At 34.1% G+C, this 144,179-nt stretch overlaps 1 long non-coding RNA gene and 1 other non-coding gene across 3 annotated transcripts; both read right to left on the bottom strand.

The window, feature by feature from the left end:
• Window positions 1-24,525: 24,525 nt before the first annotated feature.
• LOC112658618 (uncharacterized) lies at window positions 24,526-138,660 on the bottom strand. 2 transcript variants are annotated; one of them, XR_007401207.1, is made up of 4 exons: window positions 138,553-138,660; window positions 124,542-124,689; window positions 107,621-107,769; window positions 24,526-24,623 (listed from the first exon to the last, which is right to left on the bottom strand). It is a non-coding gene; the product is annotated as an uncharacterized LOC112658618 (long non-coding RNA). The 2 variants fall into 2 exon arrangements; XR_003135831.3 differs by lacking the exon at window positions 24,526-24,623 and adding an exon at window positions 94,667-94,886.
• LOC112658744 (U2 spliceosomal RNA) lies at window positions 39,297-39,478 on the bottom strand. The gene has a single exon (XR_003135931.3). It is a non-coding gene; the product is annotated as a U2 spliceosomal RNA (small nuclear RNA).
• Window positions 138,661-144,179: the final 5,519 nt, after the last annotated feature.

Raw genomic sequence — 144,179 nt, 5'->3', positions numbered from 1 at the left:
CTCAATAAAATCAATTGCCCAGTGTTCACATATTAAATATTTCTTCATGTTGTTTTTCTTATTCTATTATAAATCCACCTTTTGTTTGAAAACAACAGTCACGCAACTATCATTTGCCTAGTCTGGCTGAAAAGTGTGTATCATATATTTATAAATGAAATAGCTTTAAAAATGAAAAATGTAAAGCAAAATGGCAAAAAAAAAAGACTCATATGCCTACAGGAGTATATAAAAGTTTTCTTTTGCACTTTGATGAGAAATAGTTTGATCATGCTTATTATTATGTTATTAATTCCAGTCATCATCAAAATATTACCCTTTATGATTCTTCACCTGGCTTCTTACTTTCTTAAAAGCAATTTCACTCAAATTCTTTAGGAGTACTTTTTTAAGTGATAAGATAGTTTATAAACTTATTCAGGCTGGTATAAGTGATGAGAGTTTGGCATAAATGCACAAATACAAAAAAAGGTATTAATACAAAGAAATGAAACAATAAAAACTATTGTATAGCAGAGACCCTATGAAGAGCTGGAACAGCTGGGGTCTCAGGCAACCTCAGAAGCTGTCATTTGGTCATTAATCTAGGCTCTACTGTGCATGTCTGCTAGTCTCAACTCTCTTCGCATTTACTCATCACTTTACTCCTTTGTACCTTCTATTTACCTAATATCTAATATCGTCTTCTTTCTAGTCATGCATTTTCATGGACCTTACTCTTTTTCATGAACTTTCAGTTTCAATTTCACTTCCCGTAACTAACATCTTGTTATCTCTATTTTCCCATTCAAATTTCAATTGAAATTTATTATTGGACTAACCTAAATACTGTTACTTATTTCACAGAGTTTTTTTTTTTTCTTAACAGTGAGTTTTAATCTATACTGTTACTTATTTCACAGTAGTTTTGTTTTGTTTTGTTTTCTTAGCAACAACTCTATTTACAACTTAAAATCTTGCTAGTTGGGCAGTCCGGGTGGCTCAGTGGTTTAGTGCAGCTTTCGACCAGGGCATGACCCTGGAGACCTGGGATCGAGTCTCACATCCGGCTCCCTGCATGGAGCCTGCTTCTCCCTCTGCCTGTGTCTCTGCCTCTCTTTCTCTCTTTCTGTCTCTCATGAATAAATAAATAAAATCTTAAAAAATCTGTCTCTCATGAATAAATAAAATTTAAAAAAAAAGAAATCACGGATGAACTCACAATGCAGTTACCTTCAAAAAAATATCTATTCAAAGATCAGTACAAAATACACATACTAGCATCACTAGGGTTTTAGAATTATTTCATCTTCTGTAGTGATCTGGTATGCATACTATGGCAATTAGAACATCTGGGGGGCACCTGTGTGGCTCAGTGGTTGAGCCTTTGACTCAGGTCCTGATGCCGAGGTCCTGGGATTGAGTCCCCACATCAGGCTCCCCCTATGGAGCCTGCTTCTCCTTCTGCCTATGTCTCTGCCTCTCGCTCTCTCTGTGTCTCTCATAAATTAATACATATTTTAAAACTTCTTATTTAAAATGTTAAGTGTTGGGATCCCTGGGTGGCGCAGCGGTTTGGCGCCTGCCTTTGGCCCAGGGCGCGATCCTGGAGACCCAGGATCGAATCCCACATCAGGCTCCCGGTGCATGGAGCCTGCTTCTCCCTCTGCCTGTGTCTCTGCCTCTCTCTCTCTCTCTCTGTGACTATCATAAATAAATAAAAATTAAAAAAAAAAAATGTTAAGTGTAAGTGTTCCTCATAATTGTAATCTTAAATTTCTATTTAAAAAAATTCTACTTTAAAATTTCTCAGTTTATCTTCATACTATTATATACTTATTGTGTATTCTTACTTTTATATCATGGTGCTAATATTTTATCTCTTTAATCTGCATTGTTTGCTGTTTATTTAACAATGTATTATCATGAGGCACCTGGGTGGCTGAGTCAGTTAAGTGTCTGCCTTCCTCTCAGGTAATGATCTCAGGGTGCTGGTCAAGTCCCACTGACAGCTCCCTGCTCAGCAGGGAGTCTGCCTCTCTCTCTGCCCAACTCCCTGCTTGTGCTCTCTCTTGCTCACTCTGTCTCAAATAAGTAAATAAAATCTTAAAAAAAAAACTATTGTCATAATCTTTCTTATAGTTTTATTTTAATTTTATAATCTTCTTAATTATTCTTATTTTACATTTTTTGTTAATTCACCTATTTTTGAATGAGTAATTTTAAAAATATTTCTTATTATATTGAAAAACTTGAAGCATATACACTGCGAAAATTTCTAGGATTGTCTGAAACTCAATTAAGTTCCAAAATCCTGAGAAGTTTTGTGTAACTGAGCAATATGATTTATAAATTCTTAAATAAGGAGAAAGAATATCCAGAAGAATTTGAATAAGAAAAATAAGCATGAGCACCCACCCAAATATCAAGATTTATTTTGAACCTATAATACTTTAGGGGATATCTTAAGTTAGAGGGGATATCTTGAAAACTTTTAAAGAACATGGTAATGAGCCTGGATTTTATCCCAGTTGTCATGGGAAACCTTTGAAAAACTTTGGGCAAGTGCATCATATGATCTGATTTTTATTTTAAAAACATTAATCTAGTTGGAGAATCAACTACGAGGGCAAAGTATGGCACCAAGGAGACTGGGTTAGAGACCATTACAGTTCATAAGAAGAGATTGCAGTGGTTGACTAAGAGGTGGAGATAGTAAATGATCATTAGATTTAGAATAAAATTTTGAGGTGGAGCTAGTTAAGCTTTTAATATAAATGGATTGCATGTGGATGCGAGACAAAAGAAAAAATAAGGTTTAATTCTGGTTTGGAACTCCAAAGTGGTGCTGAAGATAGTAATGAATTTATTGAGTTAATAAAGATTGGAGAAGGAGTAAGTTTGAGACAGAAAAGTCAAAGGTTTGTTCTTAGGTGGGTTACATTTGAAATGTTTTTTAGAAATCCAAGTCGAGTTATCATGAATAAATCATGAATCATGTGATTCAGTACTAAAAATCATATGTCAGAAGTGCAGTTAAAAGATAAAAGAGAAATTACTCCAATATTTAAAGAGAAAAAAGTGAGAATCTGCTTATTATACAAGAAACACCCAGTGAAGTATGAGGATAACATGGAGAATAAAGCTTCTGCTTCAAGAAGAGATCTACAGTATCAAAAAATGAATAGAAATGAAGCAAATGAAGATGGGTGTGGCCATCAGTTTGGCAAGATTAAGATCTTATATGACAATGTCAAATACTATTTCAGTGGAGTGAGTTTTCAGTCTGTTAAGGAAAAAAAAATCATATACAGAAGTATAGATGCCAAACATAGATAATTTTGCAGCATTTGGTACAAAAGGGTGCTGAGAGATAAAATAGGAGCTGGATACACAGTCAAGGGAGAATCATTCTAACAAAGTTTTTGTGATGGGGGTATCCAGTACAAACAGGGAAAATTGATGAGGCAGAAGGCAAAAAAGATAAAATAAATAATTTCAGGAGTAAGTCTTAAACAGGAGATGGAATGAGATCCAGTGCATAAATGAAATTATTGGTATTTAAGGCAAATATAGTCAGATCATTGATTAAAAGGAAACATAAGAGCATACATGCAGGTAGGTAAGGTAGGTTAATGCATTAGTTGGTAAGTAAATGTAGCAATTTTCCTCTGTTGAATTTAATTTCTTGAAATAAGGAACCAAATTAGTTTTTCAGAATTTGTGTTTGGTAGTTGAGGCAGTATGAATGGAACGGTAATTTTCCTTCACAAACAAAATAAGATTAGATAATTTACAGTGCTTCTGGTTTCTTTTACTATTATTCTATTATTTCTAACAACATTTTTTTTTTTGCTTCTTACTACAGTAAAGGTATTTATGAACCAGTTTCCTTCAGAAAATAAGAAAAGGTTTTAATGCCTTGTACTTTTCTTGTCTTGAGAATTAGAGAATTAGATTAAGTGGTCTTTCTTTGCCTGAGTATATAAGAAGACCTCCAAAAAACTCAGAGTTTTGGGGAAAACATAAAGACATTTGAAACTTCTCCTTGAGACATAGCAATGCAAGTTTGATTTAATCAATGGAAGACCTTAGAGACATACCTTACATTGATCAAATTGGGAATTAAAATATTGCAAAATTTAGCAGAATCCTGCCAGCTCTGAACTAAAATAACCTTGAAATTTTTGGTTTTATGATACATGTTCAATGTTAATTATTCAAGAAAAATCTCACATAATTATATTTAGAATGAATTACTGTATAAGAAAACTATTATGCTAGCATAAAAGGGTCATAATTAATTCAAAATATAAATTTATAGTTAGCATATGGCAACCTAGGAAATGTAATTGATCTTCAAATACATTTTGAAGAGTAAATGTAATGATTCATAACACTAAATAAGTATTGACTTGGGTTTTATTCATATTTGCAGGACATAATATGTCGTAAATTTACTCATAGTTACAAAAGGTATTTCAATATCAGTATTATTTATCTTCAACACTTCTTATCCCATTCCATCATTTTCAGCTGGATCATAGATTTGAAGTTTCTTCTATAATTACATATGTATTTAGAAGACAAGATGAAAGAAACTTTGAGAAAGTCCTTCTGCTGAGTATTTTGGCAATCTGAAAATAGCTCATATAAATCTGAATAGACTCAGATCTCTATCTCTGATAGACTCCTATCATTTTGGACACGATGGAATCTGTCAGAGACTTTTATTGCAATACCTTCTAAATTAATTGTCATTTCGTTAACTTACCCTGATGCAACATTAACCTCTACTCTCCTAATGCTTCCTTTTCCTGCTCCCTTCATTTTATTTTTTTCTTTTAAATATTTTAATAATTTATTCATGAGAGACACACAGAGAGAAGCAGACATGGGCAGAGGGAGAAGCAGGCACCATGCAGGGAGCTGGATGTGAGACTCAATCCTGAGTCTCTAGAATCACGCCCTGGACTAAAGTCTGCGCTAAATGCTGCGCCCTTCATTTTCAATTCTATATTTGTATCATTTCATATGTAATGCTTTACATATGGTCCCATGAAGTTTTAGAAAGAAAACTAGTTCTAAGAAAGTTAATAAATAAATGTAAGAATAAATATATAAATATATCATAAAAATCATAGGTTATATGCTTTTCTATTTAGACTTAAAGGTAGAAAGTAATACTGAATTATGAGGGCTTAACAAGTAGGAAACCTTTTCCAGTTCTCATTTATATTTCAATCCTTGTTACTAGTGTAGATTAATGCTGTGTTAATTTCTGTCCTTTATTAAATTTTGTCATAAGAAATGAAGCACTGGAATTTTTATACCCCAAAGTGTTTAACAGTTAATGAGCCCAATTCTCTCATTGCAAAATCTACTGCCTAGAACAAATGTCAGATAGACTCAGCTGAAACAACTGAAGTGCAGTAGAGTTTATCAGATGCATTGGATCATTTTCCTAGTATACCTAATCACAGTCAATTTGACTGATATACTCTTTCTGTTACCTTGTTCATGGTCAATGAAGATCTTGTTTACTTTGAGTGTTTTAAAGCCAGTCATGGATGTCCACAACAATCTATCTAATTGGTCTTGCTCTCATTCTTTTAGTCCTATAGAACCAACATATAGATATATACTCAGTGCTACTCTTCAAGGAGATTCCTAAATCTTTTAATCTGCTGCTTACTCAATGATTTCCTCTGTGGGACACAGTCAATTCAATCATGTTTCTTCGTGGATTATTTTACCAAGTAATTGTACAGACTTTTAGTATGCCCTGTTCACCTATGAGGAAAGTAAAACAATTGCTTGACAAAAAGCCAAAAACTAATGTGAATTTAACTATAAGTAATTTTGCAATAGGTAATTCGGCATTATTTTCATTCCTAGTCTATCTCACCCTTTCTTTTTAAATCACTTGGCCTTTTAAAGCACTAAGCAACCTTTAAACAAACAGCTTTCACCAAAGTAATGCTGTTCCAAAAAGATAAAATACATTAATATACACACGACTTTTAAAACTTCTTTACCACAGTATTCACAGTAGCTTAGTGTCTACCTTAGTGTTTCTTTTCATATTGCTCTTCTCTGAAATGAAAGCTCTAAAGTATGTAGGTTGAATATTCTAAGAAATTTCTCAGTAACTTATTTGTAAGCCTATCCTTGTGCTCTGCATAGCTTAATACTAATTATATATTAATTATATTTGCTAAAGTCACATATCTTGTATGTGTCAAGAAACTAATACAGTAAGCATTATTGATATCTTTCCACAAAATAGGCCTATTGACATAGTTAACAAAGGCTCTAAAGGCATTTTATTTGCATGATTTCTCAAGATTATTATGTGAACATATCAAAGTTTACCAGATAATTACTTTATCCTTCACTATGCTTTAACTCTAACTTCTCTCAATGGAAGAGTAGAAATCCCCAAGCCTTGAATTTTCAGTATGTTGTTTAAGATTGCAAACCATTTTGCCTGTCTGCTAACTGATCTTTTCTAATTAGAGTTTAATTGTGCATATTCTTTTCATACTTAAAGAGATTACCATCTGTTACTTTTTATTAATTATTTTTTAGTGAATTTATTTAGAAAGTGTGAATAGTCTACCATATATATATATATATATTTTTTAAGATTTTATTTAATTATTCATGAGAGGCACAGATATAGAGGCAGATACATAGGCAGAGGGAGAAGCAGGCTCCATACAGGGAGCCAAATGTGGAATCGATCCTGGGACTCCAGGATCACGACCTGAGCCTAAGGCAGCCACTTAACCACTGAGCCACCCAGGTGTTCCAGGTCTACTATATTTAATATTAACTGGAAGAAAATTCTTAAATTAAATAAGTAAATGTAAGAATAAATATTCTTCTTTCAAGAATTCAAAGAACTTCAAAATATAAATACTACTATATGTTATAATTCATAAATATTTCATACCGGTAATACTCATTAAAGAATATTTTGTAGAATTCAGGACATTTACACTGGAAAGAAGTCAGTTATGGCTCAATTTCTAATCCTGCCACATCCTAAGATTTGTCAACTTATAGTTTGTTGTAATATGTAAATTTAGAGTGTGTTTTAAAAACAGTTAATTTCTTTCTCATATTATGGAAGTCAAGATTCAATCTCCTCCAATAATGAGAGTCACTAAGTAGGATTTTGTAACACCAAGTGAGAGGTATATTTTATCCATTGGGCTAATTGTGGGAAATAAGTTCTGATATATTTCAAAAGGGAATACTTTTCTAATATTTTTCAAAGAAAGTGCTCTTCCATTAAGATCTGAGGTTTAAATATAGATACAGTGGTGAGATCTATTTTATACAATCTAATTGTTAATACTTGTGCCTTACAATGTTCATCAGACACATTGGTATTTATATTGCTATAACTACATTTCTTCTAAATCATTTGTTTTCTTTTGAGTTATTTACCATAAATCACTCAAGCAATTTTTAGGCATTTGGATTTTTGGGGACATTATAACTGTGTTTTGTTTTCCAATATTCATTCTTAAAATGTATCAAAGGCTGTGATGGAGTTGAATTGGAAAGGATGCAGAGAGTAGAGAGCTGCATCAGATATCCCTGATGATGGCAAGAACTCAAAAATTCACACCTCATTTCATTCTTCATGCTATCCATCATCTAACTTTCTGGAAATTTATCAACTCAGTAGAGACTTGTGACCCATTCTCCACCCTTCCCTCATGAATATTTTATTGCATATAAGTGACAGAAAGTTCAGTTTTATAAATCTTACTCTATGTTTCATCAGTTCTTTCCCTTACTTGCTATTACCAAACCCTTCCTCCTCCACAAAGCCCATGAATTATTTATTGGGACTGTCATATAGGTTCTCCATATGTGCTCAAAATAAGGTTCTTTAGCTATGTGTGGTACTTTCCATGTCCTCCTTTCAGTACTCTTCCAGCATGAACATCACCAAAAGCCTATTGCATGCATGAAGTTGGACATTAAGTAAATGGTCTCAAAAACAAGCATCTAATTATGTATGTTGTTGATACGCACTATGAGGGGAATAAAAAGATGTAGCAAAATAGTAAACAGTTCAGGCAGAGACATATAGATAAATAAAGTAACAGTTCCACATTTTTCAGATTTAAAAAACTGTGATGTCATAATAGCTAGAAAACAATATAGAAGAAGAACTACAAGGAAGAACCAGCCCTGTTACATATTAAAGTATACTACAAGTATACCACAATTTAAATAGGTACATGAATAATCAGAAAAGTCAATGCAATAGAAAAGAAAATTCAGAAATAGAGCCAACTACAGATTTCTTTAAATCTACTACATGATATTTGAAATAGCGAAATCACTGGGACAAAGATAGTTTTTTGGAAAATTAATAGTGCTGGAACCACTGAATATTTTTGGAAAAAGTTACAACTTTTCATACAATACACAAGAATAGATTCCAAATGAATCAGGGATGTAAACACATAAACATATATATTCAGGTTTACTATTACTGATATATAAATAATATTTTTAAAAACAGATAAAAATCCAAAAAATTAGGAAATAGGGAAAAGACATAAACCAAAAGAGTTATAAAAATAGCCTTTATATGGAGTTAAATTCAATTTCAAAATGAGAGAAATGCACTGAAAAGTACATTGAAATTCCATTTCTTACCACTATATTAGCAAACCAATAGAATGAACAAAGCTGTGAGTAACTAGGCACTTACGTTTTGTGTGATGGGAATGAAGACTGATACAATCCCTTTGGAAAGGAATTTGACAATGTTTAACAAAACCCCACTGTCTATGCCTTTACGTTTCTATTTTGCAATCTCACTCACAGGAATGTATCTTGATGATACAACTCCAATAATGTAAAAAGTCACATGCATGAGTTTAGAAAGCATCATTTGTAATTGCAAAATATTGGAAAAAACCTTAGGAGATGGGGTGAATATATACTGTGGTACATACACAGAACTGAAAATGTACAATTACAATATCAGTTGTTAAAAAAAGGAAATGCTTATGTGCTGATATGGAATTAGTTAAGGAAATATTTTCAAGTAAAAAGAATACTAAAATATTAAAAAACATATATGTTTATAATATATCATATATATCCATTGTATTAAAAGATAAGAAAAATAATATAGTTTTCACATACACAGTAATTGTTACAAAAGAAATACAGAGATAAAAACATATCAGTATTAAATTGTTTACCTACAGGGAATTAGGAGAAATGAGGTAGAGAATATACTTTATTTTTATTTTGTTTTGACTTTTATAAGCATGCTAATGGTTTTACACATTCAATAAAATAAATCAACAATAATGCAAAGGATAAACATATAGAAATGGAAACAAATTTAAATAAATGTTTCCAGATATATTTCAAAGGAATACCATAACCATACTGAAAAGAGAAAAAGAAAGAAACAGAGAAAGAGGGAAAAGAGAAGGTGACAAAGAGGAAGGAGGGAGGGAAAGAGTGAGGGAGAGAGGGAGGGAATGAATAAGAGAAGGAAGAAGATAAGGATGGAAGAAAAGAGAACAAACCAAAATAATTTGAAAACATAATATCTGACAATATATTCTAAGGCTGGTGGGAGTGAAAGTTGTAACCAAATCTTGAAATCTTTTTGGTATGTTTACTTTTTGTAGTGGTATGGCTAAAGAAATTTGAAACAATTTTAGATGTATTATAGATTGAGGAAAAGAGTATATGTGTGATACTTTTGGAAGCCCATGTTCTCACTGAGGAAGAAAAGATGGCAAAAAATGGAATGGATGGAGCAAGAAAGAAACATGTGATGAGGAGGGCACTTGAGGGGATGAGCTCTGGGTGTTATACTATATGTTGGCAAATTGAATTTAAATTTAAAAAATGTAAAAAAGAAATGTGATGATTAATAGGAACTGGACGTATTAATGTAAACTCATGATTTCTAAAACATGTATATCATATTCATAATTTTATGCATATGTATGTACACTTGTATGTAGGTACATATTTATGTGTATATTCATGGCAATATGTACATTTGCATGAGTGATGTACATTTATATATATGTGCTATGTATATTCATGCATGTATATATTTTCTAACACTGTCCCTTAAAAGGACTAGGTAATAATTGTACTCTAATAATAATGTGCACATCTAGTAGCTGATCTTAGTCACTAATACCATTCTTCACTTAAAGGAATCAGGGATCCTAAGAGAAATTTATTACAGGGCTGGATAGAGTATGTATCAGATAAGCCTGGAATATCACACACTAGAAAATAATATAGGTGTAGTGATAATAATAACAATATTTGGGCCATGGTTCTAATCAAATATGAGTCCAGAAAGATAATACATCATAAATCAGAATATAAATGTGTAACTGAGGAAGGAGGGAGGGAGTTCTACATTATACAGCCATCATATTAAGAGTGGATCAAGCAATAATCATCAGTAGATGTTATAGCCAAGGAGGAATTATGATGAGAAGCAGATTATTTGCATGTTCTTAAAGTGCTTTCCTTAATGCTGCTTACCAGTTGCAAAGGGAAAAAAAAAAAACATTATGAATATGTAAAGAAATTAGACAATACCTTTCTACAATATGCTTTGTTCTGCTATAAAACTAAAGAGAGCCTTTTGTTTATTTTATTTTTGTTTTGTTTTGTTTATTTATTTATTTGAGAGACAAAGAGCATGAGCAAGAGGGAGGAGCTGAGGGAGAAGTAGACTCCCCCAAGAGCAGGGAGCCCCATATGGAACTTGATCCCAGGATGGTGGGATCAGGACCTGAACTAAAGCCATATGCTTAACTGTCCTGAGCCACCCAGGTGCCCTAAAGGAAACTTTAAAAAAAAAAAGATGTAAATCTGGCATTTTAATCTGAATCAAATTATAGTAAACTCCTTGCCTAGGAAGACTGTTCTTAGGTAAGCAATCTGATCTCCAGGTAATCATGACAAAGAGCTAGAAGAAAAACTATTATAAAGGTAATAAAAAATAAATTTCAGTAAGAATTTATTTTGTATTTTAGTAGGTTGTTTTCCTTTCATATCTCTGAAGAGCAAAAGACCAGTTAGGCTCAGAATGTCACATAAAAATCATCCTAACACATGAAAATTGTCTTTAATGTAGTGTGAGAGGGTAATAAAGATGACTAGGAAAATATTAAACAGGAAGACTATATCTCAGGTGTAAAATAACATCTACAAACTGCTTAAAGTAGACAAATCAACTTAGAGTTCCTCATAAAAACTGACTTTTTAATTTGTGAGTTTTAGAAATTTAGATTATCTAATCACCAGCTAAGTGAGAAAGCACTAACACCTCATTTCTATATTCTAAAAAATAGAATCAATCCTAACCCCTAGAATGGCATTTGCTTCATTTTCAAAAATAAATTTGAATACAGATACAATGTAGGTTTCAGACTTTAAGTCTCAATGCACAGGCCAAATTATGGATGTCTTAAAAGTAGAATGATTGATTTCTCTTTTCTGTTTTACACCAAATATCTACTAGATGCTTAATAAACATTTATTTTTATTTATCACATAGGTGTTGGATATTTACTTTTTCAAGTAACTGTGCCAAATTCTTGGGATATAACAGTGAACAAAATATAGTCCCTAGAATAGACAAGCTCAATTTAGTGGGGAAGACAATCAAACGGGCAATTTCTATTTAGTGTGTAAGTACTTACTGCAGTAAGCATAGGTTTGCAACAGAAAAATAAAGGAGTACCTATCTTAAGTTTTGGAGTCACGAAGTAACTATGATTGTAGAAATATAAATACATCTTTAAACCAAGAAGATAAATAAGAGTTTACTCCTAGTGTTTAGAAAGGACTGTGTTGTGTGGGTATGTGTGGTGGATAAGGAGTGTTCCAGGACAGGGATTGATCATGGGCACAGGCATGGAGAGAGAACTTATGTGAAATGCAAGTATTTCATTATGGTCTGAGCATTCAAAAACAAATGTGAGAGATTATATTTCAGTGAAATCCGGTAGTTGAATCACAAAGGGCCTTGGAGCTATAGAGATGGGACTTTATTATGAGAATCATGGGTAGGTATATAATCATTTGTGTGTATTTATTAATCAACTACTGTTTGGTTATACATTTATGAATGTAATATTGTTTGCCCTCACAGAGTTTATATTCTAGACAAAAATCAGGTAAACAATTTGTCAGTGAGAAAATAAAGGACTCAAATGTATTTATAGAATGGCTTGATAATTGATATAATTGATTTGCTAATTTACTATTTATAGTATACATCCTATGTGACATATACTAGAGATACAATAGTGAGCAGAAGGCATACCTTTCACCCTCTAGTGTTTACATTTAGTGGAAAATGGGGAATTTAATGAAAATAAACCATGATTTAGCACTGACTCTAAATACTTTATAAATATTAACTCTTTGAATCCTTATGAGGGTGCTCGGTTCAGCAGCACATATACTGAATCCTTATAAGGTACTATCATTCTTCCTATGTCATAGATAAGCAAAACAGAGAAAGAGACATTAAACAACTTATTTAAAATCATACACCTAGAACATGATGGAGCCAGGAGTTGAGCCAAGAAGTGTGGCTACATTCACTGAACATATGTTATTTCTAAATACAGTATACACTGAATATTGAACGCTAAAACATTATGTAATTTCCGAAATAAGTACAAAACAAATGTGGAAGGTAGAAGAAAAACACAATGCCACAGGAGGAGCATAGTACTTATCAGGAGTCAGGATAGTCTGGTCTGATGATTTGATATTTAGGTTGAAACAAACAAAAGAAATAAAATAAAAAGATTTTTTTCTTCATGAATAGTTGTGTAAAGACTGTTCTAAAAAAAAGACTGTTCAAGATTGAGCAAATAACGTTTGAGATAGTGACTACAAATATATAAGCAATGATCAAGATTTTGAGCTTTATTTTCATGACTAGGGATCATGAAGCTGCAATCCCATGGGCAAATCTACCTGTCACCTGTTTTTGTAAATACAGTTTTATTGGAACCTAGCCACATCCATTAGCTTATGTGTTGTCTATGATTTATTTTGTGCTACAGCGTCAAGATTGAGAACTGGGACAAGACCACATTACCTATAAAGCCAAAAATATTTATTATGTGATCCTTTAAGGAATAAACTTGCTGATCCTTGTTATAGGCAATAGAATGAAAATCAAAGGTGTCAAGCTGGAAAATGATAGAATCAATTTGCATTTAGAAATATCACTCTACAAGGACATCTGGGTAGCTCAGTGGTTAAGTGGCTGTCTTCAGCTCAGGGTGTGATCCTGGAGTCCTAGCATCAAGTCTCACATCAGGCTCCCTGTAGGGAGCTTGCCTCTCTCACTGCCTATTTCTCTGCCTTTCTCTGTGTCTTTCATAAACAAATAAATAAAATTTTAAAAAATGATCTCTTTGCTTGCTATAGTTAATTGGTCATCAAATTCTGTAATGGTAAAATTAAGTCAAAATACTTAGATAATTTATTATATGTATTATATTAGGCAAATTATTTAGCACTCTTGGCCTCCATTTTCTCAAGAGTACCTTTCTTACAAATAAGGTAATCAACTGAAGCTAGAATGAGAGGCACGATGCTGTAGTGGTTCAGAGGATGACTCTGGAGGCAAATTACTTGGTTTTGAATCATAACTCTGACCTGCACTAGCTGTGAGAACTCTAGCATTTACTAGGTGTGTGATCTCCATTACTCAATTTCTTTACATGCAAACATCAGATAATTGGAGCATCTATTTCATAGAATTGTTATGAGAATTAATTGAGCAAATATGTGTAAAGCTTCAAGAACTTTTCCTTACACACAGGAAGTGCTACATAAGTATTTGTTAAATAAAGGCCGTATCTACATATATAGTAGAGCACAGTTCCTGACACATTAAAGCGCTCAAAATTTCTAGTTAAAAGTTAGCTATATGTATCATGATTCATTCATCTTCTTGGCTTTCATTGTCTCCACTCTAGTACATATTTTTTGTTTGCTCTTGAATTACAACCAACAAAAAATTTTGCCTCTCAACTTTCCACCTTTCTCACTACCTATGCTGGATTGCCTATGATTAGTTCAGCATCATATCTGTTTCCTTCTTTTCTTCTTCTTCTTCTTCTCCTTCTTCTTCTTCTTCTTCTTCTTCTTCTTCTTCTTCTTCTTCTTCTTCTTCTTCTTCTTCTTCTTTTTTTTTTGTTTCTCTCTTTATTCTTGTAGTTCTCAAGCTCTGATTTCCCACAACATCCTTCTACTAGAATTCAGCTAATGAGGAGCAGTTATGCAAGAGCTAGTGATTGTGTGGGAATCAACTGTTAGCTGACCTGGAGTATTGCCAGCAACTTCAGATTATCCTGCTGTGAGAATCACCTACTTAAGAGCTGTTGGCAACTGAGGTCATTATCAATGGCTGCCTACCTATTTCTTCACTTCTGGAGCCCCTTGAAGTTAGAACTAATCTTCCTAATCTTTCCTCTTTTAGCCCTTTCAAAATTGTGTAAGTTTTTAGTTTTTTGTATTGAATAATTTTCTGCTCCAAATATCTAGGGTTTTTTCTATTTTTCCCATAGTTAGTAATGGACTCATTGGTAGATCCTTGTATTATCAAATCAGATTCCTATCAAACCTGAGTAATTTCTTATAAGAAAACATTTTCCCTATTATCATTAAACTCTTTATTTCAAATGGATGCTCCCAATGATCATGTCTCAAATAGTATAATTAAAGATTAGTTCCAGTATTCCTAAAAACAGAAAAATTCCCCAGCTAAAATGAAGTCTTTCCAGGATTCAGTATTTTTCGATTTGACTTTTTTGTTACAGTGTCTTATCTTATTTTGGCTTAGATATTTGAATATATATTTTCTTTTACTAACTTTCATTTTACCATTCTGTTCCTGTCTTTTCAGGGTTCCCTTTCCTTTACTATGTCAGCATGCTTCATTGCCTATTCATGGTTATAGATTTTTAAGAACAGAAGCTATGTAGTCTTATCTAACAAGGATGTCACATACAAATCCATGAGTATGCTATATATAAGAAAAAGTTGGTGTCTTATTTGTCCTATTCCATTAAAAAACTAGAGCCCACCATAAATATTTAAACACTTGTGTGGTTTATTCTAGTTTACTTTTGTTTTTAAGAACCAAGGAATCCTATTTCCTAAGTAGGAACTACCTCTGGAAATATATTCTCAAGTATAGAGACCCAAACAACTACTCCTGAAGGAGTAAAGATGATAGAATGAAGATAAAGAACTTCTATCTGCCAAAACTTACTTTACTATCAAAACTCTCCACTATGCACATCTATTATTAGTGACATCTATCGTGTTCCTCCACAAAGGGGTGTGAGTAAAGGAGGAGGGCGTTAATAGGATATCCTAAATTGTGTTAGCTGATCTGTTTTTCCTTAATTTAAGCTATTATTTTTTTTCTTATATTCCAGTCCAAAAAAAATGTTTGCATAGTTGCAATTTTCCTTGTTTATAGTCATTACTTAAGGAGAAGTACTGCATGGAAAGGAGTAACCATGGCATAGTATTGAAAGTATCGATGTGTGTGCTCATACTTCAGATCTAATACTCACTAGGTAATTCCTTGGTCATGTAATTTAACCTCTTTGGGACTTTGAGACACACAGCTTATTAATTTATAACTCTAGGATAATAATAGTGCTTTCTTCATACTTTTGCAAGATTTAAGAAATTAGTACATGTAAAATACATAGGAAAGTGTCATACATAGAATGTAATCTTCATTTTGTTAGCTTATTAAAGAGACATGATTTTAAATACTATTGTCAAATTAATTATTTTTTGAAGCACAGTGTTTGAATCAGTCCTTCAAGTCCTATGTGCTTCCAAATACCTCCATAATCTGGTATATCTAACACATAAACACAACTTTCTATTTCTTGTCAAAGTAATCCTTTCCTTCTAGTCAGGTTAAGATCCCTGTTTCTGTATATATACATACATATATATATATGTATATATGTATGTATATATACAGAATATATATATTTTTAGTAAAAAAAATAATAACAAACATATATTTGGGGATTTATAATTTATAAATCCTTTCGTCATATGCTACTGCTTTCAATCATACACTCAATTTGAGATAAGCAGTCTTATATTTATTTACAATTGGAAAACAGATATTTAAAGAGGTCAGATGACTTGTTCAAAAGTACATTTCAAGTAAAGTAGTCTGGAAACAAACCTTATTTTTTTTTCTTACTTGTTCTCACTCCATTTTGGCTTATTCTGTCCTAATTGTCTGATATCCAACACCCACTATGACTTATATATCCATCTTAATCAGTGTGAAAATCTCAACTCAAAGTGTTACCCTTGAAAGATTCCACAGCTTCATGTTATATCATTTTGTTTATATTTTTAATTTTCCTGTTTCATTATAATTACTACCATGCAATATATTACTTTGATTTCAAAAAGTAAAGAAAGGGGCAGCCTGGGTGGCTTAGAGGTTTAGCGCTGCCTTCAGCCCAGGGCGTGATCCTGGAAACCAGGGATCGAGTCCCACGTCAGGTTCCCTGCATCATGGACCCAGCTTCTCCTTCTCTCTCTCTCTCTCTCTCTCTCTCTCTGTCTCTAATAAATAAGCAAAACTTTAAAAAAAGTAAAGAAAGAGATTAAAATGTTACACATTAGAAAAAGTTAAAGATGAATATTACTATTAGCTTTTATTGACTTTTTATTTTATATTAGTTGTTTAATACATGAAGTATTCATATTTAATCGAAATATGAGAGATAAGAGTAATATCCCCATATATCCTGTTCCAAGACAACTACTGCTATTAATTTGATATCTGTCTATGCTGCTTTATGAAGTTTGTTATAGTGTAGTATTATATAATATATATACATATATATTTATGTATGAACAAAAGTATTAGTGTATATACATACATGACTATTAGAGAATATATATGCATATATAATATTCACAAACACTGAGCTTCACAACAAATATATATAAGGTAAATACTATTGACTCCAAATTTTCAGATGAAGAAACAATAAAAACAGAGATTAAATAACTTCTTCCATGTCACCCAACAATTAAGTGGCAGATCTAGGATTCACTTCCAGAAGATCTAGCTCTCTTGTATTCTTTTTTTTTTTTTTATTATTCATGAGAGAGAGAGAGAGGGGCAGAGACACAGGCAGAGGGAGAAGCAGGCTCCATGCAGGGAGCCCGATGTGGGACTCGATCCCAGGTCTCCAGGATCAGATCCCGGGCTGAAGGCGGCGCTAAACCGCTGAGCCACCCGGGATGCCCCTCTCTTGTATTCTTAAACCTCATTTTATTATTCTGCCTCACTATATTGCCTGATAGAATATTACTTGGCTTCACAATCATGAGCCTTCTTAACAACCAGTATCATTCATTCTTTTAAAAGCCGCATGTTATTTAATACAAGAAAGCTATCATAATTCATTTAGATTTTTTACCAATGGATTAAAATATAAGTTGTGTACAATTAGTGCTATTATAAAAGATAAACTTATTTTCATATATTTATTGTATGCATGAGTGGGCTTTTCTCTAGTTTGTGTTAGAAAAGTGAAAGAACCAATCAGGGGCACCTGCGTGGCTCAGGGGTTGAGCATCTGCCTTTTACTCAGGTTGTGATCCCAGAATACCTGGATCGAGTCCCTGGATCAAGTCCTGCATCAGGCTCCTTGCGGGCAGCCTGCTTCTCTCTCTGCCTATGTCTCTGCCACTCTGTCTATTTTATATATAAATAAATAAAATATTTAAAATAAAATAAAACAAAAGAACTGATCATGTGGTACATGGCAAATTGTTTTCCAAAGTTGGCTATATTAATTGACACTCCCAGGGGCAATGCCCAAAGATCCTTAGGAAGAGTCATGTCTCATTACTGTTATGAAGAAATCAATTAAAATCACAGAATACTATTGACTTTTAAATATTTGGACACAACTTATATATTAATCTATATACTAACAGAGATTACACTAAACTAAGGAACAAGAGTTGTATTTAGAACCCTTTCTCCCTTAGTGACTAATGTTTATACAGAATGTTATTGCACAGAATATGAGATAGAGAGTTATGAGTGAATATGTGATAGAGAATTAGAGGTCAGTAGGGATGTTGTCTTTCCAAATATGATAAGGAGTGGAGTTGTATAAAACATGAATACAACTTTCTGAAAGCTGCATTGTTTTCATATTAATAATTTGAAAGCATTTTAGTTAAAAATGGAGATAATAGCAAAAAAAAAAATAAAGCTTAAAGAATAAATAGCTGGCTTTGAACTGGCCTTCAGAATTCTGGATACAAGATTGGCATTCTCCTAATATAGCATTTGGCACTCTTTACTGAATAAGGATCTTATCCTCAGAGGAACAGATTTTCCCTAACATTGGCTCAGGATTCTGTCTTTCTTATATGATACATATATATACACATATATACATATACATACATATATATATGGACTAATATATATATTTAGTTCATATATATGGACTAAATTATATACATATATTACATATTACATATGTTATACATATATTACATATATTATTTATTTACTTATATGTATTACATATTACATATATTATTTATTTACTTTTATGGACTATTTATATGTGTATGTAAAATATTTACCATTAAAACACTCTTGTAAATTATTTTAACAGAATATTATCAATAAAATAAGTCATATAACCAAAAATGAAAAGAACATTGAATACTATTTATTTTGTTAAATTATAGAAAGGTAAATAGAAAATCTCTAATTAAAAGTAAACTTAAAATATCTTAAAAACCAATGTTCATCTCACCTGGAGTCAGAGATATTTAAATAATTAAAAAATATAATTTCCTGTTTCTCATTTTCAACTACTTAACTATAGAATAAGAAAATAATGTATTTCTTGTTTCAATCCTCCAATCATTTACACAGTAAACACTGCTATGTTTTACAAGCTAGTGCAGAGCTTCTGATAGTGAAGGTGACTTTGGAAAGATAAATGATATATATTTCTTTTTATCATTTAACATAATTTATTTAGTATCTTTAAACAGTGAATGGTAAATGAATGGTAGTTTTAGCTACAAAATATAACTCAGAAAATTACATTATATGATTCTTAATGAGATGAAAATATAATTTGATCCTAGAAGGGTGAATTAGAAATTTTAAGATACCTTTCATTAGTAAGTAGGAATAGTAATATATAAAACCATTTGTAGAAATAGGATCTGTATACCATATGGTTGATTCAAGAGGGAAAATGTATGCCCTTGAAATACATTTTTCTTAATGCATTCAATGATTCACAATTTCATCAATAGATTAAAAACAAACATTGAAAGAAATCACCTGGTACCTAAAATATTTTGATCTTTCTTTTTGAGATACTCAATATTCTTGATCTTCCTTTGCTCTTTTTGGCTCATTTGACCTATATATAACTTTAAATAGCTCCCTGGCTGACAGACAGGCTATCTCATCATATGGTAAATGGTAATACACTCCATTACACAGTAACTTAAAAATCATAGCCCCACTGAGAAGCTGCTCCTAGAGTTTAACTACTCTCCTGGCAGATATCAGCCAATATCTAGATATATTAGCAAGGGAGACTCGACTGACCACAAAAGGATCTGGGAGGAAGTCAGGAACCTATTTCAATTCTATATAAAAACCTCTGGAAGTTCAATAGCTTAATCTATTTTTTATTGAATGCATACAAGAAAAAATAATTCAAAAGCTCCGTATCAGATAAAACCCTGCCATCAACTTTGTCCTTGATCAGTTCTCTAAAGACTCCTGACCATTCACATACTGAAGAAATTAAATACTATTAAAAGTCATATATATTTTTTTGAGATTTTACTGATTTTATATAAAAAGAGATATATATTAAATTAGCAAAAGGAATAGTAGCATCACCACATTGATTTCCTGTGTTAAAATATCAAAATACAATTTTTAATCTTATGGATTACTAATGGTATGTTATTCTTTTTTTGTCACCTAATACTTAGTGTGCAGGATCTAAATACATAATTGTGTAGCAATGCAAAAATTAACAAGATTGGAGGACAAATAAGAGAAGAATATATAATTCTTCTCTTATTCCTGCTACAGAAAAGCAGGTCAGTGGCTACAGTCTCTAGTGTGTGGACACAATACATTTCACTTAGCTGATATATAAATACTTTCTATTTTTATTTTCACTTCTAATCATGATATTTTTTAAAGCACATTTTGGAAATCAATGAGGGAATTAAGTATGGGACTTTGAATTCCTTGGAAGAAAGCTATTATACATACACACGTAGATGGGTGGATTTATAAAGAAAATTACTCTGGTCTAAAATTGCTTGAGTATTGAGCTGAACATCCTGATACTAATGTAAGTATTATCCCTGTCACTTATTATTAGTGTTAGTAGTATGGAAAAGGAGATTAGAACTCTCTCATGAGGTATATCAAAGATTTTCAGGATCTGGTCATAGAAAGATTTTCTGTATACAAATAGTAGAGACCAGAGAGAATTTTGACAATTTTCATACTCTTAATTTTTTAAAACAATTATGAAATTTCATTTCAAAATGTGCAACTGCCTAGCATTGCATCATCATTCTCATGGGCAAAGAAGTCATTATTACATCACATGCTTGAAGGGGACAGTAAGTCACAGCAAAGGATGAGAAAAGCCACTGAGAAAAAGCAAATGAAGATTGCAGTTATGTGTTCTTCTAAAAGACAAGTGACCAGTCTCCTTACCTGCACAGAAAGGGTATGGTCACCATGGAAAAAGCTAAAATTTTGAATAACTACAAAAAAATATATATCTATTTCTGTTTGTTATCTATCTATGATCTATTATCTATCTATCACCTATCTATCTATCGTCTATCTATCGTCTATCTTTCTGTCATCTACCTATCTCCCATATTCACAATTCCAAAGTGATCATTTACCTCAGTTGTTTATAATACTGGCAACTTTGTGTCTCAAAGTTCATGATTTCAACACACAAACAAAACAGCTATCATCAAAAAGAGAAAAATTCTGTCCTACTCCACAGACTAGTTTATCACTTTGCAAATGTGTAAAGCATTAGGTAAAACAAAATGAGTGAGTTTTTTTACACTTAATACTACTACTGAACAACAACAAAAAAGAAACCTGTATATTAATAATGCATTTCTTCTAGTGCACCCCAGTGTTACATGTCATTTATATAACTAGTATGATTATTAAGATACATTGTACAAATTGTGTATGCCTATGCATGTCTGGGTGTGTAGTAAGTATACACATAATTTGGATTTTCAAAATATCTGAAGTGCAGTTCAATGTGCTATTGAAAAGATAGATTCTCAAATTTAAAACAAATTCAATTATGGAAAATAAGTACTTCATGTTAAGTAAAATACACTAAAACACCAGTAAAATGTTATTCTATAGTTAAAAACTCCACCATTTATTGAACATGGAATTGACCCAGCTTTGGGGCTCCTGGGTGGCTCAGTGGTTGAGCATCTGTCTTCTCCTCAGGTTGTGATCTTGGGGTCCTAGGATCGAGTCCCACATTGGGCTCCCCATAGGGAGCCCGCCTCTCCCTCTGCCTCTCTCTCTCTCTGTCTCTCATGAATAAATAAATAAATAAAATCTTAAAAAAATATTGACCCAACTTTAAAAATTCTAGTCCAACAAGATACATTGCACCTAGAGTAACATGTTACTTCATGTTTATTTGAAAAAAATATATATATATGCAAAGAACCAAAGAACCTAATACAATTTCATTTCTTTTTACCTTATTTTGTGCATTGGTAGAATGCTTTGTAGATTACAAAGTACTTTCCCATGCATTATCTCTCTCCTTATCCTTACAAAAATAATCTTCTAAGGTGAATAGGGGAATACCATATTCCCAGTTATATAGATAATATTTTCAGGCTCTGAGAGATTAAGAAAACTCTCTAAAGTCAAACTTGTACAGAAGAGCAGAGCTAAAATTCATCATAAAACCATGATTATTGGAGGGAAATCATGCTCAATTGCATTTCAAAATGTTAGTTACACTGTTTTCCTAACTAAGGGTAAGTCATTAACTTCAGCACTATTTGATTTTATGCTTGTTCCCTCTACAGGAGAATGGGTTTTGGAGATGCAGAATCTCAAAACTTGTTAAATCTTAGTTAATCCTCATAGATTTCTGTACCATATTTGATTATTTTCTTCTCTAGGATGCATCTTCAGAACTGACACCAGTTCCCCCTGGGTGAAATGCTTACAATTTTAAGTAGTGACCAATGATCAAAATGGAAAATAAAGATAAAAAAGTAACTAAATGGAACATAACAGGGACATAGTTTTAAATATATAAAAAAAAGAAAAGTAGGATGAAAATTAAGAGGGGAACATAAATTTGGGGAATAAGAAAAGGAGAAAGGGAATTTGAGCAAAAAATAAAAAAAGACATCATAACTCTGTCATCCATTTATCACCTAATTGCCAATTTCATAGAAAAAAAATTCCTTTAAAGTAACTAATGATTGCCTATATATTGATTTCTAAGTGTCTACATTTTTATGATGTACAGCTTTCATCTAGCAGAAAGAGTAGAGGTGCTGCCATGCCATGTGTTCAGTTACATTTGAAATAATTAAATCAGCCATAAATTCATGAGTTACAACTTCTAATAGTACTTTTGTAACTGCTGCCATTGCCCTACAAATAAGAGCAAAAATAGTATGCAGCACTGATTAAAACCATTTTTACTAAGGCAGTAGTCTTATCTAACAGAAAATCACTGTATTTTTACATTTCTTTTTGAAAAACAAAAATCAAAAAAGTCTACGATAAAGTACTTCCTCACTTTCTCATTTGCTCCATACCTAAATTTCATGGGTCCACTTGGAATGTCCCTTTCCTTATTAATAATTTCTGTAGGATATGTAAATCAAATATCAATCTATAAACATATTGTCCTAAGGCATGAATATATGACTTGACATGAGTGAGACAAGTTTTTTTACATATTTCAATTTAATTGGCATTTTTTGAATGACAGTTCTGTGCTTATTAAATTATATGCCATCCTCTCCTCTGAGTTTAAAAGAGTAATACTTGGAATTCCAATGACTCACAAAGTCATTCTTCTCCTACCCCTCTGCCATGCAAATGCTCTGAAGATTTGATTGAGAATCTAGTCATTCCACCTCCTTTATTTTTTTTTAATTGGAAATTCTCATCTTTTAGTAGACAGTCTAGATTTAACATCTTTTAAAACTTTTAGGGACTCTGAAGAATAAGAAGTCATATATATGACTACTGGATGGAATAGCTTGACTTTCCTTTTTTTCACATTTTCATTTTTGCCCAACATGTAACAATGATACCCAAAAAAATGATTGTGCTCTAGTATGTTCCCTCTATTTATCACAATATTTTAGTAAAATATTTCCCAGGATTCTTCTTGCTATATCCTGTGAGTATTATTTTGGATTTGTGTGTGTACATATGTTTTGTTTTGCTACCTCCATCCTTTACCACAGTGTAAAATATTTCAGTGGGGTTTAATTGGTATTTCTCTGATATTGTGATTCTGAGCAATATTTCATGCATTTATTGGCCATTTATTTAAAAAATGCAAAGATATTCTCCTTATGTTTCTAGAAATACATTGTTTTTGCATTTACAATTACATCTATTATATTAATGATCGACTTGGAATGAGTTTTTGTGCACAGAGGAAAAAGGTTTTGCAATTCATCTTTTTCCCATATAAACACACTTTTGTTTCTCTGTCTGTATGTATCACCTATCTATCCATCCACCCACCTGTCTGCCCATCTATCTATGGAGAATGAGATTGATTTATAAGGAATTGGCTCCTATGGTTATAGCAGTTGAGGAGCCCCACATTCTGTCGTCTGGAACCTGAAAACCCAAGAAAGCCAATGATAGAATTTAGGCTGAGTCTGAAGGCTTGAGAAAGAGGGGAGCCAGTGGTGTAAACCTCAGTATGACGGTCAATTAAAATAAGATAAAAAGTCCCAGTACAAATAGTAAAGAAAGAAATAAAAGAAAGGCAGTGGAATCCTCCTTCCTCTGCCTTTTATTCTCTTCAGGGCCTCCGTGGATTGAATCATGCACAACCCCAATGGAGGGCAATCTATTTTAGGGAATAGGCTGAGTTCACCAATTCAAATGCTAATCTCATGCAGAAATACCCTAGCAGCAATAATGTTTTAATCTGGGTAATTTAACCTGGTCAAATCAACATATAATATCACCTGTCATAATTAGTATCATGTCTTCTTTAAATATTTGATAGCGTTAAGGGGTGGAATCATTTGTACTTTTGTTTTCTTAAGGAGAATAAATTATTTTACAGATTATGCTTTTTAAAAATGTCAGCCTAGGGACACCTGGGTGGCTCAGCGGTTTAGTGCTTACCTTCAGCCCAGGGCGTGATCCTGGAGTCCCACATCGGACTCCTTTCAGGGAGTCGGCTTCTCCCTCCGCCTGTGTCTCTGCCTCTCTCTGTGTGTCTCTGATGAATAAATAAATAAAATCTTTTTTAAAAAAAGTCAGCTTAATTTCACTTGCAGAATTATTTACATACTTGTGTTTTTAATATGTTTTAATATTAACTTTAATTTGGGGGATCCCGGGCAGCAGTTTAGCGCTGCCTGCAGCCCGGGGTTTGATCCTGGAGACTGAGGATCCAGTCCCACTTCGGGCTCCCTGCTTGGAGCCTGCTTCTCCCTCTGCCTGTCTCTGCCTCTCTCTCTCTCTCTGAATAAATAAATAAACAAATCTTTAAAAAATAATAATAATTAATTAGGGGGATCCCTGGGTGGTTCAGAGGTTTAGCACCTTCCTTTGGCCCAGGGTGTGATCTTGGATACCTGAGATCAAGTACCGCATGGGGCTCCCTTCATGGAGCCTGCTTCTTCCTCTGCCTTGTCTCTGCCTCTCTCTCTCTCTCTCTCTCTCTCTCTGAAAAAAAAAAAAAAAATTAAAAATAAAAAGTAAAATTGATATTTACATTTTTCCTTTTCCCTCGGATTAGCTTTGCCAGGGCCTATCAACTTCATCAAACTTCTCAAAGAGGCTTTTGACTGTTGATTTTTATCTCTCAATTACTTATTTCTATATTATTAATGTGAAATTTTATGTTTACTAATTTCTCCCTTTTACTCACTTGTATTTAATCAGCTTATCATCTATTTCTTAAGGTGGAAGTTTAGAACATTGATTTTTCATTTTTCTTCTTTGCAGTGTAGGCACTTAATCTAAAAGTATCCCATAAACAATAGTATAAATGCCAATAACAAACTTTGATATGCTTTGTTTTTATTTCCATTCAATGAAAAATATTTTTTAATTTCACTTTTAATTTGTTGGAAGACCTGAGGATGATTAAGAGAGAGGAATAAGATTGCATAGTTTCCAACTATTTTTGGTTTTTAAATAATTTTCATTATTCCCATATTAAACTACTGTGGTAAGAAAACCTATTCTAGGATTTTAGTCCTTTGAAATTCATTACAGTTATTTTATGGTCCAATTTTTAAATTATATTTGTGCATCTGTGCCTACTTGAAAACAGTGTGTATTCTTATGGGGGACCTGGGTGGCTCAGCCAATTAAGGGTCTGGCTCTTGGTTTTGGCTCAGGTCATGATTGCATGGTCATGAGATCAAGGCCTGCATTGGGCTCCATGCTGGATAGGGCGTCTGCTTATCTTCCTTTCTCTCTGTCCCCCCACATCCACTTGCTCTCTGTCTCTAAAAAAAACAAACAACAACAAGAAAACCTTAAAAAAATAGAATATGTAATCTGTCGTTGTTCACTGTAGTGTTTTCCCTCATAGTACTGTCTTAGTCTTCTATAACCTTAAAGATTGTTTCACTTAATTTATCAACTTCTAAGGTAATGACATTAAAAGATCCAAATATTTTATGTTTTTCAATGACATATTTTATTTGTATTTTTCTGTTATGTATATTTTTCTGTTATATGTTTAAAGAATTGTTGTGTGCATCTGGGTTTAGGACTGCATTATCTCCTCAATACCTTCACTGATTACTATGAAATGCCCTTCTTTATGTCTAATAATGCTGTCTTAAAATCGATTTTTCTGATATTAATAGAGCCACACCCTTTTTATATTTAGTGTTTCGATGGCATTTTTCCCCATCTTTTTACATTTACCTTTTTTTATATTTAAAGTATTTTTAAAATTTTCAAGGTGATTACACATATATAATTTAAAATTTTCCATTTTAACAAATTAAAGTGTACAATAAGTGATATAAATAATATTCCCAATGCTGTGTAAACCACCATCTCTATCTAGTTCCAAAATATTTCATTTGCTTTAAAGTAAAACTCTACTCAAGCAGTTTTTCCTTCATTCTCCCTCTTCCCTTATCCCCTAGCAAAGAATGACCTGTGTGTGGTTTATTCTGGATATTTTAGATGAATAGAATAATAAAATAAGTGACTTTTTCCATCAGGTTCTTTCTCTTAGAGAAAGAAAAGGAAAAAAAAAATTTCTTTTGCCCATATTTTACTTTTTGATGTTCTTCATTCCTTTCTGTAGATAAACACTTTCAGCTGATATAATTTCTTTTCCATTTAAACTACTTCTTTTACTATTTGTTACAGGGCAGGTCTTCTAGAGATAAATAGTCTCAGTTTTTGCCTGCTTGAAAAGGTAGGGTTTTTTGTATATATTTTGGGCTTAATTTTTACTCCTTATTAAATTCCAAATTGTCAGTAATTTTTGTTTCCTTTCAACACTTTGAAGACCTCATCCTACTGTCTTTTGGAAGCTATTTTTCTGATGATTGTTCCTCTGTGTAATGTCTTTTTCTCTGATAGCTCTTAAGATTTTCTCATTTTCTTTCAACTGTTTTATTCTGAAATGCTTGGGTGTGGTTTCCTGTGTATTTATCTTTAAGTTTCTCTGAGATTTTCTCATCTTGAAGTTTGTCTTTGGTCAATTTTAGAAAATGCTTAGCATCATCTCTTAACTAGTTTCTTCTGCCATATTACTCACTTCTTTACTTCTGAGACTCTACTAAACTTATAATCACATAACATAGGTTCCTAGAAGCCTTTATTTGATTGTTGTTGTTGATGTTGTTGTTGTTGTTGTTGTTGTTGTTGTTGTTTTGGTACTTATTTCTGTTTAGGCTTCAATTTGAATAATTTCCTTTGCAATCTCCTTGAATTCAATGTTTATATGTTATTTGTCTCTCTACTCAAATTTCCCATCTAATTATCCATACTTTTCCATTTTTTTTTTTCCTTTTAAATATTTTAAAGTATTTTACTAGATATTTCATTGCTCTTGTGTGATTATTACAGTTCCAACATCTGGACTATCTCTGGGTTTGATTCCACTAACTGAGTACTCTTTTTTGACATAGGTCAAATTCTAGCTTTTTTCTAAGTCTCATAGTTATTTATTGCATGCCAGATGTTATAAGTAGAGACTAAAATAAGCAATTCTTATCCTAGAAAAGATCAAAGAATTGATTCTGATTAAATAGATTTGGGTACTAGTCCCAACTTATTTCTTCCCTTTGGAGATTAACACTGCATGTGGTTACATTGAAGGGTTTAAATCATTCCACCACACAGCAAAATATTTATCTTCAAGCAAAGGCTGTTCCAGTCTTATGTGACACAGAACTTGAGGAAGATAAATAGCTTGTTACATCTTGCTCAACTTTTGTTTGGTAAATGCTAAATCAGGTTATTGAAAGACAGAAAGAAAAATAACCAAGTTTTTTGTTTCTTTTGTTTTGTTTTGTTTGTTTGTTTGTTTTGGTGGTGCTTGTTACTTTTAAAAAGGTTTTTAAAAGGACTTTGTTGTTGTAGATTAATTACTTCATTGAAACAAGTTTGAATAGGTAAGAATAGCAGCATGTTTGAAATTAATAAAACAGTTCTAAGTTACATATTTATTACTTTGACAAATTAGTCATTACGTAAAGTTTTAAGTGACCACATAAAAGACATTTTACTTATTATGCTGCTAGATGATTTAAATTAAATTGAGTTAATTTGTAAGAAATGTCTAAATAGAAATAATATTTCTCCACAAAACATATATTTTTTGCTTAAAAATGTCCTTTTTACTCATGTCTGCAACCTTCAAAAATATTAATTAGCATGAATGAGGGATCCCTGGGTGGCGCAGCGGTTTGGCGCCTGCCTTTGGCCCAGGGCGCGATCCTGGAGACCCAGGATCGAATCCCACATCGGGCTCCCGGTGCATGGATCCTGCTTCTCCCTTTGCCTGTGTCTCTGCCTCTCTCTCTCTCTCTGTGTGACTATCATAAATGAATAAAAATTTAAAAAAAATTAGCATGAGTGAGATTTATGTAAAATTAAAGGTGAGTAGAAATATCTGATTGCTATACTTTTCTTTCTTTCTTTCTTTTTTTTTTTTTAAGATCTTATTTACTTCTTCATGAGAGACACAGAGAGAGAGAGGCAGAGGCATCGGCAGAGGGAGAAGCAGGCTCCATGCAGGGAGCCTGATGTGGGACTCGATCCCAGGATTCCCAGATCACACCCTGAGCCAAAGGCAGATGCTCAACCACTGAGCCTCTCAGGTGCCCCAGTTGCTATACTTTCTAAACAATGCTTAATTAAACATAAGAGTAATAGTGACTAAAAAATAATATCAGAAAGCAAAAGTCAAAAAATCTGAGTCCCCCCCAAAAAAAAAAATCTGAGTCCTGGTTTAAATTATAGCAAAGTATTACTCAAGAGATAGAAAAAAATATTGTGTGGTGTGTGTGTGTGTGCATGTGTGTGTATGTTTTAATAGCTTTTGTTGATATCTCATAAAGACAGATTAGGATCTTCAAACAAAATGCTGTTGAAGAGTTTTTTAAAAAAATGTCTAAAATATATCTTTTAGAAAGTGTCACTAAACTAGCAAGATAGTGAGAATCTAAGATCACCAGACTCTATGAAACTACAATAAAGCAAGATGATCCCTCCTCAGGCAGATGAGATGACATTGGGTGCTCTGCTTTTGTTAATGCATTGCCATTTGGGTTTAGTAATCTGAAGGAGTTACAGTGCCCGGAAATAAACTAGTCTTCACCAACAAGGTAACAATGGTAAAATGGTAAAATATGCTATTGGCAAATAAATTTGCTTTTCATTCTTCACGGAATACCAATTATAGTTCCCTCAAAACCTATTCTAAAAACATAAAATCATTATTAAAATCAAAATACCATATTCATCTACATTGAAGCAAAATGGAATACATTGATTAAATAAACTTAAAATAGCATGAACAAATTATTCTTGATACACACATGTACTTTAATATTCAGTCAAATAAAATTTTTCTCAAGATTTTTTCTGAATATTTTCTTTAATAGTTTTAATATTTTTAATTCATTTTCTTCTAAGTTGCATGTTATGATTAAAAGAAAGTTCAAACTTTTTCTAAATCACTTTCCTGTCATATAAATTTTCCCTAAAGTACATGAGGTTTTGAATTAAGAAATTAGTTGTTGTTCTTGTTTTTCTAGAACTGTCAATACTTACTAAGCTCAGAACAAATTCTGCAAACTGGATATTAGTCTCAAATATATTTATGAAAATATATATATATATTCACTGACACATGGGAGTTCAGCCAAAATATTTTCACAAATAACTGTGTTTGCCTCCACTCAGAAAGCCTTTCTTCAATAAATAATTTTACAAGCCAGAATTTATCAGTAAGTTATTTTTATGATTACTGAATATTTTGCTAATTTTGCAAAATTATAGGGCTTTTCAATTTGAGTTCATCAATATTTAATATGTATTCATCTAATTAAAAATATAATATTCATAAAATAAATGTTCTAATACATTGAAATATTTGAAATATTGGATTTCAAAATTAAACCTTGTATGCTACTAATTCTCAACTTTTAATTCTATATCATTCCTTTTACAAAGATAAATTTTAATGCTTTAAGTGTTAAAAATTTCTGATTTGCAAATTTTAAGTACATTTCTGTCTATAAGTTCTTTAAATTGGTAAGAACATTATTTTTTTTCAAGATGCTCCATCAGAATTTTTGTTAACATTATCTCTGCAAAAACAAATGATTTTATCCTCAAAATTGAATTTTTAAACTATATTTATTATAGCATTGACAATAATGTTTGACATTTCGCTTTCAGCAAATAAACTTCCAAAAGATTTAGATTCTTGCTGACTACAGCTTTGTACTACAGCCTGAAGTCCAGAATTGTAATGCCTCCAGCTTTGCTTTTCTTTTTCAAGATTGCTTTGGCTACTCAGGTCTTTTGTGGTTCCATACAAATTTTAGGATTCTTTGTTCTAGTTCTGTGAAAAATGCTAATTGTATTTTGATAGGGATTGCATAGAATGAATAAATTGCATTGGGTAGTGTAGACATTTTAACAATATTTGTTCTTTCAATCCAGGAGGATGGAATGTTTTTCATTTCTTTGTGTCATCTTCAATTTCTTTCATCAGTGTTCTATAGTTTTCAGAGTGCAGATCTTTTACTTCTTTGGTTAGGTTTATTACTAGGTACCTTATGGTTTTTGGTACAATTCTAAATGGGATCAATTGTCCGATTGTTCCTTCTGCTGCATTATTGGTGTATAGAAATGCAACAGATTTCTGTATTTTGATTTTGTATCCTATGACTTTACTGAATGCATTATCAGTTCTAGCAATTTTTTGGTGGGGTCTTTCAGGTTTTCTACATAGAATATCATGTGATCCATTGGGTGAGAAAATCAAACTACTATAGGAATTTACTAACTTTCTGTCTGACACCTTGGATGACATTGATATCAAAGAATAGCATGGAAAAAAGGATTTGGTGATCCATTAAAGTAAAATATACTATTAATTTTGAGATTCAAACATATGGTGGGTATAATGTTAGCCTATAAATATTTTTCGTTTAAAATAAATTTGTTTGACATCTAAATATCATTTTTACATCTTTCCTATAAGTGTAATAGAATTATGCTAGTGCAATCAGCTGAATAATAAAAAGTTCAGTTAATGAGCTAACTGAACTCATTAACTCATTTTCCATACATATGTTTAATTTCTCTAAATTTCAAGTTGACATTCTACTATCAAAATATATGTGGGTTCTAAACACTAGTCAATATTAACTTGTTGTAAAGTATTTACAAGTTGGGATGGGTCAGGGAAAGAGAAAAACAACCAAAAAGTTGGAGTATACTTTTTAATGAAAAACATAACTATATTTAAAAAGGAAGTAAGTTGTCAGTTTTCTATTTTTCCCCAGGATTATACTGGTTCCAGAAAGGCAGAAAGAAGAAGTTTGAGGCTGCTGCAATATCCCTGGTAATGGTAAACTGAAGAACATCCACCGAGTAAAATTCATCAGGCACCAGCTCATTAAACAGCAAGGCCTTTGAGTTGCTGAGACTGGGAGATGTTTAATGGCTGAACAGAGGAGAGTTAAATGGGCCCAAACAGGAAGAGAAATATTTTCAGGAAATTACTCTTCACACAAATTGGGGTAAAATTGCTCCTCCTATGCCTAGAGGGCACAGAGAATGCTGAGGGGATCAGAAATAATGCAGCCAATACTGAAAAGACCAATTGATTAAGATGAAGAGAAAATTTTGTTATTTAACTAAAGTTGGCCTTCAGAATTTCAAAGAAAATATTGAAAGGCAGCCAAGCCTTCTATAGAAACCATCTGATAGAGACTCAGTTTTAAACTTCTTTAAAAGATTTTGAGCAATTGCATAGGCAAAGAACTTGCTACCTTTACTGAAGAATGCTAACAGCAAAAACCTTTAATTCCAGGACAAGATGTTATGGAATATACAGGACTGGAATGCAAATCTTAGAAGAGGATTAATGCAAACTAAACAGAATCATTTTCTTAAACCAAAGTTACTCAATCTTTTCTGTCTGATAGTATCATTTGAGAAAATTTTAAAAAGTGAACATAATCAAGCCTTGCCTAACACAAAATTACAAATTCTAGGTGATTCTAATGGATCACTGCTCCATGAAGTGGCTAGCATTTATCATTATAGTATTTTGAGATAAATCTGGATAGTTATATCAGACCACATTTTATTGTCATTACTACTTAATTACTTAACTGGTAAATTCCAGTGAAAAAAAGCACCAAGCATAATGTATCTATAATCTTTAACAAAAGGATATTTAATAATTTCTTCATCAAAAATATCACATTCTATGAAGAGCTCTGGAGTTTCACAGTAAGAGAGACTTAAGAAAGGCTTGCTATAATGTTCGAGATTGTCCTGGGTATTTCGAGAGAGGGTTTGATGAAGGAAGGGTGTGTTCTGAGTTGGGTGCTCTCAGGAAGCAGGGACAATTTGATGATTGGGCTTAATAATTTTTATATATAAAGTGGAAGAAACAAAAGTACTAGACACGTCATTTGTAAGTGTAAGGAGCCCCTCGGTGAGCCAAGAGAAAGGAACATATTAGATGATTTTGTGGTAGCACAGTGTCCTTTTCTTTGGCTTTTGTTTAGAAATGAGGCCAGATTGATCTTGTTTTTGAATGTGTCCAAAAGTATTTGACATTCTGTGAAATTTTTGTTATGTTATATTCAGTAGGGAATGTTATGGTCCAATTTTGAGCTGTCAGCGCTAGAACCTTTTAACCTCATAAGCTTATATAATAAAATAAAAGACATCATTTTATTTGAGGGTGTGTTCAGTGTTCTACAAAAAGCCTTGCTATGTCTCTATATAAGGTTTAGTATTTAAAAAATATACTTTCTAAGGTCCATATACATATAGGCAGGGATGGATAGACTCTGAGTTTCTTTTCTTTTCTTTTTAAGATTTTATGTGTTTATTCATGAGAGAAACAGAGAGAAAGAGAAAGAGAGGCAGAGACACAAGCAGGCTCCATGCAGGGAGCCTGATGTGGGACTCGATCCTGGGACTCCAGGATCACGCCCTGGGCTAAAGGTGGCGCTAAACCGCTGAGCCACCCGGGCTGCCCGACTCTGAGTTTCTAATAAGAACATTGATAAATAAGAAAACCAGATCCTTCTCAGCATGCTTTAACATGATCTTTTTGCTCTAGTATGATAGAGTTTTTAAGCTACATAGTTTTCTATTGATTATTTGTGTGTGGATGGGGATGGGGGGTGGTGTTTGTGTACATATTTGCATAAAAGAGGAAATATTTTATCCTTATCATTACTGAGCTCTGATAATCTTCTGGTTCCAGGAGGGCTAATTTCTACTATAAATTCTAGGAGGAAAAGGGAAGTACTAACTTAAAACTGTATCAAGATTAACTTCATTAAAAGAAACAAGTAAAGGGATGCCTGGGTGGCTCAGTGGTTGAGCACCTGCCTTCCATTCAGGGTGTGATCCTGGGATCTGGGATCAAGTTCCACATCTGGCTCCCTGCGAGAAGCCTGCTTCTCCCTTCTGCCTATGTCTCTGCCTCTCTCTATCTCTGTGTCTCTAATGAATAAATAAATAAGTCAAAAAAAAAAAAAACATGTAGAGAGACAAGAGGAAGACACATATATACTTCTTGAGATCAACTAATCTATGTATTATAGATGAGAATAGTACCTAAAAATTTATTCTGCATGTGATTTGAGGATATTTTTTCTGAGAAATTAAGATACTTTTTTAAATATCATAAGGAAACATTCAACCCCAAGCATCAATATAAATAGCACATATAAAATAATATGAGAAAAGCAGTTCCCTGTGACATGGGAAAAGTGTCATTAAAATGACAAAGTAAAGAAAGAGAGCAGGATACAGTATGTTTTTCAAGCAGAAGTTTTAGCAATATGGAGGCAAGACAGTGTGAAAGACAATTCTGCATGAGGAATACTACAAGCAGTTTGGAAAAGAGCATTGCAAAATTAAATCTGGAAAGGTGGACAGATATTCTTATAAATTCTGGCAAAAAAAATAGTTGAAAGCCTTTAAAAAATTAGTAACATTCTCAGATTAACATCAAAGAATGCCAAAGCCATTTAGTATTTGCAATTTTTCTACACTAGCAATTGTAATATGAATTCCAGAATAGTAAAATAGAAGGTAACTGCATAATCTAGAGAAAGAATAATGGGGCTTAAATTTAAGGAAAGAGCCATGAAAATGGGGAGTGTGGTATAGGTAAGAGAAATGTTACTGAAGTGAAATAAAAATACTTGTGTGTTATTAGAGGATGTGAGGTTATTCTGTTGTTTCTGATTTACATGTCAAGGAAAAAGGTGTCATTAAGATTGGGGATGAGAAAATGGAGCAAGATTGAAAGTAGGGAGAAGGATCATGAAGTGATTGGTTAGATCAGAACTCTTTGAAGACAGAGCTCCGTGGAAATGTAATTTGAGAATTACGTGGTAGTTACAGGATAATCCCTGGAGGGAGAAAATAAAAGAGTTAGTAAAGGACAAAAGTTACCAACATTAAGGAAGAGGAACAAAAACAAATGGTGGATCAGTGACCTTCAAGGAAAGAGATGATTAGGAGCTGAGGGGGATCCACAGAGTGAATGGAGCAGAAGCCACTGCAGTTAGCTTTATCCTCAATGTTGCCATTGAAAGATTCTTTTACATCTTTTTTATATTTTAGTGGAATATAGAATTGAAAACCAGATTGCAGTGGGTGGAAAGAGCAAATATGGTGTGAGGAACATAAGACAGGAAATATGCTCTCATGTTAAAAAAAAATCACACACATACACCATAAAACTTGTTCTCAGGAAAGGAAAACTAGGGTGACATGGGTGGGGGGAACGGTTAGGTTGGAGAAAGAGTGTATCTTTTTATTGTTGTAGTACAATAAAGGTTTTGTTGTTTTATTCATAAATAAGGAATACCTAATATGTACTAGGTATTACATAAATTTGATATTATACTATACATGATATTGCTATGTGATGTTTTTCTCTTAAAATTCAGGGCTAGTATCCCATATGATTTAATAAGATTTGGAGATATATAGACAGATATAGATAATAGATATGGATTTGTTATATACTAGTGCTTTATAATACAGTTGTATAGATAGTTTATATACTTAAGATGTTTCATATGTGAAGTCAGTAATAAAATTTAATTCAGATCTTTGCACATGCACTTGGGTAGACAACTAAAAACAGTCATTAAAAAGTGGATTTTTTTTTGTTTTGTTTTGTTTTGTTTTCAAAAAATCATAGGGAGTCATTTTATATTGATTCATCCCTACAGCCTCTATAAGGCATACCAATCTGCTTTGGTTTTCTGGATCTTAATGTAAATTGTCAAGCAGAATTCCTTGCCCTGCATCCTAGGGAAGCTTTTATAACTTTAAATCCTTATCAGAACAGCAGCATATCAAAATGTCAACTGAACAGGTTCTAACAATTCACGTATAAAGCAAGATTAGGCAAACTATAGTATTTTTCCCTTACATTTGTATAGGAGATATCTCAAGAAACCACTGGGTTAACAGAAATTTCATTGAGGAAATAAGCTTCTGCATTTTTGTGAGGTTTCTGTCCCATACTTTGGCACACATGTGTCTTAGACATTTAGATTGCCTATTATCTCTTTGGGACTTTGGAACATGTCAATATATGGTCATCACTCCAAAAGGCCAGTGATGTGTATGTTGCAGGGTCAGATGGAAGAATTCTGAGGCCTAAATCATAGCAGAGAGGGAGAGATGATATAAATAAACTTGAGATGAGAGCATCCATATCCCCAAATATGTTGGGATCTGACTCTACAAACTTGGGAAAACGAGGTCAGTCATGAGTGAGGCCTGAGTTGAATTGGCTTCACCTCTCTGGGTAACATCCTCAGGTAAGATGCTCAGGAAAAGCATTAATGGATTCAATGTAAAAGTGGGGAGCAACAGGTCCCCCTATCAAGGAGACTCCATTTACCCAGGTCCCCCTTGTTCATCTCACATATTTCCATTTCATATATCATGCTGCTTGCTACTATCAGAAACCCAATGCTTTTTATTCAGTGCTCTCAGATTTTGCATAATTGTCCTGACAATGTTGTGAATTCTACTTATGCAATTCATTGTGAATAAACATTCATTTGATTCAGTTATCTTAGCTCTGCTGCTGCCCAGGGCTAAGGATGCTTTTGGCACTGAACTAGATAGTTCCTAAGTCTCCTTCTGTGTTTCCAACAGAGCTCAGGTAGGCAAACAAGTCATGCTCATTTAACTCTACCACACTCTGGAGAATGTACCTAAACTCAGTATTTGAAACCATTATGTCCTCACAGAGCATCCATCAACAAAAGCAGAGATTTACCCAAACTACCTTGGCTTATTTCGATACAGCAATTTTTGATAATTATTCATCAAATTTTGTTTAAGTTGTGTAAATACTAAACCAGATAGAATTCCAGATAAATAGAGATGAAACAGGCTTTCCTCAGGCAAACTAGACTTGCGAGTATACTATCAAGTTGATCCAGAAATGCTAATGCCTCCAAGCACCTGGGTAGGAGCAAATGAAAAGCAAATGGAATGAGATAAAATCCTCAGGTTCAATTTTTTTCTACATATAATTTTTCAAATACCTGAGGAGATAAGAAAAACTGAGGAGAAACTAGCAGAAACAAAAACCAACAGAAAGAGATCCATCCATGGAATTAGGAAACAAGGATTATAAAATAACTAAGCCAAGTCTGAAAATTTTTCTCAGGGAAATGAAAACTATAAAAAATTGACCTATCTGACTAAAAAGTAAACACTTTTATAAACTTTAAAAAAATAGACAAAATTTAGAACAAAATGGTTAAATTTAATATAATTAATTCTATTTTCTTTCAGCAATTAAAATATTCCATCTTTTGACATTCATAAAACCCATATAATCTTATTGTAATTTCCTTGTATTTAGTATCTCCATATCGTATAGCATCTCTTTTCAATTTATTTTTGATATTTTGCAGTAACACAAAAAATTGTCTAATTTAGTTCTTCTTCAACTTTAGGATTGTATCATCCATTCTAAAAAAATTTTCAGCCATATAACTTCTAATATAATCTTGCCTTCATTTTTTTCTATTGTGTCCTAACAGAACTCATGATAGATTGCTGCAGCACCTTATTCTATTCCCCCATCATCCTTTTATCTTTTGCAACAAATTTTGATAAGAACAATACAAAATAATAACAACAGCTATCATTGTAAATTAAAAGTGTGCCAAGAACTGTATAAGCATTTTATATTTAACTCTTGAGAATCATATTGTAATCTTAAAAAAAAACAAAGAACAAGAGGATCCCTGAGTGGCTCGGTGGTTTAGCACCTGGCTTCAACCCAGGACGTGATCGTGGAGTCCCAGGGTTGAATCCCATGTCGGCCTACCTGCATGGAGCCTGCTTCTCTCTCTGCCTGTGTCTCTGCTTCTCTCTCTCTCTATGTCTCTCTCTGCCTCTCTCTGTCTCTCTCTCACGAATAAATAAATAAAAATCAATCAATCAATCAATCAATCAATATAAAAAACAAAGAACAAGTAACTTTCTATTGGTCACCAGAAGATGAACCTCTTGAATGAGGTGCTAGAAAGACAGGTCAATATTGTGTCTTTTTGATTTATGGCTCAGGGAAATTTACCTGTATATGCAGACCTACACTATAGAAATGCAATAGTACTCAGTGGCAAGAAAATTCTACAATTTATCTCTTGCCTTTTGTTCTACATTTTTGGCTTTATACATTGGAAGAACATTTCAATCAACCAATTTGGTTATCCTTGGGGGTGGGCAATTAATGGAATGAATAGCTTCACTTCAAGAATGACCACCCCCATAAAGAGACTATTACCTTAACCACCATGTTCTTCCTTTGATTCTTTCTCTATACTGGGGGGTGATCATGTTTAAATAAAATAAAATGAAATAAGATAAAATAATCGTGTTTTGTTTCAAAGTCTGAATTCGGTAAAATAAATTCCACACTAGACCTGTTTCAAATAGTTTACTATGAATATCTTAGATAATTCAAGGTGTTTACCTTAAGACAGGTTTGCCTATTACTCCCGGTATTATCATATTATTATTTATTATTATTAAAATAATTACACATCTCAGAATATTCCCCAATAGATTGTAACTTACAGAGTAGTTCCATAACAAACAGTATTTAGTAATTAAAATAATAACTCATGTAAAAATAGTAACATTGTGCAGTAGATAATATTTAAGATCATAAATTAATCTTCAAAAACACCACTTGTAATTTAGAAATGACACATAAAGCCAGTATAACTTAAGGGTAATTAAAATCTTGGAATAATTCATTTGATTATGTTTTTGGGATTCAACATTTTTGCTTCTAGAATTCCTCGGTGACTACTTTAGCTCTTTAGCTCATATTAGAAATTGACAGCTCATTAACAGCTCATTAGGAATGCTGTTAACTGTGCAAAAGGAAGATACTCTCCATAGTAAATACTTACTTGTGAAATGTATTGAAGTTTAAGTCAGATTCAGCATTTCAGGGAGAATAAACATTTCTGCCTAGCAGTAATGAAAAAGTGCACACATGCAGGGTTAAAATGAGGGGGAGGATGCCATAAGTTTCAATATATTTCACAAAATATTCCAGTGTGACATACTTTCTTTCTGCCATTTTTCCTTTGACTGTCAATTTATAGAAGCTGTCTGTCAATCTCCATTTCCCTTCAAAACACATGCAGTTATCATTCATTCCAATATTTTAAGATCATTTTATATAAACTTTAGAGATTTCGAATGATTTGTGAATGGACAAAGCCAAATCACATTTATGAATAAACACATGAAAAGAAGATTATTAAAATATTTTTAAAAGGAAAGAAAAATATGACCCCAATGTTTTTTTTGTTTGTTTGTTTGTTTTTGAAAAACAAAAACTTAAGTATAAGAAAGTAAAAACTAGGAGAAGAAATCTAAAGACAGAAACAAAAACAAAGAAGGAAAAAAAGAGCAAAACCACTTCCACTGTTGACTTAGACTTGTATTCATGTTAGTAGTAGGTAAGAAGGCCGGCCATAGTGTGTGTATAAATACACATTACACATATTCTTGACTGTCTTTTGTACCTGAATGGCAAAAGCACACAGCAGGTAGATAGTCTAAGGTCTGCCAAGTGGAGGCTCCGGGATCATCATATTTGGTTAACACAATGGCAGCTGTCTGGTATTCCCCAAGGGGGTGCAGTACTATATCAGATCACTGCATGGAGTAGACAGAGCAAGCTCCTATTCCAACTCCTTGATCAAAAAAAATACATCTATTTGATACACTGTCCTCAGGTAGAGAATATATCAGATATTAAACTGATAAAAACAGATACTACACTTGATATTAGCCAAAAGACTGAGAAGTGATGATCCCAAAGTTGTAAAAAATACCCACATCACTGTTTTGAGCCTGACTGGAGATAAAGAAATGATGATCCATGAGCCAAATCTAGTCCATTACCTGTTTCTGTAAAGTTTTATTGAAACACAGCCACACTCATTCATTTTGGAATTATCTATGGCTGCTTTCATGCTATAAAAGTAGAATGGAGTAGTTGCAAAATAAACCATATGGCCCATAAAGCCTAAAATATTTACTTTTGGGTTTTACTATTTTGTTGATCCCTGATTAGACACATAATTTTTAAATTTATGTTCAGATGTATGCTATTTGACTTATAAAATGGTATACAGATAGAAGGAATATTTCTTTGGCTGGAAAGCCCACAAAACTAGCATTTCTAACTTTGGCTTTGGAACACCTTTAAATATTTATGAGTAAATCACTGAGTGATTTATAATCTCTCTTCTAACTCTTGTTTTCACTTTGTTTTTTATTATATATATAATTTATATTATATATAATTATATATTATATGTTTCCACTTTCTCTCTGTTTTTTATTATATATAATTTTTATTATATATAGTGTATAATATATATACCAAAGTATATATATTTATATATAAATATTAAAAATATTATATATAATATATATCAAAATATTATATAATATGTTATATTTTATATATATATATATATATATATATATATCAAAGTCTTCCAGGGTAGTAAAAATTTAAACTCAGTGTTTCAATTTGTAAATTTTCCTTATTTCACAATTTCCATGTCTTCTTGAGCTACAGAAGTATTGGGAAGATTGGTTATGAACTTTGACTATTCTCTAATTTGATCATTGTTCTTACCTGATTTTAGTCATTAATACACATATGTGATTCCAGAGCTCTCCAATATCCTCTATGGCATTTGCTCATCGCAATCTAAACAATTCATCATGAGACATTATTCTACCCTCTGGGTCTTTTAATGTTTATTGGATCTACTTCTATTTCAAAGCCATTTTCTGGGGACTTGTGACACATCTTGCTCTTCCTATAATCTTCTTTAGAGAGAAATGCCCATTGGCTCCACATATCTATTCTTACTCTATATCTTTTTCATCCGGATTTTCGTGCAGCCTCCTATGGCTGTGACTGAGCATAAGGAGCAGCAGCCCTTTTCTAGAATATATCAATGCTTCATCATTCCCACTCTGTCTCCCACCATTCTGTGGAAGCCCTCCATTTCTCAAATCCCATTTTTCCAATACATTTATTTATGCCCAGTGGTCTTCTCCTGTGAGAGGAGGCTATGGTCTATAAAAAGAAGCTTAAAAGATGAACACATATCAATATATCTTGCCACATCTCTCTGCGAAAGCAAGAAGCCCAAATATCATGTCAATTTATTTTTTTTCATGTCAATTTAAATAAAGATGAAAGGAAAAAAATAAAACTGGGAAAAAATAAAAGTCTGTTAAGATTTCTAAAATAATATTTCACTACACCAATTGCTTGATATTGCCATCTCAAATCTTAATCAAATATTAATTTTCTACATCATATCTCTTAATGCAGATATATTATTGGTCCAGATAAGTTAGTTTAGGGTAAAGTAACAACCTCCAAAGTTTTATAATATAATGTGATAAATGTTGATATTGTTTCAACTATATATCCACTACAAGCTGGTGTAGGTATCTGTGCCATATAGCTCTCAGAGCTTCGTATAATGGGGGCTCTATCATTTTTGAGATCCACCCCTTGAAACATGAGTCCCTTCTCTTCACTCAGAAGAGGTAAAAGGAGACTAGAAAACAATGCTGAAGACTTTCTCTGTCTCATCCAACATGTAAAATATATCACTTTAGCTCACTTATTATTGAGTTGAGTTAGTACACATTTACATGAAACAATAAGAAGGCTGAAGGTGACTGTTCTCTATGTCCATACAAGAGAAATTTGAAATGAGATACAGTAGTATTTCCAACATAGGCACTATTATGTGATGATAAATTTCCAATCCTTGTAAACTTTTTTATAAGGGATTTCACAATCATATTTTCAAACCATCTGATAAAACATACCACAATGTAAGAGAACAATTCTATTTTGGGAAAAAAAAGGAATAAACTAAGAAAAACAGTTAGTCTACTCAGAAGCAAGTGAGGATAATTCCTCATTCTAAAGGAGACAATTACAGGATCATCCAGGATTTCTTCTCTGATACGTTCCACATAGCACAACCTCAAGAGGCATGTGAATTTGATTTTATTCCTTTACTTGTATAACCATAATGAAAATATGCGTGTTCATAGCAAAAATGAATGTTTTCAAGTTTTGCATATGCTATGTTAATGAAATACATTATTTAAAGAAAAAAGTTATGGAAATATATGAATATTTAACTAATAATATCTTCACCATTGTTGCACTTTTTTCATGACATCTTTTATTTATTTTCATTAAATGGAAGTTCATGAAAAATGAAAAAGCCAATTCAAGAGTCATAGAACAGGGATACCTGGGTAGCTCTGTTGGTTAAGTGTTTGCCTTTGGCTCAGGTCATGATCCTAGGGTTCTGGGATCAAGCCCTGCATCAGGCTGCCTGCTCAATGGGAAGCCTGTTTCTCCCTTTCCCTCTACTGCTCCCCTCGTTTGTGCTCTTTTGCTCTTTCTGTCAAATAAATAGATAAAATCCTAAAACAAAAACAAACAAAAAAGAGTCAAAGAACATAGGGCATGGTGTGCCCTCACAAAAAATTTTCTTAAATGAGCAGAAGGGAAATGTTGTTATAAGAGGAGAACATGAATTTTTCTTTGTTTCAGAAGTTTTAAAAATTATGATATGTATATAAAACATATAGATAGCATATATAATATATAAAATGCATGTGTATGCCAAATTTAATTTAGGACAGTGTGATTTGAAAAATAAGGCAAGCAAAATTAAAAGAATAAAGAAAAATGAGTAAAATTAAATTTCATTTAAACACTAATAATTTTCTAATATGTGTTTTTAATAATCAGAAATGCACACTATTTTCTTATTAATTGATTTGAACCAAATGATATGATAATTATTTTTGCAGAACAACATCTTTGAAAGTGCTAGAAAAGTAACAACAATTGTTATAAGTAGGAATGTATCTATAGTTATGTAATACAGCTCTTTTAATCACAAGTCAATCACACTGTGGAAAAAACCTCTATTTAGTTGGAAACAGCATGTAGAGCAAATGGACTTGAGTCAGCAAACAGGCCACATGGCTGTGTTGTCCTGATTCACTTCCTTTCATTAGTTCCCTCTATCAAATAAACTGAAGTTTAAATTACCATCTTCAAAGTTTAATTTATTTTCTTAGTCAAGCAGTTAACCATATTTATAGAGGCCTGACAATTCTAGGAAAGAAAAGTGCTGATAGTAGCACCAATATAAGGAGAGAGGGATTTAAAAAATGTAAATTTCCATTTAAAATGCTAATGAAATATTTTTCTAAAAATGCAAGTAATTATAATTTACCAAATTTTAATTTTGGGGGTGATGACATATCAATTTACTTTTAATCAGAATTTCTCCTTCCTTTAATTATATAGTCATTTATTTAATCCAGATTCACAGCTATATAATCCTACTTAAATTGATTTAAGCTTAATGTCAGAAAAAAAAGGGAATATGCTCAGCCTGTAGGAATATGTCATTCTCAATTTAACACCCATAGGAATGTACTTAACACCCATAAGGATGCATTAATTTTATGTCATATATAATGCATATTTATAAATATGTGCATATTTATAATATATATTTATTATGTATTTATATATAAATATTTGTTATATACATATATTAAAAATGCCTATGAATGTTAAAGTCAATAGAGGTGTATGTCATGATGTAGTGTATTTTCTTTTACTGGAAGCAAGTAAGCATAAACTTAGCTAACTCTAAGAAATGTATTATGGATGGGGATTCTTATAGTCGATGAGAGTTTGAATTACATATCATCTAAATAATTTTCAAATTATGAATTCATCTGTTAGAATCAATTTTCCATCTATAGTACATTTCTTGGAGTTAGCTGAGTTAGTCTTACTTGCTTCCAGTAAAAGAAAATTCACTATATAATGACATTCACCTCTAATGACTTCAACTTCATAGACATTTTTCTTAGATTGGGCTGCCTAGGAGCCCATGTAGGAGGTTTACTCAATGTAGAATGGGAGTGTCTTTGAAATCAACATTTGTGAGGGAGTGAAGGAAGAAGGATTACACAGATGAAAGAATTAAACTGGAATGCAATTGCACAAAGGCCCAGCCAACATGATGGAGAGCTCTGGAACTAGGATGGCCTTTCAAAGCTATCCTGCCTTTAAACTGTAAGGCTCATTTTTTTTATACCACTGTATAAACCAGTCATTGAATTTAGGGAGTCCTGGGGAAAGCCTATGACCTCAAACAGGTAGCATTTCTTGCAAAACAGCTCGGCTGTGAGCTGTCCCTTTCAACACATTCAGCAGCCTGGGAGATGAATGCTTCAATCATAAAGAATGGATCTGTGTGACCTACCAAAGATTTTACTCAGCTCAACCTTTGTTACACTCAGGCCAATTTTCTTTTAATAATAAAATGTTTAAACAGTGCTATAGCATTCTGTTTGATCTCCTTTACCAAGAAAACTTTTAATAAGGTTAATGGGATGAACTACACAACTGACCTCCCCATTTCACCAATTCTCCTCGTTGCTGTCTGGTGATGCCATCTCCATGGGTTTGGTGTTGTTTTGTTTTGTTGTGTTTTCTTTTTAAGGAAGAAGATAGTTTAATGGTTGAGACATTCTGTGGTGACTATGAATGCAAGAATCTCAACTGATATTTATCTATTCTCTCAACTACTTTTCATTCAAAATTTTTCTTAACCCAAGCTGGTACCTCTGCAGAGGGATGATCAACAATGTCATTCCTAATGGTATAAGTCCTCAGAAGGATTTTTTGGATCAGGACAAATACAACAGTCCATTTACTGCCAAAGTTTCATGAAAGGATACCAGGAGATACTTCGAAAAGGTAACCTGAACAGCCACATATCTTCTTCCATGTCCCCAACATTATAGCTCAATCTTCTATTAATAACTATGGAAAATTATTGAGGAGAAAAGAATAATATCTTTTCTTGCCTCAGGGTGTCTTTGCACAGGAAGCCTGAACTAAGCAAGTAGCAGTCATTAACTAAAGTTATTAGAACTATCGCCATGTCTCCTAGTGGTATCATTCCTCTTTAATAGTAACCACTTCTAAACCCAGAGAATTGATATAAGAAGTATAAATTCCCTCAGTAGGTAACTAGATGTGATGGTAAGCAAGGTTGTCCTACTTTCACCACTGGATTCCCAGACTCAAGTTTTCTACCTCTTGGGCACAAAGCATCATATTATAACCATTGATTTATTATAGGCTCCAACTTCAATTCCACCGTCAGAAGCCATGCTCTGCTCTAGCTACCAGGTCAGAAGCTGCTGGGTAACACAAGTTATACCATGACTAGTGCATCTCACTGCAATGTGCCCATTTCCTTTGATATGAATCGTATCTCTTGGGATGATCAGCTGTTACAATAGGTGCTTTGCCAGAAAATTAAACATTTTGTAAGCACTCAGATACTGGTGCTGGGTAAGGACTTGAGACCAGGATACATAAACCCAGACCAGGAACATATATGGATTCCAGTTCAGATAGGAGGGTTTGGGAGGTCCATGTGTTTGACTGGTCTCCTTGAGGGAAGTGCCATAGGGACTTACATTTTGGTCTCTGCTATAGGCAATTATGATATTCAGCAACAACAATAACTAGATCAGCTTTGTTGAGGAAGGCCTACATTAACAGAGTCTATGTGTAGTCTACATTCCTGCTAGTTCGGTCACTCTAGTCTTGATGTCATTATGCCAGTCCTGAAGACTGATAAGAAAGGCTGACCAGTAGATTCCTTCTGTTTTTGTAATATTTTTGTGCCTCTCCCATAGTGGCTCTTAATTAACGTACAATACAAAGTCATCAAAATTTGTGAAACTTATCCATGTGTCTTTTCTCCAGATTTCTTTGTCCCTAACATTACAGTTTGCTTCTAGGCCTCCAATAAACTAGCCAAATTATTCATGAGTCTGTAAGTATATATTCTTAGCTCTGGTCATTTCTCTTTTAATAAAAAGTCAATGACAAGGAACATTACCTAAAGATCTGACCACTTGAAGCACTCTCTCTAGCCATTATCGTTCAGCGCAGCAGACTTCCATTCTTAGTTTGCAATGACTAAGTCAAACCACCTTCTAACTAAGGGTGACCTATTTCCCCCTCAATCTATTGGTCATAAGGGATGACCACTCCATTATCCAGCCATAAGTGTGAATTAAGGGAAGGTCAGGACATTCTCATTTTCAATAATTAAGATATCCTTGAGATATCATTCATAATCTTTAAGATATAACTTCTATCTTAAGACTGATTGCTGCTGGGCAGAAGATTTGGTTGGTTTAACAGAATCCAAGCCATAGAAGATTTCCAGCTGCATAGTCACCTGATGTCCCATAGTCCACTTTTCCTCTCCTAAAACTCAGAAGCACTCCAGTGGCTGTTTTTAACTAGGTTTAATTCAAATGACTTCAATCTGCTATAAGGTCCTTCTTTGTTCTTAGACTCACTCAAAGCTGGCAGCCTTCCATATCACTCGGAAAAAAAAAAATGTGTTAAATCTATATCCCCAAGTATGGAATTGCCATTGTAATCTTGCTGCTATAATTTGGCACTCATTATATTAATTATACTCCAACTCCTTTAATAATTAAGCATCAGCATGAAATATTTTGGGAACTTCTCATCTCCACTGCTCTCTAGAACCTCAGTTCTGTGGCAGCATCATGTACTCTCAGCTCTGGTTTGCAGAGAAAACCCAACATTGAGCTTCTCTGTGATGTTGTTGCCTCTTTCTCCAGCAGAGTGCTTACTGGTTTAATAGATACAGTGTTTTCAGATCACTTTCAGCATCCAGGTAACACAGTCAGTTACTGGGTGTTCAGGTCTTATTTAAAATATCCACCTTCTTCTCTGAGTCTTTTGATCTTTTCTTTCCCTGTTTACCAAGATACTTCTCTCATTTCTACTATCTTAGTGTTAGTCATCACACTTTCCAGGCTTCCAAAGATCATTCTAGTAATATGCAAGCAGTTTCTTGAAGGTCTTACCATAGTGTTAATACCTATATCAAGGAGAATAATCCCATATCAATAAACTTCTGCTATAACTTTATATTATATTATAACTTTATATTCTACTCCCTCATGATCCAGCACTTCAGAATCCAATCCACTACAAACTCTCCAGGCTCCTGTTGATACATATTGGTTAGTTCCCACAATTCATTTGAAGCATAGCTCCTCTTTTAACAGGTCCAGCATTTCCTTAGCAAAACCGTATGGTTAATTAATATAGTTATTCTGATATCCTCAAGGGGAAGTGGGAATAGATGGTGAATGGGCTGCTTATTTCTTACAGGCAGAAGCTCTAGTAACGTTTCCCTCAAGTAGGGTAGTATTAGGCTTTAAAAGAAACTGTGTGTATGTGTGTGGGGGGGGTACCTGGATGGCTCAGTCAGTTAGGCAACTGATGCCTGGTTTCAGCTCAGATCATGATCCCATAGGTTGTGAGATCAAGCCTTGCATTAGGCTGTGTACTCAGCATGGATTCTGCTCAGAAGATTCTCTCCCTCTGCCCCTCCTGACACATACCCATGTCCATTCTCTTTCTCTCTCCTCCCTCCCCCCCCAAAAAAAAAAAAAACTTAAAAAAATGAAAAAAAAAAAAGTGATGGGCACTCCTGCCCACCTGGAGAGCTCACAAGGATATGGGAACTTATGGTTTTCCAGTGTCCTGATGCCATTCCTGAGGGGATCATTCCTTCCTAATCAGGATCCTAATCTCTATGTAGCCAACTTGCTGAAGTTAAGAATTCAACTTCCTTTGGAACTTTGCTTTCCCTATTAATTAAGTTCCAAGCCTTCAATTTTTTTCTGGCCCCTGGCTGCAGAAAATGAGACTCTTTGTGTTGCCAAAAGAGACTACTTGCTTTCAGATTTGGCTTTAATTTCACACCCTCAGCCTTTCATTTTCTTTCTCTAGTACATCCATTGACCCAGCAATACCCAACCAATTCCATAGTCCTACAATAAAGACTTCCTCTGAACTTCTCAAATGATGTGGTATTGATCCCACCAATGCATTATCTCCCACTTGTTCCCTATCAAGATCACCACAGGGATAATAACCACCTACCAGCTGTGTTGATCTTTTTATTGCCTGTTAGCCATTAGATGATAAACCTCAAAAATCTAATTTTAGAGTCTACTTCTTTGGACTACTTCAGACATCAATTATCTTAGGGCAAGTTTCTAGGGATTAAACTCTGAGATAGAGATTTCTATGCAGGAAATTGTTAGGGGTACCCTAGTAATCATCACCTATGGGAAGATAAAGCAAGTATGATTAGGTAGAAAGAGGAATTAAACTGTGAAACAGTCATAGCACAAAAGTCTCAGTCTACCTTCAGGGAAATCTGGAGCTAGGCCTGCCCTTTAGAATTGTCCAACCCTGAAGAAAGATAGCTGGGCCTCTATATTCTTCCATATAGAGTGGCCTCTATATTTGTGCCATAGAACACAGGCTGAACATGGAGTACCCAGTGACATTAGATATGACAGCTTTATTTGGCTGAAGGTAATTTTTGGTTGGCTTCTCATTTGAGAATGGTTGTCTGACAACATTCTCAGCAGCTGGGGGTTTGTGAGCCTGGGTAGATATCTGTGTAGTACATCATAACTTCCATTCCAATATTCCAACATTCTTATTTAGATTATTCATCATGTTGTGCAATATACTGTCTCTTTCTTGTGCGTGTGCGTACACACACACACACACACACACACACACACACACTGGCCTTGACTATGACCTAAGCACACCATATAATTGACTGTGTGTGTCTCTGACTACCTGCTTCTGAATCTCTATCCTTTCATTTTCATTACTTATTTTATTCAGTTAGGTTCCTGATACTTCCTGCTAGCACAATCTCCATTTTTGGCATAAATATAAAGGCCTAGCTCTATATGATCTTAGATTTTAAGACTTAGAGGATATTTGAGCAAAGCCATGCACTATTATATTACAATTTCACAATGACATTTTTATATCTTTTATCCCTTCATGATTTCCCATTCCAAAATTAGAAAAAATGGAGTGTTTGTATGGAATCTGGAAGAATATTAAAGTTGAAAAAAAGAAAATTTAGTACATAAAATATTTTCTTGGGCTCCTCAGAATTTTGGAGCCTCATAGTATATGTGCCTTCAAAGAGTTACAGCAAATCCTTCCATTTTTATTAAAGACATTTGCATGAACAGAAGACATTGTTTTTAACAGTTCACAAGCTTCTGCTGTTTTTATACTATCTGAAGGCTGTATCATCTTTTAATGTCAATGCAGTTGGTTGCCATAGAAATTATAATGATGTCACTCACTATTTAAGTCTAGAAATAAACAGCAGGAACAGATGGGCATTTAAGAATGAAGGGCATAGTTTTAATGCAAATGGTCTTGAAAACAAAAAACGGCAGGTTAAAAATCACATGCAAGAAATAAACCTACCTGGTGCAACATTAAAAGCTAAAATGTGTCTCCATGGTTAGCTATCCAGGTTGCTGGCTTGGAATCAGGATGCAAAGACCAGAAGGCACCAAAAAGGCATTCAAGCAAATACTGAAACAGAATCCTTTCTAAACAAGGTTGAGACTGGATCATAGTAACAATATACAGATATGAATACCCAGTAATCCCCAACAGAATGGGACTGAGACAGACTGCAGAGAATGTGAACTTAGTCTTACATACCATACGTTAGGATGTTAGGATGGGTGTGATGACAGCTAAAAAACAAGACAAAACAAAACAAAAACATAGTAGCATGTGTGAGGACAGATAGAAACATGTTTGACATTCATAGGCAGGAAATCAAAGAAATCACATGCATCTGAGTCTAAAATGCAACTAGAATTGCTTAAAAATGCATTGTTCCATTGTTTCTGCACCATTTATTTAGAAAAGATGTACAGCTTTGTTCATTATTATACTATATTCGTTAAACAATTATCACCTTGATAAATGATATTCACAAATTACTCAAAATATAACATTTAAAATACTGTGGGTATAAGTTTAGAAGGGTTCATACTACAATCAAAGCAGGTAAGTCAGCAAAAAGGGAAAAATAATATCAATTTAAGGCAATCGAAATAGGACCCAGACACACAGACTTTTGAGATACTTTGTTTTTAAAGTAACAGCTAAGGATTACAAAAAGTCCAAGGTTGTTTTAATCTGCAATCCTTTGTTCTGCTTAGTTCGGTTGATCTGGCTAGAAAAATTTATTCAGTGATCACTAGAAAATAAGAGCAGGAAAAGAAAAAAGAAAAAAACTACCTGCCAAAGTGACACATTGAGCTAATTTAAAGTGGAGATTTACATGAAAATCAATATAAAGGTTACTTGGAAGACTATTTAAAAACTTTCACTCTGCACCGATTTTCATCATCTGATCTTTTTAAGTTTGTACTGATGTGTTTTAATCATAGGCTATCTTGAGTCCTGCGCCTGTAGAAACAGGGAACCACGGAGCGATGGTGAGAGGGGTCATTTGGCGTAAACCCAGCCACCATTGTAACTTTGTTGCTGGTGGCATATTCATAATACTCCTTCCATTTATTCTTAAAGGTGTTGTGTTTGTGTAAGGAGTGACCCACTCATACAGCCAAGTTGCCACATTGAGGCACTGGTGTCTTAGAAAACCTCAGGAATATGAACTCTCAAAATGAGTTGGGTAGTTTGACTTCACCTCTCCTAAATGATTTCAAACTATTTTCTGTATTAAAAAATCTAAAAAGACATGGAAAGTTTTGTTTTAGACTGAATATTTGTGTTCCCTCAAAAACACATGCTGAAACCCTATCCCCCAATGTGATGGTATCAAGGGATGAGGCTTTATTAGGAGGTAACAAAAATTGAGGCAGTGATGATGGTTGAGTCTTCATGACTATTAATGTTCTAAGAAAACAAAAATTGGAATAAAAAGGTAATATTTATCTCCTGATACATAAAATATCTCCTCATGTCTCTTCTGTGAAACTAAAAGGTATGATTAGATTAATATTTTTTATTTGTTTTTTTTCCTTGATTTTATCTGATGAGATAAAATAGAAGATAATTTTCACATTATCAAAAGATGTAAAGTAATTTATAGGTGGCTAGTATACATACCAGAAGCTACTATAACATAGCCAGTGAGCATATGGTATCTAATTTTGCTGATAATACAATCAGACTGAATATAGGTAACCTGTTAGACAATGATATTCAAAATATTAGAAAATATTTTTAAAATTATAATAGCTTAGTTGGGCATCCCTGGTGGCTCAGCGGTTTGGCACCTGCCTTCAGCCCAGGGTCTTAGCCTGGAGACCCGGGATTGAGTCCCACTGCCTATGTCTCTGCCAATCTCTCTCTCTGCCTGTGTCTCTGCCTCTCTCTCTCTGCCTATGTCTCTGCCTCTCTCTCTCTCTCTATGTCTCTCATGAATAAATAAAATAAAATCTTTAAAAAATAATAATAATAGTTTTCTCTTTTGAACATTTGCCAAAGAGAGAAGATAACCTTCTGCCTGGAAAGGTACAAGTAACATCCATTTAACTTTTCTAAAAAAGGAGGTCAGGTCTAATCTCTTGATGACTTTCAATGCCATCCATAAACTGGCCTCATCCTACTGACATAAATCATTTCTATTTTTAAATTCAACAATACATTTGTTGATTCATAAACTTTTTAAAAATCAACCAGCTTAGTTGTTTTGCATAGCTTTTTATCTTTATTTTACATTTTATTAGATAGTGGGTGATACATTTACTTCTTTTTCTTCATCTTTGAAATAAGAATTTTCCTCCTCTATTTAAAATGTCTCCTTCTGTCCAGCCTGTCCTTAAGTTCCAATCTACTCTTAATGGAAGTAGTCGATTATGGTTACACTTCCACTTCCCAATTTCTTATTTACTCTTCCTCCATTTACATTTCTTTCTTTTTTTTTTTTTTTAAAAAGAGTTTATTTATTCATGACAGACACACAGAGACAGAGAGAGGCAGAGACATAGACAGAGGGAGAAGCAGGCTCCCTGTGGGGAGCCAGATGCAGGACTTGATCCCAGAATCCAGGATTATGACCTGAGCCAAAGACAGAGGTTCAACCCCTGAGCCACCCTTGTGCCCCTCCATTTACATTTCTGTTGATAACTTGTTGTTGGCACTACACTTCCCTAGATGTCTAATAATTGTTCTGAGGATAAGTATATGAGATACATCATAGACCATTATGTATTTTACATTCCTTTCTGTGACATTATTTGTACTTCCTCCATTTTGAAATTCACTTTTCTTGGGTTCTAAGCAAAAAGTTTATTTTTCCTCCAACCCCTCTTCTCACTACTGAAAGTCTCTCTTCCATTCTTTTAGGCTCTTTTTCCTGGCCTTCCCACGAAATGATAGTTTTCTCAGGTTCTATCCTTAAAGATGGCCATACAGACCCACACGCATCTTCCTCTCCTAAATCTTACTTGGTTTTGTCACTCATATCATCATGTTCAGCTAACACAAGAGACTAATGATACCAAGTCATTCTTTAAGCATCTATATCAAGGAGTTTCACTTAGGTATCTCATGTATATCTGTAATTATGAAGGCTAACATTCAACTATCATCCACCTTTTGGCACCCCCTACACTATCGTCTGTTCTCCTACTTTCTGCATCAATTGTCTAGCCAATTATACCTGAAATCGGGGAATCACCCGAGATTCCCATGCTCTATTGAATGACATATCATTCCTTTACTCTCACTGCTCCTCATAGTATTGGTCAAAAAGTACTATTAATGAATTTTCTGAATTTATCTTCGTACTATTTCTTCCTCTCCAGTCTATCATCCATGTTTCTCCTTTTCCATGTCCATATAATTTATATTTCTTAAAAGTAATTTGACCTCACTTCAATCTAATTACTTAAACCTTGAAGTGTCATAAAAGACCTTTCCAGTTTCACTTCATCACTTAAATTTGATTTATTACATCATGCTCATTCAGATTTCTTGTCTTTGCAGGTATTTTTTTCCCCCAGAACATATCAATTGCTACAAGTCACTGATCTCTTCTAGCATGTATAAGTAAGAAATCTTGCTTATTCTACAGGATTCACATAAACAGATCCTTTTGAAGGAAAAGTCCCCCAATTTGTCCAACATTCAATGTGACCAGATCATATGTTCCTCTCTTTCTCCACTTAAATACATACTATTATTTTTGTAATAGGTTCATCATATTCAGATCTATTCATTTATTTTTCTGTGAGCTTCATGAAGGCAAGCATTGTGCACCCTACATCTGTGTCCCAAATTGAAGGACTTGTAAATACTTTGAATAATAAATGAATTATGAGTGAAACTCAGAAATTGTGGACAAAGAAATTACATAAGTATTTAATTGTATGACTTGAGTCTTTCATCCCACTCACAGTTCTTTAAAATGGGCTAGAAATACATGTGTAAACACATGGTAGATAAACTTAAAACCTAGGCACTGCATTTAATCTACTACCAAGATAATTACACCTCTTTCTTGCCTCCTACGCCAATCTGCCACTCACACATGTTTTCACTTATCTTCCAAACTTGAGTGTGTCTCTTTCCTACTTTCCCTTGTTCATCTCACATCCTCTGTACTCTCCACCTGTACAAATTTTTAGCTGCATGCCAAAAAAAAAAAAAAAAAAAAAAAAAATCTGCCTTTGAATGATCTATGAACTCACAACACAGCATTTAGTTTTTATGCAATGATTTAGATGTATTAATTGTTGAAGTAAGATCTGAGATGGGATGTCATCCAGGGTTGGGTGATTTGGCCAAGAGTCTTCAGTGTGTTAAAATGTTTGGGGGATATACAAATCTCATTAATTTTCTGGGAAGGATATATAATAGAAGTAAGATTTGTAATATTCAACAGAATGTTAGATCATGGGAATTTGGAATCTTGAGAAGTTAATGGTTAAAAGATTTATTGAACAGTTACAATCTGTGATTTTCTTCTATGAGTAGCCTTATCTCAAACATTAAATAGAATTCAAATATTTAGGAGCAAAAGACCTCTAAATTTAAGTGTACCAATTCAAGTATGGTAATTTTTCCTAGGAGAGTAAGTATATCCTTTGATACAGGAACCAATTTTACCTACTCTGTAATGTGTACTGGGGCAATTGGGGATGGACATAACTGTAAATCAGAGCATAGAAACCCTGTAAGCAACACTAGTTATTGTGAATTGTTTTTCAGAGAATAACAAACTGTTTAGGATTATCTGTTACTTCCTACAGTCTCATTCTCATTGCCATATATATTATAAAAATCATCATGATAAGTATTTTCTTAGTTGGGAAATTGGATTGGATAGATTCCAAAATGTGTTGATGGAAGAGATATTAGCATTCTCAGAATTAAATAGCTGAGAAACAAAAAGATGTGCAAATTAGTTGGTTTATTGGCAAATGAAATAATATTCAATTAGATTTTTTCAGATTAAAAAGTTGTAAAAGTACACTTGAATATCAAGTGTAATGACCAATATTAATAAATACTAACACACACATGCATTGCGCACACACATGAAGCATGAAATAAAACAGATAACAAAAAATAGGAAGAGCAGAAATCAATCACACGCATAGATATCTATCAGGTGGTTCAAGAAAACCATGAGTTAGTTCTTTCAAAAGAGAAACACACTGCTAATAGTCTGGTTGTATTGACCAAGAAACAAACAAAAAATATATGACACAAATAATGAATAGAATGATTTGAAAGTGGAAATAACTTTGTAACTGAGTACTTAGCAAGATAATGATGCTAAATTATGAATACTTTTAGGAAGTATCATCTAAATATATAAAATAAATATGTAAATTACTAGAAACAATATACTGTGCCAATGTTAATTTTCCTAATCAATCTCTTTTTCTTGACAAAGAGATAGACCATATATGCAGTGTGGAAGGGCTATGTGACTGAGTCCCAGTAAATTAAATATGATGCAAGTATTTCATTTCCAAGTTGATCTCATAAAGTTCCTATGTTCAGTCTTTTATAGTTTCACACACTTCAGCTCCATACATTGTAGATAGCAAAGCCATAGGAATAGGGGCCTGGGTCTATGAAGTCACTGATTAGAATAGAAATATCTGGCAACAAATGATGTCCACTCACAATTTTACATAAACATGAAATTAACTTGCATTTTATTAATATATTGGTTTTATGATATTTAATTCTTAAATAGCTGTGATATCTTTTTTTTTTTTTGTAGTATAGCTGTGATATCTTAACTAATGTACTTGGTTTTTTTAAGATTTTACTTATTTACTCATGAGAGACATACAGAGAGAGAGAGAGAGAGAGAGGCAGAGACACAAGCAGAGAGAGAACCAGGCACCATGCAGGGAGCCCGACATGGGACTCGATCGCAGGTCTCCAGGATCATGCCCTGGGCTGAAGGCGGCGCTAAACCTCTGAGCCACCCAGGCTGCCCACTAATGTACTTTAACATATTTAAATTAATATCACTACCAAAACTATTTGTAAAATAAATATCATGTCTAAACAGAGCAGTGAGAAATGAAAAAAAAAATTTTGAGAAAAAATATCCAAATTTACTTCTCTTTACTAGTGAATTTCACTGAAAACTCAACCAAAAAAAATTCTATTAGTACATAAAAGCCTAGAGAAAATAAAATACATGTTATGCTCTCCAACTCATTTTACGAGGCCCATAAAACTTTGACAAAAAAAAAATCAGTAAGGATACTATACAGTAGAAAAATTAAAATCTAACATCCTTCATGAATACAAATTTAATACCTTTAGAAAAAAATATACTTTATTAGTTAACTAAAAATAGAAATAAACTTAGTTAAACTTATAAAGATATATAACAAAAACATTGGGTCACCATCATACTTAAAGTGAGCTATTAAAGGAGGTAATGGTATATTAATTAATTGTGGTAATCTTTTCACAATGTAGAAATCTATTAAATCATTATCACGTTGTATTCAATCAATACAGGTAATAAATCCTTTCCCTCTGAAATTCAGAAGAAGATAAAGAGATTCACTATGATTACATCTTCTCTCAATACTAAGTGAGAAGTTTTAATGCAAAAGAAAAGAAAAAGGTATATATCATAATGATTATAAAAGAAGGGAATATGATTATTCATGTAGAAGATTCAAAGGAGCAAAAGATAAATTTTGAGGAATTACTAAGAGTTTATTAAGGTTTATTAATGCAAATAAATATACCCAATATTTCATTTTCACATACCAACTAAAACAGAAAAAGAAACATTAAATAAAATAGCACCTAACAAAAAATGTTTAAGATTAATATAAAAATATATATTCAAGGCATGTATGAAAAATTTATAACATTGCTTCAGATTATTTTATTAAGAGGGATTACAAAAGACCTAAATATTTCATTGAAAGACATTAAAGAGTCCTAAATAAATGAAGCTTATATCATTGTCATAGATGATTATGTCTCAACATTGTTAAATTTGTCAACTATCTCTATATTGTTTTCTGCATTTATACTCGAAATCCCAATAACATTTTTGAAATCTCCACAAATTGATTTTAAGATTCATAAGAAAAATAAAACAGCCTCTTATAGTCAAGATATGAACAATAAGGTAGAAAGCTTTATGTTATCAATATTTATAATACAGCTATAGTAAGTCAGTCATCCTGGTATTGGTGCATGCCTAGCAAATAGAGAAATGGAATTAAAATATACATATAACCATTACATAATGATATTTGATAAGTTATTTATAGCAAGAAAGATCTTTAATAAAGTGGAAAACACTGTCCTTTCCACCAATGGTATTGGAAAATAAGAGTGTATAAATGATGAAATATGGATGCCTTCTTCCAGTATATTAAAATATTAAGTGTAGGGACGCCTGGGTGGCTCAGCGGTTTAGAGCCTGCCTTCAGCCCAGGGTGTGATCCTGAAGTCCTGGGATCAAGTCTCACATTGGGCTCCCTGCATGGAGCCTGCTTCTCCCTCTGCCTGTGTCTCTGCCTCTCTCTCTCTCTCTTTCTCTCTGTGTGTGTCTCTCATAAATAAATAAATAAATAAATAAATAAATAAATAAATAAATAAAATGTTAAGTGTAGATAGGTTATAAAACTAAGTGAAAAAGCAAATTAAATAAATGGGTAAATTAATATAAAGTGAAACTTTGAAAATGTAATCCTTGAGAATATTATCATAACCACAGAGTATAAACAGATTTTAAAACAATGTATAAATCATACCAACCATTAAAGAAAATAGAATAGTAAAAACTAAGAAGTTGTACCTATTGAAAGTCACCTTTAAGAACATGAGAAATAAGCCACAATATGTAGTTTTATATTTATAATTCTGATCAGCATCCAAGAACTTGTATACAGAAATACAAAAAAAAAAAAAAAATTCTTTTAAATTGTGGATAAAGATAGACATTGCAAAAATAAATAAAAGAAGAAGAAGAGGAGAAGGAGGAAGAAGAAGAAGAAGAAAGACAAGGAGAGAGTTGAAAGTTTGCTAAAATATTTATTTACATTTCCAATAAGTATATTATAAAAGTATATTATAATATGCTTAAAATTATAGTTAATAAATATTAGTTATTTGAAACTATGCCTACCGGAATGTCTAAAATTACTTTTGACTATATCAATTATGTGCAAAATAGGGAGCTACAAGAACTCTGGACTATCATAAACTGATGAAAATATTTTAGGCAATAAATCATTCATTAGTAAAATAAAAACTATACTTACCTTATGATAAAAAATATTGTAATTTATACCACAGTGAATTGTGTGAGCTTACACAGTGAAAAGTATATAAAATAATATTTAAAGCTGCATTTGCTTCATAATAGCTCATAACTAGAAACAACCCAAACATCATCAAACAACAGAGCAGAAGAATAAATTGCAATATGTTCAAATGTTGGGGAATGACTGTATGGGAAGGTTTCCAGAAGAAACTGTCTGTACAGGAAACTCTTCTAACAGAGATTAGAGTCTCCTTGGAACACCAAGGGACCATGTACATGATGGTCCAGATGGAAACTTTATCTTATGTAAGGTCAAGCTGTAAATATTATGGATTCCTCCTTTTGTCCAATGTAAAAGAGTGGGTTGGCCTCAGTTGATATGTAAATAACCGATAGACTTACTTCACTCAGCATGATACCCTCCAGTTCCATCCACATCAAAGCAGATGATGGGTATTCATCTTTTCTGATGGCTGAGTAATATTCCATTGTGTGGAATATTATATATACCACATCTTCTTGATCCAGTTATCTGTCGAAGGACATCGAGACTCTTTCCACAATTTGGCTATTGTGGACATTGCTGCTATAAACATTGGGATACAGGTGTCCCAGAATTTCACTGCATCTGCATCTTTGGGGTAAATGCCCAGCAGTGCAGTTGATGGGTTGTAGGGTAGCTTTATTCTTAACTCTTTGAAGAACCTCCACAGAGTTTTCCAGAGTGGCTGTACCAGTTCACATTCCCACCAACGGTGTAAGAGGGTTCCCCTTTCTCCACATTCTCTCTAGCATTTGTGGCTTCCTGTGTTGTTAATATTTGCCATTCCCACTGGTGTGAGGTGGTATCTCATTGTTGGTTTTATTTGTATTTCCTTGATGGCAAGTGATGCGGGACATTTTCTCATGTACTTGTTGGCCATGTGTATGTCTTCTTTGGTGAAATTTCTGTTCATGTCTTCTGCCCATTTCATGATTGAATGGATTGTTTGTTTCTTTGGTGTTGAGTTTCATAAGTTCTTTATAGATCTTGAATACTAGCCCTTTATCTGATAGGTCATTTGCAAATATCTTCTCCCATTCTGTAGGTTGTCTTTTAGTTTTGTTGACTGTTTATTTTGCTGTGCAGAAGCTTCTTATCTTGATGAAGTCCCAATAGTTCATTTTCACTTTTGTTTCTCTTGCCTTCATGTATGTATCTTGCAAGAAATTACTGTGGCCAAGTTCAAAAAGGGTGTTGCCTGTGTTCTCCTCTAGGGTTTTGATGGATTCTTGTCTCACATTTAGATCTTTCATCCATTTTGAGTTTATCTCTGTGTATGGTGCAAGAGAGTGGTCTAGTTTCATTCTTCTGCACGTGGATGTCCAATTTTCCCAGCAGCATTTATTGAAGACACTGTCTTTTTTCCAGTGGATAGTTTTTCCTCCTTTGTCAAATATTAGTTGATAAAGTTGAGGGTCCACTTCTGGATTCTCCATTCTATTCCACTGATCTATATGTCTGTTTTTGTGCCAGTACCACACTATCTTGATGACCACAGCTTTGTAGGACAACCTGAAATCTGGCATTGTGATGCCCCAGCGATGGTTTTCTTTTTTAATATTCTCCTGGTTATTCAGGGTCTTTTCTGATTCCATACAAATCTTAAAATAATTTGTTCCAACTCTCTGAAGAAAGTCCATGGTATTTTGATAGGGATTGCATTAAACGTGTAAATTGCCCTGGGTAGCATAGACATTTTCACAATATTAATTCTGCCCATCCATGAGCATGGAATATTTTTCCATCTCTTTTTGTCTTCCTCCATTTCTTTCAGAAGTGTTCGGTAGTTTTTAGGGTATAGATCCTTTACCTCTTTGGTTAGGTTTATTCCCAGGTATCTTATGCTTTTGGGTGCAACTGTAAATGGGATTGACTCCTTAATTTCTCTTTCTTCAGTCTCATTGTTAGTGTATAGAAATGCCACTGACTTCTGGACATTGATTTTGTATCCTGCCACACTGCCAAATTGCTGTATGAGTTCTAGCAATCTTGGGGTGGAGGCTTTTGGGTTTTCTATGTAGAGTATCATGTCATCGGCGAAGAGGGAGAGTTTGACTTCTTCTTTGCCAATTTGAATGCCTTTAATGTCTTTTTGTTGTCTGATTGCTGAGGCTAGGACTTCCAGTACTATGTTGAACAGCAGTGGTGAGAGTGGACATCCCTGTCTTGTTCCTGATCTTAGGGGAAAGGCTCCCAGTGTTTCCCCATTGAGAATGACATTTGCTGTGGGCTTTTCGTAGATGGCTTTTAAGATGCTGAGGAATGTTCCCGCTATCCCTACACTCTGAAGAGTTTTGATCTGGAATGGATGCTGTATTTTGTCAAATGCTTTCTCTGCATCTATTGAGAGGATCATATGGTTCTTGTTTTTTCTCTTCCTGATATGATTAATCACATTGATTGTTTTATGAGTGTTGGACCAGCCTTGCAACCCGGGGATAAATCCTACCTGGTCATGATGAATAATCTTCTTAATGTATTGTTGTATTCTATTGGCTAGTATCTTGTTGAGAATTTTTGCATCCATGTTCATCAGGGATATTGGTCTATAATTCTCCTTTCTGATGGGGTATTTGCCTGGTTTTGGAATTAAGGTGATGCTGGCCTCATAGAATGAGTTTGGAAGTATTCCATCTCTTTCTATCTTTCTGAAAAGTTTTAGTAGAATAGGTATGGTTTCGTCTTTAAACGTTTGATAGAATTCCACAGGAAAGCCATCTGGCCCTGGACTTTTGTGTCTTGGGAGGTTTTTGATGACTGCTTCAATTTCCTCCCTGGTTATTGGCCTGTTCAGGTTTTCTATTTCTTCCTGTTCCAGTTTTGGTAGTTTGTGGCTTTCCAGAAATGCGTCCATTTCTTCTAGATTGCCTAATTTATTGGCGTATATCTGCTCATTATATGTTTTTAAAATCGTTTGTATTTCCTTGGTGTTGGTAGTGATCTCTCCTTTCTCATTCATGATTTTATTAATTTGAGTCTTCTTTCTCTTCTTTTTAATAAGGCTGGCTAATGGTTTATCTGTCTTATTAATTCTTTCAAAGAACCAATTTCTGGTTTTGTTGATCTGTTCCACAGTTCTTCTGGTCTTGATTTCGTTGGTTCTGCTTGAATCTTTATTAACTCTCTTCTTCTGCTGGGTGTAGGATCTATTTGCTGTTTTTTCTCTAGCTCCTTTAGGTGTAAGGTTCACTTTGGTATTTGAGTTCCTTCCAGTTTTTGGATGGATGCTTGTATTGTGATGTATTTCCCCCTCATGACTGCTTTTGCTGTATCCCAAAGATGTTGAATGGTTGTATCTTCATTCTCATTAGTTTCCATGAAGCTTTTTAATTCTTCCTTAATTTCCTGGTCGACCCTTTCATCTTTTAGCAGGATGGTCCTTAACCTCCACGTGTTTGAAATCCTTCCAAACTTCTTCTTGTGATTTAGTTCTAATTTCAAAGCATTATGGTCTGAGAATACGCAGGTCTGACAGTCTCAATCTTTTGGTATTGGTTAAGACCTGATTTGTGACCCAGTATGTGGTCTATTCTGGAGAAAGTTCCATGTGCACTTGAGAAGAATGTGTATTCAGTTGCATTTGAATGTAACGTTCTGTAGATATCTGTGAAATCCATCTGGTCCAGTATATCATTTAAAGCTCTTGTTTCTTTGGAGATGTTGTGCTTAGAAAACCTATCGATTGTAGAAAGCACTACATTGAAGTCACCAAGTATGAATGTATTATTATCTAAGTATGTCTTAACTTTGGTTATTAATTGATTGATATATTTGGCAGCTCCCACATTCGGAGCATATATATTGATGATTGTTAAGTCCTCTTCTTGGATAGATCCTTTAAGTATGATATAGTGCCCCTCTTCATCTCTCACTACAGTCTTTGGGATAAACTTTAGTTTATCTAATATAAGGATGGCTACCCCTGCTTTCTTTTGAGGACCATTTGAATGGTACATGGTTCTCCAACCTTTTATTTTCAGGCTGTAGGTGTCCTTATGTCTAAAATGAGTCTCTTGTAGACAGCAAATAGATGGGTCCTGCTCTTTTATCCAGTCTGAGACCCTGCGCCTTTTGATGGGGTCATTAAGCCCATTCACGTTCAGAGTTACTATTGAAAGATATGACTTTAGTGTCATCATGATACCTATTCAGTCCCTGTTTTTGTGGATTGTTCCATTGGACTTCCTCTTTCTTTTACAGAGTCCCCCTTAAAATTTCTTGCAGAGCTGGTTTGATGGTCACATATTTTTTCAGTTCCTGCCTATCTTGGAAGCTCTTTATCTCTCCTTGTGTTCTGAATGAGAGCCTTGCTGGATAAAGGATTCTTGGTTGCATGTTCTTCTCATTTAGGACCCTGAATATATCCTGCCAGCCCTTTCTGGCCTGCCAGGTCTCTGTGGAGAGATCTGCTGTTAATCTAATATTTCTCCCCATAAATTTAGAGATTTCTTGTCTCTTGCTCCTTTAAGGATCCTCTCTTTATCTTTGGAATTTGCAAGCTTCACTATTAAATGTCGAAATGTTGAGCAGCTTTATTGATTTAAGGGGGGGGGGATCTATTTCCTGGATCTGAATGCCTGTTTCCCTTCCCAGATTAGGAAAGTTTTCAGCTATGATATGTTCAAATACATATTCTGGACCTCTGTCCCTTTCAGCGCCCTCTGGAACCCCAATTAAATGTAGATTTTTCTTCCTCAGGCTGTCATTTATTTCCCTTAATCTATCCTCATGATCTTTTAGCTGTCTTTCTTTTTTCCTCAGTTTCCCTCTTTCCCATCCTCTTCTCTTCTATGTCACTAACTCGTTCTACTGCCTCGTTAACCCTCCTCACTAGGACCTCTAGTTTTGATTGCATCTCATTTCATTGATTTTTAATTTCTTCCTGATTAGATCTAAATTCTGTAGTCATGAGGTCTCTTGAGTCCTTTATGCTTTTTTTCTAGAGCCACCAGTAGCTTTATAATTGTGCTTCTGAATTGGCTTTCTGACATTGAATTGTAATCCAAATTTTGTAGCTCTGTGGGAGAGGGGACTGTTTCTGATTCTTTCTTTTGAGGTGAGTTTTTCCTTCTAGTCATTTTGCTCGCTGCAGAGTGGCCAAAAACAAGTTGAGAAAAAGAGAGAAGAGAAAGAAGAAAATAAAAAGAAAAATAAAAAAAAAAAAAGAAAGAGAAGAGAAGAAAAGAAAAAAAGGGAGGGGGGAGAAGCAAACAGAAAACAAAAAACAAGGGGGAGTATCCTCTGATTCTGTATACTGTAAATCCCTCGACTTACCCTGGAACTTTCCAGTGCTGCTTAGTCAATAATTTGTTTTTCCCCTGTCTGTCTAGCTGGTCTTCTGGGGGAGAGGCCTGCTGTGCTGATTTTCAGGTGTTAGCACTTGGGGGAGCTGCTCAGCCCCCACTCTGGTGCAGGGCTCAGTGAAAGTTGTTTAACCTGTTTATCCTGTGAAGCCACTGTGAAGCTCAATGGGGTTTTTTTATCCTGTGAGTCCCCAGGAGAAACAATAGTAGCAGCTGTCAACTCCCCAGCTCTGGAGTCAGTTCCTGAAGTAACTACCGGAGCTCTCAGTCTGCAGGGGCCTGTATGCTCTGGGGGGGCGACTGATCTACTCAGCCCGGGCAGGGAAGCGGGAGTGTCCTTGCTGTCCTGGGCCCTCTCAGCCTCTGCCTGTCCTGAAGGAGCACCGGATCTTGGGCTGTGTCCCCGGCACACTGTGCTCTGGAGCCTGCGCTGTTGGAATCACTCTCCTGGCCATGCAGCCCCCTCGCAGGGAGCCTCCGCACGAGCCCCTCCGAGCTGCTCCCAGGTCCACCTGGCGCTCTGCAGCCCTTTAGGGAGCTCGGCCGTGGGGTGTGGCGTGCTCTCCCCGGGGTGCAGGTGTTCTGTTAGTGTCCCTGGGAGCCTGAGTGCATCTCTGCCCTTCCTGGGATCCTGTCTGAGCTTCCTGCAAGCACCTTTTGGTCAGGGAAGATTGGTGAAGCCCCTGCTTCTCCGGGAGGGGCTTTCCTGAGGCTTTCCTGTCCTGAGGGCTCTCGCCGCGGCCTTAGCCCGGCTCCTTGTGGGGCCCGTCCCCCTTGGATGCCTTTTGTTTCTTTATTTCTTTTTTCCCCATCTTCCTACCTTGATAGATGCGTGAACTCTTCTCACTGTAGGGTTCCAGCTGTTCTCTCTTTAAATCTCAAGCCAAATTCGTAGGTTTTCAGGATGATTTGAAGGTTATCTAGGTAATTTGGTGGGGACAGGTGACTTGGGAACCCTACTCTTCTGCCATCTTGCCCCGCCTCTCCCTTTCACTATTTTTTATATTCTCCATATAAATGACACCATATAATGTTTGTCCTTCTCCGATTGACTTATTTCACTCAGCATAATACCCTCCAGTTCCATCCACGTTGGAGCAAATGGAGGATATTTGTCGTTTCTAATGGCTGAGTAATATTCCATTGTATACATAGACCACATCTTCTTTATCCATTCATCTTTTGATGGACACTGAGGCTCCTTCCACAGTTGGGCTATTGTGGACATTGCTGCTATAAACATCGAGGTGCAGGTGTCTCGGTACAGTTAAATTTTAAAAATAGAATAATAATATTTGTAATATTACAGATACATAACACAAAGTGACTCAAAATGATAGAAATTAAATGTTTAGCCAAATATATCACAACTGCATGGAAAGAGAACAAAGCAAAGTTTGATTTCAAAGCAAAAGCAATAAATAATGAAAAGAAAGGGGGCACTAAAATATAATAATCATGAATATACCATAACCATAAAGTATCACATGAACACTAAAACCCTGTAAGAAATAAATGGAGAAATAGAGTAAAATACAAGTGAGATAACAGATCAATTGGATAAAAAATTTTAAAGTGTATTGGGTTCTCTAAACCCAATCATTAAAATGTTAAGTTCTGATCTAATAGATTCATCTAAATCTGTATGATTTGAAAACAGAAACTATATTTGAAAACAGAAAAAAAAATATTTTTAAGTGTGCATAGAAATATTGTAATAATTACCCAAACATTAAAACAAATAGAAAAATGTCAGCTTTTACAGAAAGTAAAATCACATTTCCTTATTAAAATGGAAAAAAATTTCCTTACTAGTTAATAGAAAAAAAAAAGAAATTTAAGAAAAAGATAGCAACTGAATTAAGAGAAAAATGTAAACGCAAATTGCAAAACACAGAGAATAACTGCAATGAGCATGGTAATTTCCTCCAATTCCTGGTTATAGCAAAAGATGGCTAAAGATAGTTGTTTGTCCACCAATCGCTAGAGATATATTTAAAGACTTAAAGACATATTCCTAAATAAGGAAAATTTTGTGTATTAAATAAAATGATAGAAAATAATAAAATTAATGTAAGGAAAGCATAAGAAATAATGTCATAAAGATAAAATTAATAAGTTAGAAAAACAATAAAATGATAAAATGTATATTTTACAAAGAACTGCATAAATTGTTCATTAAAAATATAACACACATCTGCCATTAGCTAACCTAATTAAGGAAAAAATACCCCGAATACACCAAATTGAAACATTACAAATGAAAAAAAAAAAAAAGGAAACACAAATATAAGTGAAATATAGTCTGTAAAGAGATGATAATTTACAAGAAAATTGACCTGTAGAAAGGACAATAAGTTCTCAATACAATGCATGATCGCTCTCTCATACTCACCCCAACACTCCCCACATCCACACACCCACATAACACAAGAGGGATCCCTGGGTGGCGCAGCGGTTTGGTGCCTGCCTTTGGCCCAGGGCGCGATCCTGGAGACCCGGGATCGAATCCCACGTCAGGCTCCCGGTGCATGGAGCCTGCTTCTCCCTCTGCCTGTGTCTCTGCCTCTCTCTCTCTCTGTAACTATCATAAATAAATAAAAATTAAAAAAAAAAAAAAAAAGATATAGATATTTCAAAAGTGAATTTAAATAAAATTTCTCAAAATCGATTATTCCAATAACTCATTTAAAAGGTGCTAGGGAGTCTTCTATAAAAGGTGTAGCCTTGCTTTAGCATCAGTAGGCAACTTGACAGACCAACTTAAACAGAATCTGCAATTTTGACAAGACATCTTGGTAATTCACATGCACATGAAAGTGTAAGTCCTGTGTGAGAGCAATGGTTCTTAACATCCTTTACACCTGGGAATCATCCAGAAAGCTGTATAACAAACAAAGAAAAGAAAAGAAAAGAAAAGAAAAGAAAAGAAAAGAAAAGAAAAGAAAAGAAAAGAAAAGAAAAGAAAAAAAGGTTAGGCTGTGGCCCTGAAACCTATGATTATAATGAAATCTGTGTGGAGTAGCTCCTAGGCAATAACAATTTTAAAAAATATATTGTACTAAGTTGGAGAACAAGACTTTGGCATATGTATCAGGTATGAATTGTGTGTAAACTAAAATATTTTTGTTTTTGTTAATAAATGATATCAACATCATGTGCTAGCACCATATGGCTTGATAGTTGTAGAGAAATTTTTATGTTACCAATTAACATAGCTCATCCTTTGTGGTAAATTTACTTTATCTGGTGATTTTGTAATACAATTCAATTATGAAAATTTTTGTCACTACATCATTTCTGATCTCAATATAATATTAGAATTTCCTTGCTTCATTGGGGTATTTGCCTTCCTCTTACTCCTGGTCCTACTTTTCCAGGCACTGTATTCAGCTGAGTCTCAACTCAACTGTGGAAGATGGGAGGGAAGAAGAAGGTGGGTGATAAGTTTATGAAGGTGGTTAACTACCAACATTTGCTAATGAGTGTGGATCTGTCCTGAGACTGCGTGCTGGTAGCACCATTATGCTTCTGCATCTGTAGCTCCCTGACATCCCTTGGAACTTTGTCTGCTTTTCTCATAGAAGTTGCCTGCCATTGTTCCCCTCACCATAGCAGCAAGGCTGCTGAATGAATGAAGGGTGCTGACAAACAGGCTGCAGTCATGCCTACTTCAGCTATACTTTGCATTGCCCAGATGTAAGCCAGAACTCTATCCATGCAAGCAGAGAGTGCAAGCTGTCCCTGACATCTCTCACCCTGGCTTTGCCTTTCCTCCACTTCGTGTTATGAAATCCTGGGAGCGCTCTAGACCAAGTTTCAGATGGATGGCTAAAACAGTCTGTTTCCATGGGTGCCCATAGGATCTTGAAGCTCTGTAATAGAAACTATACCATGCAGATAAATGTGGAAGGACATTATTAAAGTTCGCCACATTTGTCTGCAACGAAAAAGATACTTTCCTATGTAATTCCCTCTTTATATGGCAATGAGGCAGGGAGCAGAGGTGTTGCCACATAGACTGTGCATCACAAGTCTCACAGTGTAGTTTCTACTACCAGAATGGGGTTTGTTGGAATTTAGAAGCTAAATTTTATCAGTTAGTTCCAGAGAAAGTTGTTTCAGTCAAAAACAAGGCTAGTCATAAAACAAATAAAACACTAAGTTTTGATGTTGGACGTTTTTCTCAAACATATAATTTATATTACCCCATTGCCTGTGAATCTTAATCTTTTAGCAAGGCTATTCTAAGAGTGTGCTTAATATTTATCCACGAAAAATGTTCCAAACCTATTTATGAGCAATAGAAGTAAGCACACACCACTCTCATTAAAGTTTACCCTGTCAGTTTGTCTAAAGAAATTTGACAAAAGGAAAAAAAAAAAAAGTAGTAATGTATTTTGAAAAGAAAAAAAAAATGTTCATATCAACAGGTGTTAGAGTTGTGGAAAATTTAAAGATAATTTAATACCAAAATACTATGGGCACAATATTAAAATTCAGTTAAATGGCTGGTCACAAAACTATAGGTATGGATACTGTAACCATGTAAAGACAGCAACTGACTAGATAACATAATGTTAAGAGTAGATAGCAATCTCATTTGCCAAATAAATGAAAAGAACATTGGAAAATTCATTAATAAAAGTTGTAAATGGCCAATATGAAAAAAAAAAAAAGTTTATGTTTCTAGGTAGTGACACAAAGGAGAGTTTCACAAATGGAGCCCCAAGCTTACCTTGGATAGGAATAAATATGCCAAGTCTCACTCAGTAAGTCTAAAGTTCAAAAACAGTTCAATCAAAATACCAACGGAGGGGACTTCTGGGTGGCTCAGAAGTTGAGCATCTGACTTTAGCTCTGGGTGTGATCCCGGGATCCAGGAATCCAGTCGCATGGGTTTCCCTGTGAGGAACCTGCTTCTCCCCCTGCCTATGTCTCTGCCTCTCTCTCTCTGTGTCTCTCATGAATAGATAAATAAAATCTAAAACAAATACCAAAGGAATATTTCTGCAACTCAGTGAAATTTCCCCAAATTTCATATTAGAGAAAAAATATTCCGAGTGACTAGAGAATTGAACAAACAAGGAGCTCCCAAATATTAACCATTTCAAATGTATAATAGTAAAATATCTGTATTTATGTCTATCTGTATGTCACAACAGGAACACACAAATCAAGAGGAAATAGCAAATAAAGCCTTGTGTCAACTGACAAATGCAGTTCTTCATATTAGTAAGGAAATGATTAATTATATACTAATTTTTTCTCACAATTGTATAGTCATTTAAAATTTTTAAAAAACTTTACATTGTCCATTACAAGTAAGGTAAGAGACAGGGATAATCAATATTTACATATTTTTTTAAAAGAGCTTACTGTAAAGGTACTACAAAAATTATGAAAATCTTGAAATATGATATATTAGACTAGAGAAGGCTTTTATTAGCATGATTGGAATTTGACAATCAAGATGAAAATGACAGATAAATATATTAATATTATTTTTTAACTAGTAGCAAGACTAAATTTTTCCGTAAATAAACTCAACAAAAAAACTGGCAAAAGTATATTTGCAATAAATGACAAAGGGGTAAGTCCTGCAATATACATATTTCTTTGATAAATAAAAGATATATATATATATATTTTTATATATTCTTGAGAGAGAAAGAGAGAGAGAGTCAGGGACACAAGCAGAGAGAGAAGCAGGCTCCATGCTGGGAGCCTGACGTGGGATTCGATCCCAGGTCTCCAGGACTGCACCCTGGACTGAAGGCGGCGCCAAACCACTGAGCCACCTGGGCTGCCCTGATAAATAAAATATTAACAGAACAACAAATGGTGACAGTCATTAACAGGAGAGCACAGAAAAAAAAAAAAAAAAGAAATATCTGACCTCTAGCATAACAAAATATATGTATGTAACAATCAATCCTATATCATTTTCAGAACTCAGATTGGCAATGACTTAGAATAATTAATATAAATCTTTGATAATTTGTGAGAAACTCTTTGTTGTTACACATTATTATTAGGAATACACATTGACACAAACCACCAGAAAACTTTGTATCAGTATTTATCAACATGAAAAATCATATGTTTAATCTATCAATTCCATTTGAGAAGTATGTGGTATCTATATGCAGATATATTCACTTGCAGAATTATTAATATATGAAAAAATTTTAAAGATTTTATTTATTTATTCATGAGAGAGGGAGAGGCATTCAGAGACCACACAAAGCCGTCGCTCCTGACACACTGTGTGCTTGTGCAGGTGATGTGTGCCCCTGGAAGAGGGAGAATCAGCCCCCTCTTGTCCAGAGCCTCTGTGGGACCCGACACCAGCTGTGAGGTTGGTAGGTTGAGCTCTAAGAGAGTCCCAGTGGTCCTCAGACCAGCTCTGGCTCTCCCAACCCCCAGAAAAGCAGACAGCTGGTGGTCTCATGGCTTCGGAGCCATCCTAGGAGTTGCTGGGGAGTCACTGAGAAAAATCAGATGATATCAGGTGCATAAAAGGCTTTTAATCTTAAAAAAAAAAAAAAGGCAAGAGGAGAAGCAGGCTCCCCACAGGGAGCCTGATGTGGGACTCAATCCCATGACTCTGGGTTTACACACTGACTCGAAGGAAGATGCTCAACTACTGAGCCATCCAGGTGTCCCTATATATAAAATATTTTTTGTAGGACTGTTTTTAATAGAAAATATTTTAGAACAATAAAACAGCTACAATGTATATACCTAGAAAACCTGTCTCTAGCAAATAAAAGATAGTGTGAATTTAATAGAAGAGTTTATTTCATGTTAGGATTAACCTAACATGAAATAATTCTAATTATTGAATAGGCAGAACTAATTCTGCCTTTATAACAGAAGAAACATTCTCATGCCTCAGTTTGCTTTATTTAATTCCATTTCACTACTACTTTCAAAAATGCATTGTTGTTGGTCCTATCAGAATATTTTTTATTGCAAACAAAGCCATCTAGGAGAAGTCATAATGATTATGCAGAAAGTATCTCCTGGTTTTCACTCTGCTTTATTTACTTCGGTACCTAGATAACCAATGAGGGACATGATGGGTAAATAATATGTAGAAAATCTGATTAGTTTCATATTACCCTAAGACTAGTTAGGAATGAGTGTGAAGCCCATTTCTTTGTAATTTGTTGATACCACACATTATATAGGACTCCTGTAAACTAATATAAGTTTTTACTAAGAAGATTTCTTAGTAATGCATTTCTCATACATAGATATAAACAGTGCTATAAAATATTTCCATCTTCAGAGGTCTAAACACACTGAATGTTAAAGATGAGTTACCTTAAATTCTACCTTTCTCCAATGATGCAAAGTTTACAGATTATCACAGCTCTTATAAAGTGAGCATTGGAAAGATTTAGAGTTACTGATGGCTCCTGGAAGACATTTTGGCATCCTAAATTTAGGCCACTATCTATCTGCCAAATGGGATCACCATCACCAGGTCACTTCTTGGCTGCACAGAATGTACCACTGGGCCCTCTTGCCTGTTCTGCCAGTGGTGAGAGTTGATACGCTTTAAACAAATGCTGAACTCTGGGTAAAACAAAAGCCAGAGTCAGAGTGCAACAGTTTAATAAATTTGAAGTGCACATCAATTTACAGTTCTGCATATGGAGGGAAATTGCTAATCAAATGATTTTCTGAACATTCACTAAGGGAAAGTGCTGTTTATGTATGAGGAGTGAGACTATGTCACACCTACTGAGATACATTTTCCTGAAATACCTCATGACCACCTCAGATTTTAGCAATTTTGGAGACAAAATGATCTGAAATGATTGTCAAATTCTATTTAGTTTTTAAAACATATTTTATTTATTCATTTGGCAGACAGAGTGCAAGGGTGCCTGGGGGGTGGCGGGGGTGGTGTTGATGGTGGTTTTGGAGCAGAGGGAGAGGAGCAGAGGACGAGGGAGAGAGACATGTAGCCTTTATGCTGAGCATGGAGCCCTATGGGACTCCATCCCAGGAACCTGAAATCATGACCTGAGTCAAAATCATCTGCTTAACCAACTGAGCCACCCAGGAGCCCTGATATTCAAATTTTAAATGTGTGATAATTTTGGTCCACAGTCAAGGTGCTGGATGTGGATTATGGCAGAAACATTTAAACTTTCTGTAACATTAGTTCTATGCTAAGTCATAGTTAATTTCAAAATCTAGGTAGATAATGTATCTGATACTCTGGCTTTACAATTCTTTTACCCCCTCTCCTCCAGTGCCCATTATTTAATCCCTTGCTCCTTACCTACCCTTGTCAATATCAATAGCTGGCTACTATAATCTCAGTATCAACACTATTCTCTGGACACCACTCCATCTTTACAGCTCACTCTTTTTATTACCCCATCTCTAATAACTCTTGAACATGACTGAAATGTTTTATGCATTGATCTATTTACATTTGTAATGTCCAGAACCTCTGATGGCTTACTCTTCCCTTCACACAAGTAAATTCTATGTCCCATCATTTGCCTTCTCCCTTGTATACACCCTCAACTTCCCTACAACTCTCTCCCTTCATCACATGCACTTGATGAAACTCCAACATTTAGTTTCACCTAACCCCCACCCATATCTACTTGTAAACCCAGTCTCTGAACATGGCTGCCTGAAGGTTTTAATTTAAATTAATTACTATTATCCTCAAGGAGACTATTCGACTCAGTAACTATTTCATATATTCTCTCCTTAACTCAGCCTCTAATATAATTGCCAGTTTACTGGTAATCTTGCTCCCCCCATCCCCACTGAGAAAATTGAAGACACAAGAAGAGAAATTCTTTATCTCCTGAGTGTATGAATTTCCTTGCATGAAAACACATGCTTCGCCTTCTGGATGAATGGGTATTATTGAAGGCCATCTCTTTCACATCTATATTAAATCCTTTTCTCTCCTCTCTACGAAAGAAAATCCACAGGGTGATTGACATCAACTTTATGTTCTAGCATCAATTTAAAAAAGTGGTTATAAATAAAGAAACATGTTATATAACCCCAATATTATTTTAATAATAATCATCACCCAACACAGAATTCCTTAAGGGGTTGTCAGTGGGTCTTGGCTTTAGGTATAGGTCTGGTCTCTATGGTCTCTATTTCTTCTCCTTCATTCTCTTATGAACCTCAATCTGCATTTTTACTACAGTGTCCAAACTGTACGTAGTGGATATTGTATCCACTTTGCCCAATCTTGTGGCTAATTTTTAGAAATGGAAAAACTGCCATTATCAGTATCATTTAGTATCTTCGATCACTGTCTTTGACCAAAATAATTTTTTATCTCATAAGAGTTTTGACATCTTATTTTGTGAGGCCTTCTCTGATCTCCAAGACAAGAGAAGTTCCCTGACACTATAATCCTCCATAAAATATATTTTTTTCCTCAGATTCTCTCGGTATCATCTACAAACTATATGAATTTTCTACCATCTTCTTAATAAAATTATGTCTGTTTATATTACCATTAATTTCAGTGCTTAACATACTGCTGGCATACAGTAATTTCTCAATAAATATGCTGAAATGAAGAAACGAATGCATAAATATTTTTGTAAGATATTTTCTGTTTCTTTTCTCTGGTACTTCTGACATTCTATCTGTTTTATTCTGATAAAAGAGAATAAAGAGCTCCAGAAATACTTCACATACTTTTGTTCATTCTCCTGTCTAACCATGACATCAAATAACAGAAATCCAAAATAATACCTAGTTTGCTTATGGAGTAGAGATAAAAAAGTAATACTAAAATAACATTGCAGGATAGTATATGATTTTATATAGATTATGGGTTATAAATGTTTCAGACAGAACAATTTGAAATATCCAGTATTTCTGTTTATGAAATAAAACCACATGGATTAGTTAAGCTAGTGCTTACAAATTTGGTGATACTTTCATCAAAGAAAAAATTGACATCAAGGCACTATCATAATATGTGATTCCAGATCTCCTTATTCTTTCTTTATTTTTAAGGTTTTATTTATTTATTCATGAAAGACATACAGAGAGAGGCAGAGACATAGACAGAGGGAGAGGCAGGCTCCTCGTAGGGGGCCTGATGTGGGACTCGATCACGGGACTCCAGGATCACACCCTGAGCCAAAGGTAGATGCTCAACCACTGAGCCACCCAGCCACTCTCCTTGTTCTTTCTTGAATAGCCAGGTCAAATTGAGCCTCAGAGTCTTTACTACACATTCCTGAGTCTGGAACTCTTTACACAGATCTCTGTCTGATTTGTGTTTTCACTTCCTTTAGTCTTTGCTCAAATTAAAATTGCATCCTCTCTCTAATACTCCCTTGCCAACTTTATTTACTTCATAATACTTGTTATCAACTAACATAATATCTATTTGACTCATATTTTTTTTTCTTTGGCTCTTCTCTCCATTAGAATGTAATTATCACATGGACAAGGATTTCTGTTTCTTTTATTCACTGTGATATATGCAATGACTTAAAATCATCTTGCACAGAAAAGCACTCATTATATTTTGATTGAAATTAATGATTTTACCTTTTAGTGTCATTCTTCAAAAAGCAACACAACAGAGTTACCTGCTGAGGCCACTTTTCCCCATACAATGAGGATATACCAATTACAGTAAAATTAATTATATTAAATTCAATTATAATTAATTAAGGCTAATCTGCTTGGGGAAGTTGCATCTTCATCTCAAGATATCTGTGAACTTAGAGGGGGTAATAGGTTTGCATTATTATGTCTATCTTTCTAGAAGTGTTCACTCAAGTTTATCCAGTATAGGATTGACTTCATCACCCAATGCTCTCCCTTTGATCTTTACCTGAACACATCATGAAATCAATACAGCTTTGTCTTTGATCTTTACCAAGCAAAAACATAATATTCATGATAATTTTTTAGACATGACAATTTTTTGTGTGTGTAAATAGACCTTACTAAACTTTAAATGACTTGGAATACATCACAGAAATGCTAATAATTGATTGCATAGTTAACATTCTTGTTCCTAAAAGTACCTCAACTCAAGTTCTCCTGAATCTGACATAGGGGACACCCAGGACTCCAAGATCAGATCATCTGTACCAATGAAGAAGAAGCTCCTGGATGACAAACTAGGAGAGCTGTCAAGCTGGATATTGATGCGGGATTTCATCCCAAAGGCATTGCTGGAACAATTCAAAGAGGTTACTTCTGGTATTACAAGTATGTCAATCTGAATAAATCACTGGGATTCCTACGATGCTGGCAGTTTATGGACTTTTCAACTACTCTCATTCTTAAAAGGAACTTAAACATAAGCAGATACTACCGTACCATTGATGAGGGCCTAGTGTGAAGGGGGCACATTTTGCAACCCTGACCTTGACTTTTGCCTCTCATCCATCCACGAATCCTTTCATATCCTAATTGAGTATTAATACGCAATAAAAGAGACTGGTACATGGGAAGAAAAAAAAGGTACTCCAACTCATTTCCCCAACACAAATTTCTAGGTCCCTGCCATGTTGTCTCATCCTCCTCTGGTCCTTCTCTCTCTGCTTTTCTCCCCTCTCCTCAATTCCAGACCCACATTTTTACTTATATATATTAAGCACAGTAGTTTGAGGTTTTATATTTTTTTTCTTTAGTCAATGCAAATCCTCACAGTTATTTCTCAATCAAGAAATTTATCAAGACACATTCCTAACAAAGTCAATTCTTATCCCAAGAGAAAATCTGGTATACGTTATATTTACTTGGTATAAATTAAAAAAAAAAATAGCACATATTCATGTAACACAAAGTCAATCAATGTGGACTATTTTGCTTTTTCAATTGTGCTTCCCCTTAAAATACATACACTCACTTTGCTGAAACCACTAAGAGGCAGCTGTGTGGACAGATGGCCCATGTTGACTACAGTGTAATAAACTATATTAAATGCAATTAACACATTTTCTTACTTCTAACAGGAAGTAGTTGAGTGTCATCTATTTCAGATCAAACTACCTTTTGGGTGTACACATGTATTCATAAATCTTCAGATGTCATGCGTTTTCTAAGTGAGCACTCTGTCAGCATTTGTAAAAATGTCTAAACCTCTTGATTATAATTATTGCTAGTTATAAACAAAATAGAGAAAAAGCATCCACACTGATCATAACGATTTGGTCAGGATACTCGTTGAATAGTAGTTTTACCTTAATAATTCATAGTTACTCAGAGTTTTTGTTAAATAGTCTTCAAGAAAAAATATGTTACTAAAGAAGCGACAAAATTTCATTTATATGAGACAATTAGGACAAAGAAAAAATACATTTACTTTTTTCCAGAAAAAAATTATCAATAAGGTCCAGTAAAATTTACAAAATTGTAAAATGACAGGTTCATATAAATGTCAATGTGATAAACACTACATGCTCTAAAATAGTTTTTGCATTAAATATTAGTTCATAAGAATGTGCTCTGAAAATTTAAGTTATGAATGACAAGTTATTATTTGTTCAAATATTAGAGCTTATTGAAAATTTAAAAATCCAAATAAACATTAGAACAATAAGTATTTGCTGGGTATTTACTACATTATTAAAAAAAATAAGCATTTCACCAGCATAGCTACTATCATTATCCTTCTTTTGTAAAGGAGAAACCTAGATACAGAGAAAAAGTGAATAAATTGTCCAGGATCACAGTTAGAGTATTTCGGGCTTCAGTTCTTAGCAGCCTGAATCCAAATCATGAGCTCTTAACACCATGCTACAGAGCCTGCCAACATGAGTTCCAAGCGTCTTTCAGGAGATGAGATGTAAGACTGAAACCAGCCAGTAAAGACTTTGAAAAGCATTTGTTGATTACATGAATTAAAACTTTTTCCTTTTTAGAAAATGGACATTTTTCATAGTAACCCATATGCTCATTTATTATTTATATTACTTAAAATAAAAAGCAAATGAAGTCTACAAAGTTGAAACTAAATGCTCCAGTTTGTAAATTAATATGTAATATAAATACTTATAATCTATGTTTTATGTGGCATTTAAAGGGAAATAATACCATTTCTAAATCATTTTTAGTCAAGATCTAAAATCATAATAAAGAGTATACCATAATTTTAATTAAGTATAATTATTGATTCCTTAATAATTTAAATGATAAAATAGTTTGAAAACTATTTTTGGACATTATTATGGTATACAACTGCATTTTCCACAAGGCCCATACTTTTTTTATGTATATTTAAAAGCCAGACATCATTAAACCATCTAACTGTACATAGATTTCTGTATTAATGAAGTGACTTATTGCATATTTTTATAAATAAATCAAGCCATGTCAAGAAATAGAATTTTCTGGAAGAGCTACCATTAGCTTTTACTTCTTACCTTATTCCTTACTAAGGTTGCAATCTGTAGGCTAGAAATAACAGCAACTTTAAAGTTAAACAACTACCTATAATATCATATCATGAAGGACAGCTAAAGCATTCTGAATTATAACACAGGATGAGAATATTTTACAGATTCAAATGCATTGTCTTTTTTTTAATTATTTATTTATTCATGAGAGACACAGAGATAGAGAGGCAGAAACATAGGCAGAGGGAGAAGCAGGCTTGATGCAGGGAGCCCGACGTGGGACTCGATCCCAGGTCTCCAGGATCACACCTTGGTCTGAAGGCAGGTGCTAAACCACTGGGCCACGCGGGCTGCCCAAATACAGCATCTTTATAAAGAGTACCTCTTTAATAGAAGTGTCAAAAATTTATATCTACTTTGCATTTTCACTTATACATATAAAATGTCAAAGGGAATATATTTCAGATTTAAAATTTCTTTGATGTTTATTATTGTGAAGAAATTGAATATGTGTTATGAGATCAATCACTGAACATCAAGTTTACTGAACATTTGATGCCCTCATTGTTAGTGTTACTTTGAAGGATGTAAATGAACCATGAGGTAAATTATTTCAATCTCTTATTTGAAGGTTGGAGCTCACCAAACACATTCTCAGCATTGTGATAACAATAGAAGATCTAGAAAAGAAAACGACCTAATTCTAACCTCAAAGTATTTAGAGACTCTGTGAAAAAGACTAATGCACAGGGACGAATAGCAACAATATAAGAAAATGTGTATATGAAATGTAAACAGGTGTAAATTACGGTTGCTATAGGGATTACAAGGAAAAGTCCTTGGTAACTTTTTATGGTGGTAGATATTATCTAGACTTATTGTAGTGATCATTTTGCAATATATGTAAATATTGAATTATTATGTTGCATATCTGAAACTAATATTATATGTCAATTATATCTAAATTTAATTTAAAAAAGATTTTTCTGGACTATGTTCATGATGGTAATTGTACCCTTGTTCTTTCTTTTCTTTTTTTTTTTTTTTTGTGGTGGATAATTTCTCTTCTTCCAGTTTATCTCTTAAAATCATACTGATTCAAAATAAAAAATAAATAAAAATAAAATAAATAAAATAAAAAAGTAAATAAAATCATACTGATTCATTTCAACCATCTCAGCTTCTGTCTTGACCTAAAAAGCAAGATAATTGGTATATCATCATCTTCCTTCTACTCTGTGTAATGTATTTCTGTATAACAAAGTTAAATTCTGTGTTCTTGTTTCTTTCAGGTATATATATCTATTATCTTCAATAGTCCCCCATCAATTTCATAAACAAAAAATATACAAGAGCATATCAGTGTTATTAAAGTCTTTGTCGATGGTTCTTTCTGGGTTTAAAAGGCATATCCATCTATCTGTTAAAAATCCAACCTTTCTTAAAGGAGTAAATCCATGAGAAAATCTCTATTCATTCTCCTTAGAAATAACAGCTATCAGCTTCCTCTTGCAAAACAATGAGTTTGTAACCCCCATATAGTGCTGATGAAATTAAATAGATATATATAGGTTTATAAACCTACACATAGGTATCATTTTATACATTTTTTACTAACTTGTATGCTTTCTGAGGCCTGCAACTATAGCTTGTATATCACAATAAAAATTATTATACCAAGCCTAACACTGCATATTTGAAAATGTGCTTAATACATTGAAAAATAAAGTATACTGATATATATATATATATATATATTCTTTAATTGGTCACTTAAAAAGTAATGTTTTCCCTTAAAACATAGGCTGATTTAATTTAGTAAAATGATCATTTTAATTTTACAAAAAATGTCCTTCTTTAATTTCTTCAATGATTTCTTTTTAAAATCTAGATTTAATGTCTTATTTAGCTTTCAGAAATGTACCTAAATCTTTGGATTGGGCTTAGGAGATAGTTTACTGAAAAAAAAAATCCAAGTCAAGGGAGATTAAAAGACAAAGATTCTTACCATTTTTATTTCCTACAAAGATCAAACTGGCATAAAGATCTTAAATTTTCAAGGGGTCTTTAATTGTATCATTATCATCAGCATCATCATATACTACTTATCTAAAATGAAACAAAGTGGTTTGCTAAGTTTTTGAAATTTCTTTAAGGAAAAATATAACTAAAATATTAATTTTAATTTTTTTAAGATTTTATTTATTCATGAGAGACCCACAGAGAGAGAGAGAGGCAGAGACACCAGCAGAGGGAGAAGCAGGCTCCATGCAGGGAGCCTGACGTGGGACTCGATCCCGGGTCTCCAGGATCACATTCTGGGCAGAAGGCAGGCGCTTAAACCGCTGAGCCACCCAGGGATCCCCTAATTTTAAATTTAATTCATTACTACAAATCTTTGGATGATTGCTACTAGTCATGATTACATTTCTTAAATATCATTAGTTACAAATTTAAATCAGGCTCCCTAAATTATGCTATACACTGAGAAGATAGTTTTATATGGAATAAAATCTCATAAAGAAACACCATTTTGAAATTCTAGGATAATGATTAAAAAATCTGGACAGTATTATTTAGACAAACAATCAAAGTGATATAAATTAAAATACTGTTAACATGACTTCAATTTAACAAAATGTAAATATTGACAATATTCAGTATTGATTGTTCTTACAGGTTAGGAAGGAAATTTTCAACACTTTCAAGGGTGGTGTGGTCATATCTAGCACAATTACATAAACATCTATTGATCAGCAATTCCACATTAGGTATTTATCCCAGCAAAATATTCACATATCATTTCCCTATTTCAATTACTATGAAAAAGAATATTCATATCAGTATTATTTAGAATATTAAAAAGGCAGAAAATAAGCAAATGAGAATCTTTAAGTAAATTATGGTTCACCAGCACAATTATGTGCTATATCTTTTACATTAAGCATACTCAAAATAATTTCTTGAAATGAAAACATAAAATTTAAAATTTTATTTTGATACAAGGACACATTTATGGATGTATATGTGTAATAACATTTAAGTCCATGCATTAAAAACTCCTGGGAAGACACATATAAAAAAAACAGAGGACATGACTAGAGGGTGAGATACAGATAGGTATACATATAGAATTAGGTAAAGATGTAGGTCTACACATATCGATTTTTATTTCCTATATATTATAATTTTAGATGATATTGGTGTATTGACGACTGCTAGAATCTGCTCTGATTATTTGACTGAGACAACTAGCCAGAAATAAGAATTCTACTCAACACAAAATGATAGGGTATTTAAATGACTGAATTAGGAGCTATTATAATTAGCAGGATCAAAAATAATTTTACTCTTTTAATATCTAATTAAACATGGAAAAGGAGATAGATATGTGTAATATGTAATTGAAGTCCTAGAGGTCATTCATAACTCCTGATATTTCAATAAATACAGATGATTATTTAATACGTTTTTAAATCAATTCAAGAAAGGACTGTTTAGTTAAAAAGGTAATGCATAACTGAGTTTAATTTTTCATATAAAAATTAATGCATAAAACAGGATACTTTAATTAAAATCAGAAATATACATATAGGTGTTAATACAGTATCAGGAAATAGTAGATATTCAACATTTAGTTTATTATAATTATTTATTCACTTATTTTTTTTAAAGATTAATTTATTGATTCATGAGAGACACAGAGAGGCAGAGACATTGGCAGAGGCAGGAGCAGACTCCCTGTAAGGAGCCTGATATGGGACTCAATTCCAGGACTCTTAGATCACGCCCTGAGCTGAAGGCAGAGGCTCAGCCACTGAGTCACCCAGATATCCCATAATTGTTTAACTAATAATTAATGGATGAACTCCCACAGTCCAAACTGTTTTTTCTAATTTTCATGAAAATTTTCTTTTTAAGAAACATATTTTAAATGAGTATATCTTTTTGGTTATTCCTAATTTTGGAGCACTCTTCTCCCAGCGATGATGTTGATGGTAAGAAATCATTCATCTGATTTGTTCAAACATTTTGTATATTTTTTCTGCTAATTTTCTGACAGTTATTACTAACAGCCTTTTGTCAAGCTCCCAGTTTAGTCTTTCCATATGTTATACCCACAGCTGTCCTTACTTCTGACCCACTCTTTATGAGACTGCTGCTTAATTTTAAGATATTTATATTTAAAACTCACTTATTCAGAAAGATATTTCCTAAACAATTAATACAATAAGTACTTCCCAGTAAGTTTTCTTATTACATGTTTTTTTTTGTTTGATTTTGTGTTTTTTTAATATTTATTTATTTACTTATGATAGACAGAGAGAGAGAGAGAGAGGCAGAGATAAGCAGGCTCCATGCCAGGAGCCCGACGCCGGACTCAATCTGGGGCCTCCAGGAACCGGCCCTGGGCCAAAGGCAGCCGCTAAACTGCTGAGCCACCCAGGGATCCCCCTCTTATTACATGGTTATGTGAAACATATTCAGATCAATTAGTAAATTTGTGTTACCAAAAAATTATATTTAATTATTTGTTTTCAATTGATATTGATAGGATCACTGACCCTATCTACTTCCTTCAACACAATATACTCAACGTGGAGCCCAGTGACTCACTGAGTAAGTACTCAATAAGTATTTGCTAAATGAGTGAGATAGTTTTACTTATACTGTTTTTTTTAATTTTATTTTATTTATTTTCTTAAAAGGTTTGTTTATTACTTGTTTAATTATGTCTTTGAGAGAGAGAATGTGAGAGAGCATCAATTTGAGGGGCAGAAGGAGAGAGAGGCTCTCAAGCAGACTTTGCACTAAGCACAGAGCACAGTTCAGGGCTGGCTCTCATGACCCTGAGATTACAACCTGAGCCAAAACCAAAAGTCAGAGGCTTAACTGCTCCCTTCAGATGCCCCTTAGTTATACTGTTTTGAAGTTGCACCACATTCAGACAAAATCCTGCTCCCTTGATCAATTACTACATTCAAAATAATATTTTGTTAGGAGTTGTTATAAGGTTTTTTTTTGTTTGTTGTTTGTTTTTTTTTTTTTTTTTTTTTTTTTTTTTTTTTTATGAGCTCCCAGACCTACACAAAATTATCTTTCTGCCTTTTAAGTATTCTGGTAAAATACCGGGAACTCAACACTATTAACAAAGAAGCATCTATATTCTTATACACCTAGATTATAGGTTTCAAACTGCAACCGGAGTAATAGAAAGCTGTAAAAGACTTTTTGCCACCAAAAATTAAAGGGGAAAAAAAAAGTCTGCATCCACATTGTTATTTTGTTCTTTGGAGCTTTTATAATTCCCTGACTCAGACTTGCTAAGCTTTGACTTTCTCCTCATTACTGAAACTTCACAAACTGCCAAGAGTCTGAGAAAAAATAGGATTCAAATAGGGAGACAGACAACTAAATATAATAGTCCCCAAAAAACTAGTTATTGGAAGCAGTCAAAATAGAAATCTGATGGAGGGAAAAGAAAACCTCACACATACATTTAATCCCATTCACCTCCCGCAAGAGTACTCTTTGAATGTTGGTAGCAAGAAACACTACCTTGAGAAATTAGTCCCTCTTTCCTACATATTCTATAGCATCTCTGAAACAGCATAGAAAATATCTTGTGCTTTTAAGCTCAAATTAGAAATGAAAACCAACTCTGTTTATTTGTCAAAAGGCCAAAAAGTGTTCATATAGCTATTATGAAGTGTGAATGTTTGTTATCTTGAATAAGAACATGTGTTTTATCGCAAAAATTGTGTAATGCTTCCCCTGCATTTATCTAAATTTCAAATATATTTTATTTATTTTATTTTTTTAAAGATTGATTTATTTGAGAGAGAGAAAGAGAGTGTGTATGTGTGTGTGTGAGTGCAATAGTGGGGGAAGGAGCAAAAGGAGAGGGATATAATCTCAAGCAGACTCCATAGGGGAATCAATCCCAGGACCCTGAGGTCATGATCTGAGTCCAACTCAAGAGTCATATGCTTAACCAACTGAGCCACCCAGGCACCCCCAATTTCAAGCATATTTTAAACCACCATTTCCAAACCTTTAACATATACGTGAATTGCTTGGGTATACCGTTAAAAAACAGATTTGAGTCAGTGTTTCTGAGGAATAGCCTGAGATTTTGCAATTTTTAGAACCTCCAGGTGATGTTAAGCAGTTAGTTTATAAACTCACATTTTGAATAACATAGATGTTAGATGATAAGAATTATTTATTAATGGATTTAATTTGCACCAATAATATAATTTCATTGTAAAATATATTAGAGATTATAAAGATTTTAAGACTCTCCTTTCATCTAATTCTCCCAGAACTGTTGTGAATATTTTAAATCTATTATTATAATTCTTATTTTACAGATTAAGAAAATGAGGCTCAGGAATGTTATCTGGTTTAATCAAGATCACAATCTAAGAGGAATACCTTGCTAGTCATTTTGCTATTTTACTCTATGTCATTCTGGCAGGTAAAAATTCAAACAAGTTAAAACTGTGGCATATATTAAGAATTCATTTATCCAGGGAAGTATTATCCTTGATGTAGCCAATCTCAGGACCTGTCCACAGCATAGACTTGAACAACTTTCTCTTATGTTTAAAAGTAGAAAAACATTGTACACTTCAGCAGTTTAATATAATTTTAAATTTTGATACATATTTTAAAATCTTGAATACTAATTGATTTCTCCTCATTTACAAAGGTAGTTATTCAGCCAATTTGTATTCAATGTCTATGCTTTGATATTGTATTTAATAACAAGATACATAATACTTAAAAATGCATACTGATATTTATATTTGTAAACAACATAAAATTGTCTTGTAGACATATTCACTGTGTAGTAACAAAAAGAACAATTTTATTTTATTTTTTTTTTAAGATTTTATTTTTTTATTCATGAGAGACACGGAGAGAGAGAGGCAGAGGCACAAGCAGAGGAAGAAGCAGGCTCCATGCAGGGAGCCTAATGTGGGACTCGATCCTGGGTCTCCAGGTTCACACCCTGGGTTGAAGGCAGTGCTAAACTGCTGGGCCACCTAGGCTGCCCCAAAAAGAACAATGTTAAAACATGAGACAGTGATGGATTAAATAAATATCTGTGCTGGGCCAGAAATGCCTATCAGGAGTTATCTGAACACAGAGGGAGCTGTATCAAACTTTACTATTTCTATGTACTAGGATTTAGGGTGGTTTCTGATGAATTCTTATTCTACTAATTCAAGAAAATGGTTTATGAGGGATCTAAGTTGTTATAAAAATTAAAGCGACTATGCAAGAGGGCAATGAACAAGTCTTCAGAGACCAAATAAAAGAATACCCCAAAGAAACAAAATAGAATTAAATTAGGAAGTCTAAAAATGTCTGATTGGTGCTGTTTTTCCCACCTAATTACAGAAAAAAAATTGAAATTAGTTCATTGGTCTGGATCACCAGAATTATAAGACACACTCAAAGTGACTGTCATGCTTTTATAGACAATACTCTATGTTATGGCTTTATTAGGCAAACAGCCCAGGGGCACCTGGATGGTTCAGTGGTTGAGCATCTGCCTTCGGCTCAAGTCATGATCCCAGGGTCCCTGGATCAAGCCCCACAGGCTCCCTGTGGGGAGCTCCCTGCAAGTAGGCTGCTTGTCCCTCTGCCTGTGTCTCTGCCTCTCTCGGTGTCTCTCATGAATAAATAAACAAAATCTTAAAAACAAGAAAAGCACTCCAAATGGTGGGTTATATGAGAAACGGGGGAACTTGACTCTTCTGTCATTTCCCCTGCATCACTACATGTCTATTCTGGGTAAGAAGAGTCTGCCAGATCATCATGAAGTATGTATTTATGTGGAAACCTGTGTAGAAACAAAGAGGGAAGGACAAGTAAGCTGTGTAATCAGGTTTGAAAAGTCTGAACATTTCTAGAATAGCAGTAGCCACCCTGCAATGAAATAAAAAAAGGAACAAGGTTGCCAGCAAAACTTTTTTTCAGGGTAAAATATTTTTCTTTTTTCTTAATAGAAAACAGTACAATGAAAATAAAGTTTTAGCGTAAATTTAGACTCTCAAAAATCTTATTATTTGATTTAGAATGCTGTGCCTCTTGGGGGAAAAAAAAAACCTCTTGGATAAAGGAATTTTGATTTTTAAAACTTTTATTCCAGATAGTTTATTTTTAAAGTTCACTGTTTATCATGCTGATCCTTGCAGTATTTGAGCTTTATCACTAAGTTTTAGGTACTGGCTACATTAAATTTTAAAAACTTTAAATACATATATTTCTTTAAAGGAAACATTGAGTAGACTCAAGACTTATATTTTCACATATAATTATTTAAGAAATAAGCAGATAAAGGAGAACTTTTTTAATGTTTCAAGTTTTTGTTTAAATTTTAGTTAACATATAATGTAATATTGGCTTCCTGGGTAGTATTTAGTGATTCATCATTTAGGTGTAACACCTGGTTCTCCACATAAATGGCCTCCTTAATACCCATCATCCATTTAGTCCAGGCCTCCCGCCCACTCGCCATCAGCCACCCTCAGATTATTCACTATAGTTAAGAGTCTCTTATGGATTCCCAAGGAAACTTCTTTAAATTGTCATGTTTTATCTCAAATTATTAACAGGTAAGTACACAGAATAAAGGTGTCTTATATACAGTTGTTTCAGTGTAAGTTAATTTCACTACTGATTCAAGGAATGTAAGTTCAAGCAATCAGATACTTCAAGTTTTATTTTAAAATGCAATCTTCAATATGAAAAAGTTAAAATTGACCATATAATATCATAATAAACGTTCATGCAAAATGATAGCAAGGAAAGGATTTTTTTTTTTCAAATCAGTTCCTAAATCTTGAAGAAAGTTTTTTTCTCTGATTCATAGGATCTCAACCTATAAATTAGAATCAAATTTAGACATAATACAATCTTCTTGATGCAATGTATAAAATGGTTATTAATGCTGTCAAGTATTGCTATAGATCTAGATTTTTGTGATTTAATATTTAGTTTTGCTTTCTACTAAGAACATACATGATACAATTACATTACAGTATTTCAGGGTACTTTATTTCCCTTTTTTTTTAAAGATTTTATTTATTTATTCATGAGAATACACAGAGAGGAGAGAGAGAGGCAGAGACACAGGCAGAGGGAGAAGCAGGCTCCATGCAGGGAGCCCGACGTGGGACTCGATCCTGGGTCTCCAGGATCAGGCCCTGGGCTGAAGGCAGTGCTAAACCTCTGGGCCACCCGGGCTGGCCTGTAATTTATTTCCTAAAGAAGGAGCTGTAACCACTCTTTTAAAATATATTCTAGGTCTTTGGAACTTTCTTCCCAAGAAGTTCTTCCAAATATTTAAATATTTAAATATGTTGGTCCACATCCTTTAAGGATATAATTTTAAATGTATCATTAAATTCTGTACATTTGGTTTCTCTGATGATTTTCAACCATCTTTACTTTAGGTAATATCTTCTTCTTAACCTTCACTAGTTTCATCAATATTCTTCTTTCATTTCTGTTTGACATTAAAAATTTTAATCTGTAATTGGTTTCCTCCTTTCATATAAGGCTATACTCTCTTTATACATAAGTGCACTTCAAATGACCAATTAAATTAAGAACTCATTCTGGGAAATTGGGTGGAACTATTTTATTGAGTGGGAGGTTAATATCATGTCCTTATTGAGAAAATGTCAGAGTTGAGTACATTCTTTTACCACCCTTATTTTGGTCAGCAGCTCAGCAGGAAAATCCAAGTTTTGTTAATAAATATCTGCAGGTGAAGAGTAAAGAAATTTTGACACTTGTTTAGAAAACTGGAAAAATTGATCTTCACTCCTATTACCAAGAAACTTCTTTGGAAGATTCCTTCCACCTTCCATAGAACAAGAAGTGATGAATACAGTGATTTATTTACACATTCAAAAAATATTTATTTGACACTTACAGAAGTTGGCCTGGTGATTCTACATTGTGCATAGTTTATATGGATATTATATAATAATGTAATAGAATGTGCTATACATATAATACTCATATAATTTCAAGCTTTATGGGACTTTAAGGATATTTTAGTTTAATCTTTGTTTAAGTAATTGACTAACAAATACTTGGCTATTTCAAATAATATTTTTTTCAAAGGCAGAGAAAGAGATAAAACTGGTGCTGTCATTTAGTTATATCCGACCTTGCCTGATATTCTCAAGCTCACTTTCCAAGTCTTTGCATTTGTTTTCATCATGTTCTTCTACTAAGATTTGTTAACAGTGTACTTTTGGTTGGCTTCTTTCTTTGATTTTATCTGCTTAACTACCCACTGTTACTCCATTTCTCTATATATTATAAACTCTTTTGTCTCTTCTTTTTGCATTTGTTAGTAAACCAACATTCTTGTTAAGGCCTTAGGCACTTTGGATGAGTTCTCAGTTCAATATTTTTGTTTTAGTAGTGATGTGTTATGTCTTCTAAAGTCAAAAAAATTATGACATTGTATTGTTAAAAAGAAAAAAAAGTTTTGTAAAATCACTATTGATTATTCCATGGAGGCTTTACTTAGAACTGACATCAGTTTGAATAAAGAGCTTTCATCTGGCAAGAGAACTATACAGTCACCTACCCTAAATAATCTCAGATTTTATCATGCAGATATTGAACAATCAGTGCCTATTGTTAATAATCATATATTTCACTCACCCATATGAATTTTTAACAATAATGGGTGCTTGAATAAAGTTCTTATTAAAAAATATAAGAGATGCAATTTTGAATGAAATGATAGCCAGTAAAAAGGGTTGATACTCTCATTGTGTCTGTTAAGCAGAATTAAGTAATACTGTCAACATTTAAAAGTAATGGCCATAGTAGTTTGTGAAAGTGGACTGTCAATATAAGCTTAATTAAGTAGTTGAACTAGAAAACTATGTGCAATTAATTTGACCATGTTGATTATTCAAACAATGAAAATGTTTCTTTGTTAAAGAACTGCACCACCTAGAGTTAATCAAACAAATCTTGTTTTGCATTTCCAACTAATCACTTAGCATTAATATTACATGACTTTTATCCTTATGCTTTGGCAAAATATATACTTTTCTGTATCTTTAATCAGATGTCAAATTAATTCTGAGTAGCTTATATGAATGATAAAAGTGGCCTCATTTGTTTTCCTTATTGGTCCATTTAGTTGTTGGCAAAATATTCCTTTCTATATTAATCATCAGAAAATTTTAACTTTTCTGCCAGAGTTGGCTTTAGAACACTTAAACTATAAATATACAAGGGCATTTTGTGGAGAAGTGTGCAGATGCAGAAGGAGGAGGAATCATAAAGGAAGCAAAATAATTCTCAGAAAAATGGAAAACAAGAGCGTTGAGAACCATGCATCATTCAGCATGTATAAAGCAGTACCCGCATAAGAACTCATCAACCAGGGACCCATCATTCCAGGGCACACCAGTGAGATTTTGTCAAAATAATGTGTTTCAAAATACAAGAAAGGTATCCCTGGTATAAAATATCTCACAGGATTAGTTTGTCTAATTTTCATTTCTGGAAGTTCAACTATCCATAACATTTACTGATTAAGCTTTGAGACTAGTATTTTTAATATGTGTTGAATAAATTAGTTAAAAGTGGGATTCATATGCAGATTTTATATGGACTATATAATTAATAAAATATCCGTTTAAATTTAATGAAATTCTAGAGAGAGTCCAAGATGATGGAGGAGTAGGACACCTTAGTTTCATCTGGTTCCAGGATTCAACTAGATAGCTATTAAGTCATTCTGGACACCTAGAACTCAATCAGAGATCTAAGAAAAGAATAGCTATAACTTTACAAATAGAAAAGTGACCACTTTCTGCAAAGTAGGAGGCACAGATAAATGAATCTAAGGCAAAATAAGGAAGATAAACTGCAGGGGATGGGGAAGACTCTGACAGCCAGCACCAGAAAGTGATATAGTTGTCCAGTGCAAAATCTGAATTTTTAGAAGTGTGCTCTAATGAGGGATGTCCCTGCCTGAAAGGTGCTCAGGTGGTGAAGTGGGGTGGAATCCTAAGTGGGACAATGTGGTCCCAGGATCCTCAGGCTCATAGGAATATAGGGGTGCCTGAGTGTAGTGTAGCAGAGTTTCCAGGCCCAACAGGGAAATTGGCTGCAATCAGTGAGCACACAAAAGTGGGCTCTCAGCTGGGGGTTGCCATAAACCTCTAACCAGGGCATAGTTGGCATGACTCATCTCTGAGCAGGGGCCCAGCAAGCAGTAGAACCAGTGAGACTCCCTCTCCTCCCCCAGAAAGGGCAGCTTGGCGGTGCCACAGGAGTCTGCAGCGTTTGGGGACTCAAAAGGGCGTCACATGCCTGAGATAGAAGTGCTCTGTCACAAGCTGGGTGAGCGTTGAATGTGGATGGAGACCAGGGAGACAGGAGTGATTTTTCCTGTGGGCACACTGGGAAGTGGGGCCTCAAAATTTCAGCTCCAGGGCTAGAGATTGGGAGGCTGCCATTTTCACCCTCAATCCCTAAGGCTATGCAGAAAGCCTTTAAGAAACAAAAGACACTTAGGGCAATCCTGAGACAAATTGAGCCAGGCCCCCAGCAAGTGTAATGTAGTTCCACCCAAGGCACAGATACCAGAGAATCAATGCAACAGGCCCCTCCCACAGAAGAACATCAAGAACATCCAGCCAAGAACAAGTTTATTGATCATGAAGAACTGCAAAACTCCAGCGCTAAGGGAATACAGCATATAGAATTCATGTACTTTTTTTTTTTTTTAACCAGGATTCTTTAGTCTTTCATTTTTAATTTTTTCTCCTTCCTTTCTCAACCAATTTCTTATTTTATCACCTTTTAAAAAAATCTTTGATGTTTTCATTTTCATAAATTCTAGCACTTCATTATATTTCAGTTTTGTATATATGTAAGTTTTTCTTTCTTTACATACAGTTTCTTCTAACAGACCAAAATACACCCAGAATCTAGTGTATGGCTCTGTTCTCTTCACATGTCTGATCATATCTGCACTTTTCTTCTTCTTCTTTTTGTTTTATTGACGTCTTTTTAAATTTTCATCTTTACAGTTACATTTTACCCTTTCAATGCATTTAGTTTTATATATATATATATATATATACACTTTCTTTACAATTTTGAGATGTAGTATCTTCCAGCAAACCAACCAAAATACACTCAGTATATAGTGTATTGCTCTGTTCTGTTCACCTGTTTATATTCCTTCTTTTTTGTCTTCTAATTTTCATTTTTACAGTTACATTCTATACTTTCATTGTATTTGATGTTTTTTGTACATATTTAAGTATCTCTTTCCTTACAATTTTGGGATCTAGTTTTCTAGCAAGTGGACCAAAATATATACAGGATCAAGTGTATGGCTCTATTATTTTCACCCGTCAAATTATATTCTCTCTCTCTCTCTCGCTTTTTTTTTTTTCATTTTTTGATCTCTTCTGATTTGTTTAGTGTATATTTCTCTGGGGTTATTTTTACCATTTTACAATTTTTTGGTTGTTCATCTATTCTTCTCTGGAGAGAATGACAAGATGGAAAAACTTATCTCAAAAAAGAGAACAAGAGGCAGCACTGACTGCCAGGGACCTAATCTGTATGAACATAAGTAAGATGTCCAACCTAGAGTTCAGAATAATGATATAAAGATACTAGTTGGGTTTGAAAAAAGCATAGAAGACACTAGAGAATCCCTTTCTGTAGAAATTAAAGAACTAAATTTAATCAAGTCAAAATAAAAAAGGATATTAATGAGATGCAATTAAAAATGGAGGCTCTAACAACTAGGATAAAGGAGGAAGAAGAGATAACTAGAGATATAGAAGACAAAATAATGGAGAATAAAGAAGCTGAGAAAAAGAGAGAAAAACAGCTACTGGGTCACCAGGGGAGAATTCAAGGGATAGTGATACCATAAAGCAAAACAATATTAGAATAATTGTGATCACAGAAGAAGAGGAAAGAGAGAGGGGCAGAAGGTATATTGCAGCAAATTATAGCAGAGAAATTCCCTAATCTGAAGAAGGAAACAGGCATCCAAGTCCAAGAAGCACAGATAATCCCCCTCAAAATCAATAAAAAATTGATTGAAATTCCCTAATCTGAAGAAGGAAACAGGCATCCAAGTCCAAGAAGCACAGATAATCCCCCTCAAAATCAATAAAAATAGGTCAACACCCCAACATATTACAGTGAAACTTGCAAATCTCAGACAAGGAAAAAATCCTGAAAGAAACTTAGGACAAGAGTTCTGTAACCAATAAGGGTAGAAATTTTAGACAGGCAGCAGACCTATCCACAGAGAATTGGCAGGCATGAAAGGACTGGCGTGAAATTTTCAGGGTGCTAAATGAGAAAGTATACAGCCAAGAATACCTTATGCAGCTAAGATGTTATTCAAAATAGAAGGGGAGATAAAAAGCTTCCAGGACAAACAGAAACTGAAAGAATTTGTGATCATCAAACCTGACCATAAGAAATATTAAAAGGGATCTTTTAAGAGAAGAGAGAGCCCAAAAGTAACGTGGGCCAGAAAGGAAGAGACAGTATACAGAAACTGTGACCTCACAGGCAATGCAATGACTAAATTCATAGCTTTCAATAGTTACTCTGATTGTAAATGGGTAAATGCCCCAATTAAAAGGCACAGGGTATCAGATTGAATAAAAAAGCAAGACCCATTGAAATGCTCCTTGCAGGAGACTCATTTTAGACCCAAAGTCACCTTCAGATTGACAATGAGGGGGTGGATAACCACTTATCATGCTAATGGACATCAAAAGAAAGCTGGGGTGGCAATTCTTACATCAGACAAATTAGATTTTAAACCAGACTGTAATAAGAGATGAGGAGGGAAACTATATCATAATTAAGGTGTCTATCCAATCTAACAGTTGTAAATATTTATGCTCCTAACATGGGAGCAGCCAACTATATAAGCCAATTAATAACAAAAGTAAAGAAACACATAATACAATAATAGTAGGAGATTTTAATACCCCTCTCAATACAATGAACAGATCATCTAAGCAGAAGATCAACAAGGAAACAAGGGCTTTGAATGACACACTGGACCATATGGACTTCACAAATATATTCAGAACATTCCATCCTAAAGCAACAGAATACACATTCTTCTTGAATAGACACGGAACGTTCTCCAGAATAGATCACATATTGGGCCACAAATTAGATTTCAACCAATACCAAAAGATTGGGATAATTCCCTGCATATTTTTGGATCACAATGCTTTGAAACTTGAACTCAATCACAAGAGGAAATTTGGAATGAACTCAAATACATGGAGCTATAGAGCATCCTACTAAAGAATGAATGGGTTAACAAGTAAGTTTAAAAGAATTTTTAAAAAGTCAAGTAAATGAAAACACAACTGTTCAAAACTTTTGGGATGCTGCAAAGGTGGTCCTAAGAAGGAGGTATATAGCAATACAAGGCTTTCTCAAGAATCAAGAAAGTTCTCAGATACACAACCTAACGTTACACCTAAAGGAGCTGGAGAAATGACAACAAATAAGCCTAAACCCCCCAGGGGAAGAGAAATAATTCCATCTCTCTCTCTTTCTCTTTCCCTCATCCCTTCCCTTTCTCTGTCTCCCTTTGTGTCTCACACATGCATATTTCTATACATTGTCTTGTGAAAGCAAAGAGCAATTCAACATACAACTTACTCTTAAATTTTTCAGAGCTTCTTTAAAGGTAAAAATGAATTAAAAGAAATAACATTTTTCATGAACAAACATTAAGGAAAAATTTGTTATTAATTCAATCAGTAATTACAATTATATTGGTTCATTTCTACTCTTTAGGGAATGAGAGAGGGAGAAAAGACGAGGGGAGAGAGAATGAGAGAGACTCAGAAAGAATGATTAATTCAGATGTTCTTCAATCTAGAAATGTCATTCTTATTCTTTCATATAATCATCACACTACCACTTAATATGTTGGTCTTAATATTTGGTCTAAGGATCAGAAATATACTAAATAATCTTTTTAAAAGTATCCTCCTTCTTGGGATGCCTGGGTGGCTCGGTGGTTGAGCATCTGCCTTTGGCTCAGGGTGTGATCCCGGAACTCCCACACTGGACTCGGACTCCCTGTGAGGAGCCTGCTTCTCCCTCTGCCTATGATTTTACCTCTCTCTCTCTCTGTGTCTCTCATGAATAAATCCTCCTTCTCAATTCCTTTTGCTGGACCTTCTTCCTCTAAAGGACATTCTGAGTCTCAGGTTTTAGCTCCTCTCTTTTCCTTTTCTTTGTCCTTCCCCAACATTTTATTTTCAATTTCTCTCCAAGTGAACCCATTCAAATCTCTCATGACAATTCCATCTACATACTGCCAAATCATTATATATCCTTATTCCCTATGTGTGCTAGAGGTCTAGATTAATACAGATACCCTACCTGGTATAGCACCTTTAATCTTCAGTTAGATTTCCTATAAAACATCTCAAACTTCACATCTACAATTGGAAAATATGCCCTTCTACTTCCCTACACTAATTTGTCCTCCAACCTTCCCAGTATCATATTTATAAATACTTATAGCTATTTCCCCAAAACATAGCAGTCACCCTTAATAATTGCATTTCCCAGATCTCTCCTCATCCAAGTTAACTGCAATACTATTGATCTTATCTCAAAGGATCATCCTTTACCTCTCAACACTTCTGCCACCACCCTAGTCCAATATACTCTTTCTTCTTCCCTAAACTTCTAAATTATCACCTAACTGGTTTCCCTGATTCACCTCTGGACCACAAAGGACTGGCAGGTGTATTTCAAAAGGTATTAAATGAGTATCCAGCTCTCACTCAGTCTTTACATTCCACTGAGAAGGTGACCAGCCTTAAAACTCAGACCTCTTGTCAATGTCTTTGACTGTGCCTGTTCTCACATGCTCCATGCTCTTTCCTTTTTCTCTTCCACAATTTTCCAGAATTCTTTTCATCTTAGTACTTTAAACTGTTTTTTCCTATGCTAAATGTAATCTATATAAGGAAGTTTATATGTCTAGCTGCTTTTTTTTCATTCTGATCTAATTAAAATATATCATTTTCCAGTACTCCTTCATTACACTTCTATTTAAGGAAACCCTCCCTTCCTCAAGTCAGTCTCCTATAATCGTTTTTTTCTTTTATTTTATATTATTTTATTTGAAACACAGTTATTACTTTTGAAAATCACTTGCTTCTATTTATTGGTAAGAACTTCCTGACCATTTTGCCACACTATCATCAGATCTAACTTGTTTATCATCGCATTTCCAGGGCTTGGAACAGTAGGTGGTGAATTTCTAGTGCTCTCAAAATATGTATTCAATAAATGAACAAAATAATACATTAACCTCTGAATAAAAGGAACATAAAATACTAACTGTTGCACTGGATTACTTTATGCTGTTTTGAATTGTTTAACTAAATCCAAGGAGTAAAATATTTACTCAGAGAAAGATGATGTCAGAATATGAAAAAAATGGCCACGAGGCAGCTTTGCAGGTCACAGCATATTACCAAGTAATCATGTTGCTTTTCCAATGTTGGAAAACAAATTCAGAAAAATCCACAGAGAGCTTATTTTGTTTTTTAAAAATGTGTATAACAGCCCCCAAAAAGTGTTTGAAATTGATAATAAAACTACTAAGGGGCAAGAGTTTAAAATTGGAATAAAATCTTACATGAACTTTCCATTCTTCCTACCCCAGGTTTCTGTTCTTCCCATTTAAATTGAATGATCTTCAGAGACTACAATTACAGTAAGTAAATACATGCTTTCCATGTATTTCCTAATGTGTCTCCCTAAAGGACTCTTCCTTTAGTCTGCAGGTTTCAGTTGGAGGTAGCAAAATACTATGCCATGTGCAAGTCAGAGGTACATGAAAATTGCTTCCCTTCATCTCTGTAACATACAAACTAGTATCTCTTTTCCAAATCTGAATAACTTGCTCTCAGGTAAAAACTCCTTCATACACTACAACTAGATCTATTAAAAACTAGAACCGTGGTCTCTCATTTCACCTCTAACTTGTTGGAAAAATAAATGTACTAAACACATGTTAGGAGCTTTCAATCTTTGTTTTTTCATAAGGGAGGAGAGATGTTAATATTCTAAAGTAAGCATGGATAGATTATATGTACTATAATTAGTATTCAAATTTTTATCTCCCTGTAGTTAAAATTTCATTTACCTGTGTCACTTATAAGCTAAACTGTTAATTTATTCCATTTATTGGAATAATTTCTGAGTATTTATTTCATTTATATATAATTTCTGAGTATTTATTTCATTTATATAATGAATTCCAAGTATTTATTTCAAATACTTATTTGCTTACCAAAGATGATTCTCCTAAAGCACACAGATATAACAGAAACCCTTTATTTTAATTCAAAAGTCTTAATAGACATACACTTAGTCAAGTTTTCAAATGTGTACTCACATCTTTTCAGATATTGAGTTTCATAACCAGGTACAGGATACAGCTTTCCAAAACGGTTCATTTTCTTTTTCAATGTAATTTAAGAAAAAATGTGCTGTTCAAATTGTAACCTTAAACTATGAGGCCTTTTCTTTAGAAGTTGTTCTGATATTAAACCACAGTGTTACAATGTCAAGAGGTGGTCCTACAGGGGATATCTTTGAGGAAAGAGAAAAAGAAAAGGAAAAAAAAAATGTATCCAAAAGACTAAAGCCATAAAATCAAAAGATTAAAATATAACATATAATAGCAAAAATAATAATTAATTTTAATATATTTGTTAATTTAATTTTTTACCATATAATACATATCTTCTTGTAACTTACTATAAATCAAGTCTGTAGACAGAAACTAAAACAGAGCTATTTATGAATAGTAACTGTATCCTCTTATATTTGAGGCCAGCATTTGAGCTCTCTCTTAGTATTAACAATATGGAACTAGAAATTTAACAAATTTTCTTTCATCTGCAAAACACTCCCCAAAAGAAGATGCCTCAATTAACAATTAACTGATGAATATTCTTAAGTTTAAATAACTAATGGTCATAAATAGTTGTGGTAGGATTAAAATATATACCAAGTTTAATTTTATATTCTATGTTTACTGAATAACTCTTAAATATTTTATTCATTTTTTTAATATTTTATTTATTTATTCATGAGAGACACAGAGAGAAAGAGAGGTAGAGACATATAGGCAGAGGGAGAAGTAGGCTCCTTGAGGGGAGCCCGATGTGGGACTCCATCTCGGGACTCTGGTCCCACACCCTAAGCTGAAGGCAGACACTCAACCGCTGAGCCACCCAGGCACTCCCCTATTCATCTTTTTTATCTCTATCTGGAAAATGCATATCAGAAAGTATTTACTCAAAAAGTGTGATCTGCTATAGTAGTAAATCCTTGCACTAATTAGTGTAATCATAAGTTGCTGATTAAAACTCCACATCTCAATGGAGTAGCCCCCTTCATATCTGGAAGCAGTCCTTTTCCAAATGCTCATTCAGCATTAAGACTTTTTCCATTTGGGGCATGGCTCACTTCAATATGTAGCTTCCAAGGTTTTGTTTTGTTTTTCCTCCCCTAGGTTTTCTTGCCTCAATCATGAAAGGAGTCTAAAAGTGGAACTTCTATCTTCTCATGTTCCACAGGCCACAACTCAGCCATAAGTGACATTAAACTAAAAAGGAGAGTGGGAAATGAGGTCTAGCTCTCTGCCCAGGAAGGAGATAAAACAATTGAAGAGAGAGCCAGTTGCCTTCCAATAATCAAAAATCCATTTTGCCTTCCAATAATCAAAAATCCATTTTACTCTTCCTTCTACAGATACAATATACTCAGCTTCTTCTAAAAGGACAGTGACCCCACTGTAAAAAAAATTGCTTAATCCACCAATTTTCCACATCCTTGCTACCTAACAAAACATTGTCTTATTTTAGGAGCTAGACAAATATTCAATTAAAACAAACTTTTATTGATCATAGGATAAAAGGAACACAAAATGATTTTTTTACTATGATGCTCACATTTTTATGAAAGTATGGTTGATTATGTGTTGGTTGGTGATAAAGAAATAGATTTCAAATGCATTTAGTTTATAGTTTTTGCTAAGATCTGCTGTAATTAAGATGGAAAATCTGATTTATAATTCAAGAGCCAGCTCTGTTCACAATGAATAGACAATCTAACTCACTGAAATGATTACTCTAGTAGCCATTGGAACTTGTCCTTTAACTTAAAAAATAAAGAGGATTAAACATGGAGAGCAGAGACTCTTCCCATTTTTTTACTTTGTTCTATAGAAAATTTAAGTTTTTTTGAGACTTTTATTTTAGTTAGGCAGTAAAACCTATGTTGCTTTTACATTTAACATTTCCTCAAGCATATAATTTCCTATTCTTTGTTCCCTAGAAACATTTTGACAGGGAAAGTGTTACTGCAAAAGAAGTACAACAAGAAATAGAGGAACAGCTCTAGCAAATACTACTGAATCAGTAATGTGTGTGTGTGTTAATGCAATTCTCTGGAGGGAAGAAAAGTCAAAAATTCTTAAACATGTTGGGATTATTATTTTTCCCCCTTACTGGCCCTGTCTTGTGTAGCTCTTGGGACAGTCTGTTTTTCAAACATTATGGTTTCCTACTATTTCCTCTAAATGCCCAAAGGTTTTGTTTTTGTTGTATTAATTTTATTTTATTTTTTTAAGATTTTATTTATTTATTCATGAGAGACACACAGAGAGAGAGAGAGGCAGAGACACAGGCAGAGGGAGAGGCAGGCTCCATGCAAGGAGCATGATGTGGGACTCGATCTGGGACTCCAGGACCATGCCCTGGGCCAAAGGCGGCGCTAACCCACTGAGCCTCCTGCGCTGCCCTTGTTTTTGTTTTAAATGTCTCATGATAATTTTACGTATTTTTCTGTAGGACTTACAGGAATTTAAATAAAGGCAGTATTGTAACTTTCACCTCCCTAAAACATACTTCCAACAGATTCACTACTCACTGAAATATGATTCAAATCAGCCAAAAAATACTTCTGCCTTTCCCTTTTTTAAATTTACATAAAATGTTATTTTTTTTAACAAAGTATGCTTTATTCACTTATGCTAATATTTGCAGGAAGCGAAAGCAATAGGAAATGAAATTAAGCTCATTGGAATATGGAATCATTTTTTTAATTTCAATTTTTCATTTTTCTTACTAAATTCTAAAAAAAAACCCATCTGGCTTATTTAGGGTTCTAGGTATTATTATGAAGGACCCATTTATTTTCCTTTAGCTTGAAAATAAGCTTTTATCTTAATTAAGCAGCAGCAAATAATTTGACTGACAGAAAACATAATTCAAATTGTATTTCAGAGACTTATTCTGTGTTTTTTTTAAAGATTGTATTTATTTATTCATGAGAGACACACAGAGAGAGAGGCAGAGACATAGGCAGAGGGAGCAGGTTCCATGCAAAGAGCCTGATGTGGGACTCGATCTCAGGACCTTGGGATCATACCCTGAGCCGAAGACAGATCTCAACCACTGAGCCACCCTGGCATCCCTAATTCTGTCTTTTATAAAGAATTCCTGACAAAAGATTTACTTGACCAAAATAATAAAGAAAAAGTTTTAATAAGCTAGTGCCTTTCTCTGAAGTTTAAACATATTCTTTAAAATTTATGATTTTTTTTGAAAATTTGATGTGTTGGCATAAAAAAGAATCGCATGCTTACTTCACTCCCTACTTTTTTGTAATGCCTACTCTGAGCCACACACTACTTCTTTGAAATACAAGGAATGGTTTCATAGAAATCACTTTGTGAGGAATCACTGAAGAACTGATAATAGGAAAAAAGAGGCTTGTTGATAAACCAGTTTTGAGTCCTATGACAAAAAGGCAAAACAGTCATACAAGAGAGAGATACATATAAAAAGTATCCTTGAAAAAAAAAAGAAAAGATCCTTTTGCTACATTTTGAAAGAGGTGAAAAGGCATGCCAAGCAGCAGTGGATGGTGTTAAGAAAAGCCATAGGATGGGACACCTTGGTGGCTCAGAGGTTTAGCGCCTGCTTTTGGAGCCTGCTTCTCTCGAAAGAAAGAAAGAAAGAAAGAAAGAAAGAAAGAAAGAAAGAAAGAAAGAAGAAAGAAAGAAAGAAAGAAAGAAAGAAAGAAAGAAAGAAAGAAAGAAAGAAAGAAAGAAAGAAAGAAAGAAAGAAAGAAAGAAAGAAAGAAAGAAAGAAAGAAAGAAGAAAGAAAGAAAGAAAGAAAGAAAGAAAGAAAGAAAGAAAGAAGAAAGAAAGAAAGAAAGAAAGAAAGAAAGAAAGAAAGAAAGAAAGAGAAAGAGAGAGGAAAGAAAGAAAGAAAGAAAGAAAGAAAGAAAGAAAGAAAGAAGAAAGAAAAGAAAGAAAGAAAGAAAGAAAGAAAGAGAAAGAAAGAAAGAAAGAAAGAAAGAAAGAAAGAAAGAAAGAAAGAAAGAAAGAAAGAAAGAAAGAAAGAAAGAAAGATTGTGTTTTGGGACCATGAGAGATGGAGCCACCTAGCAATAGCCTGTGAGAAGTTATGTGTGAGAGAGATTCATAAATTGGTAAACTGTGGCTGTTTTCCTATTCCATTCAGACTAGTCCCAGAGCTGGTTCTTACTCTGATGAACATCCAGACTCTCATTGCTTTGAGCCATATTTGACTCTAGTTTAACAGGTGCTTTAATATTTTAATGCATGTATATTCTCTTTCCTCCAATCCTTTAAACAGACTTTAAATGACTAAACCTAATTTTTGTTGCCACTGCAAAATGTTAAATACATAGCAGTGCTCTAATAAGGTTTGATTGACTTGAATAATTTAGATCTTGTTAAACCTTTCTGATGCTAGAATAGAAGTAATAGTTGTCACACATTATCTGATCTTCTTTTTAGGAACTATATTCCCTTTATTACTGTTGTAACAAATTCCCAACATAGCAGTTTAAAACAACACAACCTTATTACTTTACTGTTCTGGGAATCAGAAGTCTGAATCTCATGGGACTAAAATCAAGGTGTTGGTAGGGATGCATATTTTTCTAGCTACACTCGGGGAGTATGTGTTTCCTTGCTTTTACCAGATTCTAGTGGATGATTGAATTCCTTGTTTCAAGACCCCCTTCCTTCACTTTTAAGGACACTTATGATTATATTAAATCCACTCAAGTAACAAAGGATAAACTTCCTATCTTAAATTCAGCTGATTAGAAACTTCAATTCCAACTGCAACCTTAATTCCACTTTGTCCTATAAACTAACATATCCATAAACTCTGGGGATTAGGATGTGGTTATCTTTGAGGGACTATTATTCTCCCTATCATAGGGACTTGCATTAAGTTTTGGATGAATTCCGATGGATATATTTTCCCCTCAAAAGCATTCCAGGTATAGACAATATTGCCATATATTAAACAAACAAAATAAACAAGCAAAAACCCTCTTATTCATCTCTTTGTTGCTTTCTAATCACTTGACATTTTGTTTACAATGTATAGGTTGAGAATTTTTTAAAGAAATGTATATTTTATCTTTAATGCAGACTTTAATATGCATTTGTCATACATTTCTGTTAACTTATAAAAACTTTCAAATTTAAGAAACACATAAGCAAACTTTCTTTGCTCCATAAGATTAATTCCCAGATATTTTTGATGATTATTCTCAGTCTCTTATAAAGCAATTCACCTAAGTAAGCAAGCCTTATTCTTCATCTTGTCTGGGCACTATAGGTACAACAGAAAAAATATGACTTTATTCTTAGTATATGTTTTTCTTTTCTTTTCTTTTTTTTTTTTTTTAGAACTTGTTTTTCTAATTCTTCCCCAAATTACTCAGGAAAGCTAGCACAATTCTAAGCACATAATACATTTCCAGTATATACCTAACACATGATTAAATTGCTAAACCTACTGATTTACATAAGTTAAGGGCATGTTTTTCTTTTGGAGAAAGCTTATCAAATCAAATTACAACTACTTAAACATTCTATGTTCTTACATTTTAGATGTGTCTACAGTAAACAACATGTAACTTCTTTTTATGAGCTTTAAAAAAATACTCTCACAATCTTTATCTTTTGAATGAGGAGTTTAACTTCCTTGTATTAAATGTAATTACTGATATATATGGATTAATTCTAGTCACCTTATGTAAACAGTCTCCTCATTATGATTTTCTGCCCATTTTTTTACACTCTCCTATTCTTTGAAATGTTTCCATTTTTTTTCTTACCCTTATTTTTCCTGTTGCTGAGAGGTGAAATGCTAGTCAACAATTTATAGGGTTTTGTTTAGCTTTTGCCTTTGCTTTTGTTTTGTTTTATTTAAAAATAATTAAGTGAAACTCTCTCAGTCCAGATTATGAGAATTTCAGCTATAAAACTTCATGAGATCTAATTTATTCTTGTAATTTCTCAAGGGATGATGTTTTTCTCTTTCCATAGAGCCAAATTTAAATCAAGTAATTTTCTTGATTTCACCTTCTCTGGAATAGGTTTATTTCTGGTCCACCCAACACTAAGAGTAGAAACAATTTTATGTAGACTTCTATTAGACTCTCACTTAAGGTGAAACCCTAGGTTTTTCTCCAGTCCATTGTTCAGGGTGCAGTTAAAACAGAAACTGAATTTGCTGGGATTTGAAATCTGCTCCAAAGCAAAATCAGCTTGACTGCTTCCTTATCACTCAGGATTAGGAATTTCACTTTGCATTTAATTTCTGGGGATCCCTTAAGTTTTTGCCAACTCAGCTATGCATATATAATTAATCTAGTTTTTTGGATGCGAGATTAGAAGTGCAAGAAATCTAGATTCACATAATGCCATATATAGAAATAATAGAAATAACCTTATAGTTTATATTGTTATATGAAACTTTATATCATTATAAATCCTCATAGCACTATTCTTTTTTCTTTCTCTTCAACAGTATACATAGTCATTTTTAAAATCCATTCCAAAAGAAAGTATAAGTATTAGAGGCCTGCTTAAATTTCAGTTCTCAAAACAAATATACAGGAACCACTGAGTGTACTAACAACAAATATTTGAAGCTTATACTACTTAAGGAATCAGAAAAGAAACTGTCACTAAACTTATATTTGCACTCCTAATATCCTTTCTTTTCATTTGTTTGCTTTAGTTGACTAAAAAACACTAATCTTTCCCCCTTTGGTTACCTTAATCATCTATTTAACTGTGCCAAAATGGCATCCATAACAATGGGCTGCTAAAAATATCCAGCTAGTTGCTTTGTGTACCTTACAAATAAAACTAATTTGTCACATTACAATTTGTTTAATGATTGATATAAAAATATCAATACAAGTGGTTTCTCTTTACCCCAGCCATACTATGAATTGGCTTCTGTTAAACTGTCCTTTTTGCAGCCTGTGAATAGGGATGTATGACTAGAACTACACAGATACTTGTGGAAATAGAGAAGTGATAATATTAATCTTTCTTTCTTGCTTGCTTGCTTGCTTGCTTGCTTGCTTTTTTTTTCTCTTTTTTTCCCCTTAGGTTAAAGATGTGTGCACTTGATATCTTGTTAAACTGTGGGAAGGCAAGGGAAAAAGGAATCAGAGAAACGTTTGAAATTTAAAGTCTCAGAGAATTCCTATTTGAGTTCATTTTGTAACATGAGAAATATGAGAGAGAGAGAGAGAGAGAAGAGAGAGAGAGAAACACACATGCACACACACCCACATTCCAGAGTATAGAATACTTGAAGACACCATGGCAAAAGGAAATATGAATCATCTAGTAGAAAAAAAAAAACCCTCTACAATTATGATTTTCCAGTATGATTAATTTTTTCACGAAGTAGAAGGAACATAGGCAGAAGGAAGGATGATTAAAAGCCAAGATTCTAGAACTGGAGGGGAACCTGGATTCAAATTCAGGCTCTGCCACTTAGTAGCTGTAACTATGGCCAAGTGACTTTACTGCTCTATTCCTCAGCATCCTCATCTGTTAAATGGAAATGAGAGCTACATCAACTTACAGGGCAGGGTTTTGTAAAGCATTTGGAACAGTATATGATACCTAGCAAGCACTGTAAATATGTTTTATGTAATAATAATTTATGTAAAATAATTATTATGTAAATATATGATAAGGAATGAAACAGAAGAGATCATTGAGGAAAAAATCATAAATGGGCTTAATATGAAAGTGAGTTTTATTCTAAAGAAAATGGAGGGGCCGTTCAAATGGTTTTATTAAGAACAATGTATTATGAGATCTGAAAATGTTTGAACAATCACTTATGCCAGATGGGATCGGTGAATCTGAAGGAGAAATTTGACAATGTTCCCCTTTTTGGAAATTATTAAAGAGTGTGGAAATGAAAAAAAAAATCTAAATGTACCTATCTTCTTACTTAAATATAAATGTTAAATAAAAAGTATTAATATGTTAAAAAAAAAGAATGTGGAGATGAGGGATGGATTTTAAGTATGTTTAGAGAGTAGAGCATATGAGCTGGTAATTGACTAGCCGTAGGAGGTAGAGAAAAGGGGAAGTAGATAGTCTAAGATGTCTCTAGGATGTTTGTGTGTGTACCTAGTAGATGGTGACATGATACATCTATGATAAGAATGTGAGATTAAGGGCACACATAGCCTACTTGTGAAGTTATGACAGTGTATGGGCCTCCAAATAATAAGGCAAGTCTTCAACTGAGTTAATTTATTCAAATTTATGGAATTAAAGCTTTAATGGAATTTATGGAATTAGATGGATTTATGGAATTAATTTATGGAATTAGAACATAAGTAAATTGTTTATTTTCAAGAGGTTAACCCTCTCATAGAAAATGCTGCTTATTAATAATTTTAGATGAACAAATTTTAAGTATAAAACATTAAGCTCTAGATATTTAAGAAATACATTAGAAAGAAAAATAGATTATTTTAATTTGTCCTTGTTTTAAGCTATAGTAGATTTTTCTTTTTAAGGTGATTTTTCTTTGACTACACTCTAAAGTCTTCATGGTCTTTGTTCATAATGATGGCAAACAGGAAAGTTATAGTTTTGAAATCATAATTTTTGAGAAGCCATGTTAAAAATGAAATGAAGAATTAATTTTAATAAGGCTTGTATGGATCCCTGGGTGGCGCAGGGAGGATCCCTGGGTGGCGCAGCGGTTTAGCGCCTGCCTTTGGCCCAGGGCGCGATCCTGGAGACTCGGGATCGAATCCCACGTCGGGCTCCCAGTGCATGCAGCCTGCTTCTCCCTCTGCCTGTGTCTCTGCCTCTCTCTCTCTCTCTGTGTGACTACCATAAATAAATAAATAAATAAATAATTAATTAATTAATTAATTAAAAAAAATAAGGCTTGTGAATATGGATTGCTTAAAAAAGTAAATCAAAGTTCCAGATGTAAAGGTAAGAAAGGGAATTCATATTTAGGTTTGGTTTTTTTTTTTTTTTTTATAAATTTTTATTTATTTATGATAGTCTCACAGAGAGAGAGAGAGGCAGAGACACAGGCAGAGGGAGAAGCAGGCTCCATGCACCAGGAGCCCAACATGGGATTCGATCCCGGGTCTCCAGGATCACGCCCTGGGTCAAAGGCAGGCGCCAAACCGCTGCGCCACCCAGGGATCCCTCATATTTAGTTTTGATTAATATTCCAACCTTTAAGTAGCAGCATTACAAAAGGTTCCCTTGTAGACCCTATTCAGATACTCTCTTTGCCTTGAAGAACTCTATTGTTTTCTACTTTTTATTATGATTCTCCTTTCTTTTCTTCAGATTGACAGTTCTCCAAAACATGTTTGCAATCAGATTGCTATATCAAACAATTCTTGATAAAGAATCCAATTACAAGATGATCATTTCTGTAAAGTTGTGTTAGAAGGGGCACAAAAGGTGCAGAATTCTTGTGTGAGAAAGTTTGTGGTGTGTATATAATATATATACATCCTATGATGTATGATATGTATATGTATATAATATACTGTATATACAGCATATATGCTATTTATATACACACTAACATTAACCACTAATTTATCTAAAATATGAAAAAGTGGTGAAGTAGACACATGCACCATATTCAAGAATGTATATGGCAGTTGGAAAGATTTGTTAATTTTTCTTGATAATACATTTTCAGTTAGCAACAGATATACTTCACTGTTAAGTACATTTAATCTCATTAGAATATTTCCTTTTAGAAACCAAGTATTTCATGAGTCTACATATCAGATGACACATTATTTTGAGATCTAGTCAGTTCTCAAACTGTAGCATATCCTAACTATTGAAGAAATGTTTAATAATTCTGTGCATATGGTGCAAACAGACATCTTAGAAAAGTATTTCCTAAATGGAGTCATATTTCACAAATTAGAAGTTTTATTACTAGAATAAATTGGGAACTCTGACAGTCTTGCAAAAAAGAGTATCTGACAGCATCACAGTTTTTGGAAACAGTCACTGAATAGTCTTTATATCATTCTATGACAAGTATAACACTGAAATAAAGATATAGAAAAGGCATTACAAAAGTTAATCCCCTTTTCATATAATATCTATACCCTGCACCCCAATTCAAAAGAGAATATCATAATCTTTAAAATAAGACATATATATGGGTGGCTTCGTCAGCTAAGCCTCTGACTCTTGGTTTTTGGCTCAAGTCATGTCATGCGATAGAGCCCAAGTTGGGCTCCATGCTGGATGTGGAGAATGCTTAAGATTCTCTCTTTCTCTCTCCCTTTGCACCTCCTCCCACTTGCAAGTGCTCTCTCTCTCTCTCCTCTCTCTCAAAAAGACATATATATACATACATACACATATATATGTATATATACACACATAGCACATACATGCACATACATATATGTGTATGTGTGGATATGTTTATACATATATATGCATGTGTATATATATTTATAATTCTGGTCAAGATAATGAAATTAATAATTTATAGACAAATCCAAACATAATACTTATAAAAAATTCTCTTTGTGGACCTTAAATAAATAAAGCAGATTGTGGAGGTAGAAATTAGAATAGGAAATAGACAACAATGGCTTCGGACTTGACCCAGGCTCACTGTGTGAACTAAAGATTTACAAAATGTGCCCACTACTCACTACTCAAGACTGTTATTCATAACAAATAGTTTTTTTTTAAAGTGATAGGATAGATCATACGCAGTCCTACAAGATGGGTAACAGGGCACTGGCTTGAGGAATAATTTTTTTTAAAGATTTTATTTATTTATTCATGAGAGACACAGAGAGAGAGGCAGAGACATTGGCAGAGGGACAAGCACTCCCTGAGGGGAGCCTGATGCGGGACTCCATCCAGGACCCCAGGATCATGACCTGAGCCAAAGGCAGATGCTCAACCATTAAACATCCAGGTGCCCATACAAGCTATAATGTTAAACCCAGAGGAAAAAATCTCTATCAATTCCAACAAAATCAATAAATTAAAGATTTTGTTCCTGAGGAAATTGCAATTGTAATGCAATGTGAAAAGGGCTCTTTATCAGTGTGTTTAAGTTTCTCAAATCTAAAGGAAATACTTACATCCATAACCAAAGACAAGAACTTATAGGGAAAAAAAACTGAACATGAATAGAAGACATATAAGCATGAAAAATATATAAATAAAAATCAGTTATTGAAATAAAAATGAATTAATAAGAGATAAAGTGTAGAGTGGATTCAGAAAAGAAAGTTTCAAGTGGGCATTTAATAAACATTCTATGAGAAAAGAATATAAGAGGGATGCCTGGGTGGCTCAGCGGTTAAGCGTCTGCCTTCGGCTCAGGTTGTGATCCTGGGGTCCTGGATTGAGTCCCACATCAGGTTCCCTGCATGAGGCCTACTTCTCCCTCTGCCTGTGTCTCTGCCTCTCTCTCTCTCTCTTTCTCTCTCTCTCTGTCTCTCATGAATAAATAAATATCTTCTTTAAAAAAAAAGGACTATAAGAAATGATGAAAAGACAATATCCAAATACATATTATATGAAATGTTTCTTAAGTTACAGAAGATATGAGTCCTTAAACTGAAAAGACACATGAAGGAAAGTATGAATAAATAAAAACAAACATAAAGAAGCAAAAAAGTATGTAGTAAATAAGAAAATATTAATGGCAACTAGAGAGAGAAAATTTAGATTTTTTTATGAACATTTACAGTAGTTTTTTTTTTTTTTAAGATTTTATTTATTTATGAGAGAGAAAGAGAGAGAAAGCTCAAGCAGTGGGAAGGGTCAGAGGGAGAGGGAGAAGCAGACTCCCTGCTGAGCCTGAAATCCTGACCTGAACTGAAGACAGATACTTAACCAACTGAGCCACCCAGGCACCCCTAAATACATATTATATTTAAAATTAGTTTCCAAAAGACATTGGAATACCACTTCAATTCTTAGGGGAAATAAAATATATATCTTCTAAGATTTAAAGAAATAAATAAAAATATTTTTAGGCCTAGCAATACAAATGTATAGCTCCTCTGAAACTTGCTGAAAGTATGTATCAGCTAAAACATAAATAATCAAAGGGAGAGTGGTTAGCAAATACTTAATAACATATGATTTTTCATCTAATTAATTTGAAATACTAATGATCAGTTTGCAGGTGAATTAAGAAAGACTCATCTAAAATACTATACAACAATAACAAATAAGATCCAGGAACACATTTCAGAGAAAACTAAGACATGTTATGTTCCTTGTCGTAATCTGGGAAAGGACAGAAACAATAAACATTTTGGGGCATAAAAATATTTAAGGTAAGTTATTAAAGAAGAAAACCATCATGGGAAAAATATATATATTAACATATATCTTTCAGTTAAAGATGAGGGGAAAATAATACACAGGGAACATTGTAAGCAAAATACAAAGTGACATTTAGAAATAGTTCAAATATTATATTATCATAGCTATCTTTAATAAATTAATAATACTTATTAATAGGCACACACTGAGATTTAAAAGATGCTATGATTGATCTATATCACTCTTAGAAGAGAATTATTACAAACAGACTCTAATAGAAATGTTTTAAATGATAAATGAAGACAGCTGGTACAATAATATTGGTATACTTCAAATGATTTTTAAAGCATAAAAAAGCTGTGGAGGACAAATGGGAATGATAGTTTTAAAAGAAAGAAAACAAGAGCCTCCAAAACATTTTTTTTTAATAAACTTGTGTGCACCTGACCTTGTAGTATCAAAAAAAGATCAGCAAAAATGGGCAGAAATTAACAAGAACAAAAAAATGTAAGGATATAGAATGTGAAACATTGCAGCATTAGAGATAAAAGCTTGAAGCATTAGAGATAAAAATGAAACACACACACACAAACACAGAGGAGAGTCACAAGTAGAAACTGTACTTTTTATTACCTTTTCTTAGATTTCCCATTGTGTCCTTTCTGCCGTATTCCATTGGATAAGATAGTTACGAAGTCAGTCACTGTTCAGACAGAGGGAACATAGATATCTCTCCATGGAGGCAAACCAATGTCACAGAAGAGCCTTTTGCAAAAAAGCTTCTGAAATAGAATACATAATGGCATGGCCATTGTATGGTTTTCAATATGCTTGACATTTGAGATTTATGTTCCTTAAACATGAGTCTGATCCCTCAATTCATATTGACTTACTCTACAGAAGTGCATAATGTGTGGGAGAGTGTGTTTGTGTTTGTACATGGTGCTGTGAATATAACTTGCTTAATTTCTCTAATTCCATCCTGATTTATCTTGGACAGGAAGTGTTAATATTAACTACCTTAGCAAGGATCATTAAAAAATCATAATTAGAAATATCCAACGTGACTTTAAATTTCTTGCTCTCTCTTTGAAGTTAAAAAGTTACTTAGATCATATTGTTCCTGTGGCTCATCTTATCTTTTATATAATACTGTTTAGAGGAAAATGATAAAACCAAGATAGGAACTTAAAAAAGTGTGAATATCCAGTCTGAACAAAAAGAAAAAATAAAATTTGAGCAATAACTTCTACAGAGATTTATAGGTTTACATTATAATATATTTAGCACCTTGTCATTTTATTCATTGCAAAAATTGGCTTGTAAGCGTCAACTACAGCTTCATTAAAAACTGTGGTCAAACATTAATATCTCCACAGGAAGACTATTAGATCATCATATTGATTTTTATCTTGTAACATAACTCACCATTGTGTATATATTCCATTTGTTTCTAAGTTATATTAATTACCCTATTTATCTTGTGAAAATGTTCCTCTTATGAAGTACTCTGGTGACCTAAGAGTCCATATAGTTTTTCTGATAAGGTTACTTAGCCACAAATGACAGTGTAATATGTTGCAATTTTTCAGTAAGTCAGGTTTATACAGATTATATAAGTTACCTTAAACAATATATTTTTCTTTGCAGAGTTCCATATGGTTTCAAATGATGAAGATTTTATAAAATTACATAAAATTTGCAAATCAATTGGGAATAATACTCAAATTTTTTATTTACGGTATGTCCAATGCTCATTTTCCTGAAAGTACAAATGTGTCTGTGTTCAGTTTAAATAATTTATATCATTTAATATATATTAATAATAGAAATGTCACATAATATACAAATACATAAAATTATATGAATCAAGATCATCTAATTGGATCTAAGTGGTTAGTATCTTTTTCATAATGATCATGCTAACAATAATTATACTGTGTCTTAGAAAACTAATCCTCAAAAGGTGATCTCCAGACAAGGAGCATCAGTACCACTTGAGACATTATTACAAATGTAAATTATCAGGCTCCACCCTAGACTTATTGATTCAGAAACTCTGGAATTTAGACTTAACAACCTGTATTTTCACAAATCTTCCAGGTAACTGGGCCACATACTAAAATTTGAAAACTGTGTTTTATCCATTTACTGGGCTTATTTTAATATCAGTTAAACCCTGGTCTTAGCCAGAATACTCAGAGAGATCTCAGAAATGCATACTAGAAGGCCTTATGCTCTGTCTTGAACAAATGCAACAAAACTACAGTATGTACATTTCAAGGTAGTATTGCCAAAGGATTATTTCCTACAAGGTAATTTATTTTTCCTGGGAAATGTTTTTCAGTCACAATCATTACAGTTAAATCAATGGCTAAATATCCTGTGACTATTTTCTCAAATAACATTGACAGATAGTTCTTTTGAATCAAGGTTCTTTTTAACCTTGAGTGGCTTCTGAAACACAGCTGCCAAAATGAGTTAAGATGGAAATAGGACATAGCTTGTTGATAGAGCCTCATAAAAGTGGACATTCCTTTTGTTGACAGAGATTTTTTATCTCTTTGCTTCTATGTTTTTTCACAGCCTTTTACCTCAAAATGTACCTCTATTATACCTATTTATAATTTTTTCTGTCATCCTCTTGTTTTGCATATACCAAAATTATAGTAGAAAACATGTTCACATACTTTACAGAGAAAGCCTTGGGACAACCACTACAAGCAAGATAAACACATATGTAACAGCAAGTTTAAACTTCTCCAAATGAGTAGGAAGCTTCTTCTTGTCATTAGTCTAGCTCCAATGTTTGCTATTTTAAGTTGAAATTATAAATAGCTGATTACTACATTTATGACATTAAATTAGTTTTTAACATTTATAATAATCCATCATCTCATTTCCTTTTCCTTAAATTTAATCCCCTAATTGTTTAACCATCATCCTCTATTACACATTGACCTTTGGATGGTAGAAATGGATACAGCAAACTCATAAATGTCTGATTACTTAGTCCTTTTTGACTCACTGATTTAGTCTCTACCTTCCTCTTATTTATTGAGTTTTGTTAAAATTAATTTATAACTTCCAAAGAGTCTATTTCCTTTACTGCAGCTACAATATGAAAGTAGATTAGATGAATATGATACATAGCATCTCTACACGACCAGAATAAAGTACAAGACTCTTCTGGAGCTTTATTCTCTGTAATACAAAGTTCATTATCCTTATTTCAAAGACATTTGTATTAGACCCTAAGAATTTCTGTCTTATGACTCCTGTGATTTCAAACAAGGTAAGGCAATAGACTGGCATGTTTACATTTTAATCTGAAAGTTATCTTGCAGGAATAGGGTTTTCTTTTAGGATATTAAAATGAATTGAGAAGCATGCCTGCAGAGACCACACTGTGCACAGAATGAGCCAAATCATCCTATTCCATTCAATTAGATATGGTAAAAAAGATAAACATAACGAATGAGCCTGTGGAATATGCAAACAGCTTCAAGGAAAAAAATAGGAATGAGAAAATTGCTAAATGGTAAGCAAGCACTATTATTTTGGCAAAAGATTTAAGTGATTTTTCCTCCAGATATTAATAAAGTTATAATAAAGTTATTATCTAAAGAGTAGAATTAAATAGAACGTCAAGTCATCAGCTTACTCCAATGACATGAATATCTTTTTCCTTTCTGGATGTTTAAAAAATCACTTTAATATCCTGAAAAGTCATTTTGCTTAACGATTTATCTTTTATGTATCTCCTTTGACCCACTTTTTTGATTTTATTAATTTTAGTACAAATAAAGCAGCATATATTTTTAGTGTAAAAGAAATAGAAAATAATAGAAAGTTAATGTGTTATGTGGAATTTTACTGAAAGCTTGTTTAAAAGCATATAGTGATTGAAATGAGACAAGGATGCTTGCTCTCCTAACTTCTACTCAACATAGCACTGAAAGTTCTAGCTAGATCAATTAGGCCAGGAGAAAATAAAGGCACCCAAATTAGAAAGGAAGAAGTAAAATTGTTTGTGGACAATACGATCTTTTACATAGACAATCCTAAAGATTCCACAGGAAAAACTATTAGAACTAATAAATAAATTTGGTAAAGTTTCAGGATGCAAAAATCAACATATGAAAATCAGCTATATTTTTGTACACTGACAATGAACTATCTAAGAAAAATCAAGAAAGCATTCCTATTTAAAATAGCATCAAAAACAATAAACTACTTAGGAATAAATTTAACCAAGAAGGTGAAAGAGACTTGGACAATGCAAACTATAAGACATTGATGAAAGAAATTGAAGAAGACATGAATAAATGGAAAGATATCCCAAGTTCTTGGATTGCAAGGATTAATGTTGTGAAAATTTCCATGCAAAAGTATCTATGGAATCAATGCAATCCCTACCAAAATTCCAATGGCCATTTTTTACAGAAATAGAAAAAAAAAAACCTAAAATCTATATGGAACCAAAAAGGATCCCGAAAAGCCAAAGCAATCTTGAGAAAGAGGAACAAAGGTGAAGACATCATATTTCTGGATTTCAAACTATATTACAAAGCTACAATAATCAAAACATGGTACTTGCATAAAAACACACATAGATCAATGGAAATGAGTAGATAGCAGAGAAATGAACCCATACACATAAGGTCAATTAACAACAAAGAAACCAAGAATATGTAATGAGAAAAAGATAGTTTCTTTAATAAATGGTGTTGGGAAAACTAGACAGCCAAATGCAAAAGAATGAAACTTGACCCATATTAAAAATCACTCAAAATGGAATAAAGACTTAAATGTAAGACCTGAAATCATGAAGATCCTAGAAGAAAATATAGGGGGAAAAATTCCTTGACACATGTATGGGTAATGATTTTTTTGGATAAGTCATTAAAAGTGCAGGCAACAAAAACTAAAATTAAAAAAAAAAAATTGAGACTGCATCTAACTAAAGAGCTCCTGCACAGCAAAAAAAAAAAAAAAAAAAAAAAAAAAAAAAAAAAGAAAAAAAATTCAATACACTGAAAAGGTTACCTACAGAATTGAAGAATATTTTTTCAAACTATATATTGGATAAGAGGTTAATATACAAAATGTGTGAAAAAAACTCATACAAATGAATAGCAACAAAAAGCAAATTAATTTAAAAATTCAGTAAAGGACCTGAATAGACATTTTTCAAGGAAGAGATACAAATGGCCAACAAGTTCATGGAAAGGTGCTTAATCTCACTAAATAACATGAAATTATAAATCAAAGCCACAAAGAGATACCACCTCAAAAAAAAAAAAAAAAAGAGATACCACCTCATACCTGCTAGGATGGCTATCATAAAAAAAATAAGATATAATAAATGTTGATGAGGATATGGAGAAAAAGGAACACTTGTACACTATTGGTAACAATATAAGCTGGTACAGTCATTATGGAAAACAGTATGACTACTCCTTAAAAAATTAAATATAGGACTGTCATATTATGTAGCAATGCAATTCATAGATAGATAGATAGATAGATAGATAGATAGATAGATAAAGATTTGAAAGAAATGAAAGCAGGATCTTGAGGAGACATCTGTATTTTCCTGTTCATTGCAACATTATTCACAATAGCCAATAAGTGGACATTTCCTAAGTGTCCTTTTAAAGATGAATGACTAAAGAAAATGTGATGTTTTATATATATTAGAATATTATTCAGCCATAAAAAAGAGAGAAATCCTGCCTTTTGTAACAAAACATGTAAAACTCTGAGAATATTATGCTGAGGGAAATAACCAGAAAAAGAAAGGCAAATATTGTATTATTTTATGTGATCACTTATATGCGGAATCTAAAAAAAAAAAAAAAAAAAAAAGTTGATTTTATAGAAACACAAAATATAATGGAGGTTGCCAGGGACCATATTTGTCAGTTATTTCTCAATAAAGTTGTAAAAATTAAAAATATGGTGACCATGTTATCCAAAGACAACTAATGGCTCCTGATCAATCATTAATCATTCTGCAGTCTTGTTCTCTGATGTCTGGTCATTCTAGGATCTCTTTGAAAACTCTGTTTTCTTCTTTTGATCTACAACGATGGTATTTCCCAAAAATTTTAAAATACTAGGATGTCAGTGCAGGATTTTTGTTGTTAATAGTGATAATATGCCTAACATATTTTGTGTGTTCATACGTATTGATGTTATCACTACATAACCACATTATGACATATTTCTAGGTAATGCTCATTGAGCTTTTCACACTTATTACTTATGAAAATAATTGGCTTTTACAGTTGCAATTCTTATTTTTGTGTAAATAGTTCCAAAATGCATTTCATACATCATAGTTCCTAATCTTTTCTTCAATGTCATATTCTAGCTTTATTTACAATTGGTTTGCAACCAAACTTTAATGTATTAAAAAATGAATTCCCCTTTGGGTGGCTCTTGATTAGGCAATCAACTCTTGATTTCAGCTCAGGTCATGGTCTCAGGGTTGTGAGATGGAGCGCCTTCTTGAGCCCCACATCCAGCCCCGTGTTGGGCTCCATTCTCAGCAGAGAGTCTGCTTGAGATTTTCTTTCTCCCTCTCCCTTTCCTCCTCCCCATTTGTGTGCACATGATCTGTCTCTCTCTCAAATAAATAAAATCTTTTAAAAAAATGAATTCCCATTTAAACATATACTTATTTAGAGTTTTCCTTTATTATTTATAGACTTTCTAGTCTATTTAAAACCACAACTTCAAATTAGTAGGATTATGTCCTTTCAATTATTTTTCTTTCTTCTCTATCATATGTTCTGAGTTTTTTTTCCAAAGCATTTTTTGTATTCAATTTCTTTTCAACTTAGCTAATTTGGAAAACACGACCTTATGCTTAAACATCATCTTAGATCTCTTACATCTCTTAATACTTATATGTACTGCAATCAGCAACACCACTGCTTGGATAGTCCCTTTAACACACCATGGCACCCTTTTACTCTTTTTATATCTATACAGTATTTATTGGGTCCATTCTATGATCCATGCTCTCTTGAAGTCTTTTGTTGTTGTTAGAGCCTAAGTGTTTTATCGTCACTTCCAACTGAGCATCAAACTATGTTCATTTTCCCCTTCTCACACAAAAAAATCTTCAGTTTCAGTCTGGCTGATGTCATTCTCCAGATAAAACATGATCTTTGATAATTTGTGCTCTTGTGTACAATGTCCCTATATTTCCTTACCAGAACCTTATTTTCTGTCTATTCACTTCTAACTTTTACCCAATAACATATATCAATAAAAATGTAAGATAAGCCACAAATGAGAGCCACACATGTAAGTTTATATTTTAGACTAGCCACATTAAACAATTAAAATTCAACAGATAAACTTTGTTTCAAATTCATATTTGATTTTACTTAAAATATCAAAAATATGTCTAGCTATATTTCAAGTCTTCCAATAAACAAAAGGGACTGGTAGCTACTGTGTTGGGCAGAGTAGCTCTAGAATATGGATTTCTTCTCAGTAACTTTCCTAACTAATTCTAATCAGTATTATCATTTTCTCTTTTTTTCTTTCTTACAATGTTTAAATTAAATACTTTTAAAATTGAGGAAAACATAAGAATTAAGAAGCAGTGGACTAAAACTAACATTCTTGAATCTCATTCCACTATTTCTGATGGACCTAATGTTTAAAGACTATGAGTCCTCCATTTTATTTTCTAAAATGCATGTCCATAATTTAAAAATTAATGCTACCTTAAGCCTTATAACCAAAGTCAAGAATCCCTTCTCTAAATTATTTTCACTCCTGGATCACACTCACAAGTCAAGTGACTCTCAGTTAATTCAATTGTTTCTTCTTGTACTTGCTTCCATATTTGAAATAATATAATCTACTGACTTTTATGTTTTCATGTCTTTTATTATTTATTAATTTCCAAATATAGACAATGAGAGTGTTATATTCTTAAAACTACCCCTTCTTAACTGTGCTTTCAAACTTTCTCCTCTTTCTCCCCAACATCCTAGCATATTTATACTATAGTTTCTAGTTGAATCAATATATTACTTGGACCATGTAAATGTTATCTGCACTAAGAAAATACAGTATATTTATGTTCTATTTTTTGAATATCTCATAGTTTTCTCTAGAAGAAATAATCATAACATTCTTTTATTTTCTTGTTTGTCCTTATATCTATGAATATTTTTTTTATCTCTTTCCTGCCTGGCTGAGAGCCTCATAATCTCCACTCAGTGTGACAAAGCACATCAGATAATACAACTTTTATTTTGTTAGTGGTATCTTTCCTCCTTGAGCATTCTTCCCTGCTGCTCTAGTCTGGATTGGATGTTGTCAAGATCAGCTTCATATATATCTCCTTGGGAGTCCCTTAAAGCTGTCTTTCTTGTGTTAGATCTCTTATATAGCATCAATTTCTGGACCCTTTGTTGACTGCTTACTATCTTATTTAGAAAACACATAATCACAGTAGTATCCTGAACATGTGTGTTTTGGTGATATATTAGGTTTGAAAACTTTCACGCTGAAATATGTTATTTTCAGAAATAAGACATTGTAAAAAAAAAAAATTAGATACATAGCAGATCCTACCCTTAACCCAACTCTATTCTCAAAATGCAGCACATTAGAATTCTTATCTGCTGGGAGAGAGGGAGTTAAATGGAGGGAAGGTAGAATGGTGTGTGTGGAAAGGGCAGGTAACTTTTTCACGGATAGAAGGGAGACAGATCATGGTCCATTGTCCTTATTTTTCCTGGTGCATTTGGGAATGAATGAAACTAGTACTAAATAAACTTATATTTACTGGAATTCCTCCTCAGTTATAACAGTCTAAATAGCCAGTGGACACAGAACCAACCCTTTCGACCTTTATAACCAGAGCAGACAAACACCATCATGTGAATCTAGCCAGCACTGGGCCTGGTGACATTTAGAGCGGGTAGTGAGAACACAGTACTTCTTGACAGGGAGATGTGAAGGCTTAACATTACAATAATAACAATTTCAATAATACACTTACTAGGTTTAAGTTTTTGAACCCTGCTTATTGTTACGGTGAAGATTATACTGCATTGTCTTCACAACTTTTGGGGGTTGATTATAATTTTGCTGATAATTTTCCCTCTAAAGTTGAAAACATTCATCTGTTGTTTCCTAACTTCTATAACTGCTGTTAAAATATCTGGTGATATTTCAGAATGAAGATTCAAAGTGAATTCTCTTGGCCTCAATAAAATATCATCCCTACCCCATCCCTTCTTGGTGTCAGTGAGTCTAGAAACCTTACATTCAGCTTTGCAGAAAGTAAAACTCCATTTTTCTGCTTGGGTGGAAGACAGATGGTTGTCTGCCTTCCTGGTCTGGGGAGAGAGGTGAAAGTTTAAATATTTCTTGTGCTTTATTTTCACTCAGTTCTTCTGTTTCCTTCCAAGCCTTGCAGCCCTCATAATCCAAGTATTAGGTAATTCTGATTCATGAAACTTTTGGCCTGCCTGATCTCAATCGATTTCCTTCACATTCTGTACTGATAGATCTCAGCATCCCTTACTTTGATAATGCTAGCATTTATCAACCCATACTTCATCTTCTAAAATTGTGTTGGCTTTTCTTGTTGCTGTGGTTTCTTCCCATGCTTTGTTCACTCTGCTTTTATTTATTTCTACCATTTATACCATTATTGTAATGTCATTTGAACTTTTTGAGAAAACAGAGAAGTCTCAGCTTCCTTAAGTTGACAGTTACTTCAAAATTTGCAGACTAAATGAGATGCTTGTTTGAAGCTCCTAATTCTGTTTTGTCACCTGTTAGTTAACACTTTGTGTTTTAACATATGAAATTAGACTGAAATTACCTCTTCTCAAATGAGAGACTATAATATGTCTTTATTCTGTTTATACATAAAAGAGCTGCAAATAAATAGAATATACTCAGTTATATTAGAAATGTTTCTTCTAAAAGTCCAAATTGGTCCATGATAACGTCATGAGATGGTGGCTTCTTTTCACACAGACATATAAAAAAGTGCTTTGTCTATATAGTAAAGTGTAAGATCTTTGTTCTTGGGTATAAAATCCAATCATAAATGATTACTTTAGCCAACATTAAAATAATAATTGATACTTTTTTTATTTTTACATAAAGATATAATCATAGCTTAATCAATCTACTATAAATGCAATATATAAAATAAAGTGTTACCTTTTTATTTTAAAAAATATAATGTATGTTCCATAAGGACAAGACTTTTTTTTTAAGATTTTATTTATTCATGAGAGACACACACAGAGAGAGAGAGGTAGAGACACAAGCAGAAGGGGAAGCAGGCTCCATGCAGGAAGCCAGATGTGGGACTCCATCCTGGGATTCCAGGATTATGCCCTGAGCCAAAGGCAGAGGGTCAACCGTTGAGCCACCCAGGCATCCCAAGACTTTTAATATTATATGTGTGTATGTGTCTGTTTCTATGTGTGTGCATGTGCATGTGTATGTCTATATATGTGCATGTATACATGTGTATATATGTGTGTGTATATATGGATATGTACATATGTGTAAAAATAGATATAATATCATATAAATCAGTAAACATTTATTGAGTTTAATTATGGTGTAGTGCTTTTCAAATAATTTTGACAGTAGCATTTTTCCTGTTTTGTCTTAATCATTTATAACCCGATCTAGAACAGAGCTTTGCACATAGTACATATCATAATTAGTGAAGAAATTTTTATTAAGTGAATGATAGTCTTAAATACTTATAGTGGTGGTGAGTTATAAGGAGAGAAAAGGGAGAGTGAAAGACGGAGGAAAAAGAAGAGACAGAAGGAAGAGAGGGAGAAAGCAGGTTAAATAAAATGTGTTTTTTGTTTGGTAACTCTTTTCAATGTGTGACCTCACAATTTCAAGTGCTGGAAGTTAAAACATACGAGGCTTTCAAAAATTAATAAAACTGATGGTACAAATCAACAAAACAATTGTTAAATTTTATAGATCAGAAATATGTACATCTAAAATGAATAATAATTTCTAAAACTATACAAGTATTATGTGTTATAAAAAGTCAATTGGAATAAAATTTCTAGTGACTGCATCCCTAAGATATTCAAGAAGTGCATTGTCACAATCAGCTTAGGTAAATGAAAGGTAACTTGGTCTGGAAATCTAAGTTAAATGACTTGAAAGTGGCTATAATGCTAAAAAAGAGAGTCATGCTTTTCAATGCTTCTGGTCATCTAAACAACAACAACAACAACAACCTTCTTTACATGAATTTTAGTATTAAAAATGGCAAAATTTCTAAACATTGATTTATACGTCATTTTAAATATGCATATGTAACATCAACTATTATCCCTTAACTGTTTGCTGTTAAATTTTAAGTTCCTCAAAATTTCCATTATCAAACTTAATAAAAAGCTGCTTGGTAGGGTATTCTCATTGGGAAAGTGGGAGTTTTCTTATACTTGAGGTTATGGTAACCTAACTTTAGAAGACACTCTATTCCTATGAGCTTTCTATAATGTTGAATTGTATTAGTGGAATTATGTCTACTAAGATTAATTTAAATATAATTTAGAAAAATGTAATAATAAATTGTAATAATAACACCTATTCATGTCTCTTATTCACCATTTTGCTCTTTCTAGAATAAAGTATTAAATCTTTTTAAATGATTATTACATATTAACTTATCACTAGAATATTCTGAATATTCTGTCATTTTATCTTTCTAACAATGATAGGAAACAATATTTTAATGTTATCAGAACATACCTGATTTGGTTACTGCATGTATTGGATTCATATTAATTTCTTTTTCTGTTGGAACTTGAGACCTTGAAAATTGTTACGCTTTAAGATAATACCGATGTTCTCAGATACCTTTATCTTCTATATCTAGTCATTGCATATGCTACAGCTTTTTTCGCCACAGATATATCTTAAGTAGTATTCAATATTACATAATCTTAGACATTTATTTGTGTCAATTAGGCCTACAATCTCATAACTTTGGTTGGCAAAGACAAAATTAAAGATAAATATCTGATGTCTTAAATTTTTTTTTTTTTGTAGTTTCAAGTCTTTATTTAAATTCCAGTTAGTTAACACACTGTGTATTAGTTTTAGGTGTAGAATTCAGTGATTCAGTCCTTCCATACAACACCTGGTGCTCATCACAATTGATGAAAATTAAATGTAAAACTACCTGAGGAAATGTTTTCGCAGTATGGCCTTCAGCCACAAGGCCTGGACAATCTAATGAAAAAAATTCTTTTTTTTTTTTTTTGGGGGGGGGGGTTATAGCTATTACATTAAAAAATAATAACCCTATTCAAGAAAACACAAACCACTCTAGTTTCTTCTTAACAATGTGTCATTTTTACATTCGTATTTTATTTTTATTTTCTGAGGCGTGGAATTAAAAGCATTATTTCATGAAACCACAGAGAAGGAAATTTGTCAGTGAGATTTGTTATCTTCTAAATCTCTGAAGTCTCCTTAGTCATTTTTCAACCAATAGGCATGAACTTTATTTCTACACAATTGGTCAGAATCTGTATGGTTTCTAGTTTGTCTTCACTCCTTAATCATTATAAGTAACTTGAAGAAAGGGCTTTTTCTAGTTATCAATTCATTTGTTTTGTGCATAGCACATACTTTGTGCTCAATAAATCCTTAATAAATGACTCAGTAGATGAATGAGGATGAAATTTATCAAGTTTTGTACATCAGGATTTTGTGTATTATAAATAAATAAAATTATGATTTTTACCCACTCACTGTGTTTACCCAGATCAGGTTTTCTTCACTAGGTGGTTAATGAGGAGGGTATAAAATGACCTAAATATTTTGGTTTACAAACTGAAAATGTGTTTCTTTTTTATATGGGTTGCCAAAATGAAAAAGCAAACAAACAAGACCCAAATCATTTTGTGGTATACAAAATATTAGTAAAATTATAAGATATTTTATATAAATAGATGGAATCTATATTAGGCTAAAATCAACATCTATCACAGACTTCCCTAATTCAGACCAAGAATAACTTGTGAGTGCTATAGAAAATACTTAAATTTTTAAGGGACACCTGGGTGGCTCAGTGGTTGAGCATATATGCCCTTTTGCCTTAGCCTTAGGGTATGATCCCGGGGTCCTAGGATCAAGTACTGTATCAGGCTCCCTGCAGAGAGCCTGCTTCTCCCTCTGCCTATGTCTCTGCCTCTCTCTCTCTCTGTGTGTATGTCTCTCATGAATAAATAAAATCTTTTAAAAAATACCTAAATTATTAAGATCTAACTTGTAACACAAGAAAGTTTACTACTTAAAGCTTACTAAAAAAAGATCAGTTAGTTTATTTATTTATTTTTTGCAAGAATCATAAATGCTGTTTTCCATGTCTGGAAGGATTTTGATATATAATATTAATAATTTATCTCATTTTTCCTACAAAATATTTTTATTGAAATATAATTAACATACAATGTTATGTTAGCTCGGGTGTACAATATAATGGATATCATCCTAGCATTATTTCTTTGTTTCTCAGTGCTTGGTCTCAGGGAAGGCAGGTGTTGATATCTAATGAAGGTCACTCAGATTAATTTATGGGATTGATATCTGAAGAAAAAATATTAAAACGTTGTCTTTATTCTGATGTTTCTAAGCTTAGAGAACATAGGTTGCTGATATTAAACGAGCTCACAGTACTGAAAAACCACATTTAGAATACAGGCAATCATAGATAAACAGAGCTTGTAGAGAATTCAGAGGCTTCCTAGTATTCTTTGAGACCCAGGATCTTATATTTTTTAAAACTAGAACCATATCTAATCTTTCCATTAAAGTGAGCCCCAAATTATTTTTTCTCTATGTTTAAGTTAGAAGTATGTCAGTTTAAACTATAAGAATCCAATGTTTTTTGTGACTTGTGTTTCACTTTGATTTCTATTGCTTACTAACCATCTCTCTATTAGTTAGATTCTTCAATGTAATGGTATAGGTAATTAGTTTACAATCAAAGTTGATGCTATCATGGGAAATATTTTATCCTATTAATACAAATTTCCATATCTGCAATGATCCCATATGTGTTAACTTCATATTTGGTCTAGTAGAAAGATTTCTGTTTACCTCACTTTCAAATCCTCATGGGCTACCTACTGTTGCTGCCAGACATTCCTATGCACTCTTTCTTATGATGTCCTAATTTTCAGTTCTAAATATGTACTTTGCAAAAGCATAGAACAGATATTCTGCTTCCTTTTTATGGGAATTTTCACTTTATGGAATTGATCCTGTTCTTCTAAATATTCTTTTATTCAGAGTGAAATTTCCACTTGTTCTTCATTTATTATGATATCATAGACCTTGCCTGTGTTCTCTGCTTTCTTGGAGTTTTTTTCCAGATTGTCAGTTTCTCCATTAAATATTATATTTAAAAAATCACTAAAATCCACAATTTAGATGGAGGATGCAAAGTAGCAAGGATGTTTGTCAATTGTACTTTTTGAATCTATACACATTCTGCCAAACTCTAGATATTACTTCAGGTGAAGAGAAGTTCTGATCTGGGAGCATACATTCATTCAGACATGTATGTAGGTAGTTTTGAAATATTTCTTTGTATCCTTATCTATGGGTTGGGTAATCTGGAGTCAGTAAACTTTGATACAACTAGTGGGAACAATATAAATACTTCTTAATTAAATTCAGAAAGTATGTTTTACATAAGTCATCTGGATCTTAGTAAATTATCATCACTTTACCTAAATAAAAATCTCTGATGAGTCCTTTATAAACAAAATGAGAAAGCATATAATTCTGGCAGAACAATAATATACATATGTGGTAATAGGCGAATCTGTAAGGACTGCTTTCTCACTTCCCCATCTGAAATGAACATGACTCCTAGCTCGTGGCTCTTCTTTTCTGAGTAGGCTGGTTTCTTATCTCAACCAGTCACAAGCTTAATATGGTCCATCCCCGGCAGTATAGGCACCTTTTCAGGACAGAATTGCAGTGCTTATCTAAACTGCTATGACTCCAGTAACAACTTGAAGTTTTTACCTTCAAATGTATGGCTTTTATTTCTACAGATAAAATTTTCAACAATGATCTTGATTTGGTTCTAAATCAATGAAATGATAGTGGAAGCATGATAAAATGTATTTGGATGAGGTTTTAGAAAGGGATCATTTTCTTCCAACTGTATGTCTAATAAAACCATGTAATAAATTCTTTATTTGCCTTGCTGACAGGGTCATCTTCCAGAAGATTGGGAACATAACCAAGGAACTTCAGTTTTTACTTAATTTTAGCAAAAAGAAGTCCTGCCTACTGAAGAGTAGTGATGAGAAATTTGGAGAGAAAAGTATTAACTTTCTGGGTATAGTCATTAAACTATTCTACTACTATAGCAATAGCATTATTCTACTATTTTGCTCTGCGAAAAAGGAGATTTTAAAAGAGTTTCAAGATAATGGAACAATCCTGTGGTAATAAAATGTAATAATATGGAGGATCTGCAGAGATTGGAGGCAATATGGTAGAGTGCTGAAGAGCAGCTAATTTGCCACTTATTAATGATATAATCATCTGCATTATTTGTGAAATAAGAATAATAATAGTACATATCCTGAGGGTTTGTTGTGAAGTTTAAAGGAATTGAAATACATAAAGTGCTTAGGATCGTGGCAAAGGATCTTATGGAGAGATTTTGATAATGAAATTCTATCACTTCAATAAGTGAAGGAGAAATAATAAAACAACAAGAAACCATGTATCAGCTCAGATATTTCTCTAATAAGGATACATGCAGTTTTTTAATTATGTAAAAGAAGGATACTTAACTATAGAAAAATACATCAATAGAATGAAAATATAATAGTCCCACTGTGTCTATTGTCAAAAATAAGCTGGCATTTGCAAAATATATCAAAAAGAACAAGAACATTTATGAATATGAATATACTCACCATTTTAGGCAAATCTTAAAGAAATGAAAGGACTACTAAAAATAATGTTTGCTTTTTCTCTTTGTTAAAGAGAACAATTTGCAAACTAGAAAGTGTTAGTGATTTATTGTTGAGGGACCTCTTGCCTGTGACAAGTGAAGGAAAACATTAAATGAATTAAAATCTCTGACACTGAAGATTATAAATATGACTTGATAAATAATTTAGAGTGTGATTGTGCAATCATTGCTGGCTATCTATGAAGTATTATGAATAATAGGATGAGGGCCAGAATTTAAAAACAGGCAAATGTACTGCACTTTTTATAAATGAGAAAATGATGTATTCTGGAATCTACAGACAAAATGCACTAAATGTTGTCCTTGGCAAAATTTGAGTATTAAATATAAACCAGGTGGTTTGTAAGCAAGTTTGTCATTGACAAAAGGCCATAATGTCAAGATTCTAAACTTTATCTTTCAAATTCCTTATTCTGTAATCTTAGTCAAGATACCTCATTTTCTTGATTTCTGTTTTGTCACCTGAAAAGTGAAAGATCATATTAGACACTGCTTGAGTTCTCTTTTAACTAGAACATTTTATAAATCTATGACAATGTGATTCTGTTGTTGGCAAGGGCATTGTAAACAAAACACATTTTATTGTGTGTTCAAATCAAATGTGTTTAACATTAAAAGAAGCTGTTACACTATATGTTGGCAAATCAAACTCCAATAAAAAAATATACAAAAAATAATTTAAAATAAAAAAAACAGAAGAAGCTGTGAACATTAGCATTGTCAAATAAAAACAAATCTGGACTTAAGAAAAGAGAGAGTTTCTTTGAATGGATTATTGCAATGGAGGGGGCAGGGAGGACCATGACAATGGGGAGGAGAATGCTCCCAACAGAGAGGTCTGAAAGAATCTTAAACACCAAACAGAAAAAAGACTTTTCTTTCATAAAGACAAATCTATGACGCTGGGGGGGGGGGGGAGAAGTATGAGGAAATGAAAAGAGTGAATGCAGGTAATGTGCTAAAAGAGTTGACCAGAGGATGTTTTACTCTGAGGTCAGTCTCTTCTCTCTCAGAGAGATTGTTAAAAAGGGTTTACATGCTGGCTCAAGTGGAGGATGGGTCAAAGATTAGGAGCACGGCGGAAGGTGAGTTTGACTAAAGTTTGATTAAGTCAGATTGAAAGGCATTTTGTTCTGTGGAGGCCGAGGAAATTAAGGCTATTCCACTTTAAGTTCAGTGTTAGCACAAGTACAGCCATCCCAGGCCCCTGTGAATAAGAGCTGAACTTTACCTTACTTCAGTTACAGGAAGAAAACAGTTTACAGCTTAACATCCTAGAAAGCCCCATATCAGAATAAGAACAGAGGCCAAGCCAGGGCAGGAAGTCCCATATTAGAATAAGAACAGAGCTCAATGCCCATGGCAGAAAGTCGCACATCAGAATGAGAACAGAGCTCAATGCCCTTGAAAGCCCCATATCAGAATGTAAACAGAACTTGAGAAATTCCTCCACCCCTTCTGGAGGTCCCCTAGACCAGCCCTTACAACTAAGCTGAAACTCACCTCTGGGTCCAAGCCCCTGCTCTGCTGTGTCAGGTATACTTGGGCCCAAGCTCGAGCTGTAAATAAACCCTCTTGTGTTTGCATCGGTGTCCGCTCCTTGGTGGTTTCTTGGAAACGTAATCTTGGGCACAACAGTTCCAACTGATCACTGGAGATGAATGAATAGTTTAGCAAATTATTTATGAGACACATTATAGTATTTTGGATAATCTGTGTCTGGCCTTCTCATAGGTAAGCAAGGAGGAAATCTGTGAGACTTAAGGGAAAGAGTAGTTCTAATAAGCCTTTTCCTACAACTCAAAGGGATTTTTTAAACATATTTGTTTAAAAGGCATCACAGTCTTGGTAAAATTTAACATTTTCAAATACATGTCTTGGTATTTTATTTTTCTCTGATAAATGAACTACAAATGGAATCTCTTAGTCATATGGTATCAAAGAAAAATTGTACCAGACAAAATGAGTGGGCAACCGAAGAACTTATTTGAGATTATTGCAATAGGGAAGAGAGATTAAACCCAATTCCACTGAAACAAAAGGCAAGAGGGGGTTTTGTTTGTTTGTTTTTGAGATTTTACTTATTTATTCATGAGAGATACAGAAAGAGAGGCAGAGACACAGAGGGAAGAGAAGCAGACTCCATGGTAGGAGCCTGATGTGGGAACCCAGGATTATGCCCCAAGCCAAAGGCAGATGCTCAACCGCTGAGCCACCCAGGCATCCCAGCAAGAGGGTTTTTGAGCACTGCTATGAGCTAGTGTAAAAATCCTGGAAGAGATAAGCGAAGAAGGTTGGTGAATGTGATTGCTAATGGGTAGGGTATATATGAAAGTTGGGTCCCTCCTGTCCCACAAGCTGAAAGACAGGGGCTCTATCTTTCATGATGATTAGATTTCTCCCAGGTATTAGAGAAAGACATTCCCAGGATTCTAAAACTTCAAGAGACCAGAGAATGCTAATATCTCAAAGGGTCAGAGGAAAATTGATCATTTATTCTAGATTTTGTAAAATAATGCTCTAAGAGAGGCTAAGGGCCTATATCAGAAAGAAACTTGTCTAAAGTTTAGTCAAGCTGAAAGAAATATCAAGGCCATCTTGGTCAATAGTAAATTTATATTTAAGTTATAAAAAATTGTCAAATTGTTTTCCAACATAGTTGTACCATTTTGCACTCCCACTGTGAGTTAAAGAGAAATGGGACTAGGCAAGGCTAGGTAGGGGGCCATGAAATCAGGCTCACAAAAATCCCCAAAATGCTAAGGTGTAAGGAAACCAGAGAGATAAGGGAACAAGCCAGACCATCCTGCCTTGGGTGTGGGTGAGGAGGGTGTCTTTTTTTCATGACAGTCATCTGTGACCAATAAAAAATAACCAGATCCCAAAGAAGTAAGCTATTAAAGATGCTAGTCCTTACTCAGTGGTGCTATCACTAGATATGTTAAAAAGAATTTAGGTTCCTAGTTGGCCTTCAATAAAAGATCAACCCTAAAAGCCCCCAGTGGCAACCCTGTCAGGAGCTGACTCATTTCTGAGAGCTTTCTGTATTATCTTTGTTTAATAAACTTCTATAGGGATCCCTGGGTGGCGCAGTGGTTTAGCGCCTGCCTTTGGCCCAGGGCGCGTTCCTGGAGACCCGGGATCAAATCCCACATCGGGCTCCCGGTGCATGGAGCCTGCTTCTCCCTCTGCCTGTGTCTCTGCCTCTCTCTCTCTCACTGTGTGCCTATCATAAATAAATTTAAAAAAATAATAAAAAAATTAAAAAAAATAATAATAAACTTCTATAGCTTTACTCACTCTACTTTGTCCGCGAGGTTCATTCTTTGACTCTGTGAGATAAGAGCCAAGCTCTCCCATATAAACTGCATTATGACAAAACTAGAAACAACCCAAATATCCATCAGCAAATGAAAGGATAACGAATTGTGTTATTATCTAAACAAGGGTATAGTGGTCAACAATAAATAGAAATGATTGCTGACACATGCAAAAACATAGGTGAATTTCACAAACATTATATTGATTGAAAGATCCCAGACAGGAGAGAGTACTTACTGTATGATTCCATTTATATAGAAGTCTGAAAAGACAATTCAAATCTACAGTGACAGAAGGCCTGGGGCTTCTGAAGATCAGTGATTGCCTGGGGCTAGGAGTAAAGCTGAGAAGGAACATGAGGGGCCATTTTAGAGTGATGGAAACGTTCTATATTTCAATAATGGTGGTGGTTAGATGAGTATATGAATTTATATAAACTCACTAAAATCTACAGCTCCAGTGGGTACATTTAATTGTAAATTACCCCAAACCTGATTGTGGAGGCCGAGGAAAATTAAGGCCATCCCACCTAAAGTTTAGCATTAGCACAAGTACAGCCATCTTAGGCCCCTGTGAATAAGAGCTGAACTTTATGGGAAGAACTGCAGAATGTCCTCAAAGTCCTTGGCAGGGAATCCCGTATCAGAAAGACAACAGAGCCCATGCCCGCCCATGGTAGAAAGTCCCATATTAGAATGAGAACAGAGCTCAATGCCCTTAGGCCCCATATCAGAATGTAAACAGAACTTGAGAAATTCCTCCATCTCTTCTGAAAATCCCCTAGACCAGCCTATAAAAACCCAGCTATAACCCACCTCGGGGTCCAAGTCCCTGCTCTGCTCTGTTGGGTGCACTTGGACCCAAGTTCGAGCTTGTAAATAAACCCTCGTGTGTTTGCATCGGTGTCGGCTCCTTGGTTGTTTCTCGGCTTTGCAATCTTGGGCACAACATTTGGGGGCTCATCCGGTATCTGAGAGACCTCCAGGACCCTATCCAGAGGGTTTCACGCATGTTGAGTGCACTCAAATTTTCCACCTTTTGCACACATATTCTCTGAGAGCTCTAAACTGTACTTTTACCTGTAGGAATTCCAATCTGTATGGGGTCAGCATTGGCTTAGGCAGACGCACTGGTGGGCTGTCAACCAGGGGTCTTGAGGAGACGTCCCTTGCCCCCACCTGGAGGACGGGGTCCTCATCTGTAAGGAGGACGGGAGTCCTCATCTGTAAGGAGGATGGGGTCCTCATCTGTAAGGAGGACAGGAGTCTTCATCTGTAAGGAGGGCTGGCTGCCAGCCCTTCGGATTACTTTCTGTTTTGTCTCTGTGGACCACGAGAATATTTGTCTGTGTTACTATGTCCTTGTTAACTGTGCATTTGTCTGTGTTACTGTGTCTTTGTTAACTGTCATAACTGTTTACATAAAGAGAGGGAAATTTCAAACTTACAGCATGTCAGAATGGCCAACCTTTGGCGTGGGATGGCACTGAGAAGGAACTTTCCACCTACCTACTATCTTACAGGTTAAGGCTGTGATCTTCAGGGACAAACCGGATGGCCACCCTGACCAGGTGCCCTACATCCTGGTCTGGCAGGACATGATTGAGAATTCCTCTCCTTGGCTAAAACCATTTTTACTCCCCAAAGCGCAACACTCAGCTGAAGGTAAGGAGAGACTCCGGGTCCACTGCCAGACTCTAATGGCAGGTCTCCAGGCTACCAGGCACAAGCAATCTGGCTGAGGTATGGTTCTGTAAGACAGGGTAAGACTGAGAGTCCAGCAGCCTTCTTAGAGGGAATACTAGGAGAGAAGAGCTTGCAGGACTTACAGTAGCAAAAAGAGTCAATAATAATAAAGAAAGTCTGGAAGAGCAACAAACCAAACTAAGTGACTGGCAGACCCGAAACCTGGCCAAAATCCTGCTGGCCACAACCATGGATGACCCCCAGGAAAGACGGAGGCACCTCAAGAAGCTGGCTTCAGGGACAGGTAAGGAGGATGGCCCTGGTCCCCATCGGGAGCGCCCTAAGCTGAACAAAAACCAATGTGCTTATTGCAAAGAAGAGGACCACTGGGTGAAAGACTGTCTTAACAAAAGACCTAAGGCCCCTGCCAAGATCTTGGAGATGGAGGATCTGGACAACTAGGGGAACTGGGGTTTGGCACCCCTCCCCAAGCCCAGGGCAACTCTCAGAGTGGAGGGGCAATCTATTAAATTCCTAGTGGACACTGGTGCACAACACTTGGTTTTATTACAACCCCAAGGGAAATTGGCAAACAAGACTTCATGGGTGCAAGGGGCCATGGGCACCAAACAATACTCATGGACTACCCAAAGAACTGTGGATCTTGGCATGGGCTGGGTATCCCACTCCTTCATGGTCATCCCTGAGTGTCCCTACCTGTTGTTAGGTCGGCATTTGCTCACCAAGATGGGGGCACAAATTTGCTTCCACCCCAAAGGGGCAAAAATCCTAAACAAGGAGGGGCACCTTATTCAGGTGCTTGTCCTGAGTTTAGAAGATGAATATAGTCTCCACCAAATGCCCTCGGCCCCAATGACTGACATTGACCATTGGCTGAGGGAATTTTCCCAAGCATGGGCAGAAACTGGAGGAATTGGGCTGGCTCGGCACCGACTGGCCATATACATAGAACTAAAGCCAGGGGCAGACCCTGTCAGGGTCCACCAATACCCCATGTCTCTCGCAACACGTATGGGACTCACACCCCACATACGGCGACTACTGGACTCTGGCCTATTGAGGCCCTGCCAATCAGCATGGAACACTCCCTTGCTGCCAGTTCAAAACCCCACTCTAATGATTACAGGCCAGTCCAGGACTTAAGGGAAGTTAACCGGCGAGTAGAGGATATGCACCCTATGGTCCCAAACACATACACCCTCTTCTATTTAAAAGATGCCTTTTTCAGCCTGCCTTTAGCACCCAAAAGCCAAGATCTCTTCGCCTTTGAATGGATGGACCCTGAGAAAGGCATCAATGGCCAGCTCACCTGGATTCGACTACCACAAGGATTCAAAAATTCACCGACCATCTTCCATGAGGCCTTACATGAAGACTTGGGTGAGTTCCGTTCCAAGCACCCTCATTTGATATCCTGTTGGCAGTGGAGGACCAGGACACATGCTTGCAAAGCACCAGGGATTTGCTACAAACCATAGCGGCTCTAGGATACTGGGCCTCAGCTAAAAAAGCCCAGGTCTGCAGAGCAGAGGATCCCACAACCGCAAACTGTCCGCCAGGATGGACAGAGGCTTTTCCCACCAAACATGAAACAGCACAGACCGTGACCAAGAAACTGCTGGAAGACATCTTACCAAGGTATGGTTTTCCTGTTAAGATTGGATCAGACAAAGGCCCAGAATTCATTTCTAAGGTAACATGAGGAGTGGCACTTACATACTTGGGGCAGATTGGAAATTACATTGTGCATATAGGCCCCAAAGCTCAGGACAGGTGGAGGGGATGAATAGAACATTAAAGGAGACCTTAACTAAATTAGCCCTGGAGACTGGCAGGGACTGGGTGACTCTCCTCCCCTTCACCCTATATAGGGTGAGGAACTCCCCATATAAGATGGGACTGACTCCCTATGAGATCATGTACAGTTTTCCTCCACCTATTATCCCCAATTTAAAACCCGAGGTGCTTGCTGAATTTGATCACCAACTCCTTTTCTCCCTCCAAATGTTAAAACAAACCCATGAGCAGGTGTGGCCTAAGCTGAGGGGCCTCTACGAGACTGGGCTACCCCCGGGCCCCCATCGATACCGGCTGGGTGACTGGGTGTACGTGTGGAGATACCAACACCAGACACTTCAACCTCGCTGGAAGGCACCCTACATTGTGATCCTGACCACTCCCACCACTCTCAAGGTCGATGGGATTACTCCCTGGGTCCATTACACCCACGTCCAGCCAGCTGATCCACATGCTGTTCTCAAGGACTTTGTTCCAGAATAGAAAGGCCAACCAGACAAGGACAATCCCCTAAAGCTAAGACTGTGCCGTTCTCACTTACCCCACTAATGTTGCTTCCCCGTTAGCCATTTTTAAATGTGCACCCAATTCAGCCTTGCTTTTAAAGTCTTTTAAGGGTTAAAAAGATGGGAGCATCCTAACTGTAGAGAGGCTCTTGCAAGCAAGGGGTGGGGGTTATGTGTTGCCCCAAATGAGGAGTGTTGCTTCTTTACTGACCACTCAGGAATAGTCCGGGAATCTATGGAAAAAGTCAGAAAAGGTTTGGCTAGATGTAAACGGGAGCGAGAACAGCAACAAGGTTGGTTTGAATCATGATTTAATCTTACCCACTGACTTACTCTGAGACCATCCTGGACCCATGGTTGGGTCCTTCCTTAGGTTCCTCTGAGAGGGGGAAATGTGGAGGCCAAGAAAAATTAAGGCCATCCCACCTAAAGTTTAGCATTAGCACAAGTACAGCCATCTTAGGCCCCTGTGAATAAGAGCTGAACTTTACGGGAAAAACTGCAGAATGTCCTCAAAGTTCTTGACAGGGAATCCCATATCAGAAAGAAAACAGAGCCCATGCCCTGCCCATGGTAGAAAGTCCCATATTAGAATGAGAACAGAGCTCAATGCCCTTAGGCCCCATATCAGAATGTAAACAGAACTTGAGAAATTCCTCCATCTCTTCTGAAAATCCCCTAGACCAGCCTATAAAAACCCAGCTGTAACCCACTTCAGGGTCCAAGTCCCTGCTCTGCTCTGTTGGGTCCACTTGGACCCAAGCTCGAGCTTGTAGATAAACCCTCGTGCACTTGCATTGGTGTCGGCTCCTTGGTGGTTTCTCAGATTCGCAATCTTGGGCACAACACTGATTTAATTTTTTTAAATCTATAAGTCACACTAGTATTAGTAACCTATTAGGTAGTAAGAAAACTCACATATTGATTACTTCTCATTTTTAATGTACAAGTTAATAATTAGGTTATTGATAAGAGAAAGGAGTCTGAAGATAAGAGTATCTATGACTTTAGGCTCTTATGGAACAAAGGGAGCAGAAGGGTGGGAGAAGAATGTATTGGAATTTAGATTTATTTACTCACTCTCTCTTACTATGATTGTTGGGAAGGAACAGAAGAAAAATTTCCTGAGATATTCATAAGTGATAACAAAATGTTCTGAGCTATTTAGTACATGATGTTTTTTAAATCTTGTAAACAACCTTCAACTTGAAAGCATGTAAAACATCACAATGTTCAAATGATCTAAAGGAAGTTTGTTGTCAGGAAAGGGATTTTTTTCCACTTTAGTAAATGAATTTGAATAGCCTTGCATTTACCTATACTATTATTACATAAATTATGTAGTTTCTTTTGCTACTCTGACAAAATCTCAGAAACCAAGTGTCTACTTTTTCTCCCAGAGTGCTTGCAAGAAATTTGTGACTCTTGCAGATTAAAACAGAAAAACAAGTGAAGCTTGCTTTCTTCCATAACAACCACTGGCTTACTTGATGAATGAATGGCCCCAGAGAACATGTCTTAATTTCTGTTGCAAATTTTTAACTTATACCATGAGATCTTGTGGGCAAGATGAAGAAATGTGTTATGGAAGAAGTGTTGGGATTAATTGGTTAATCACACTGACACAGGCTGATAATAGTGATAAGAATGGCAGCATATCATGGGACTTGGTCTTTGTCTCTGTAATTAAAAATCATTGTCACAGACTTCAGTAGACATCTCGGTGATGCATCTGTCATTAATCTCTTTTAAGACCTTTCCCTTCCCCCTTTCTTCGGTTCTGTCCAGTCTTTCAGAGGGCTGGTCAGCCCCACTACATTTGCCAGATTTCCTCACCATTAGGTGGCACTGGTAGAGGAATGCAAGGAAGGAGAAAAGGAGGAGTGGGGGCAGGGAGGCGGGCAGCATTTGTGTGTCCAGCCCTCCATGTTTTAGGAAACATTTTCTTGATATTTCAGCTCCTTCTCAGTATCTCCCTCTGTGTTCCCAGCTCTTGTCAGAGAGCTTCCTTATGGTTCTAGTTGCCTCCATACAGCCTCCCATTGGAGCTCAAGAACACCATTGATTTCTAAAGGTGTTTCCTAAATTTTCTAATCTCTGAGTTTCTCACTGACACTTCTCTTCCATCTCTTTCAGGCCTTTGCAATTATTTTCCCATATTAATCTCACTGCAATGAACTACTTGCCATGGGCTGTTTTTCTAATTGCCCTTGATCCTTACTAGATATAGTTGCCATGTTCATTATAGTTGTAAGAGGCATGAAAGTAGGATAGTCAAAAAGGGTAGGATTCAAAAACCTTTTGATAAATGTATTTTCTATTTTATCCAGCTAAAGTCCAAATTTCCACAGCCTGTTAAGATTTAATTCTTACATTTGTGCCCAAGAATCTCTATATTTGTAGAAGAAGGGCTATAACTATATGCCATATAAAATGCTTCAAGAATGGTTTAGCAACTCATGCTCAGGATAAGATGGCCTGTGTTACAGTTTGAGTATTTTGGAAGAAGACACTAAGATGGAGTTTGTGGTACCCAGGAATTAACTAACCACTGTGAAAGAAAGAGAAGAAGCAGAGTTGGGCAGAGTAGCTGATAAAAGTCAAATGTAGTGTCAACAGAGCCACAGTAATTTGGAAGGGAACTCTAGAATGATTATTGCCCATTGGATTGTTCTACATGGAGCCTAAATGGCCTGGCCTTTATATCCATGCTTTACTCTTCAGATAAAAACCTCCCCAGAAAGAGTAGATTTCTGTAATTGAAGCAGACCCAAAAGAAATTGGAAACTGAAGGCTATCTGTTCACTGACTGAATTCTCCCTACCCACCCACACACTTCATGTCTCTTCTCCAACACACAGCTGGGTTGCAAGTCTTTCCTGGAAGGGGAACTGAATTATATATTTCCAGATATTTCACAGCCTGGGTTTGAGTTTTGGACCTCACTTTTACAAATTTTATTATCTTGGACAAATTTTAAATTTCTCCTTGCCTCAGTTTATTCCTCTGTAAAGTGAAATAATAGTAGTACCTACCTATGATAGTTAATTTAATGTGTTAACCTAGCTAGGAGACTCTATCCAACCTTATGGTCAAACACTAGTCTAGACACTGGTCAGAAGCTATTTTTTAGATGTGACTAACATTTAAATCACTAGACTGTGAGTAAAACAATTCACCTTCCATAATGTGAATGGGTCTCATGTAATCAACTGAAGGTCTTAAGAGAAAATATCTAAAAAGAATTTTGTTCTCAGTCTGTCTTCAGACTCAATCTTCAGACAAATCTGTAGCATCAACTCTTGCTGTAATTTCCAGACTGTAGTCCTGCCCTATAGATAACAGACTTGCCAGCCCCCACAATTATGTGAACCAGTTCCTTAAAATAAATCTCTCTTCATATGTATACATTCTATTGATTCTGTTTCTCTGGAGAATGCTGACTAATACAATATCTCACAGGTCCATTATATGACTTAAATGTACAGCACAGTGCCTGGTAAATATTTGGGACACAGTAAATATGGCTTCTATTGTTTACAGAGGTTTCTATTTATTAGCAACTCAAGAAATTATAAATGCATTATTTTAGCTATAAAAATAATGAATCATATGTGTATGAAACAAACTGGATTTATATTAATTATTCTTAAATATTTTAGAGTTCATCTAAAATTAAATATACTCTCTTATACTTGAAAGAATATGTTCAATTTTACTATTTTTTTATGGTAGTCCCTAGATACTTTGTTTTTCCCAGCAAGTCTCTGAAAATTTATCATGCAGATTACAGTATAATATTAACCACCTTTGACTACTAGGAGACTGTAAAATGCACTCCATGGTGTTTCAATGCATGAAGGTACTTTCAGAGTGCTTTATGTAGCATAATCCATTTACTAAAACTTGCAGGGTCCCTTGTTTTATGAGGTTCTACAAAGATGACAGATGTTCTTTAATGTTTCACCATGGGAATTCTCCCTCAAATAAAGCTGTCTACACAGGAGACTATGAATAGATCCAGTTGTTTAGAGGATGGAAATTCTCCAATTATAATACTATTTATTATGAGTTTCAGAAAAAATATTTGCACTAAAACAAAATGTACTGGAGTAAGATATGTAACTCAAATTGTCTCTTAATTGTCAAGCAAAGGTTACTGCAAAACTGTATTTCAGTACATTGGTGCAAATGTCTGACCAACGGTGTACAGATGATTTGGAGAGGTTGTTCAGATACAGATTTCTCCATTTTATACATACCTACTGGATTAGAATCCACAGGAAGAAAGCCTCAAATTTCCATTGTAACAATGGATTCTGTTTCTTATCTACCCTACAGTTTAAAATCTACTAGACAAAATAAGTTTAAAATCTAGAAAACTTTCAGAATCAACTACATATTTAGAAATATAATTGAGTAAAATAACTCTTTTAAACTTTTTAATAAACTTTAAACTTCCGATTATCTGCTCTGTTTTTGTTGAGAAACATAGTAGTTATGTGTGGTGTATATATTTTTACATAGACACAATGTCAGAAAGTAAATAACTTATCTTCAGCAAGAAGTTTATATCACCTTATTTACTATATTTATATCAATAGATTTTGACCTAAGTCAAACTGAAATCAACAACATACTTTATTTTGGAAATTATTGGAAGATGTAATAATTCAGATTGAATAAACAAGTGTTTAAGTTAGAAATTTGATCATTTGATGTAATCATATGAATTCCAAAAAGCATTTTCATTTTATAATATTATTTATATCTAAACAGTTAACTATTGTACACCTGTACAACCACAAAACAGAAAAATCTGATCCAATGTCATATTCACATTATGGAGGAGAAAATAACCAATTGTTTTCTTTTTCAAAGCACTGCTTCCTTACACATACAATGATAAGAAAGCTGAAATCCATTTTAGTTTATCAAATGTTTATTCAATACCTCCTATGCTCTAGCTACTATTTATTAGCATCAGCCACATAGATTAATAGAATCCTCCTTTTCTTTAAGGGGTTAAAACATCAAATTAAAACAATTTATCCTTAGTGCTTAAGAGTATCATTGTGTACTGCATTATTTAAGAATTATACTCCCTTACAAATAACAAGAACTCTGTATTAGTGTACTATTGCTGCCATAACAAATTATTACAAACTTGGGATTTAAAACAATGCCAATTAATTTTTGTTTATTTCTGGAAGTCAGAAATCCAGAATCCATTTCTCTAGACTCAAATCAAGGTGTTGGCAGAGCAGCACTACTGTTGGAAATTAGGGGAGAATCTGTTTTCTTGTTTTTTTTTTTTCCCACCTCTAGAGCTGCATTCCCTCATGTCCTATTGGCTCATGTCCCTTTCCTCATCTCTAAACCAGCAGCTCCAGGATAGCATGTCTCTGTAATCAAATCTCCTACTGCTTCCTTTTTAAAGGATTCTTTCAACTTAATTGAGTCCACCCAGATAATCAAGGATTATCTTCCCTTTTCAAATTTTTTAATTTAATCACACCTGCAAAGTCACTTATGCTATACAAGGTGATATTCAGATTCACGGGATTGGGACCTCAATATTCTGCCTACCATTCACCCCAAAACAGTAACTCAGATGAAAAAGAAGAGTATTTTAGCATCCTAAAAAGAAAAGTCCAGAATAGAAGATAAAGACTAGAATGACAGGACTACAGTGTTGTCAAGAAATCTCTACACTATCCCTAGGATATGACCCTCTTTCAAATGCCTGAATGATGGCTTCTAGAGTTTTAGCTATTATTTCTGTATTTCACGGGTTAGGAAGAATGAATGACAGAAGAGCAAAAACATATAAATTAGCTGTCTCTTCCTCTTTGGAGAACTTTTCTAGAAATTCTAACGAAAAGCTTTAGGTCACTGCTCACTGGCAAGAACTCAGTCTCATAGTCCTGACTAGCTGTGTAAAAGACTTGGAATTTATTTATTTATTTATTTATTTATTTATTTGTTTATTATTTATTTATTTATTTATTATTCATATTGCTGCCCATATAAAAGTGGATTTTGGACAGGGGAGATGGAAACTGAATACTAGGATCTACTGTTATACATCAATATTTAGTATAATATTTTTGGCTCATCTATTTTGAAAATACATGTATTATTAAGCCAATAATTATATCATGTCTTAGTAAGACCATTGCTTACATAGCAATATATGAACTCTTGCTTTTGAAATACACCATCTTTAGAAGTAGGATTCTTTCCTTTGAGTGTGTCTGGGAAATAAAGGAGATCAAATATGCCATAGTCATGCTGTATCAGAAATATACAGTAGTTGCCATTGTGTCATGTGATGCCAGCTACAAACACTGAAATTAGAATGGAATTGCTGGCAATGAAAATGTTGGAGGAACTGTATATGAAGATGACTCATTTTACTTGTCATTTTGAAAGATGTGAGAATTTTTCCGCCAGGATTTCTGGCTGAAATCTGAAGTGCTATCCTGTTTAGCTCTGTCTCTTAATAAGGTAATTAAGACCTGAGTAATAAATTCCACACAGGCATAAATAGAAGCATTTCCAATATATTTATTTTTTCTGATAAAATATACTATTAAGATGAAAACACTAATGAGTTATGCTATAAGAAATATTGTAGGTAGTAAGACATTTTCTGACAATTAAAAAAAACACATATACTGTTAGTGTTTTGGATTTTTCTTAAAATATTCTGAAACCAATTTGTTCTCTTTCCATGCCATCAATGTTATTTATCCTGAGTCAGACATAAGTATACTCTTGTATTTATATGTTATCCTTCTGGAGCTGTTTACACTAAAAATTGCATCCACACAGAATTGCTTCCCTGTGGCACAAACCACATTGTTTTGCTTTGAGGTTTCAAACATCAGAAGTAACTTTGAAGTGTTCTGCTAAGTGCCTTGCACTCAATAATGTGCCACTACTCTCTCCTAGCTCTCTACTATCTCACTTGTTCCTTTTCAGGTGACTTTGTGACATCCTCCCCTCTGACTTGCCTTAATAATATTGGCATTTATCACAGTTATTTTCCTATCCTTCTAGTTGCTCTCCCTGGGAGATTTTACTGTTCTTGTTCTTGTTTATGACTTCCAAATCTATATCCCCATTCCAATCTCTCCTGTAAGTTCTAGCACTGTAGGTTTAAATGCCCACTGAAATTTTCCACATAAATGCCCTATAGGCACTTACAACAAAGACAATTCAGAACTTGAATTCTCCCCAACTTGCTATAAATCTACCTTTGCTCTATTGCTCCTTCTATTAGTGAAAGTTACCGTCATCCATTTAGTAGCTGAAATAGGAAAGGAGGGATTACTGTATGTCTTCTCCAAGTCATTTGTATTCTTCATTTACCAACCACCAGCCATATTTAATGATCTTGCCCTATAAACATCATTCCAAAATTTCTCTAGAATCTCTATACTCTACTAATCCAAATTCCCTATGATCACTTGCATTAATACCCCAACAATTGCTATTCTTCATTAAGTGACAGCTTTGCAACTGGCCTCAAGATCAAGTGTATTGATACATCCTCTTCCCAGTCCTATCACTGCATGACCAACAGAGTCCTTTTCTGAAAGCTTATATCTCACTGTGTTTATGACCTTTTCAAAACTTTTGGGTTAAATTCCAGTTTCCTCCAGATGACCATAAAAGGTTTTGGGTTGTTTTTGTTTTTATTTTTTTCTAATTCAGTTTCTGCTTTTTCTCTCCAGGCACATCTTTTTTTCTAACTCTAAACTCAGATTTACTATTGGTTTTAAATCCTACATATACCATGTGCTGTCTTAATTCTTTGTATTCAATATAAACACACGATCTGTTCTTAGAAACTGAACATCCCTTCAATTGAAATTCTTACTAGTGCTTTGTGTCTCATTTAAATTATTTTGTCCCTTCCTAACTTCCACAATCTGGTAAAAAGTTAATACACACACACACACACACACACAGACACACACACACCCCTGACCTACTCTAGTAAAGTTCCTTTGTCTTTTCTGTTCTGCCCTTAGACATAAAAGTTAAAACTCAATATCTGCACACTTGTGTAAATGAATACTACAAACTTATGCTTACTTTTCATATTTTTAAGACATGATTAGTTTCTGAAATAATCTATATAAAAGTGATTTTAAGAAAAGCAACCTCCATTACCTGAGAGCTGAGAACACGTCAGGGAATAGAAATCATGAAGGAAAACAAAATGAAGGTCCCTGAACTCAGTCTGAGAGGCAGAAAAGGGGTGTGTGTATGAAATTCCTCAGATTTCTTGTTTCTTTGATGCAGGAAAACGCCCAGAGTGACCTTGAATGTGCAGTTTCATTTTCACACTAATCCGTGTGGTAGAAAACTCCCCCATACTGATTAGTTTTTCTGTTGTACCTATATTTGGAATTATAACTGGTTTTCATGATTGTTTACAAGGATTTCTGAACTCTCCTCAATTCTTATTTATGCATTTTCCTGATAGTTCTCATAACATTCATTATTTTTTTTGCCTATTGTCTTATTTTAGAATATTTCTTTTTTTCATTGTTTTGACATTTATGAATTTTTAAAATATAAGTAAACATTTTGATATATTAGCCTCTATTAGATCAAAAAGAATGACCCTCGGGGGATCCCTGGGTGGCTCAGCGGTTTGGCGCCTGCCTTTGGCCCAGGGCGTGATCCTGGAGTCCCGAGATTGAGTCCCACGTCGGGCTCCCGGAGTGGAGCCTGCTTTAAAAGAAAAAAAAAAGAAAAAAAAAAAAAAGAATGACCCTCATAAAAGAAATTTAATAGATTAAGAGAGACTAGATTCTAAGGACCAGACTGGACTGAATACAACTTAGGAAACCTAAATCAAGGAAACCATGAAGAACTGTTTAATTAAGGCAATAATTTTAATAATAATAATAATATCAACAATAACAATAATAGATATTACATTCATTATTTTTTATCTTGCTATTTATAATTTACTCTGAAGCAGGCTGAAATGTGAAAATATTCTGAGAATATTTTCTCTTAGCTTATACCAGAAATGTGGACACATTGGTGAAGGGAAGATTACATGGATCATTATGAAATGATCAATACATCACAGATGAGTTTCCAGGTGGCACAATTATTATGGGTGAAATTGCAGTTCCAGCAATGATCTGAGCATACATTCCTTAGAAACTCACATTCTTAACTTCTAAATTTAGCAACAAAATATATTTAATATACTAAAACAGAGCCTAGCAGGACAATAATAGATTAAATCCCAGTCTAGGAAAAGAGGAAATGCCTTCTAAGTGGGAATATTCCACCAAGTGAGGTAAATATGAACTATTTTTACATGTTCCAAACTCTGTGATTTAATATCTCTTGCTAAAGGGTATCACAAAGGCAAAACCATTATTTTCATAATTAATTCAGCCAAATAAAACAAATCAAAGGATGTTAAAACTAATGGATGAAAGTTTGACAAATAATGAAATATTTATATAATATTTCCACAAAATACTTATTGATTACAAAAGAAAAAATAGTAACTCTACAGTGGAGTCATCAGACACCTTCTCAGTCAAGAGATCAATGTTAATATCATCAGTGATCGGGGAAATTAAATTGTGTGCCTGCCATTTTCTCATGGAATGAGAAAAATACATCATTATTTCTATTTTTATGATATTTTGCCAAAGATGCACTACCAGAATTAAATAGTAAGGAAACATCAAATAAATCCAAACAGAGGCCCATTCTTCAAAATAACTGCTGATAATCTTCAGAAGTTTTAAGGTCATGAATGTCAATGCAAGACCATGGAGCTGTTTAAGATTGAAGCAAGCTAGAGACATACCTAATGTGACATATTATTTGAATTGAATCATTTTTACTCTAAAAGACATCATTGAAATATTTGGTGAATCATAAATGGTGAGGATGAATTAGAAGATCATAATATATCAAATTTAATTTCCTTATTTTTGTGTTTATATTTCTATTACCTGAGAATCAAAAGATGACCTCTCTCAGTAGTGGGGCTTTATGTATGCACTAGCACATAATTAAACTCCTCCATATCAAGGTACACTGAATTATTTAGTAGAAGAAAATTATTATACTTAACAGGTACCACTTGTATCAATACAAATAAATATGGATAAATGAAAGCTATAAATGAAAGCTCTTTTTAATAAATTATTTGTCTTTTTAGAGTATCAGCTTTCCTCTGATGTTAGTATCTTGCACACCTTCCTCCTTTCTAAAATCAACTAAGTTGGTCAATTACAGTCTTAAGTTTTATGCCTTTCTTTGTCCTTGGCATTCTCTTTGTCTCTTTATGGTAACGAGGCTAATCCTCTTTTCAGTGGGCTCCTATGGGGCTGAAGCATCAAGACTCTCAATAAAAAGCTGAACAGTTCAACAATTTTTATTGAGTCTTGATTGAACAGCCCTTAGGGAGCTAAGCATAGAAAGGAAGAGATGGAGAAAAGTAGTCAAGAGTTGTAATAGCTTCAATCTAAGGACGTATAGCACCAGTCCAACAGACCTGGCAATGTCAAAAATTTAACAGCTTGGCATCAATGCACATCTCCTGGTGCCAAATAACGAGGCACAGAGAACAGAAATAAAAGTGGTATCGAAGTTAGATTTTTCTTTTCTTTTCATTACAGAACACCTGAAATTGTAACAAAATTGTGAATGGTCAAAGTCAACATCTTTCTGTTTCTTTTAAGTGAAATCTTAACCTTCAGAAAATAAGAAATCATGTTATATAATAAAGATTGGAAAATTTGCTGACATTGAGGGCATTCCTTCACAACTACTGGGCCTCCCTCAGACTTTTCCAGTCCTGCTCTCACAGGACTCATGCATCCTCTGTCAAGCTGACAGAAGAAATAATATGGGAATGAAAAAAGAGCAGTTCCACCCATAGAAGAGAAAAGAAAGCTATAAAGGTCGACATGATTCCTCAAAAGGAGAATATTTCTTGTAGTTACTAGACAACAGGACCTAGGAGCCATTAATATTCATCATTCCTTAAGGAGTCTAAAGAAAACTTATTGAGAGTTCTTGGTTTGCTGTCGTTCATTAAGATATGTATGCCATGGAAAGCTGTTAAGGAAAACAGCTTTCTATGGTCAAATAACTTGGTAAAACTCCAAGTAGGAAAAAATCAGTATTGGAATTTGTAGAACTCTCTATATTATACAATGTTGTAAACCTTCAAGCAATGGAAAAATATGCAGCATTTCTCAAATTGCATATTTGTTCTTCAAAGCTTTATGAATGTAGAACATGAAAAAGGTAGAGAATAGAAAGGTAAGTTTATCTCAAATAACTTCTTGGGATAACACATCAAAGCATACAAAATGTTCCTATCATATTGCAACTTAATTTTAGTGATGGTCCTGTGAATGAAATCAGACAATTATCATGCATTATCTTCCAAGAGATAAGGAAGCTGAAGCTAAGAAAATGATGAATGATATTATTGTACCAAAGACAAAAATGTGCACATATTTAGATTTCTTTCTTCCACTTCAAGTTTCCAAGAGAAACAATTCTTAAATAGCCTTTGAGAATGACATTCCCTCAAGATTTACTTATTTAAGAATCTCAATTTTAGAGCTGTTTTTCTTCAGTATAGGTGGAAAGCATCAATCAACTCTGCTGCCCAGTAACAAACACTACAGGTTCTAAACCTGGGAATCTATACTCAATTAAATCAAAATTACTAAAGATTCTAAAGTATACCTAATACACACACATGTGCACATTGTACTTATAGAAAGATATTATTAGCTAACTAGCAGAAACATGAGGCACCTTGCTCAGAGATGAGAACCAAGACACTAGGCAAAGTAACTTGGTGGGTTTGGACCTCTATGATAACATCCCAGAGGTGATATACTGAGAGCCAGATGTCATTACCCTACATGTTCAGAAGGATTCCCCTTCAGGAAAGGAAATTAGAAATACCAATGTCTCCATTATATAGAATTGGGAATAGCTACTCTCCTAAGAGTGGAGGAAGGTCTTACGTGTCAGAGGGTAAATATACGTCCTTACGTGTCAGAGGGTAAATATATTTCTCCAGGGGGTAGATAAGACTGTATCTCTGAGTTTACCATTCAGGATTTTTTTCCCTTTTGGAATTGTAAACACATATTTAGAGATTTAGAGAATATTCTAAATCTCTTTGGAGGCCTGTGAGCTATGTAGCCATCCTTTCCCTTAACTCAATATTTTAAAAATATATAAGCATGTGAAATAAAAAGAACCATAAGTTAAATTAGATCTTTTTGTATAACTGTATATCGAGTCCATGGCCATCCTTTTATCTAAGGGAAATTGCATGGAGACAGATATAAATTTTTAGTTAATAATAGGTTGGGAAGTACAAGATGATCCATCTGAGTGCTATACAGAAAATATCATGGCATTAACACTTTAATTGAAACAATTCTTGATGAATCAGACACAAGATGGTCATGTTGTTTTCAATCAGTTTTGTATCCAACAGAGAATAAATACTATTTATGTTAATGGCATATTCTAGGGACTCAAAGAGATATTCAGTACTTTCTTCTGCCACACAGGAAGCAGAAGCTGTCAAATGATTTAAAGCCATAAAGCAGAATGATTATCCTGTTGTGACTCCCTGGGTTTGGGTATGTCACTAGGAACAATAGAGGCTGAGCTCATTTAGGTTGACCTGCTGAGGCCTCACATCCAATTTATGTGGTAAGAGAGGCTGCATCTGGTTCCAAAGGCAAGAAGGACATAGAATCATTCTGGATAATCATTAAGGATGTCATAGAATGCCTTTAATATACTTATATAAAATTGATCAAAATATTATAAGATTAGAAAATTAGTATGATATTTTATAAAAGGACAAGTTCATGAACCAATGGGATAGAAAGGTATTTCTTTTTTTTTTTTTTTTCTATAGTGTATTGATTTTGTTTTTAAAATTATCATTTGAAAAGGAATTTCACTACATCTTCTACCTCATTCTTATGTAAAATGAAAAAAAAAGAGTAATTAAAAATACAGAAATAGAAGAAAGAGTATTATTAAGGGACAATTCTGGGGAAAAAAATGTGAATTATTCTTGTCTAAATTCTTACAAAGTACTTTTATCTTTTGTCAAATCTTTATGAAATTAGTTAAGGAGACTCCAGGTCCAAAAGAGGCAACTGAAAGGGGAAGTAAATACTTGAATGTGTATGATTTTATTAGAGAAACTATTGAATTTAATGTTATCCAAACATCCAGGATGTCAAAAATCCATTCATCTTTATTTCTTACAAATGCCACAATGACACAGTCTGACATTTTTTTTTCCTGTTGTGGATATATTGTTTCTGACTCTTTATAGAGAGCAATCCAAATTATGAAGCTGAGGTCTAGTTAACACTACATGAAATGAAAGAGAATAAGTTAAATTACATTTCTGTTTAAATTAGAACAATATAAATCCAAAGAACTCATCTTAATCCAAATAGTTATTTATGAGAACTATATTGACCTATATTGACTCAAAACTTTGTAACTAAATTCACACAGTTTTGAATTTATGGAGATTTATATGAGATCAAAATCTAATTCGCTTTATGGATGGAAAGTCAAGCAAACAGAAACAAATGAAAATATGTTATAAGCAGATTGCACTTTGCATACTTTTTTTTCCATTTCATTTTATTTTACAGATGTTTAACTTTCATCCTCTCATCTCCTAACAAATTACATTCATGAATCCTGTCGAAGATACAAATTAGAGTTTCCATATAAACAGTTCC

Source organism: Canis lupus, chromosome 12 (assembly GCF_003254725.2).
Source record: "Canis lupus dingo isolate Sandy chromosome 12, ASM325472v2, whole genome shotgun sequence".
In the NCBI taxonomy this organism is placed as follows: Eukaryota; Metazoa; Chordata; class Mammalia; order Carnivora; family Canidae; genus Canis; species Canis lupus.
This window is presented reverse-complemented; position numbering and strand designations above follow the sequence as displayed.